The 116,593-nt window shown below is 51.1% G+C and overlaps 5 protein-coding genes, 2 long non-coding RNA genes and 1 pseudogene across 21 annotated transcripts; 5 read left to right on the top strand and 3 right to left on the bottom strand.

Moving 5' to 3' along the window:
- Positions 1-5,361: 5,361 nt before the first annotated feature.
- On the top strand, positions 5,362-7,718 carry LOC101026985 (annotated as a pseudogene).
- Positions 7,719-10,935: 3,217 nt separating this feature from the next.
- On the top strand, positions 10,936-28,166 carry ALAS1 (5'-aminolevulinate synthase 1). Of its 5 annotated transcripts, none has more exons than XM_003894327.4 (11): positions 10,936-11,108; positions 12,086-12,316; positions 15,353-15,580; positions 16,715-16,864; positions 17,851-18,073; positions 19,015-19,199; positions 19,748-19,927; positions 21,782-21,946; positions 25,107-25,375; positions 26,081-26,243; positions 27,813-28,166. In XM_003894327.4, the coding sequence occupies exons 2-11, from the start codon at positions 12,118-12,120 to the stop codon at positions 27,971-27,973; spliced, it is 1,923 nt and encodes a 640-aa protein (XP_003894376.1). In that variant the 5' UTR covers positions 10,936-11,108; positions 12,086-12,117; the 3' UTR covers positions 27,974-28,166. The 5 variants fall into 5 exon arrangements, with proteins under 5 accessions (XP_003894376.1, XP_009198878.1, XP_031519164.1 ...); XM_009200614.2 differs by having other exon boundaries at positions 12,097-12,316; positions 27,813-28,103; XM_031663304.1 differs by lacking the exon at positions 27,813-28,166 and having other exon boundaries at positions 10,941-11,108; positions 25,107-25,428; positions 26,081-26,193.
- Positions 28,167-35,372: 7,206 nt separating this feature from the next.
- TLR9 (toll like receptor 9) lies at positions 35,373-54,060 on the bottom strand. 3 transcript variants are annotated; one of them, XM_003894323.3, is made up of 9 exons: positions 53,261-54,060; positions 49,287-49,364; positions 46,517-46,695; positions 46,028-46,123; positions 45,713-45,817; positions 45,455-45,580; positions 44,508-44,658; positions 44,250-44,371; positions 35,373-38,606 (listed from the first exon to the last, which is right to left on the bottom strand). In XM_003894323.3, exons 1-9 carry the CDS (start codon positions 53,499-53,501, stop codon positions 35,511-35,513), a joined length of 4,194 nt encoding a protein of 1,397 aa, XP_003894372.2. In that variant the 5' UTR covers positions 53,502-54,060; the 3' UTR covers positions 35,373-35,510. The 3 variants fall into 3 exon arrangements, with proteins under 3 accessions (XP_003894372.2, XP_009198875.2, XP_009198877.2); XM_009200613.3 differs by lacking the exon at positions 35,373-38,606 and adding an exon at positions 43,203-43,792; XM_009200611.3 differs by lacking the exons at positions 44,250-44,371; positions 44,508-44,658; positions 45,455-45,580; ... (3 more) ...; positions 49,287-49,364; positions 53,261-54,060 and adding an exon at positions 40,123-43,608.
- On the top strand, positions 53,507-55,550 carry LOC116273768. Its single transcript, XR_004182156.1, has 2 exons — positions 53,507-53,696; positions 54,627-55,550. It is a non-coding gene; the product is annotated as an uncharacterized LOC116273768 (long non-coding RNA).
- A 4,870-nt stretch (positions 55,551-60,420) lies between these two features.
- Positions 60,421-65,289, top strand: PPM1M (protein phosphatase, Mg2+/Mn2+ dependent 1M). Of its 3 annotated transcripts, none has more exons than XM_003894324.4 (10): positions 60,421-60,748; positions 61,383-61,500; positions 61,663-61,917; positions 62,373-62,485; positions 62,848-62,932; positions 63,030-63,148; positions 63,336-63,399; positions 63,655-63,762; positions 63,874-64,022; positions 64,367-65,289. In XM_003894324.4, the coding sequence occupies exons 1-10, from the start codon at positions 60,525-60,527 to the stop codon at positions 64,509-64,511; spliced, it is 1,380 nt and encodes a 459-aa protein (XP_003894373.1). In that variant the 5' UTR covers positions 60,421-60,524; the 3' UTR covers positions 64,512-65,289. The 3 variants fall into 3 exon arrangements, with proteins under 3 accessions (XP_003894373.1, XP_021790045.1, XP_021790046.1); XM_021934353.2 differs by having other exon boundaries at positions 62,848-62,936; positions 63,016-63,148; XM_021934354.2 differs by having other exon boundaries at positions 62,848-62,936; positions 63,016-63,148; positions 64,342-65,289.
- Positions 65,290-69,394: 4,105 nt separating this feature from the next.
- On the bottom strand, positions 69,395-94,075 carry WDR82 (WD repeat domain 82). The gene is made up of 9 exons (XM_003894326.5): positions 93,627-94,075; positions 86,289-86,386; positions 81,931-81,997; positions 76,391-76,490; positions 75,397-75,513; positions 74,692-74,847; positions 74,169-74,238; positions 73,509-73,651; positions 69,395-72,493 (listed from the first exon to the last, which is right to left on the bottom strand). Exons 1-9 carry the CDS (start codon positions 93,785-93,787, stop codon positions 72,464-72,466), a joined length of 942 nt encoding a protein of 313 aa, XP_003894375.1. The 5' UTR covers positions 93,788-94,075; the 3' UTR covers positions 69,395-72,463.
- A 1,719-nt stretch (positions 94,076-95,794) lies between these two features.
- Positions 95,795-103,727, bottom strand: LOC108584575. 5 transcript variants are annotated; one of them, XR_002520374.1, is made up of 3 exons: positions 103,444-103,583; positions 100,346-100,449; positions 95,795-95,959 (listed from the first exon to the last, which is right to left on the bottom strand). It is a non-coding gene; the product is annotated as an uncharacterized LOC108584575 (long non-coding RNA). The 5 variants fall into 5 exon arrangements; XR_001899798.2 differs by lacking the exon at positions 103,444-103,583 and adding an exon at positions 103,618-103,727 and having other exon boundaries at positions 95,800-95,959; XR_001899797.2 differs by lacking the exon at positions 103,444-103,583 and adding an exon at positions 103,628-103,713 and having other exon boundaries at positions 95,800-95,959.
- GLYCTK (glycerate kinase) lies at positions 103,620-109,072 on the top strand. Of its 3 annotated transcripts, none has more exons than XM_021934352.1 (5): positions 103,620-103,672; positions 106,076-106,491; positions 106,732-106,883; positions 107,512-107,687; positions 108,027-109,072. In XM_021934352.1, exons 2-5 carry the CDS (start codon positions 106,115-106,117, stop codon positions 108,891-108,893), a joined length of 1,572 nt encoding a protein of 523 aa, XP_021790044.1. In that variant the 5' UTR covers positions 103,620-103,672; positions 106,076-106,114; the 3' UTR covers positions 108,894-109,072. The 3 variants fall into 3 exon arrangements, with proteins under 3 accessions (XP_021790044.1, XP_009198869.1, XP_009198870.1); XM_009200605.4 differs by lacking the exon at positions 103,620-103,672 and adding an exon at positions 103,794-103,900; XM_009200606.4 differs by lacking the exons at positions 103,620-103,672; positions 107,512-107,687 and having other exon boundaries at positions 104,222-106,491; positions 108,027-108,202.
- The last annotated feature ends 7,521 nt before the right edge of the window (positions 109,073-116,593 follow it).

Below are 116,593 nucleotides of genomic sequence, written 5' to 3'. Positions count from 1 at the left end.
TGACCTTGTGATCCGCCCGTCTCGGCCTCCCAAAGTGCTGGGATTACAGGCTTGAGCCACCGCGCCCGGCCTTTTTTTTTTTTGAGACAGAGGAGTTTCACTTTGTCGCCCAGGCTGGAGTGCAATGGCGTGATCTCGGCTCACTGCAACTTCCATCACCCGGGTTCAAGCAATTCTCCTGCCTCAGCCTCCCGAGTAGCTGGGATTACAGGCACCTACCATCACACCCAGCTAATTTTTGTATTTTTAGTAGAGTCAGAGTTTCACCATGTTGGCTAGGCAGTGTTTTGTTTCTAAATACCCCACAGAAGTCTTCACCCCACATGAAGAAATATGTTCAAGGACACTGATAGAAGTAACCCACTGGAAACTAGCAAATGAACAGTAAGGGGCTAGACAAGTGAATCATGGTGCATCAGCAGGGTGGAATACTATGCAGCTGTCAAAAAGGATGCAGCCCTTTTCAAGGTGTAGTATTAAATACAAAAAGCAAAGAGCAAACAAAAAAAACTTTTTTATATGTTCAGGTGATCAACTGATAAATATTGAATGAATAAGTAGAATATTTCTGAAAGGACCTATGAGAACTCAGGAGTAGTGGTTGTGTATGGAAAGAGACCTGGATAAGGGAAATCTCTTTGTTTACTCTGTCACACTATTTACATTATCATATGCAGATATCTATTCAAATAAATAAGCTTTTGTTATTTAAAAAAATGAAAATTCAAAGTGCTCATATAAAAGTCTGTATGTGATTAGGCCAGGCCTAGTGGCTCACACCTGTAATTCCAGCACTTTGGGAGGCCAAGGTGGGAGGATCACCTGAGGCCAGGGCCCAGCAACATAATAAGACCCCATCTCTACAAAAAAATTAAAAATTAGCCAGGCATGGTGGTGCACATCTGAGTTCCAGTCACTCAGGAGGCTGAGTCTAGAGGATCACTTGAGTTCAGGAGGTTGAGGCTGTAGTGAGCCATGATTGTATTACTGCACTCCAGCCTGGGGGAGAGAGTGAGACCATGTCTCTTTTTTTCTTTTTTTGAGATGGAGTCTCGCTTTGTCGCCCAGGCTGGAGTGCAGTGGCGCTATCTCGGCTCACTGCAAGGTCCGCCTCCCGGGTTCACGCCATTCTCCTGCCTCAGCCTCCTGAGTAGCTGGGACTACAGGCGCGCAGCACCATGCCCAGCTAATTTTTTGTATTTTTAGTAGAGACGGGGTTTCACTGTGTTAGCCAGGATGGTCTCGATCTCCTGACCTCGTGATCCGTCCGCCTCGGCCTCCCAAAGTGCTGGGATTACAGGCGTGAGCCACCGTGCCCGGCAAGAGACTATGTTTCTTAAAAAAAAAAAAAAAAATCTGGATATGAGTCTCTTCTAGAAATACAAGAAGCAGCTCTGGACACACCAGGAGCCAGAGCTGAAATGTGTCTGTCCTTCAGCCCAGGGGTCCAGGGTACCCACTGTCCTCACCTGTCTGGACCCTACGGGCTTCTGCACTGCTGACCCCAGGTCTATGCTGCAAAAGCTAAGGCTTATTAGGTCTACAGAGTGAGGAGCAGGGCTGAGCAGTCTTCCCCAAGGTCAGGGGTTGTTACTTAGCTCTCCTTTGCTGATTTCACTCTCAACTCCAAAGGCCCCATCAAGGCCATGGCAATTCTAAGGCAGGTGAACGTTGGTGTTGGCATCACAAGCCTGCTAGTCTTGCATAAGAATCCGTTAACTCAGTGTCAGTGGGGACTCAACGGCCTCTAGTCTCACTTCCCATACCAGGGCCTGAGGGTTTTGATTAAATTCAAAGGCAAGTCCTGGAGAGAGGGTGCCACCAGTAGCCCCTTGGGTAGCTTGGTCCCAGGGTCTTGACAAGGAAGTGGATGACAAGGTGAAGACCCAGTGATTGCGGTGCAGCTGCAGGTAGGCAGGCCCAGCTTACATCCTGACTCCTGCACTGAAACTTTGGACAAGTCACCTTCCCAAGGCTCAGTTCCCTCATCTGTAGCCCAGAGCTAATATTACCTGCATGCTGTTTCCAGGAACAGGTGCCTCCACCAATCACAGCAGCAGTGTCTCATCGACCTCGTGAGTGGAAACCCTTGAGAGGGTTCTCCAGATAAACAGAAGCAATAGGAGAGAGAGAGAGAGAGAGAGAGAGAGAGAGAGAGAGAGAGAGAGAGAGAGAGAGAGAGAGATGGATTTTAAGGAATTGGTTCACATGACCGTGGAGGCTGATAAACTGGAACTCGGTAGGGAAGGCTGGCTGGCTTGAAGCTCAGACAATATCTCTACATTACATCTTGCGGCAGAACTTCTCCTTTTCCAGGAAACCTTGGTTTTTGCTCTGAAGGCCTTCGGTTGATTGATTGAGGCCCATATTACTGGTGATAATCTCCTTTACTTAAAGTCAACAGTTTTAGATATTAATTACATGTACAAAATACTTTCTCAGTAATATCTAGACTACGTTTTTTGTTTTGTTTTGTTTTGTTTTTTGTCATTGTTGTTGTTGTTTCTGAGATGGAGTTTCACTGTTGCCGAGGCTGCAGTGCAGTGGCTTGATCTCGGCTCACTTCAACCTCTGCCTCCCGGGTTCAAGTGATCCTCCTGCCTCAGCCTCCAGAGTAGCTTGGATTACAGGCGCATGCCACCATGCCCACCTAATTTTTGTATTTTTAGTAGAGACGGGGTTTCACCATGTTGGCCAGGGCCTCGGCCTCCCAAAGTGCTAGGATTATAGGCATGAGCCACCACGCCTGGCCTAGACTAGTATTTAATAAGACAATGGGCACCATAGCCTTGCCAAGTTGACACACAGCATTTAGCCAGTACAGAAAATAAGACTCCCTTTCTGTACACGAGGAAATTCAAGCTCAGAGAGGCTGTGCCAACTGCTTAAGAACATAGAGCACACAGTGGATGGAGCGGGGAGTCGAACCCAGGCAGCGCACCGCCTCCACACTCTGAGAATGGGGCTGCAGGTAGCTGCTTCACAGGGGGCCTGTGAGAGTTGAAACACACAGTGCCTGGTACCACACTACAGTAGAGACACAATTCAATTTGGTAGTGACTGTTAACTACCGTTAACACAGATCATTCAATAAGGGGGTGACTGTGGGAGCAGGGAGAGGAGACAGGGAGGAGGGGGCTGCTGTTCCCCACCATTGGAGATGGGTTTTAGGGTGGCAGCAAACCCTTTCCTCTTTCCAGAAGGGCCCCCTTTCTTCCTTCTAGGAACCTCCAAGGAGGGAGCCAAGGAGGGTGGGAGGCCTCTGCCAGGCTGTGGGCCCTGGGTGCTGTGCAACTGGGCCCAGAATAGCTGGTCAGGTGCAGGGGAGAGAGTGAGCAGTATCCACCAGTGTGTGGGGTCTGGAAGGAGTCCTGCCTTCTGAGGCTGTGGCTGGCTGCCCAGAAGTTCCTGGAAGTGGGCAACCTCTCCTGAGTTGGGTGGCCGGCGGCTGGCCAGAGCCTTGGCCAGCCTCCTTGGCTAAGTGCCCCCATCTGCCTGCCCAAACTGGTCCTGTCACCCAGAAATAGAAAAATGCCTCCCCTGAGACCTGAGACCCTTGAAGCTGCCCCAGCCTCATTCTTCCCTTCTTCTTCACCCCGCCCCCACAGGGTGGAGTGCTGGACCGGAAGCCAGAAGGGCCAGGAGGTCAGCCACACTCCCCACTTGCTGGCTGCATGACCTTGGGCAACTTAACTATTCTGAGCCCCTGTCCCTTGTATGGGTTAATAATTGTACTGACATCTGTAGGGTGGCTGTGTGGGGGCTCTGGGGTTGTGCATATAATCACAGAGCCAGGTCAAACATTTGCACACACCGGCTGCTGCTGCCATCTTTGCTCAGCAGATTCGCATGCTCCCTGGCCTTCTCCTTATTGGCCCTGCCTAGCTGATCCACGCTTACTCTCTTCTCACTCCTGCTCCCCTTTGTTCCAGCTCCCTTGTGTCTGGAAAGAAGGGGTGCGGGTAGGCCTTTAAATGCCAACAGGGCCAGAGAGAAATAAGGTCCCTGAATTGGTGGATAATTGCACTGTTGATGATGGCAGGATTCTAACGTCTCCTGGCCTGGCTCTACCACACACCCCTCCCTCTCCCCTGCTCTCTTGACTCCAGCCTCCCTGTCTTCCTCCATGCTCCTTCTCCACATCAGGCTCCCTCTAGCCTTCACTGAGGGCCCCTCAGCCTGGTCATTCTGTCCCAGGTGTCATCTCCTTGACACCAGGGTGCAGCCCTGAGGTGGGTCCCCCTTCCCATGCCGCCGTTCTCCAATCCAGCACCCTTGTCCACACTGGTCACAGCCTGCTACGGCTTCTTTGCTGATGTCTGTCTGCCCAGCAGCTCAGGACAGGGAGGGAGCTTCCCCACACTGCGCATCCTCATCCCCCCAAGCCCCGGCAGTGGATCAGGCAGACCAGGGCCCCTTGAAGGTGATGAGGCAAGGGCAGGCACAGCTGGCCACAGGAGAGGGCTCAGCCTGTGCCTGCCTCTGCCCCATTAGGGGCCCTAATCTGCCTGATCCACATGTAGGGGCTTGGGGGGATGATGACAAGCATGGAGGAATCCACCTCTGGGCCAGTCCCTTCCAGGGAGCCACTAATAGCTAGCCTGATCCTTCCCCTAGCCACTGACCCCAGACCCTCCTCCAGAGGCTGTGAGCGCAGTGTGGGAGACGTAGAAATCAGGACATCTGGGTCTCCCTGCAGCCCAAACATCACTTTCTGTGTGACCTCGAGCAAGTCCTCTTCCCTCTCTGAGTCTTAGTCTCCCTGGCTGTAAAATGGCTTAGGGCTGGGAACACACACTGGTGCCTACAAGGCCAGGAAGGTGTCGCTGCTTGGACATTACATTCCTCAGGGTTGGGGACACACTGAAGGGAGGGCTGATAGAGAATTGGAGACAGCACACCCTGCCTGGGCCAGCCCAGGCGCTCCAGGTCTGCTGATTCCTCAAAAGAAGCTGAACATCTGAGGCTTGATGAGAAATCTCCTGCTGGTTAAATGTTGACAAGGAATTCACATTTTATTATAAAACAAGAACATCAGGCGCGGTGGCTCATGCCTGTAATATCAGGCCGAGGATTTGGGAGGCCGAGGCGGGCAGATCACAAGGTCAGGAGATGGAGACCATCCTGGCTAACACGGTGAAACCCCGTCTCTACTAAAAATACAAAAAATTAGCCGGGCTTGGTGGCAGGCGCCTGTAGTCCCAGCTACTTGGGAGGCTGAGGCAGGAGGATGGTGTGAACCCGGGAGGCGGAGCTTGTGGTGAGCTGAGATTGCACCACTGCATTCCACTCCGGGCGACAGAGCGAGACTCCGTCTCAAAAAAAAAAAAAAAAAAAAAAGGCAAGAACTACGTGGGCCACACAGAATCTATCTAGGCCACAGTTTGTGGCTGCTAGGCTGGAGGGCTGGGTTCATGGGTCCTCTGGGACATTTTCTGCTCTCTAGGATGGGGGCTGCTGCTCCCTGCAAAGCCCCCTCACTCCAGACCTGCCTCCTGAAGCATTTATTGGCTTTGCTCCACTCCAGCCCCTCTCTCTCTTCTCGAAAACCAGAGCTCACCTGCTCTGCAACCACAGTCTAATGGGATTCCAAAGGCAGGGTTAGGACAAGGTCAGCGCCAGAGACCTCAGAACGCTTTTGCTCTGCCAACCTTGAAATTCCATCTCACATGGTGGCTCCTGGGCCCCATCACTGTAAACTGGAGCTCATGCCTCCAACTGTTCAGGGCAGAGCTGAGCTGTTTCCAGACCCTCTACCCACTGTGTGAGGCTGGCCCCCATCTACCACTGCATAGAAGGGCACTGACACCCCAAGGAGCAGCAGCACAAGTTGGAGGAGTCCTATGTCCACCTGGGTTCTCCTTGAGAAGGATGCAGGATTTCTTGCTTGGCTGACAGATGTGGAAACTGAGGCCCAGAAGAAAGCAGCAGGTTTGCCCAGACTGAGCTACCTCACCTTCTCGGAGGGGTGCTGCTAAAAATAGTTCCTGGGAGAGTGGGTCCTGGTGACGAGTGCTGCTTTCTCTCCCTGAGTCCACTTGCCAGCCTGCCACCCTCCACCACCACATCCTGCAAACCCACCCCTCTCCTGTGCCAGGAACTTGTTAACACCAGTACCATGCCCTACCAATACCCTTTGCTGACCCCAGAGCAGAAGAAGGAGCTGTCTGACATCACGCATCACATCGTGGCTCTGGGCAAGAGAATCCCGGCTGCAGATAAGTCCACTGAAAGAGTTGCCAAGTGGCTGCAGTCCATTGGCACCAAGAATACCAAGGAGAACCAGTGCTTCTACCGCCAGCTGCGACTGACAGCTGACAACTGCATGAACCCCTGCATCGAGGGCGTCATCCTCTTCCATGAGATGCTGTACCAAAAGATGGATGATAGGTGTCCCTTCCCCCAAGTTATCAAATCCAAAGGCAGTGTTGTGGGCATCAAGGTAGAAAAGGGGGTGCTACCCCTGGCAAGGGCAAATGGCGAGACTACCACCCAAGAGCTGGATGGACTGTCTGAGCGCTGTGCCCCAGACAAGAAGGATGGAACCCACTTTGCCAAGTGGCATCACGCGCTGAAGATTGGGAAACACACCCCCTCAGCCCTCGCCATCATTGAAAATGCCAACATCAGCTGGGCACAGCGAGTCACGCCTGTAATACTAGCACTTTGGGAGGCCAAGGTAGGCGGATTGCTTGAGGTCAGGAGTTCAAGACCACCCTGGCCAACATGGTGAAACGTCCTCCTCTACTAAAAACACAAAAATGAGCTGGGCATGGTGGCACACACCTGTAATCCCAGCTACTCAGGAGGCTGAGGCAGGAGAATCGTTTGAACTTGGGAGGCGGAGGTTGCATGAGCCGAGATTGCACCACTGCACTCCAGCCTGGGTGACAGACTGAGATATCGTCTCAAAAAAAAAAAAAAAAGAAAGAAAGAAAGAAAGAAAACAAAAGAAAATGGCAGTGTGTCAATGTCCTGGTCCGCTATGCCAGCATCTGTCAGCAGAATGGCATTGTGCTCATCGTGGAGGCTGAGATCCTCCCCAGTGGGGACCATGACTTGAAGTACTGTCAGTATGTAACCAAGAAGGTGTGGCTGCTGTCTACAAGGCTCTGAGTGACCACCACATCTACCTGGAAGGCACCTTGCTGAAGTCCAGCATGGTCACCCCAGGCCAAGCCTGCATCCAGAAGTTTTCTCACAAGGAGATTGCCATGGCAACTGTCACAAACGCTGCACTCTAGGGAATAAGTGGCCTAGAAGGATCACAACTGGGCCAGAACAGGGCCCACCCAGACTCATCACTGAGGCAGATGGGGTCATTCTCATTTCACAGACACAAAAACTAAGTGCTACACTGCACAGTGTCCCCTGCTGTCCCTGGGATCACTTCCTATCTGGAAGCCAGAGCAAGGAGGTGTCCATTAACCTCAATGCCATTAACAAGTGCCCCCTCCTGAAGCCTTGGGCCCTGACCTTCTCCTACAGCTGAACCCTGCAGGCCTCTGCCCTGAAGGCCTGGGGCAGGAAGAAGAACCTGAAGGCTGTGCAGAAGGAGTATGTCAAGTGAGCCCTGGTCAAAAGCCTCACCTGTCAAGGAAAGTACATTCCAAGCGGTGAGGCCGGGGCTGCTGCTAATGAGTTCCTCTTCGTCTTTAACCACGCCTAGTACACGGAGGTGTTCTCAGGCTGCCCCCCAACACTCCAGGCCCTGCCCCCTCCCACACTCTCTTGAAGAGGGGGACTCCTCCTCGGGGCTGCAGGCTGGCTTGCCTGCGCTCTTGCCTCCCTCGTGACAGTGGTGTGTGGTATTGTCTGTGAATGCTAACTCCATCACCCTTTCCAGCACACTGCTAATAAACAGCTATTTAAGGGGGAAAAATAAAAATAGTTCCTGGGGCCCAGAACAAAAAGGGTGAATTCTGGGGGCTGGGGTTGACATTTTCCTTTTGCCTTGACCATTGGGTGGTACTATGTGCAGCAGCCCCTGATGGTGATAGTGATGGTGACAAAGACCATGATGCAGACTGGGTGGGAGGGAAAAAAGGCCCCAGCGCCATCCCTGGGATGGGGCCTGACCTTGCCTCAACTCCAGCTGCCCAGGGCCAGAGCAAGTGATAAGATGAGTTTATACTGTGGCTCTGAGAAGGGAGAGAGGGAGGGAGAGAGGGAGGGAGGGAGGGAGGGAGGAGGGAGAAGGAGGGAAGGAGGGCAGAGGGAGAGAAAGGGAAAAGAAGATGGGGAAGGAGGGAATGACAAGGGAGGCATGACAGGCGAAGAAGGAGAAGGAGAAGAAGAAAAGAAAGAAGAAGAGGAGGAGGGGGCAGAGGCAGGAAGAGGAGGCCCAGAAGGATCACAACTGGAGCAGAATAGGGCCCACCCAGACTCATCACTGAGGTAGGTGGGGTCATTCTCATTTCACAGACACAAAAACTAAGACTTAGGGCATGAGGTGATTTGCTCAAGATCTCAGAGTTAGGACTAGAACTCATGGCTTATGCCTTGCCCTTCAAGGCCTCAAACCTTGAACCACTCAAGAAACATATCTCAAGATACCTCACCCTTACCTCACCAGAAAGGTGGGCTGGTTAAAGTGCAGATTTCTGGGTCAAATCAAAGGAGTGTGGCCCAGGAATCTGCATTTTGACCAGTACCCTGGGGGTGGTTCTTTGGGCCCTGACACTGGGAAACACTATGGCTCGTTTAGGGCCTTTCTGGTCTGACCTCTTGGTGCCAGGTCCTGACCATACTCCCATTGCCCAGCTGTTCGGGCTGACTCATGCTGATCCCCCAACTGCCACCCCCACAGGGCTGAGCCTTTTCCATCCAAGCCTTCACCCAGTCTCCCAGTCGCATGTAGATCCACCCTTCTAGCCAGCACCCGCTTCTCTTCTGGAAGCCTTCCTCGTGGTTGGGATCCTCCTCTTTCAGCGCCTGTTGGAGTAATAGCCTCCTCCTCCTCCTCCTCCATCTGGAGTTACTTACAACACTCTATTTCACTTTCCATGTGAGTTGGCCTCGTTTCCCAATCTTTCTCTATATTAAACAGGAAACTCCCAGAGGGCTAGGGACTTGCCAGTTTAAACAATAAGCCTCTGAAATACAGGACTTCACCTGACCCTCCCACCAGCCACAAGTGGCAGGGCTGGGAGAGCTTTACAAATCAGGAAACCAAGCCTTGAAGAGGTTGTGGCCTGCCCAAGTCTATGACCAAGTAAGATTCACAGCTGGATTTGAAACCCATGCCCAACTCCATTATCCAGTTCTTTCTGCTTTGGCTTTTCCTCTGATCGCCCCCAAAAAAACCCTGTGAGGGCTGGGCACAGTGTCTCATGCCTATAATCCCAGGACTTTGGGACGCTGAAGGTGATCACTTGAGGTCAGGAGTTCAAGACCAGCCCGGCCAACATGGTGAAACCCCATCTCTACTAAAAATACAAAAATTAGCTGGGCATGGTGGTGTAATCCCAGCTGCTTGGGAGGCTGAGGCAGAAGAATCGCTTGAACCTGAGAGGCAGAGGTTGCAGTGAGCCGAGATTGTGCCACTGCACTCTAGTCTGGGCAACAGAGGGAGATTCTGTCTCAAACAAACAAAACAACAACAAAACAAAAAACAAAAAACAACCCTGTGAGGCAGGCATTTCAGGGGTTATGATCCTATTGCCCAGCTAAGGAAAGCAAGGCCCAAAGATGAGCAAAGCACTCAATACCATCCTTATTCTGTTCCCACTTACAGCTGCACTTGGGTCCAAGTGCTGACCTTTTCTCTCTCATCTTCTCTGGGTGATGGGCACTGCCCAGGATTCCTTGGCAGAATGGCACAGAACTGGGTCTTGAGCTCTCAGACCAAAGCACGCATCCTGGACAGGTCCCACTGCCACTCTGAACCCAGGTGCCTCCTCTGAAGGTGGAGACTCACCTCACCTGCCTTGCAGCCAGCTGGATGCTCAGAGAGGGAAATACAAAGTACCTGGACACACCCTGGTCACCATCATTCTGGACTTTGTCCCTCTTGTTAATGCGTAGCTGGGAAAGGCCCTTTCCTCAAGAATGGAGAGTACCTCTGAGCCTGGCACAGGCCCAGCCCAACTCAGCCCAAGCCAAGCTGGGAAGGGTGTGGAGCAAGGAAGCCAGACCGGCATTCCCGAGAGGGGTTTGCCAAGCCCTACACTTCATGTGTTGTGCCAGAGAAACTCAGTGGAGGTATGGCCCAACGCTGACCTTTGGGATGGAGGCCTAAGCCACCCTGCTGGTGCCCAGGGTGGCCAGCAAGGGGCTTCAGACAACCCCAGATGGAAAATAAAAATAGTGGCTAATATTTGTTACATGCTAACTATTGTCAGGCCCTGTGCCTCCCCCTCCGCCCCAAGTGCTCAGAGCTGTGGAATGGATGGGTTCCATCCAGCCCTGTTCCTCTGCCTCCTCTGGATCATCTTAGACCGGAAAGTGCCACAGCTGAGTGTCCCGCTTCTTCCGCATCCTGCCAGGACCACTCCATCTGTAGGGGATACAATCAGCTCCACCTCCTTCGGGAAGCCCTTGTTCACAGTTTCCAAAGCAAGCCGCAGATGGGATGGATCCTGCTTAACATCTCGGCCCAGAACCCCTTGGATCTCCTTCTTCCTCCAGGTCCAAGACACCCATCTTAACAACCCTGTAGCCCCCAACTTGGCCCTAGCCGCCTCGACCTTGCCATTTTATACCCCACAATCGGGGCGTAGGGTTCTGAAGCCCAGGGTAGTTGATGGGGAGGCAGCACGAGAGTGCAGGATGAGGTCGGGAAAAAAGACCTCGTCCGCTCACCGCCTGGCCCTTCCTCCTCCCGGCAGGCGAGCCGGGGAATCCCCGGCTGCACGGATAACCGCAGAGCCAAAGAAGTGGGCTTCTCTGCCCCGCCCGCCCAGCTCGCCGAGGGCTACGCGGCGCGCCTGCGCGGAAGAAGGCAGCGCCCACGGCGCATGCGCAGCGGTCACTCCTGCTATATATTAAGGCGCCGGCGATCGCGGCCTGAGGCTGCTCCTGGACAAGGGCAACGAACGGTTCGTTTGGACTTCTCGGCTTGAGTGCCCGCCTCCTTCGCCGCCGCCTCCGCAGAGTCCCCAGCGCAGGTGAGGGCCCGCGCGGGAGGTGCGGCGCCGGCCAGGGAAGCCCCCGCGTGTCCTGTCAGCCGGGGCACCGCTCCCCGGGGCGCTGGGACCCCATCCCCCACTGTCCCAGTCATCCGCCGCCTTGAGGTCAGCGTTTATCCTCCAGATCTTTTGCCTAGACGGCCGCCTCAGTTTCCCCCTTTCGGCCCCTTCCAGCTATTCCCGGTTGAACCCGCCGCTTTAGAATTCCCTTCTCATACCCCTCCCGTCATTCTCGAGACCTCGACCGCGGGTCACCTCTGACCCCCACTGCCCGAGTACTGCCTTCTTTCTCCAGACTCAACTCCCTCATCTTTATAGCCCCTGCGCGTCCCCAGTGAGTCCCAAGGCGCTGGCCCTCATACCCCTACCCTCGTTTGTGCCCCTCCTTTCTCAGTTATGCCCAGTTCTTCCCGCTGTGGGGACACGACCGCGGAGGAATCCTTGCTTCAGGGACTCGGGGGCATGCTGGACTCCTTCCTCGGGTTTAGGAGTGCTTTCGGGGATGCGGGGACCAGGAGAAAGTCAGGATCCCTAATAGTCTTCCCTGTCTGGATAGATGAGTGGTTTCTTCCCTAACATCCCTTCTCCACCTGGATGTAAGCCAAGATATCTTATCTTCACTGTGCATCTCCCTAAGAAACCTCTGGCCTCCCAAACCTGTTTTTGACTTGTGCTTCATCCTTCTGCCCACTTGGCTATGTACTGTCAGTATTTACTTCATTTGGTGAAGTTGCTTTGTGTAGAGCTGGGGAATGAAGAAGTTGGTGACCCGTGTAAAATGTGGTCACCATTCCTTAGCTGAGTCTCACATCAGTGCTGTCCTTAGGCATTTTTGAGGGAGAAGTGTTAGTATTCCAGGGTACCCTTTATATAAACTGCAGGTGACACCTGAATCCAATGAGCTTGCGGTGATATTTGCCTGATTATTAACAGCTGTTGATGTCACTCATCATCAGTCTTTCCACAGGAGCCAGCATACTTCTTGAACATGGAGACTGTTGTTCGCCGCTGCCCATTCTTATCCCGAGTCCCCCAGGCCTTTCTGCAGAAAGCAGGCAAATCTCTGTTGTTCTATGCCCAAAACTGCCCCAAGATGATGGAAGTTGGGGCCAAGCCAGCCCCTCGGGCATTGTCCACTGCAGCAGTACACTACCAACAGATCAAAGAAACCTCTCCGGCCAGTGAGAGTAAGTGTCACTGACAATGAAGGAGCAGGTACGGGTGTGTGTGCTCATTGGTAGACTAGAAGCAGTCCCCACAGTGGTGGTGAGGGCCACAGTCACTCACAAAGGGCTGCTCTGTGCACAGATTATCTCATATGATTGTCACCCCAAGGGTAGGCACTTTTAGCCTTTCCATCTTTAAAGGTGAAACAGTGGCCAGTATTGCACATGGCAGGTTTTTGGATTGCATGTTAGTGTCTGTTGGGATTTTAGTGTTTCCTCAGTGCCTCGTTCACATAAATATTAAATTGGAGTGTTCTAATTTCCCTCATTAAACATTTGGCCTTCTAATTTCCCTCATTAAACATTTGGCCTTCAGCTTTTTATTTATTTAGTTTTTCTTTTTTGAGACAGAGTCTTGCTCTGTTCCCCAGGTTGGAGTGCAGTGATGCAATGTCGGCTTACTGCAACCTCCACCTCCCAGGTTCAAGCGATTCTCCTGCCTCAGCCTCCCAAATACCTGGAATTACAGGCATGCACCACCACACCCGGATAATTTTTGTACTTTTAGTAGGGTTTCACCTTGTTGGCCAGGCTTGTCCTGAACTCCTGACCTGATCCACCTGCTTCAGCCTCCCAGAGTGCTGGAATTACAGGCATGAGCCACCGTGCCTGGCACCTTTGGCTTTTTAAAGTAGTGACTTGTTTTTTTCCTTAAAAGTTTTTGTTTCATTGTGGTAAAATGCCCAAGAAAAATTACCATTTTAAGCATTTAAAAATGTACAGTTCAGTGGTACATTCATATTGTTGTGTGACGATCACCACCATCCATCTCCAGAACTTTTTTTGTCTTCTCAAACTGAAATTCTATACCTATCAAACAGTAACTCTCCATTCCTCTCTCCCCAACCCCTGGCAACCACCATTCTGCTTTCTGTCTCTATGAATTTGACTATTCTAGGTACCTCATATAAATGAAATCGTACAGTATTAGTGATTTTAAAAACAAATTTATCTTGGCTGTGTGCAGTGGCTCACTCCTGTAATCTGAGCGCTTTGGGAGGCTGAGGCGGTTGGATCATGTGAGGCCAGGAGTTCAAGACCAGCCTGGCCACGTGGTGAAACTCCATTGCTACAAAAAATACAAAAATCAGCTGGACATGGTGGTATACACCTGAAATCCCATGCTGAGGCATGAGAATTGCTTGAAACCAGGAGGTAGAGGTTGCAGTGAGCTGAGATCATGCCATGTATCTTTATTTGTATATACATTTGTTGTTGTTGTTTTCAACAAAGAGACTGGAGTTGAATTTAGTTTGCTCTGGTTCTGCAAGGAGAGAACAAGGCTTTTCAGGTTCCACTTAATCCTAGAGAGTATTTTACAGGTTTTTCTTAGGCGTGTTCTCTGGGTGTGGGCTTGTAAGAAAAGAATTTTTGTTTTTCTTTAAGCAGAAAGGATTTAATCCTTTATAGGGTTTATTTTCAAGAGTTAGTTATGTCTTTTTTACCAGAATGCTTGCAATGGTTATGTTTTAAATGATAGGTTTTTTTTTCTTTTTCTAGACTTTAATGAATATGTATTACTTTTATAATAAATGAAGTTAACTTCAAAATAATTTTTTTGGCTTTCTTTTATAGAAGATTTTAATGAAAACTGTATTGAGACACCTTACCCAAGTTATAGGAAAGGCTAGCCAGTGACTCACAGGAGTATTCCAGAATGATGAAAAAAGACTTTTCTAGAAAGAAGGTGAATGAATTTGCTCAAGGGGAGAGGGAAGTCACTGTAACTAGAAGGATAATTACCAGACAACTGTGTTAAGTCAGCAGACTTTGATGAATTTAGATGAGAAAGTAGATGAGGTATGTGAATGTGATATACCCCTATTTTTTCTTACTCTATTAGCAATCTAAAGACCTAAGTTTTAGCCTAATTTCTTTTGTTTAGAGAAAAACCAGTAGCTTTTATGTTAAGCAACAGCAAGCCTCTTTGTCAAGAATCTGTTTAAAAAATGTTAGCAGAGGCAGGATGTGGTGGCTCATGCCTGTAATTCCAGCACTTTGGGAGGCTGAGGCGGGAGGACTGCCTGAGCCTAGGAGTTTGATAGAAGCTAGGGCCACATAACAAGACTCCGTATCTACAAAAAGTTAAAAAAAAAAAAATTAGCTGGACACAGTAGAACACCTGCAGTCCAAGCTACTTGGAGGGCTGAGGTGACAGGATCACTTGAGCCTGGAGGTCAAAGCTGTGGTTAGCTGTGATTGCACCACTGCACCCTAGCCTGGTTGACAGAGTGAGATCCTGTTTCAAAAAAAAAAGGAAAAGAAAATGTTAGCAGAGAAAAAACTGTGTGTGAATACTTCCAGTTACCTTACAGGGTGTGTCCTCTCATGAAATAAGCTGAGTGTAGTTGGGGTAGAAGTTACTGGGAATGATCCAACTCAAGGATTCCAGGTTGTCTAAAACTAGAAAACGGTACTTTGTTGGATTTGTGAGGAGAAATACTATGGGTTTAAGAGGCAACTGGAATGTGCCAGTCAACTCTTCACATGAGTATTGTTTCTTGTGAAGCAGATGAAAAACTAGAGGGATTAGCAGAACCTAATAAAAACAAGCTTGTGGCTGAGTGCAGTGGCTCACACCTATAATCCCAGCACTTCGGGAAGCCAAGGCAGGTGGATAACCTGAGGTCAGGAGTTCAAGACCAGCCTGGCCAAGGTGGTGAAACCCCATCTCTACTAAAAATACAAAAATTAGCCGGGCGTGGTGGTGCACACCTGTAATCCCAGCTACTTGGGAGGCTGAGACACGAAAATCACTTGAACCCGGGAGGCGGAGGTTGTAGTGAGCCAAGATTGTGCCACTGTACTCCAATCTGGGGGACAGAGCAAGACTCCATCTTAAAAAAAACAAACAAACACAAACTTCTGTCTGGATGGTGGGGTAGAGTGAGTAAGTATTAAGTTTATCTTTGAGGCAATAAAAGAAAGAAATAAGTGGTTTTCTTACACACTGTGCAGCCAGATCTGATGCTTCACTTTTTCCATTTCCTCCCTCAGAAGACAAAACTGCCAAAGCCAAGGTCCAACAGGCTCCTGATGGATCCCAGCAGAGTCCAGATGGCACACAGCTTCCATCTGGACACCCCTTGCCTGCCACAAGCCAGGGCACTGCAAGCAAATGCCCTTTCCTGGCAGCACAGATGAATCAGAGAGGCAGCAGTGTCTTCTGCAAAGCCAGTCTTGAGCTTCAGGAGGATGTGCAGGAAATGAATGCCGTGAGGAAAGGTAAGAGATGAGTCGTGAACCATTAGTGGTAGTGAAGAGGTCCTTTTAGTTCTTTTGGGCCCTCAGATTTGTGTATGAGCTATCATTAGGGCAGTATTTATGGAAACACCTTCCTCTTTTAGGGCCAGAGAGGAAGGTCTTCAAGATAGACAGTCAAGGGACTATATTGCAAAAGTGGGACTTTCTGGTGTGTGTGTAGGATGTGACCAGCTTTTATAGTAATTACTTAATTTCTTAAAATAACCTGCAGTCTTGAGCTGCTACCAGCTGCCTTTTGTCCCTTTGGTCTTTCCCATCATGTGGTGGGATAAAGATAGAAAACAATGGTTTCACTGCAGTAAATGCTGGTCCTAGGGCTCCCAAGCTGGGTGTCTTACTGATGGTCATTGAACTGCAACCTTAACTCCACAATATATAGCTGTGGCTACATCTGCAGAGCACTCAAGGCTCCCCAAAAGCCTAACCAGCAGAAATTATGCATATGGCCAAAATTGTTTTCTATGAAGAAAACTGAGATTAAGACCAGGCTCAGTGGCTCACGCCTATAATCCCGGCACTTTGGAAGGGCTAGGCAGGTGGATCACTTGAGGCCAGGAGTTTAAGACCAGCCAGGCCAACATGGCGAAACCCCATCCCTACCAAAAATACAAAGATTAGCTGGGCGTGATAGCACATGCCTATAGTCCCATCTACTCAGGAGGTTGAGGAGGGAGGATCATTTGAACCCAGGAGGCAGAGGTTGCAATGAGTCGAGATCGTGCCACTGCTCTCCAGCCTGGTGACAGAATGGGACTCTGTCTCAAAAAAAAAAAAAAAAACAAAAACCAGAAAATTGAGATTAGGATTGGGTTGGGGATGTTGTGGAGTGAATAAGACATGCCAACCAGCAAAGAAAGCTTTGGACTTTATTGTTCATTAAAGCAGGCCAGTAGCTCTGAAAACAACACCATGAGTCTGCCATTACAGTAACTAAAATAGAAGAGATGCTTTGTACACTCAGTTACAGCTAACTTTGGTTATGCTTGGCCTTTTTGTGAACTAGGCAATAAACCATTTTTGACAGTATGTCTGGAAGATACTGTGAACTCAGAATAGAAAGTTGGTCCCATTTGTTTCTTGTTACTTTTGTTCCAGAGGTTGCTGAAACCTCAGCAAGCCCCAGTGTGGTTAGTGTGAAAACTGATGGAGGGGATCCCAGTGGGCTGCTGAAGAACTTCCAGGACATCATGCAAAAGCAAAGACCAGAAAGAGTGTCTCATCTTCTTCAAGATAACTTGCCAAAATGTAAGTCTTATTGTTATTTGCCTGATGTAGGAGATAATTTATAATTTAAATGTACATTAGATTAAATATAAAATTGCATGGTGAGGCTGAGCACAGTGGCTCATACCTGTAATCCCAGCACTTTAGGAGGCTGAGGCGGGAGATGATCACTTGAGGCCAGGAGTTTGAGACCAGCCTTGGCAACATAGCAAGACACTATCTCTACAAAAACAATTTTTTTAATTAGCCAGGCATGATGGCTCACACCTATAGCCCCAGCTACCCAGGAGGCTAAGGTAGGAAGATTGCTTAAGCCCAGGACTTCAAGGTTCAGTGAGCTATGATCACGCTATTGTACTCCAGTCTGAACGACAGAGAGAGACTCTGTCTCTAGGAAAAACAAAAAATGTATGGTGAGTTGAGGCTTGAAAGGCATATCCCTTGCTTGCGTGAGCAGGTGCTTTTGGTTATGGTGACTACAGGTGCTGTTGGTAGCCTGCCTTCTGTCCTTTAATACCTACCATCTACACATGGCACTGGGCCAAACACTTGATATACAGTCTTTTTTTTTTTGAGATGGAGTCTCGCTCTGTCTCCCAGGCTGGAGTGCAGTGGCCGGATCTCAGCTCACTGCAAGCTCCGCCTCCCGGGTTTACGCCATTCTCCTGCCTCAGCCTCCCGAGTAGCTGGGACTACAGGCGCCCGCCAACACGCCCGGCTAGTTTTTTTGTATTTTTTAGTAGAGACGGGGTTTCACCGTGTTAGCCAGGATGGTCTCGATCTCCTGACCTCGTGATCCGCCCGTCTCGGCCTCCCAAAGTGCTGGGATTACAGGCTTGAGCCACCGCGCCCGGCCAATATGCAGTCTTATTTACTTACAAGATGAGGACATCAAATAACCTGCCCAGGATCTCCTTCAGTGGCCAAGCTGAGACTTGTTGTCTTTCACCAAAATGCAGTTGTGTTTCACAACCGTCATTCTCTCCTGTCTTTTGTTTGATTTTCAGCTGTTTCCACTTTTCAGTATGATCGTTTCTTTGAGAAAAAAATTGATGAGAAAAAGAATGACCACACCTATCGAGTTTTTAAAACTGTGAACCGGCGAGCACACATCTTCCCGATGGCAGATGACTATTCAGACTCCCTCATCACCAAAAAGCAGGTGTCAGTCTGGTGCAGTAATGACTACCTAGGAATGAGTCGCCACCCACGGGTGTGTGGGGCAGTTATGTAAGTAGCCCTTGGCTTTCAAATATTACTGGTGTTATTAGGCAAGCCAATGATGATGTATAGGGGTTGGATCTTTATGGAGGGAACATTCAGTAGCTGAATGCGTGCCACAGCAAAATACTATTCTTAGTTTCTGAAAAATATCTACAGATTATTTTTAAAGGAACTCTAATATGCAAGTAGCTGCTGGAGCCCCTTAGCTTGTGAGGGTTCAAGTTTATAGGCTCAATGACCACACATGTCAGTCCACTTTCTACCACTCTACAAGTGAGTGTGCCTTTAATACCAGGCAGTCTTGCACAGAGACATCCTTGGTTGTGGCTGTGAGAGGAGAAATACGAATCTAGCAGCGCTAGAGAAAAAGCTACTTCAAAAGACATGTTAAAAAGGATGTAGGTCCCATTACTCCTCCTTCAGGAGGCTTACCATCCTAGGGATGCTTGAGAGAGTGGCTTGCCAGATTCTCCAAAGGCTTGCTAAAGAGGTTTGAGGTTTAATTTAACCAGTTTGAGGTTTAATGATAGTGATATATCCTAACATTACATGACTGGCTTGCAGAGGGTAACCACCATCCAGAATGTCCCTCTAGAGTTTGTTTTTTCTTAAGATAACATGTTATTGGAAAGAATAATGTTTCTCAGAGAAAATAAACCTTAGTTTCTTAGACAAGAAACTCAGCTAATACCAAGCACTTACTGATTGTTAAATGAACACTTGTTCTTGATGATTCCTGGAGGTGTCATCACCCTAGTGTTGACACCTTCTCCCACCTAGTCTGAAGATGAAATCAGTTGAAATTTCTGACCCCAGGTTTCACAGTGAGAGAGTTGCTACATCAACATGTTTGAGTCTCCTGGATCCTAGAAAGAGGAAAAAATTCACATAGTGTTTAGAACCATGAGCTGTATTTTCTGGTTTTGTTTGTTTGTTTTTTTAAACAGGGACACTTTGAAACAACATGGTGCTGGGGCAGGTGGTACTAGAAATATTTCTGGAACTAGTAAATTCCATGTGGACTTAGAGCGGGAGCTGGCAGACCTCCATGGGAAAGATGCTGCACTCTTGTTTTCCTCGTGCTTTGTGGCCAATGACTCAACCCTCTTCACCCTGGCTAAGATGATGCCAGGTAAGGAAGCCTGGCATGGGTGCCTTAGAGTTTTTCGGGTTTCTTAGTAATAACAAGAAAATTGGCAACAAAGAAGGCTTACCAGAACCTCTCAATTGAAAATCATAATCCTATCTGGGCATTTGTTCTGGGGTCAAGCATGAAATGCTAACTGTACATTATGGGTTCCAGGAGAACATGATACCAGTGAAAATTAAAACTTGAAACGTCTTGTCCTTGAGCTAATTGCCTCAAATATGTTTTATGTTCTAAGATGATCCTTTGGAGAAGTCTCTAAATCATTTAGTTAGCTCTTGATTGAGTTTGGAGTGAGGCAGCCAGATTTAAGAGCAGATTAATTGCCTGCCACAAGGTTATTCTACACCTTTGGACCTTCTCACAGGGGAAGCACTAACTAGTTATTTTGCCAGGAAGAAACTGGCACACAGTGTCTTTTTCCTAATAGGCATTTTCAAAGCATCATTTCCAAGGAAAAGTCTGTCATCTCTCTCTAGGAAATAATTTGTCTTTGATGCACGTGGCAATAAATAGCATTTTTGTTGTCTTAGGCTGTGAGATTTACTCTGATTCTGGGAACCATGCCTCCATGATCCAAGGGATTCGAAACAGCCGAGTGCCAAAGTACATCTTCCGCCACAATGATGTCAGCCATCTCAGAGAACTGCTGCAAAGATCTGACCCTTCAGTCCCCAAGATTGTGGCATTTGAAACTGTCCATTCAATGGATGGTAAGTGTGGACAGAAGTTCCTCTGAAATCTAAGATGAAAAACTAGGCCTGAACTCTTTAAAAGTATGGTGTTTTGTTGTGTTTTTTAATTTTATTTTTTTTCTTTTTTTTTTTTTTTATTTTTTTTTATTTTTATTTTTTTATTTTTTATTTTTAACTTTGAGGCCCAGTCTCACTGTGTCTCAGGCTGGAGTGCAGTGGCGCTGATCTCGGCTCACTGCAAGCTCCAGCCCGGGTTCACGCCCATTCTCCCGCCTCAGCCTCCCGAGTAGCTGGGACTACAGAACCCGCTACAGCGCCGGCTTCGTTTTGTATTTTTAGTAGAGGCGGGGTTTCACCATGTTAGCCAGGATAGTCTCGATCTCCTGACCTTGTGATCCCACCGCCTCGGCCTCCCAAAGTGCTGGGATTACAGGCCGGTATTTTTTTTTTCTTTTGAGACAGAGTCTCGCTCTGTTACCCAGGCTGGAGTGCAGTGGTGCAGTCTCGACTCACTGGCGCCACCCACTCGGGTTCCACACCATTCTCTCGCCTCCCAGCCTCCCGGTAGCTGGGACTGCAAGCCCGTCACCATGCCACAACCCCTTGTTTATTTATTTATTTATTTATTTATTTATTTTTTTTTTTTTTTTGAGGCGGGTCGGCTCTGTCACCGGGCTGGAGTGCGGTGGCGGGATCTCAGCTCACTGCAGCTCCGCCTCCGGGTTTCACGCCATTCTCCTGCCTCAGCCTCCCGAGTAGCTGGGACTACAGAGCCGCCCATGCCTCGCCCGGCTAGTTTTTGTATTTTTTAGTAGAGCGGGTTTCTGCGTGTTAAGCCAGGATGGTCGATCTCCTGACCTGCGTGATCCGCCCGTCTCGGCCTCCCAAAGATGCTGGGATTACAGGCATTGAGCCGCAGCATCGGCCTAATTTATTTATTTATTTATTTATTTGAGACCAGAGTGCACCGGCTCTGTCACCAGGCGGTGCAGTTTAAGCCATCTCGTCACTGCAGAAGCTCCGCCTCCTGGGTTCACACCATTCTCCTACCTCAGCCTCCTGAGTAGCTAGAACTACAGGCGCCCACCACCACGCCCGGCTAATTTTTTATATTTTTAGTAGAGATGGAGTTTCACCATGTTAGTCAGGATGGTCTTGATCTCCTGACCTCATGATCCGCCCGCCTCGGCCTCCCAAAGTGCTGGGATTACAGGCATGAGCCACCGCGCCCGGCTTGTTGTATTTTTTAATTATCTTTTCCTTTCTGCCAGGATTTTTGGTTTTTTTCTTCCAACTTTTAGGTTCAGTGGGTACATGTGTGGGTTTATTATATGGGTAAATTATGTGTCACAGGGGGTTGGTGTACAAATTATTTCATCACCCAGGTAATAAGCATAGTACCCAATAGGTAGTTTTTGATCTCACCCTCCTCCCACCCTCCACCCTCAAGTAGGCCCCCAGTGTCTTTGTTCCCTTCCATGTGTTCTCAATGTTTAGCTTCCACTTATAAGTGAGAACGCTATTTGGTTTTTCCGTTCCTGTATTAATTCACTTAGGATGGCCTCTAGTTTCATCCATATTGCTGTAAAGGACATGGTCTCGTTCTTTTTTTATTGCTGTGTGGTATTGCATTCTGCCAGGATTTTGTAATTGGTGGACTTTTTAAAATAGATTTGGGTGAAAGTGGATTTTCTATTCTGGCTTTCACTAGGCTCTGGGATCCCAGGTAACCTAGAAATTGGAGGAAGTTCATTTTCTTTCCAATATTAAAAATGATACCTTAGAATATAAGTTTGCATTGTTCTGACTCTAACCAAAACAGAAATTTCTGAAGTGGCAAGCTCTTCAGAGCAGTCTCTGGTCTTTCCTCAGGGGCAGTGTGCCCACTGGAAGAGCTGTGTGATGTGGCCCATGAGTTTGGAGCAATCACCTTCGTGGATGAGGTCCACGCAGTGGGGCTGTACGGGGCTCGAGGCGGAGGGATTGGGGATCGGGATGGAGTCATGCCAAAAATGGACATCATTTCTGGAACACTTGGTATGTATACATTGCATTACATACACTAAAATTCCATTATCCTAATAAGGCCAAGGACTAACTAGTCTCACTGGGACCAGGTGAGGAGACAGTCTGGCAGCATATGAAGCCTGGGCCACTCTTTCTTTTGGCCCAGCTTAGTGGAATTCCTTGGGTCATGGAGGCATGGCTCTTAGAATCAAAGTAAACCCCACAGCCTAACACAACATGTAGACCATTTATTGCCATCTGAATTCATTTCAGACAGAGTTGTGGGTCTAGCCACATGCCATGGCAAGAGCCTGTACTCTCTGTGCCTCAGGTTGTTCTTAATTAAAAAGAAAAAAGAATTCTAGTATTTTCTCCTGGAGCACTTGTTAGGTTCAGGTGTTGTGAAGTGCTGAGCTCCGTGCCTCCCACATGGAAACGTTCCAATTCATCCTAGTTTTCCTCTGTTTTTCCTCATACAGAGGCTATGTCTTGTGGTAGGTGGGAGCTAGACTTTGGAGTCCTGCCGCCTCACTAATTGTGTGACCTTGGGTTGGTAGTTAACCTTTCTATACCTCAGTTTCATCATCAATATAATGGAGAAAACAATAGGAGCTAAATCAGAAGTTTTGTGGAGAAGGTAAATAAGTTATATGCAAACAGTTACTATAGACATTCCCTCTGAGAACCTATGAGAACCCTAAAGAGATGAAAATTATATAAATTTGAAGTTTTTTTTTTTTTACCCAGCCTTAGCTGGGTAAAATTCCAGTCTCTGGGATAATGTTCGCAGTGGGAAGATGGTGCAAGCACTGCAGAGCCAGTCTTGTTCCAAAGAGCACATGCAGTGCAGCTTTCAAAAGTGGGTAAGGCAGTTGGAAACCCATCTAGCAGTTAGTAAAATGCCAGTTTATAACCTGTGCTTGGTAAAGGAAGGGCAGGCTCTTTAAAAAGTGTCCTTCAGCACTGTCAAGGGGTGTGAGAACCTAGTGCCGACCCAGCGAGCCTGGGAGTTCGAAGGGCGGAACCCCTACCAGGAGAAAAGCACCTAATCATGTGTCCTAATTCAAGAAGCTCTTTTCTTTTTTCTTTCTTCTTTTTCTTTTTTTTTTTGAGACAGAGTCTCACTCTATCACCCAGGCTGGAGTACAGTGGTGCGATCTCGGCTCACTGCAAGCTCCGCCTCCCGGGTTCATGCCATTCTCCTGCCTCAGCCTCCCAAGTAGCTGGGACTACAGGCACCTGGCACCACGTCCGGCTAATTTTTTGTATTTTTAGTAGAGACAGGGATTCACCGTGTTAGCCAGGATGGTCTCCATCTCCTGACCTCATGATCTGCCCGCCTCAGCCTCCCAAAGTGCTGGGATTACAGGCATGAGCCACTGCGCCCAGCCAGAAGCTCTTTTCTTTTAAGGATGTCTCCTGATGTGGGCTCTTTGAAGGTATGGTCATTGTGAGATGGAAAAGGCTGGAGAGAGAAACTTTGTACCATAGGAGATTGAACCAACTCGGCTTTGCATGTGGTTTTAGCAAAAGCATTAATTATAGAATGTGATGTTAAGATCTATGAAGACTCTTCTGGAGTTCTTTTTGTTTTTTGAGATAGGCTCTCACTCTGTCGCCCAGGTGTGATCACAGCTCACTGCAGCCTCCACCTCCTGGGCTCAAGTGATCCTCCCACCTCAACCTCCTGAATAACTGAGACTACAGGTGTATGCTAGCATGCCTGGGTAGTTTTTGTATTTTTAGTAGAAATGGGGTTTCACCATGTTGGCCAGGCTGGTCTCTAACTCCTGAGCTCAAGTGATCTGCGTACCTCGGCCTCCCAAAGTGCTGGGACTACAGGTGTGAGCCACGGCACCTGGCCTCTTCTGGAGTTTTTAATCCTGAAACTTGAGATGCAGATTATACAAAAGGACTCAGTGAGAATTGAAAACCAAGTCTGGCCCTAAATCAATCCTAACAGGCTCTGAGTTTTCATATTTGTCTAGCAAATGCATTAATTGTCCAGAGTTTTGTTCTTAACTAAGTAGGAAATAACACCAGTCACACCAAAACAGTTAACGCCTTAGCTGGGTAAAATTCCAGCCTCTGGGATAATGTTCGCAGTGGGAAGATGGTGCAAGCACTGCAGAGCCAGTCTTGTTCCAAAAAGCACATGCAGTGCAGACGTGGGGAGTGGAGCTGTGCTGGCTGTCAGAGCAGCAAGCCTGAGTGAGAAAGGGAAAGGAGAATAAGATGGTGGGAAGGGAGGCAGCAGCAGGGTATTTGGGCACACTGGGACCCACTGAGGTGTCAGGTCTGATTGGAAGACCTGCATTTTGATCCTGATTAGACACCAGCTTGGCCATATGATTTTGGGCAAGACCCTTTTGTAACCTTCCTTAGCTTTTTTACCCTTTTAAAAATGAGTAGCCAGGCACAATAGCTCACACCTGTAATCCCAGCACTTTGGGAAGCTGAGACAGGAGGATCACTTAAGCCCAGGAGTTTGAGACCAGCCCTGGGCAACGAAGCATGGACTCCTCTCTACACAAAATAAAAATTTAAAAAATTAGCCAGGCATGGTGGTGTACACCTGTACCAGCTACTTGGGAGGCTGAGGTGGAAGGAATACTTGAGCCCAGGAGGTTGAGGCTGCAGAGAGCTATGATCATCCCACTGCACTCCAGCCTGGGTGACAGAGCAAGACCCTGTCTCTAAAAAAAAGGATGATTAGATATCCTTTTATAGTCATGCATTGTGTAACGATGGGAGATACGTTCTGAGACTTGCATCACTAGGCAATTTCATCATTGTGCAAACACCATAGAGTGTACTTACATAAACCTAGATGGTATAGCCTACTGCACACCTAGGCTTTGTGGTATGGCCTGTTGCTCCTAGGCTGCAAACCTGTACAACATGTTACTGTATTGGATGCTGTAGGCAACACCATGGTATTTGTGTATCTAAACATACCTAAACATAGAAAAGGTACAGTAAAAATACAGTATTATAATCTTATGAGACCACCATCATATATGTGGTCGTTATTGACTGAGACATCATTAATGTGGTGCATGACTACACCAATCAGTCCGGAAACAAATTAAGAAGATAAGGAGAAAAGTCAGTGCTTTGAGGCTCTACAACACCTTGCTATGTCCATTTAGAGGCTGTTGCTGTAATTAATGAAGCTGTCTCCTCCCAGGCAAAGCCTTTGGCTGTGTTGGAGGGTACATCGCCAGCACGAGTTCTCTGATTGACACGGTACGGTCCTATGCTGCTGGCTTCATCTTCACCACCTCTCTGCCACCCATGCTGCTGGCTGGAGCCCTGGAGTCTGTGCGAATCCTGAAGAGCGCTGAGGGACGGGTGCTTCGCCGCCAGCACCAGCGCAACGTCAAGCTCATGAGACAGATGCTAATGGATGCCGGCCTCCCTGTTGTCCACTGCCCCAGCCACATCATCCCTGTGCGGGTAATGGCGTGTCTCTGATTGGACTTGCTGTGGGCTGTGCCTCTACACATGATGTACGGATGTTCTGCTTCATACCTTCCTGAAGTTGGGCTTGAGAGGGGTGACTGCCAGGGAGGGATTGTAGCCAGCCACCCTCTGTCATGTTTCCGCCATTGGCTGACTTCACCATGAGAAGAAAGCCTTTGAACCCAGCAGGCCGGGGCAGAAGTTCCCTCTCCAGAGCACTGACCTTAACAGGGTAAACACAGAGCTTGTATCTGGAAAGCTCCAGAAGCCTCAGCTTGGCCAGCTTTGAAGTATGGCTTTCTACTTAGTAAATTTCAAAATAGGTTTTGCCCTTCCCACTACAAATGGTAGCACTGTTGATGTCACAGTTGAATTAGTGTAATGAATACAGCTAGTATAACCGAATCTAGATTATACATCCTGGGTATGAGAGTCTGCTGGTACGAATGGAACCAGTGTTTTCTCATTAAAAATGTATTTCTTTTTAATAAGGTTTTGGTTCTCTGGTCTTCACAAAACAACACTGGCTCCTTTTAAATGACAGGTGTTTGGGCAGCGCTTTCCCTCTGCCCCAAGCTTGCATATGTTGCTACAGTCTGGTCTTGAGCCTCAGTGTTGTGGGGACTGTGTTCATTAGAATCTCTGCTAAGAGGTAGTCCTTCCTGTTGTGACCTTACCTTCTGCTCTCATTGAACTTAGGTTGCAGATGCTGCTAAAAACACGGAAGTCTGTGATGAACTAATGAGCAGACATAACATCTATGTGCAAGCAATCAATTACCCTACCGTGCCCCGGGGAGAAGAGCTCCTACGGATTGCCCCTACCCCTCACCACACACCCCAGATGATGAACTACTTCCTTGGTGAGTACCTTTGCAGTGTTTATAATTGAAGCCCTTCAGAGGCATTCAGATTTGTTTCTTCTTCTTTTTTTAGGTTTTTTTTTGTTTGTTTGTTTGTTTGTTTTTGAGATGGAGTCTCGCTCTTTTGCCCAGGCTGGAGTGCAGTGGCGTGATCTTGGCTCACTGCAAGCTCCGCCTTCTGGGTTCACGCCATTCTCCTGCCTCAGCCTCCTGAGTAGCTAGGAATACAGGCACCTGCCACCACGCCTGGCTAATTTTTTGTATTTTTGGTAGAGACGGGGTTTCATCGTGTTAGCCAGGATGGTCTCGATCTCCTGACCTCGTGATCCGCCCGCCTCAGCCTCCCAAAGTGCTGGGATTACAGGCGTGAGCCACGGTGCCTGTTTCTTCTTTTTCCCAGTAACTAAGCATGCCCTCAAATGGTTCAAAACCCTAAACGACATTTATTGTCTGATTCACATCAAGAGGGTGGAGCGTCATTTTGGGAGCTCTGAGGGAGCCTGGGAATCTGCTCAGTGTTCCCAGTGCCCCCTTGTCTACATGGCTGAAGGATGCATGGTAATGACTTGCAGGGAGAAGAGGCCTCTGAAGGCTTGAGTCCCTGCTGGTCCCCCAGAGTCCAGCTCACATTTGTCTTCGCCACTGCCCTCTACTCCATGACGTTGTATAATCCTTGAATAACCCCACACGTAATCCCCTCTGATAAGAGGAATTGCTCAACATTTTCAACTGCCCCGTGCTTCTATACTGCCCCACCCATGTCCAACCTAAAGGCAGAGACAGAAGGGGGCTGTTAGCCACAGGTCACCTCTGCCTCAAAGGTACATTGCCCTCCCAAGCCCGCCCAGCATGGCTCAGCTTCCTCATGGGCTCTCTGTTCTATTGGAAATGCTGGGTTTAAACTGTCATGTGGCAGTGTTGGAGCAGCTTCTTCCCTACAGGTCTGTGAAATCAAGCCCAACTCGGGGTTTTATTTTTCTCTTTATTTATTTTTATGAAAGCCTTAAAATTTTTATAAAAGCCTTATCTCAATAGAGATATAACTCACATACCATAAAATTCACCCTTTAAAGTATCCAAGTCCATGATTTTTAAATACACTCCCAGTGTTATGCAACCATCTCTTCTATCTGATTCTAGAACATTTTCATCGCCTCAGGCCCCGCTGCCCATTAGGAATCACTCCTCTTTTCCCCATCCCCAGCCCCTGTCAACCACGGGTCTTTCTGTCTCTGTGGATTTGCCTTTTCTGGACCTTGTGTCTAAGTGGAAGCATACGGCGTGTGCTCCTTTGTGTCTGCCTTCTTCCAGCATCATGTCTGCAAAGCTCATCCATGCTGTAGCATTCATCAGCACTTCATTTCTTTCTGTTATCAAATAACCTTCCATTGTACAGATTTACCACATTTTGTTTATCCATCTATTGGTGGACATTTGGTTGTTTCTCTTGTTAACTATTATGACTAATGCTGCTATGAACATTTGTGTATGAGTGTTTATGTGGACATATGTATTCATTTCTTTTGTGTATATTACTCCCTTTAATATTTAAAAACTGTTTCTCCTCAGAGAATCTGCTGGTCACGTGGAAGCAAGTGGGGCTGGAACTGAAGCCGCATTCCTCAGCTGAGTGCAACTTCTGCAGGAGGCCACTGCATTTTGAAGTGATGAGTGAAAGAGAGAAGTCCTATTTCTCAGGCTTGAGCAAGTTGGTATCTGCTCAGGCCTGAGCATGACCTCAATTATTCCACTTAACCCCAGGCCATTATCATATCCAGATAGTCTTCAGAGTTGTCTTTATATGTGAATTAAGTTATATTAAATTTTAATCTATAGTAAAAACATAGTCCTGGAAATAAATTCTTGTTTAAGTGGTGGCTCTTTCTGCTATTGGCTACTGAATAAAATTCTTCATTGACTGGACACAGTGGCTCACACCTGTAATCACAATACTTGGGAGGCCAAAGCAAGAAGATCACTTGAGGCCAGAGTTTGAAGCTGCAGTGAGCCATGATTGCTCCACTGCACTCCAGCCTGGGTAACAGAGCAAGACTGCCTCTAAAATAAAAAATAATAATTGTCATCATCCCTTTAAGTTCAGTCTGTATTCTAGGAATGAATAAGCTGAATAAAGTACTGGAGCTCTGGTAATGGCTTCAGAGCAGGAGAGGCAGAACCTCCCACAGCTTGAACCCTGCTACCTCCTTAATGCCTACTGTATCCAGTGGCTGACCCAGCTGCACCCGGCAACTGAACAGTTTTGAAAGAGTGACACCACCTTGGCGGCCGGTTTCACTTTAAACTTCTCACTTCATATCTTCAATGGACAGTGCTGCGTCGCAGTCCTGCTACAGCTGCCTCCCCCTGACTTTCCCTTTTAGCTACTGCCTTGACCCCATTTTTCCCTGTGAAAGTCTGGGCATCAGAAGACTGGCTTGTCTGTCACCACCCCATCCTCCAGCCTGTCAGCTTCCTGCACCTGTAGTTGTGTCCCATCCAGCAAAAGCAGAGGGGTTTGTGCTCCTCACCCTGCCTCTCTCCATTTGTATTTCAGGTCCTGTTGCTTCTTGCACGGTCCTACAACCATCTCTTTGCTGCAAAATTTCTCCCCCTCTGCTGGTTCGTTCTCCTTGGCCAGCAGAGGCTTTGTCCCCCTTCTGAAAAATAAGCTTGTTCTGTCTAGACCCTCTTCTTGCTCCCCCTGCCTCTCTGTGCTGCCCCTGTTCTGGGCAGTCACCCTTTCATCCCTGTTCTCTAGGAAGGCTGCTCATTTCTCACATCTGTCTCTTATCTTGCCAAGTCCAGTGGCCAGTTCTGTCTTCCTTTGTTGGATCTCAGTGATATTTGCAGTGGTTGTCCTTGGCCTTTTTGAAGCTTCTCCTCTAAGCTGTGCCACTAACCTCTGCTGATTGTTTTCTCCCTACCTCATGAGCTGGTCCTTGCTCCATTTGGCTGGGTCTTCCTGTGAATGTTGATGGCCCCACCAGGCTGGTCTCTTAACTGTACTCAACTCCCCACCCAGCCCTGGGCTTTTTTTTTTTTTTTTTTTTTGAGACGGAGTCTCGCTCTGTCGCCCAGGCTGGAGTGCAGTAGCCGGATCTCGGCTCACTGCAAGCTCCGCCTCCTGGGTTTACGCCATTCCCCTGCTTCAGCCTCCCGAGTAGCCGGGACTACAGGCCCCCGCCACCTCGCCCGGCTAGTTTTTTTTTTGTATTTTTTAGTAGAGACGGGGTTTCACTGGGTTAGCCAGGATGGTCTCGATCTCCTGACCTTGTGATCCGCCCGTCTCGGCCTCCCAAAGTGCTGGGATTACAGGCTTGAGCCACCGCGCCCGGCCCAGCCCTGGGCTTTAAGCTGCATCTGTGCACTGCCATCTATCGCTGGGTGTCAAACAGGCACCTCCAACCACACAGGCACGGAGGGCACCCCGAGTCTGCTGCCCCTCCCTGTCTGGTCTTCTCCTTTCCTTATCTGCCCAAACACCAGACCTCTCCTGTGGAAATCAACCCTTTCCCTCCCATGCACACTACTAACAAGTCCTCTACTAGCAAGTTCCACCTCTGAAGTGAATCTCAGGCCAGGCCACATCTCATCCCCTCCTCTGCCACCATCCTCGTCATGCCTCCATATGGCATCTGCCCAACTCACCCCAAGAGCAGCCTGAAAGATCTTTTAAAAATAAAATCAGATCATGTCCCTACCTGGCAGAAAACTTTCCTGGGTCTTCCAGTCACACTCAGATTAATTCAGGCTGGGCATGGTGGCTGATACCTGTAATCCCAGCACTTTGGGAGGCTGAGGTAGGAGAATTGTTTGAGCCCAGGAGTTTGTGAGAGTAGCCTGGGCAACAATGGGAAGTCCCATCTCTACAAATAATTTAAAAATTAGCCAGGTGTGGTGATGCACACCTGTATAGTCCAGCTGCTCGGGAGGCTGAGGCGGGAGGATCATTTGAGCCCGGGGCGTCGAGGCTGCAGTGAGCTGAGGCTGCACCACTGCACTCCCGCCTGGGAAAGTGAGACCCTGACTCAAAAACCGTAGGCCGGGCACGGTAGCTTAGGCCTGTAAGTAATCTCAGCACTTTGGGAGGGCAAGGCGGGTGAATCACTTGAGGTCAGGAGTTTGAGACCAGCCTGGCCAACATGGTGAAACCCCGTCTCTACTAAAAATACAAAAAATTGGCCAGGTGTGGTGGCACACACCTGTAATCTCAGCTACTCAGGAGGCTGAGGCAGGAGAATTGCTCGAGCCCAGGAGGCGGAGGTTGCAGTGAGCCAAGATCATGGCACTGCACTCCAGCCTGGGTGATAGAGTGAACTCCATCTCAAAACAAAACAAAACCCTAAACTCCTCACACAGGCTGGCAAAGTTGGGATCAAGGTCCCATCCAGTTCTCCAGACCCATCTCCCATCCTACCCTTGTTTGTTCACTGTGGGCCTCAAATACCTAGGTTCTGTGCAACTTCCAGGCCCTGGTGTAAGCCATTCTTTCTCTGCCGGGATGCTTCTCCCCTGGATCATGGTGTGGCTGCCTCTCTTCACTCAAACAAGGGTCCCCAAGGAGACCCCCATTGAGCATGCCGGCTAAGGCAGACCGTCTTGCAGTCTCACCGTTGCTTGGCCTCTGACATGACGCCCTTCAGAGCTCTGGTCACCACCCACAATGACTTTTCCCCTGCTGGCCATTTGCCCTGTTGTAATGTCATCTGCCTGACGACAGGTGCCTGTCTTCTCACTTCCGTGTCCTCAAAGTCCAGCACAGTGCCTGATACATAGTGGGTGCTAAACATATGTGTACTGAATGAATGAAAAAGAAACCCAATGGCAACAGGTCAAGTTCACTAGAAAGACAGAGAGTTGAAGCAAAACCAAGCAGCTGGAGTTGAGCAGAGTCCTTTGACCTCGCCTCCCTTCTCGTAGCTCTAGAAACAGCAGCTGTGTTTTCTCCTCTCTGGACAGAGTTGGGCTGGCTGCCAGGAAGCTGGCAGCGGGCCTGGGGCACACACCCTGAGAGCGCTGCTGAGTCACAGTCCCATCAGATAAAACCATACACCTAGGCAGGCTACAGGGCTTGATGGAAACCACATCACCACCAAATCATGATTCGGTTCCTTCCTGCTCAGGAAACGGGCCTCGCTCAGCATTCCCGGCTCTGCTGCCTCACAGGAGCTTTCAGGGCTTTCTATGGTCCCTCTCATTTCCACAACCAGGACCCCAGCACCTCCCTTCCTTCAAATGGGATTGTTTTCCTCCAGCTGGGGCAATGTTGCTACCTGAATGCTTAGGAAGATCCACTCCTCCTTTGTAAGACCCAGAAGCAAGGCACTCAGGCGCATGTGCCCCTCCCTGCTTCTTGGGGTTATGAGAACAAAGGACCAGGTGACCTGCAGGAAGTAGGCGGGATTCGTGAACTGCTTAAAAATGGGGGTTTGGGCCCGGCTCCATGGCTCAAGCCTGTAATCCCAAAATTCTGGGAGGCCAAAGCAGGTGGATCACTTGAGGTCAGGAGTTCGAAACCAGCCTGGGCAACATGATGAAACCCCATCTCTACTAAAAATACAATAAGTTAGTCAGGGGTGGTGGTGCATACTTGTAATCCCAGCTACGTGGGAGGCTGAGGCAGGAGAATCACTTGAACCCAGGAGGCGGAGGTTGCGGTGAGCCAAAATCACACCACTGCATTCCAGCCTGGGCAACAGAATGAGACTCCATCTTAAAAAAAAAAAAAAGGAAGTTTGGCTTTTGCAAGCAACTCTCATGTGAAACTACAATGTCATGAAAGTTCTCTAAGGATATTTAGAAGCTGACGGCATTAAATAAGGTGTCCTAAAGGGAAAAGGGCAAACTGTATTTGAAATCTTAGTGAACAGACATTCCTCACCTTGAAGTTTTCCTCCTATCAGGTTGCCTGAGTCTCCTGCCTGCTCCTCTGCTTCCTCATCTTAGGGAGCACTCTCTGCCCTGGTCCTGCTCCCATAGAAAGCTGTTGCCCCAGCTTCATGTGCCTCTGATACAACCACATCTGAACCCTGTCAGTGCCCTGGGAGGGGTCCCTGGCCCAGAGGATCACTGGGTGGAGAGAGAAACACTGAAGCCGCATCAGTTGAGGGTCCTGCGTGTAAATCCCATCACCTAATAATAACTGAGGCCCTACTCAGTGTTTCAGACCTTTACCCATTTTTTTTTTTTTTTTTTGAGACGGAGTCTCGCTCTGTCACCCAGGCTGGAGTGCAGTGGCCGGATCTCGGCTCACTGCAAGCTCCACCTCCCGGGTTCACACCATTCTCCTGCCTCACCCTCCCGAGTAGCTGGGACTACAGACGCCCGCCACCTCGCCCAGCTAGTTTTTTTCTTGTATTTTTTAGTAGAGACGGGGTTTCACCGTGTTAGCCAGGACGGTCTCTATCTCCTGACCTTGTGATCCGCCCGTCTCGGCCTCCCAAAGTGCTGGGATTACAGGCTTGAGCCACCGCGCCCGGCCCTTTTACCCATATTATATGAATCCCTCCAACGTCCTGCAGAGTAGCGCTGCTCATTCCCATTTATAGAACAAGCAAGCTGAGGCTCCAGAAGGGGAGGTCATCTGCCTGAGACAACCCAAACGGCAGAACTGGGAGGCAAGCCCAGGCAATCTGGTCTGAGTCCTGTCTCTTTCCTGGCCATGCTGATGGGCAAGGATGGCTGCCGCATGGAGAGCCTGGAGCCATCTCTGAGCACCCTTCCTGATTACAGTACAGAGGGCGCTGCCTTCCACCCAGCCCCACTCTGGCCCAGCTCCAACCACTTCCTGAAGGACCTCAGATAGTGGTGCTCGGCTTCTCTGATCATGTAGACAGCACACAGCCAAGTCCCACAGACCCCCCCGACTCACTCGAGCCGAGCCCAACAGCCCCCCACCATGGCCCGCGTGCTTCCTCTCCAAATGCTCTCCTGAATCTCCAGCCCCAAAAGCATCAGGACTGTGAAGGTGGGCGGGGGATGGGGAGATGGAAGGTCCACCAGGAACTACCGGAGGGTAGGCCTGGCAATCCCAAGAGAGGCAGGTTTGCCTTGCCTCTCACATGCAAAATACAGTTCCTTGAATGGGACTCTGTTTCCAGCTTCCTGTCCCTACCCCTGATTGTGGCCAGAATAGTCTCAGAGCCACTCAACAGGGGACTCCCCTAGACTCCAGCCTGGGGAAAAGGACTGTTGTTTTCTTTTCCCTGCAGGCAGCCAAGGAAGGATGACAGGTTGGGTCAGAGCCCACGTGGGGCACGGGGCTTCCGATTGGTAGGTCAGAGACCTTCCTTCTTTCAGATGAGCAGACAACAGGGAACCCCAGTCCACTACAGGAGCCCCTGTACCTAAGTCAGAAAGAGGACGGCAGCTTAGACTTCCCCACAGCCATGTCCTGGGGAGTGGGGCAAAAGCAAGCCTCCAAGGGCTGCCCATGACCAGCCCACCAAGTTAGCTGTCTGCTGCCAGCTCCAGCTCTCCCCTTCAGAGGCCCTGAGTGGACGAGCAGATCTCAAACCGGCCTGAGCCGGCCAAACTGGGCTCCAGCTCTGACCTGTCAGCCTGCATATTTCTCCTCTGTTCCTCAAAGGGCAGGTTTGGCTGCAGTAATGGTGTAGGCTGCCCGTCCAAGAGAAGGCCCCTCAGGGGCTCCAGGCCTGACGCTCCTCATGGCTCCACACAGAGTGTGGAGGAGACCTTGCTGAGGACAGACCCTGACCTCTCCAAACACTGGTCATCAGGGCTCCCAGCTCTATCCTGAAATGTACACTATCAAATATAGAGGCTCATACCTGTAATCCCAGCACTTCGGGAGGCCGAGGCAGGAGGATTGCTTGAGCCCGGGAGCTTAAGACCAGCCTGGGCAACATGGTGAAACCCTGTCTCTACTAAAAATATAAAAATTAGCTGGGTGTGGTGACACATGCCTGTAGTCTCAGCTACATGGAAGGGTGAGGTGGAGCACCTGGGCCCAGAAGGTTGCGGCTGCAGTGAGCTGTGATCCCACCATTGCCCTGCATTCCAGCCTGGGTGACAGAGCAAGACAGTGGCTAAAAAACAAACAAACAAAAAAACAAAACAACAACAACAAAAAAAGGCCAGTCTTGGTGGCTTATGCCTATAATCCCAACATTTTGTGGGGCTGAGGTGGGAGGATCACTTGCATCCAGGAGTTTGAGACCAGCCTGGGCAACATAGTGAGACCCTGTTTCTACAAAAAAATAAAACATTAGCTGAGTATGGTGGTGCACCCCTGTGGTCCTAGCTACTCAGGAGGCTGAGGTGGGAGAATTGCTTGAGCCCAGGAGGTCAAGGCTGCAGCGTTCATGCCACTGCACTCCAGCCTGGGTGAGAGTGAGACCTTGTCTCAGAAAAGAAAAAGGAACAGAGAGAGAAAGGAAGGAAGGGCCAGGCTGAAATTTGGTAGACCGTGCCGCTGCGTGCCGTGCTCGCGTCGACCGGCATAAACGTTAAAGTACGGCATCCGTTGGTGCGGCAAACCAGTGCGCTCGGCCAGGCGGTGCAGGCGGCGACGGTGCGAAATCAGATCGATCAGATCAACCTGGATCTCAGCTCCCTGCTGAGATGCACCCACAGGCCTTCCTTTCCCCAACCTGAACCAGCCTTCTCCGCCTGGCACAGGCATGGCCACCAAAGGGCACAATCACCCCTCCACCCTTGCTGCAATTCATTCTCCCCTTCCATTTTGGAACGAACAGTCCCCAGAGCTGCTGCCGCTCAAGACTTTGCTGAGTGCCAGAAAGGAACCAAGCCTGCAGTTTCTCTGCCCTCAAGGCATTCCAGTCCAGTAGGTGAGGGAGACAAATACCTGAGACCCGTCAACAAAGGGGTTCTGCCAAGTCTGTCAGGGGCTGCCCGGCTCTGCATGGGAAAGGTAGGGCCGGGCATTCTGGGCGGGACTAAAAGGGGCCCCTGCTCTCTGGGAAGGGCCAAAACCACATCCAAAGACTATCATCAGACTCCCCAGAGAACTGAGCTTAGCAGCTTCCTCCCCTGAAGACCTCTGTCCTGTCTTTATGGCAATTTTCCCTAAGCTGCTTCGTGGAGGCCTGGAGAATTCTCCCTTCCCTCCTCCTGTCCATGCCTCCAGTGAGCTCAGGATTAGCCATCTAGCCTTCGGCAGCATTTATTGAGTGCCTGCTCTGTGCCTGGTGTGGGGTGAGGGAGGCAAGCAGGGGAGGGTCAGAGCCAGGCAGGCAGAGGTGAGGTGAGCGTGGAGGTGGCGCCGTGCAGGATTCCAGCTCAGGGCTATTCAGCCGTGGGTCCCTGGCAGAAGTTCCGGTTATAGAAGTGGTGGTTGTCTCTGGTCAGGGCCATGCCCAGCTGGGCCCAGAAGCTGCGCTGACCGCTGGGCTGGTGGGGCCAGAGGAGGACACTCTGGCGGCAGAGGCGCTGGCGCAGCCGCACATAGCGGGAGCGGCGGCCATCGGGGCTCAGGATCACCAGCACCACGACATCCTTGCGGTCCTCCAGCAGGCGCTGCTGGGCCAGCAGGAAGCTGGCACGCAAGAGGCCACTGACCCGGTCCGTGTGGGCCAGCACAAACAGCGTCTTGCGGCTGCCATAGACCGAGGCCCACAAGTTCTCAAAGAGGGTCTTGCCAGGCAGCCAGTCGCGCTCCTCCAGGCACAGGCGGAGTGCCCAGCGCCCACGGCGCTCCTCCAGCTGCCCCCGAAGCTCATTGTACACCCAGTCTGCCACTGCGCTCTGTGTCTTGTCAAAGACCACGAAGGCATCATAGGGCAGGGCATCCTCACCTTGCCCACTTTGCCGCCCCCGCCAGGGAAGCCAGGCCAGGCACAGGTGGAAGCAGTACCAGAGGTCCCAGCCACAGAGGTGATGCAGCATGGGCACGCCCAGGCCCAGAGCCACAGCCAGCAGCGAGAGGGTGAAACAGTCCCAGGAGAGGGCTTCGTCCAGGCAGAGGCGCAGGTCCTGCGCAAAGATGCTGAGGCCCTGGAGCTGGCCTGGACTGCCACACTTCACCCGGCTGGGCAGACCAGGCACGGCAGCCTGCACCTCCAGCAGGAAGTCTATAAAGGCCGCCCCACAGGCACAGTGCAGAGGGTTGGCGCTGACATCTAGTATTTGCAGGGCACTCGCCAGGGGCCCAAACCAGGAGGGGTCCACTGTCTTGAGGGCATTGGCACTGAGGTTGAGCTCTCGAAGCTCCTTGGCCTTGGAAAAGAAGCCGGGATCCACGAAGCTGATGCTGTTGCAGCTGACGTCCAGCCTCCGGAGCCGGGTGCCAGCGGGCAGGCTGCCATTGGTCAGGGCCTTCAGTTGGTTTCCCGCCAGGTCAAGGACTTCCAGTTTGGGTAGGTGGATGAGGTTCCCCCACTTAAAGAAGGCCAAGTAATTGTCACGGAGACGCAGCACTTGCAGGCTCTTGGGGAGTTTGTCCAGGGTGTGGGGCAGGAGGGTGTGCAGACGATTCTGGGACAAGTCCAGCCAGATCAATCCACTCAGGCCTTGGAAGAAGTGCAGATAGAGGTCTCCCTCGGCCCACATACGGCCCAGCGCATTGCCGCTGAAGTCCAGGGCCCGCAACGACGTGCTGCAGAGCTGCTGGGACACTTGGCTGTGGATGTTGTTGTGGGCCAGGCTGAGGTGGCGCAGGGTGCGCAGGTGGGCCACGAAGCTGAAGTTGTGGCCCACGCCCTGCATGCCAAAGGGCTGGCTGTTGTAGCTGAGGTCCAGGGCCTCCAGTCGCGGTAACTCCGTGAACGAGTGCTCATGGTACAGGTCCAGCTTATTGTGGGACAGGTCCAGCACCTGCAGACTGGTCAGGGGCAGGAACTGGGAGCCATTGACTGCCTGCGAGATGCAGTTGTGGCTCAGGCGCAGGCACTGCAGGTGTGAGAGCTGGGCAAACATCTCCGGCCGCACGGTCACCAGGTTGTTCCGTGATAGATCCAAGGTGAAGTTGAGGGTGCTGCAGTTGGGCCTGAAGTCTTCAGAGCTGGGAGTGTCCACTGGGGCTGGAGCAAGGTCCCCAGGCTGCAGCCAGACCTTCTCCCCTCCATCCACCTCCTGCATGGTGGCTGTCAGCTCTGAAGCTCCGCTGATGCGGTTGTCTGACAGGTCCACATAGCGCAGGCCAGGGAAGGCCCTGAAGATGCCAAGCTGGGCCTGGCTGATGAAGTTCATCTGCAGACGCAGAGTCTGGAGCACAGGCAAGCGGGCCAGTGGCCGGAGCGTGGTCTCATCGAGTGAGCGGAAGAAGATGCCGTGCATGTCCAGCTCCTTCAGTGCGACCAGGCTCCCAAAGGAGGGGGCCAGAGACAGGTGGGCAAAGGACACCCTCTTGTGGTAATTGAAGGACAGGTTGAGCTGGCGCAGCTGTGTTAGGCCCTGGAAGGCCTTGGTTTTGGTGATGCATTTGTAGAGGAAGTTCTCACTCAGGTCCAGCACTCGGAGGTTTCCAAGCCCACGGAACCAACTGGCATTCAGCCAGGAGAGAGAACTGTCCTTCAACACCAGGCCTTCAAGACGGCTCAGGTGGCTGAAGGTATCGGGATGTAGCTGGGGGAAGTGACGAGGGCACTCCATGCAGGGGTTGGGAGCGTGGTCGCAGCGGCGGCAATTTCCGCCTACATCGAGCACACGCAGGGCGGTCAGATTGGCCAGGTCCTCAGGCGCCAGTTTGATGATGCGGTTGTAGGACAACAGCAGATGCTCCAGGCTGGAAGGCAGGTTGCGGGGCACCACAGTGAGGTTGTTGTACTTGAGTGACAGGTGGGTGAGGTTGCCCAGGCCAAGGAGGGCACCTGGGGCCACCTCCAGTTCCTGCCTGCAGGGGTTCTTGTAATAACAGTTGCCATCCATGAATAGGAAGCGCAGGCTGTGCAGGCTGGCGAGGCTGTCAGAGTCTAGCACCAGGATGTTGGTGTGGCTGAGGGACAGGGATATGAGGGATTTGGGCAGCGCAGGCACAGTCGTGATGCTGTTGTAGCTCAGGTTTAGCTCTTCCAGGGTGGGCACAGCCAAGAAGGTGCTGGGCTCGATGGTCATGTGGCAGGGGAAGTGCATGGGGCTGAGGCCAACCGGCGGGCAGTTCCACTTGAGGTTGAGACGCCGCAGGCTGGGCAGGTGGGCAAAGTCAGAATCATGGAGGTGGTGGATGCGGTTGGAGGACAAGGAAAGGCTGGTGACGTTGCCACGGGGTGCTGCCACGGAGAAGTGGGGCACAGACTTCAGGAACAGCCAGTTGCAGTTCACCAGGCCGTGGGGCTGGAGCTCACAGGGTAGGAAGGCAGGCAAGGTACCCAGGGCCAGGGTCGTGGCCAGTACCATGGCCTGCACCAGGAGAGACAGAGGGTGCAGGGCGCTGCAGCAGAAACCCTATGGGGGTAGGAGGGCTGTGTGAGTGGTCGGCCCCCAGCTCCACCTCCACCCACTCCACTTCATGGGCATCGTCCAACCCCTCTCCCCAAGCCCTACCTGCAGAAGTTCTTCCCTGGCTGGCCGGGCGCGGTGGCTCAAGCCTGTAATCCCAGCACTTTGGGAGGCCGAGACGGGTGGATCACAAGGTCAGGAGATCGAGACCATCCTGGCGAACCCGGTGAAACCCCGTCTCTACTAAAAAATACAAAAAACTAGCTGGGCGAGGTGGCGGGCGCCTGTAGTCCCAGCTACTCGGGAGGCTGAGGCAGGAGAATGGCGTGAACCCGGGAGGCAGAGCTTGCAGTGAGCTGAGATCCGGCCACTGCACTCCAGCCTGGGTGACAGAGCGAGACTCCGTCTCAAAAAAAAAAAAAAAAAAAAGAAGTTCTTCCCTGGCTGCCAAGCCCCATTCCCATCCTCCATGGCTTGTGGGGAACCTGAACTCGGTCTCAGACCATCTTGGACTCAGAATTAGGCCTCAGAACCAGGACTGAGACCTAGAATCCAGACTTATGATCTGGAGCTTTCACCATAACCAATCCCTGGTTATACAAGGCCAGGCAAGGTGGCCCATGGCACCCGCTGTCTCTCCCCGACTTTCCCTTCCTGCTCCTGAGCAAGGTGGCAGCTGGCTCCCTCCCCTCCAGCTGCCCTGAAATCCGCTCTCTGCCCCCCACCAGCCTCCCCACAACCCCTTCCTTTCCCTTCAGCCAAGATCCAGGCAGGCATGAGAGTCTCCCACTATGGCCCGGGCTGGCTGCCTCCCAGGGACCCTGGCCAGCAGGCACTGCACAGCTCCATCACTCTCTGCCCGTCTCACCTAGCCTGAGAGCCCTTGCCCTACAGGTCAGAACAGATGGAAGGAGGGGTGGCCAGCAAAGTGCCAGACAGAGCCAGCCCCAAGCTGCAGGCCCAGTGAGACCCAAACCCAGGCTCCAGACCCAGCTGTGTCACTGCCTCAGCCTCCTCATCCCCTCTGTGGGTTTGGGTCTCATTGCTCAGAAGAGGGCTTCACTGGCCAGGCGCGGTGGCTCACACCTGTAATCCCAGCAGGCTGAAGTGGGCGGATCACCTAAGGTCAAGAGTTCAAGACCAGCCTGACCAACATGGAGAAACCCTGGCTCTACTAAAAATACAAAATTAGTTGGGTATGGTGGTGCAAGCCTGTAATCCCAGCTACTTGGGAGGCTGAGGCAGGAGAATCCCTTGAACCCGGGAGGTGGAGACTGCAGTGAGCCAAGATCAACCCACTACACTCCAACCTGGGCAACAAGAGTGAAACTCCGTCTCAAAAAAAAAAAAAAAAAGAAGAAGAAGAGGGCTTCAGCTCTGATGTCTTCAGGATTCAGTGAGTGTCCCCAGGGCCATGTGGGTGACAACCCATCACTGTTGCTTGCAGCTGCCAAGCCCACCTCTTTCCTCACCCCTTCCCAGGATATTCCCTTCCCCAGGGGACTGAGAGCTGTTGTCCTACCATGCTGGGGAGCAGGGGCTTCTCCAGAGGGTCTGGCGGGCAGACTGGACAGCAGCTGCAGGGAAGGATGCTTCACACTTGAGGTCCCTTCCCACGGGGGCAGAAGCGGCTCAGAGAATAGAGGAAGTAAGACTTTTATACCAGCCTAGTAGCTCCCCCTCCACTCCACCCTGCCCATGGTGTGGAGGACAGGGTCCCATGAGTCCAAGGCCATTTGCATAGTCAAATGGCAGACAGCTCCTTCACCCCTTCCTCTTTCCACTCCCCTCTCAGACAGCCAACATCCCATGAGGGCCTCACATCTGTCCTCTACCAAGCCCAGGGAGGAGCTAAGGCCCAAAGCCCAGGCGGAGAGCAGGGAGAGATGGGAATCTGGGATAGCACCAGTAGCGGTACACCTTGCTGGGCAATCCCCATTCTAAGAGGACTCTTCCACCCTCAGGTCTTGGCTCCCGCACAGCTGGTGCCCTCAGGACAGTGGCTCCCGACTTGTCCTTTCCTGCCCTTGTGGGCACCATCTCCAGAGTTCTGCAGGGCCTCGTGTGTGGAGGGCCAGGGTGTAGCTTGAGCGGGAGGCTGGGTTGCACCTGCCTTCACCACAGCCTTGCAACCTCTTCCGGAAACAAGACCTCCTCCTCCGCATTCTCAGAGCCCCTGGGGCCCCATCAGAGCACACATCACATCACTCCAGATGGGGCTCCTAGGGGCCAGGTGTGCGCTGACCCAGTGGGGCCCCCAGCCGGTCCTCCCCATCTGTTCTTCCCACACTCCTTCTGACCTAGGTGACAGGACTCAGATTCCTCGGGCCCAAAGCCTCAGTTGACCCCGGGCCCCTCAGCAAGTCCTGCTGGGTCCACCATGCTGAAGGGTGTGCCCACAGCCCACTGCCGTGTCCACCAGCCTCCATCCTCTCTCCTAGACCCACGCCACCACCCTTCTGGCTGTCCTGCCCTGCTGTCCACCCTCCAAGGGCTGGTCACATTCAGCCCCTACAGGAACCTAAGTCACACTGGGTCCCTTCTCTGTTCAGACGCCTCCCTGGCTGACTCTGGAGTCAAAGGCACAGTCCACAGATGGCCAACAAGGCCCTCTGGGACCTACCTTCCGCTGTTCCCCTGAGTGCTCTCCACCATCACTGGCCTGCTTGCAGTTGACTGAGTAGCCCCTGGGCACCCTCCTGCCTCAGGGTCTTGGGATGTGCTGTTCTCTCTGCCTGGAAACTCTCCCAAGTCTCACATGACCCCTCCTTCGCCTCCATTATGTCTCTGCTCCCATGTCACCCTCTCAACAGGGCCATCCAGCCTTCTTAGAAACCTCCCACCCCAGATCTGGCACTCCTAAGCTCTTTTGCCTGCTCTGTTTCTCTTTGTCCTAGCATTTTTTAACTGCTAGCACACCGGATCACTGATCTTTCATGGTTTATTGTATATTGTCTTATTCCTCTGCTGGAATGTCAGCTTCATGAGGGTCGTAATCTTTTATCTGCATCCCCAGGATCCAGTGCAGTGCCCAGCACATAGCAAGTGCTTGATATCTGCTGAATTATGTGTACCCAGCAGTCAGCTCTGGGCAGGCACGGATAGGGCGTTTCTGAGTGAAGGCTGAATGAACGAATGAAAGAATGAATGAACAAATGGGGTTGCTGCTGGGAGGAGGCAAGGCTGTACATCTGCCAGCCTGCTCCCCGCAGGCCCACTCTGGGTGGGCATCATGACAGGCAGGCTCCAAAGTGCCAGGCATCCAGCTAGCTCAGCAGCAGGGGGCGATGGCATCATCTTCCTGCCCACCTGGGAGCCAGCGTTTAGGCTGGGCAAGGACAAGCCTCCTCTGGATCCTAGCTAGGGTCTGGCTCTCCTCTCTACAATTCTAAGGGCTTGAGCAGTGGCTCAGAAAGGCACCAGGGATGGAATGTTGCCCTGAGCCAGGAGGGAGAGCAGTGCCCACTCAGCAGCTGGGCTGCAGGCATCAACCCCATGCTTCCACTCCTGCCTGCCTGGGGCGGAAGGCACCTGCATTCACTCCCTCCATCCACCTCTCAGAGGCATACACCAAAGCTCAGGCTCCTGTGGAGCCCCAAGCATGAGACTTTCCCAGAGTCCCTTGGACCAGGGACCTAGACCCCCATACTCAGCAGTAGCCCTGCCTCCCTTGGAGGCAGAAAACCAGAGAGGCCAGCAAGCTGACAGAGGGGTCTGTACACACACGTACAGACCCACGCGCATGGACACACTCGGCTTGGAGACACCAATACCGACGTCCACAGAATAACCTGTCCTGGCCTCAGCCCAGGGAGGCTGGGAAGCCTTTGGGGAGGAGCCCTTATCCCATGTGGAAGGCTGCATAAAATCCCTGTCAGAGATCCTTGTCCTAATTCCCCAAACCTGCAAACACATGACCTCAAAGCCCCACATAGAGTATGGCAAAAGGACTTCACAGATGTGATTAAGTTACCCATCTTGAAGAGGGTAGGTGGTGGGGGCAGGCAGGGTGAATGCAATTACAATATCCCTTATGAAACGGAGACAGAGGGAGATTTGACTACAAAAGACCATGGGAGCCCAGAGGCCGAGGGAAGCAGAATCAGAGATGTCACCTCTGGCTTTGAAAGTGGAGGAAGGGGCCCCAAGTCAAGGAATACAGACAGAAAAGGCCAGGAGATGGGTTCTCCTGAGGGGCCCAGACAGAGTCAGCCCTGCCAACACCTCAGCTTTGGCCCTGTGAGACCCATCTCAGTCTTCCAGCCTCCAGAACTGTAAGAGAATACACTTGGGTTTCTTGTAAGCCACTAAGTTGGTGGTAATTTGTTACAGCAGCCACAGCAAATGATCATACACAGATCCCTCATGTCACAGTGGAGGCACGCCTGCCTCTCAAGCAGGGCTCCTGTTAACTGGGAGACCCGAGTGAGGCTGCGCACCCCCTCACAGGCACAGCCTCTCCCACACAACTGGCGGCGGAGTGCTGGGGCTCCACCTCACAGGCTGGCAGTCCCCTCTCCCCTACTGGGAAAGGACAGTTACATGCACAAGACTGCCCAATTCCCAGGGCCAGAGGCGGTCTCTCAGGGCCAAGCACAAGTCTTGATTTAAAAATATTTTATTCTTTAGAAAATACAGCATTCAACCATCCCAAACTGCAGTGACCCCTGCCCCAGCCCTGACTGACCCCACCTCTTGTGGCCAAAGGTTTCTGGGCTGTGCTGGGACCCTAGTCTCAGCTCCCCAGGAGGCCAGGTTCATGCCAGGCCCCTGACCCAGCCCCCTTAAGCCAGCCAGGCAGGGTTCCCGGACACCCTGGGAACACACATGAGATGCAGGGACAGCAACAGGGAAGGGTCACAAAATGCCAGCCTGGTGGCCCTCGGACGCTGCAAGTGCGTTCAGCCGCCAGCCCTCCTGCCCTCCTGGAAACACTTTCCTGGAGCCCAGGAAGGAGGACGGTGGCAGGGAGCGGAAGGTGGGCAGCCCCACAGTCCACATGTGGCCGGCCCTGTTCCAGCCTCCTAGCTGTCATCCCCATTTTCGCCCGGGCCGCGGATGAGGCGCTTATGGCCCCGCTTGCCCCCTGGGCCCTTGGGCTTGGCGAAGGCCTGCTTGAAGGCGTGTTGCTTGGGGTGTACCTCGTCGTAGAGGAACTCCGCCGTCAGCTCTGCCCCATCGCCAATCTCAATCTGCATGGGGCAAGGCAGTGGTCACTCCAATGGGAGGGGCTCTGACACATACCACCCCTGGTAGCCCCCACTTCTGGGGTACCCCTTGATCTCACATCCTAGCCCTGGGGTCTCCTGGGGTCTCCCCTTGAATCCCCACCTGGAATGCCACCCCCAGGAGAACAAGAGCTTCGGGCCTGCTGCCCTGCATGCCTTGGACTCTGCTTGCCGGGGTCACTTCCTCCCTGTCTCCAGGCCCAGGGAAAGGACATGACATGTGGCCAGGACTTGGACTTTTCTGAGCCACCAATCAGCTGGGCAGCCTTGGGCCATGTGTGTCACCCCTTGGGCCTCAGACGCCCTGTGATCAACACGGCAGCAATGGTTCCTGCTCTGCCGTCATCTCAGGACCCCAGCGCGTCACATGGAGATTGGGGTGATAGGGTCTGGGGAGGCGAGGCCCTGGGGAGGGGCCTACTTTCTTGGCGATCTCCAGATGGAAGTCCTGCTCCACGGAGTCGAGGAGGCGGCTCTTGCAGCTGGAGTAGAGCATGCGCTCCTTGATGCTGCACTTGTACCCCGGCATGGAGTAGATGAACACTGTGGGGGGCAGGAGGTGAGCCTGGGAGGCCTGGGAAACCTGCTGACCTTCACACCCAGAGCGGGCCTGCCCCACTGCAGACCAGCCCTGCTTCCACCCAGCCACAGGCTTGGCGGCCCTGCCATGGCCACTCACCTACAGACTCAAGGGGGTCGCCCTCATGGGTGTGCTTGTAGAGGAAGAAGTGGTAGCGGGCAGCATCTCGGGGCACCCGGGAGGGCAGATGGGCCACATCCGTGGGCTCTGTGTGCACCAGCTCAATGGTTTCCCGCTCTAGGTCCAGCTTCTGCCCAGGGCCAAGGGAAGATAGGAGAGCACCAGGTCGGGGCGGGCCCAGGCCCCTCTCCCCAAGAAGCCCTCAAATAGGATTAGCTGGTGGCAGGAGCCTGATGTGACCTCCCTCTCCCAAGACTCCCCTGCAATGGCCATCACTCTATGGGGGTCCCTTTGAAGAGGCCGGTCCTGGGCCCAGCTCCAACTCTGCCCCTTTGAAGGTTGTGCTATAGAGGGAACTCCCAAGGGTAGTAAACGGTAGTGACTCCTGGGACAGGATGGTGTGGAGGGTCTCAACTTCAGGGATATACTGCCATCGGGCCAGCCCATCCTCAGAGGCAAGGCCTCTGGTGGAAGCACCTTGGAAGGGAGGAGCCATTTTGCGTGAAAGGGGCAGCCAGAACGGCCAGGGCAGAAGGACGCTGCCTAGGGAAACGGGGTGGTCAAGGAGACAACAGAGGGAATCTGGGACAGGAAGGCGCTCAGGACTGAGGGGTCAGTGTGACCCCAGGGGTATGTGTGGAGGGCAGAATGGGGCAGTGTGCTCACGGGTGTACCTGTGTATGAGCAGGGCCTGGGGGACAAGGGACCTGAGCGCACCTATGTGCACACAGTGGCTGCGTCCGAGGCGGAATAGGTAGGGATCAGGGAGGGGTGGGGTGGACCATGTGTTCCCATGAGCACATGGACGAGCTGAAGGGGACAGGCTGCAGGCTGATGGGGTGGGCACTCCATGCACACCAGCACATGTGCACGGGCAGGAGTAGGGGTTGCAGCAGCGTGTGCCAGGGTAGGGAGCAGGTACCCACCAGCTGGATGTAGTTGACCATCTTCTGCTTGAGCTGCTGGAGTGCCCGTTGGGCCTCAGGCTGCAGGGGGAAGGCGAGGCCCTGCAGGGTCTGGTGCTTGCTTTCCACACTGATCTCTGTCTTCACCTGTGGGTAGGGGAATGGTGAGGGAGGCCCTCACCGGCCCAAAGCAGGGTGTGACTCCCAGGCAGCACAGGCTGCCATGGGGCCAATGTGACCCTGAGGGCTCGAGGCTGGGGCCTCTGCTACCCAACCCACCTCGTTGATGCGGATCTGCTGGAGCTCTCTCTCGGCTGAGGTCAGTGGGGCAGGTGCTGCACAGGATGACAGGTGTTTCTGGTACCCAGCAAAAGAGAGGTCGTCCTGCGGGGGTGGGGGTGAATGCAGAGCCATAAATGGGCACCTGGGGGTGGGCTAGAGGAAGCCCACCGAGCACCCCCGCTTGCAGTCCTTGGACTCCCCCAGTGCCCCCATCTTCCTCCCAAGGCTGGCACTGGCTTGCTCTTTGACCCTGCACAGTGACCACTCTGTGGGCCCAGGACCGTGTCCCAGTAAGTCCTGGCTTAGGGCTACCTTCACAGTCCCGAAGAGCTCATCCTTGATGTGGCCACCTCCAAACTCCTTTTTCACTGTGGCCCGTGTGGCCGCATACAGCATCTTCAGCCGCACCTGAAGGGCAAGGACCAAACCATGAGAGGCCTCTGGGCAGGGCTGCCTCTCCCGGAACAGACAAGCACCTCTGGAGCCACCCAGTAGGCTCATTGCACTGGCACACCCGGCAGAGGGCCAAGACGCAGCAGGTGGCTCCCACCAGCAGGGGGAGCCCTTGTCCAGCCTGACCACCGCCTCTGGAGCCAGGCTGATGCCTGGAGAGCGTGAAGTACCCAGGCTGCAGGCACAGGGCCTTGACCCTCTCTCAGACTCCCTAGGGCAGGGCCTGACAGCTCTTCCCCCATCCTCCAGAGGCAGGCCTGTGTCCCCTCTTAGATCCCCCAGGGCAAGGCCTTGTTGTTCAGTTCGGCCCCAGCTCCCCTCCTCACTCCCCACTGGCCCAGGACTCACGGGGGAGTTATCAGGCGACCAGGCAAGGAAGAGCCATTCGAAGCCCTGAGCATTCTGTGAGTCGAGGCGGTAGAGCAGGTAGCAGGGCTGCTGGGCGTCCAGCAGTGGCAGCACAGCCCTGTCATAGTCCTGGTCCCAGCGGCCCACCGGCTCCTGCGAGGCACCCAGCACGAGCTGCTCTGGGGGCAGAGGCCGGGTGAGCAGCCGCTCCCAGCTCCCACCGCACCTCCCGCTGCGGACCTCCAGCCTCGCCGTGGCTGCCCAGCTGGCTCAGAGCTGCCGGCTGCCCCTCACCTTCCCTGGAGCCCCCAGGTCCCAGAAGTGTGAGGCTGTGTGGCTGAATGAGTGAGCAAGGAAGGGCACAAAGCTGCCACCTGGGGGCTGCCCCCCTGCACATCCCCAGCGCATGCATACCCGCCCCACCCCCCCACCCCCCTCACCCCCCTCACCCCCCCCACATACACACGCGCAGATCACCAACACAAATAGCCACACAAAGACACACAGCTGTCAGCCCCTCACAGACACCACACCCCTGGGTGCTCCCTACCCCACCCCACCGCACAGCTGCTCAGCCCACAGTCTCCACGAAACTGCCTCCTGCTCGCCTCCTCCCCTGGGGCTCCAGCAGAAGAACTGCAGCAGACCCCCTCAGGACAAATGTGCTGAGGGGCAGATCACAGCCCCAGGCCACAGGGACCTGCAGGGGCAAAAGCCTCTGGGGAGGAGGAGCAGGGGCTCCTACCAGACCCTGCATAACCAGACATCCTGCGGCTACGTGCCAGCTGCAGTCCTCTTGAAAATGTTACAGATCCAAAGCAGCTACCATCTAAGTGCCTAGGCCCTACAGGCCTGCCAGCTCCTTGGTTGAATGGTGCATCGAGCTGCACTTGTAGGCTGGGACTTCATCTGGGCACCAGACACCAGCCTGGGTATACACAGGTCCAGCCTGGAGCAATAACTGGGGCAAAGGGGCAGGCAGCCTGGCTGGGGGTCCTGGCGTCAGTCTACCAGGCTCTCCTGATGGGGGCAGGGGCCCTGATGCCTGGACACCCCAACAGGCCAGGCCCTCTGAGGCCTCGGCCTCCTCACCTGCCCACCCAGAACTCAGACAGGATCATAGTCACAGTGACTTGGAGTAGTCATGGCCTGTGTTGGCCCCCACAGCACTGTCCACATTGCTGAATTTGTTGCTAACATTTTTAAACTGGAAACTTTTACATAAGAAGTGGAATCCTCAGCCTCTCTAGAAAAATCAAGCCCTCTGGCCACACTGGGGCCACCCTCAGTTGGAGAAGGACAGTGGCTGCCCATCGGGGGCCTGGACCCTCCTGGGCACTCCCAGGTACCCCAAAAACTGTCATGCAGAACTGAAATAAAAGTCAATCCAGAGATTCCTCCTGCTTAAAATCTGCAGGGATGGCCGGGTATGGTGGCTCAAGCCTGTAATCCCAGCACTTTGGGAGGCTCAGGCGGGCGGATCACGAGGTCAGGAGATGGAGACCACGGTGAAACCCCGTCTCTACTAAAAATACAAAAAAATTAGTCGGGCATGGTGGCGGGCACCTGTAGTCCCAGCTACTTGGGAGGCTGAAGCAGGAGAATGGTGCGAATCCGGGAGGCAGAGCTTGCAGTGAGCCGAGATCATACCACTGCACTACAGCCTGGGCGACAGAGCGAGACTCCGTCTCAAAAAAGAAAAAAAAAAATCTGCAGGGACATCTTGTCTGGGAGGCAACAGGGAGGGCTGAGGATTGGGGTCAATGAGTGCAACTGCCTCTTTAAGGGTGGGATGGCTGTGGCCTGCCACTCCAGGAGGCCATCACCAATATCCTGCCATAGTGACCCCTGCCCAGTCTCTGAGGGCATCAGAATTTGGAGTCCCTGGGCAAAGCACGACTGAGGCCCTAAAACTTGGAATGGCAGACCCTGCTTTGAGCCAACTCAACGCGCGACAAGTCAGCTGAGCACCAGGCCCATTCGGGCAGCCATCCAAAGTACTCGCTGTTGAATGGCTACTGAGGAGAGCTGGGAGGACCTCTGGGGAGCCTGGCCCACACCAGTCCCAAAGTCTGTACCCCTCACCCAAAGGGGCAGTCCCTTGGCAAGGAGGAAAGGGGAAAAAATGTTCTCTGTCCTCTGACCTCCCAATCCTCCTCAGTTTAATCCTCTGCCTCCCCAAACCCTCCCCACTTCAGGCCTCAGCTCAAGTCCCAGCGCCCCCAGCACTGCCCTCTATACAGCTCCCAGATTCTCAGGGGCCAGGCCAAGACCCAGCCAAGCCTAGAACCCTCTCATCCTGCTCTCAGATGAGCCAGACACTCGTCCCTTCTCCCCATCATGGGAGCATTTCCAAGAGAAGGGTGCAGGATCTCCTTAGAGCTCCCCTTGGCCAGCAGCTGAGCTGGGCCAGGCCACAGATAGGGGTGGGTGGCACCAACCACAAGGGGCAGTGCTGGATTCACTTATCCCCTGCCCCTCTGCCCAGCCCAGCTCGGCATTCTGACCAGGCCCATGTGAATACCCATGCAGTCTCTGGGAGGTGGCAGGACCCCAGCTTTGGCTTCCCGCTCTGCATAACAGAGGTGACAATCGCACTCACCTCTGATGCTGCCCTGTGAGGCTCTCCTTTGTCAGGATTTCCTCACACTCATTTCCAGAGGGGGAAATTGTCCCCAGCAGGCCAGGGGCCAACATCTACCTTCCCCCACCCACAGAGGCAGCAGAGTCCACCCCCAAGCCTATGCCCTGGCCTGTGAGGGGCACTCACCGTCCTCAATCACAACCTTGATGAGCCGCACAGAGCCAGCCCGTGCCTTGGCAAAGAATTCCTTCAGCTCTTCCGTGGCTATAAGAACAAGAAACATGGTAGGGGATGAGTGGGCAGAGTGGACAGAGACGAGTATGGGGCCTGCTCTGTCCCACAGGGTCTGGTGGCTGAGCTGGGAACCAGGTTAAATACAGCCCCCCATGTGACTGGGAACCTGAGACAGCCACTGAACACAAGCTCCCAAATTTAGCCAGCAGAGGTGGCAGGCGAGTGGCCTGCTGGCTGGGATAGGTCTGGTGATGGGGCGGGGTGGGCAGGGATGGGACAGCTCATCAGAAGATGGGCAGGCTCTGGCGTAAGCCAGGCCAGCCACAGTGAATAGCCTCCATCTGCCCCCTGCCCCCCAGGATGGCTGAGCTCTGGGCTGGCCTGGACACACTCAGCATGGTCATATACACAGACAAAGGAACACAGACAAATGCCCCCACTGCGTAATGACCACTATGCCCATTCACACACACACACACACACACACACACACACAGAGCTCAATCCAGCATGTGTGAATGTAACACATGACATGGATGTGTGACAGAGGAGCAGAAATTCAAACACCCTCATACATGAACACACGCTCAGTTGCTTAAACACAAATGGACACACACATTTAGATACACAAACACACAAAGAGATACAGTCCCCAGCTTGCTAACACGCACACAGGCAGGCAAGTGCAGAGCTTGGCTGAGACTTGTGTGCAGGCAACTGGATGTATCAAAGTGTACACAGAAGCACATGGACACACATGACACCCATGTATGCAGCCCCAGTCCCAGCCCTCAAGCCAGGCTGTCTAACCCTGAGACCCTGAAGAACCACAGCCAGCCCAGACACAGCCCTGTGGGGGGTAGGGGGACAAGATGCCTTTAACCCTCAGGCAGTTGGGGCAGCTTCCAGGAGGAGTGGACCCCGGAAACTCACTAAGAGACTCCATCTTGGTCAGGTGCAGTGGCTCGTGCCTGTAATCCCAGCAATTTGGGAGGCCAAGGTGGGCAGATCACCTGAAGTCAGGAGTTCAAGACCAGCCTGGCCAGCATGGTGAAACCCCGCCTCTACTAAAAATACAAAAAATTAGCCGCACATGGTGGCTTGCGCCTGTAATCCTAGCTACTTGGGAGGCTGAGGCAGAAGAATCGCTTGAACCCGGGAGGCAGAGGTTACAGTGAGCTGAGATCACACCATGGCACTCCAGCCTGGGCAACAAGAGTGAAACTCCACCTCAGAAAAAAAAAAGAGAGAGAGACTCCATCTTGGCCACTGGGCTGTAGAGCTGGAAGGTAAGAGCCAGTGAGTGACCAAGGACCCCAGGGCAGAGATGAGGACCATGGTGAGAGCCAGGGAGCCATAAGTGGTGGATCTACTAGTGGACAGGGAAACCACCACGGACCATGCGGGGAAGGTCCCTGCTTGGGTCCCTGGGTGAGCAGGGCTTGGCCAGAGTGACCTTGAGGCTGCCCAGGGGTCAGGAGAATTCCATCAGGAACACAGCTGGAGGCCTGAGGTCAGAGAATATTTATAGGGCCAGGACTGGGCAACTCAGAGGCGGGGGGGCCTTTAGGAAAACAAACTCTGGTCATGTCCTCAGGTGCCCCCCTTGCAGAGTGACCGTTAATCTGAGACCTCAGGCTATGCACCACCCTCCAAGGCCACTGGGTGGGCTGGGGCCCAGCTGAGCTCAGCAGACCCTTAGGGCTCAGAGAAACATGGCATGGAACTGTAGGCAGGTGGACACCGTCCCACTGGGCCAGGACAGAACTTTCCATTGGCAGATCCCAAACAGGTCCCTGAGGCCCCAAGCCTGGCCTCTGGGGCTCCACCTCTCCCTTAGCTGGGTGACCCCTGACCTCTCTGAACTTCAGTGTATAAAATGGAGATAATAGCCCCAAACTTGGCAGGGCTGTGGTGAGGAGTAAATGGGAGAAAGGGCTTGGCAATGGTGGCCTCTACTAATAACAATTAATCTTTTATTACGATAACAACAGCAAGCTGACTGTGCTGAGCTGCCTCTTCTACCTGCCCAGACCTTCCCGGAAGGGAGACCAAGAAGCTCTCCCAAAGGACAGGCCAACGGGCCCCTTCTAGTGTTACTAGGGCAAACTGACACCCCAGCAGGGGAAGGCACACCTCCCTGCCCACCCCAGCCCCAATGCCTGCCCAGCCGCCATCAATAATCCAGAGACCAGGCCTGGGACACCTGAGCCTCTATTATCAATGATTCATGAACACCCTCCCTCCGACTCCAGTGAGCCTCACGTTACAGGTCCCTTTCCTGCCCTGCTCTGAGGTCAGCAGATCCACACCTATGGTCAGGACAGGGCTGGCACTTGGTCCTCCAGGGTGATCTCTCCTGCCAACTCCCCCAGCCAGAAATGGGAAGGAGTGGGCTGCTCACAGGCGGAAGGAGGACTGGGGGCAGCCCAGCCCCCAGTGACCCCCTCAGTGGGCCTGTCTCACTATGGGTAATGAGGGAGTGAGGCAGCAGGGAAGGGGTATGGGGTGGCTAACTTCCTGGGATCTCCTCCACCAGGGCTGGAGGCCGGGAGGCAGCAGCTATGACCAGACAAAGGGGAAGGAAGAAGCTGGCCACGAGGCAGTTCCCTCCTGTGGGGCTGAGTCATGAAGCCCGCCTGCCAGCTCCTCCTGGAGAAAGGCTGGCCCATCTGGGAGGCCTGGCCCTGACCCAGGCCCCTGCCTTCGCAGGGCCAGGGAAACCTTTTCAGGGCAGCCCAGCCACCAAGTGGCCACAACCGCACCAGGATTCAGGTGGTCAGGCAGGTCGATGGTGGCAGCCCCAAGCAGGGGATCCTAGTGCGGTGGGAGGGGTGGCTGATGGCCAAACCAGCCAGGCTGTCTGGGCAAACAGCCTGGGCCTTCCCCACAGGCCAGGCAGCCCTCCCAGGTCAGTGACAGATGAGGACACTGAGCCCCAGGTAGTCAGGGCACCTGGCTCCTGGCCATTGCTTCTCTCACAGCCCGTCCAAGAAGGAAACCGGGACCCCTGGGGGAGGGGGTGTGTGATGCTAGGGGATGGTGAAGCTTCCTAGGGGGGGGGGGGGGGGGGGGGGGAGCTGGCCTGGATTATTTAGGGCCAGGACTCTCCCCCACAAACCCCATATCTGGACCTCTTCCCTGTCTGCAGTCTGGAGCTGGGATCTTCCAACCAGACTGAGACAGGCTCAGAAAGTCACAACGGAAAATGGGAGGGAGGTCAGAGGTCAAGGTCAGATAGGCAGCTTTCTCCATCCCACTTAGCAGTCTCTGTTCTGGGTTTTCCCCAGCCTGGGGAGAGTGAGTGTCCTGGGAGGAGCAAAGGTCAGGGTCCCCTCACACATACACAAACCCATTCAAGTCATACAGACACATGCGGTATATGCATCCTTGGCAACAAATGCACACTGAGATGCGCTCCAACTATGCACACACACAGACACCCACATACATGTGCACACTGCCATGAAACACTGATGTCTAAAGAGGGTCCTATGCGACCTACAGTGTCCAATCAAACAGCCACAAGTGCCAGTGCATGAATGACCCTTAGATGTGCACAAGGGAGTCACATCGAGAGGTGCACACGTAGGACTGTACACGGAAGACGGGTACACATGCGTGTACACCCACTACAGGAAAGGAACAAAAATATACAGATGGGCACACACAGCCACATTCATCTCCAGGTAGGCACACAGATACTTCCACCCCAGCTGTGTACGTACATGTACACCCACTCCCAGCTATGCACACCACGTCCGTACTCCCCCAGATGTGCCCACCCCAGGCGACCCACGGCTGCAAAAGAGAACAGGAAGCTTCTCCTGGCTGGTGCGGGGTGGAGGGAGGGGCCGAGAGCCGGGGAGGGGGCGCTTCCGAGAGCCGAGACCCAGGCCCCCTGCCCGCCCGCCATCCGTCCTCACCGTGGATGCCCGTCTGGTGCGCCATGGCTCGGCGCTTCGCTCCGTCCGCGCCGTCGGAGCCCTCCACTTGACCCTGGCCCGCCTCCGCTCGCTGGACCAAGAGAGGAGAAGGATGTGGCGGAGGCTGTCGAGCCTCGCGCAGCTTCCCGGGCGGTGCCGCAGGACCCGCCCCCAGCGGCGCCCCGCCCCCGACAGGCGCGGCCGGGAGGCGGGGACTCGGAGCCGCGCGTGCGCGCAGCATGCGCGTCGGTCCGGGTGGGTCTAAGGCTGATTGATCCGCCGTGCGCACGCCAGCGCGTTCCTCTGTGGCAGGAGAGGGGGCCTGCGTGTGACGGAGCGTGCGTGGGAGGACGCGCGTGTGTGTGCGCCCTGATCACGGTGGTCTGTGGGTGGGGCGGATCGTGCGCGCGCGCCCGACCTGTGCCCCCCAAGCCAGGTGGGTTTCCGAATAGGAGCGGGTCGCAGCGTACCCGGGTTTGCACCCAGGAAGGGGTCTGCTTGTGGATGGGCGTGCGCACGTGCGTGCGTGTGCCAGCTCTTCCCCAGGGGCCGTTTCTTGAGCGCCTCCCGTGGGGTCCTGGGTACCTCGGTGTGGTCATGGCCGCTAGGCTTTGCCCTCACGGTGAGAGCCCAGGCCCGCCTCACCCGCTAGATGGTGGTAAGAGCCCGTCGAGACAATGTGAGGGGCTGCCAGGAGAAGGCGAAGATTGGAAACCTAGAGGGGAGAATGAAACAGCCCAGCAGAGTGGAGGGAAAAGTTTTCTTTCTTTCTTTTTTTTTGAGACGGAGTTTTGCTCTTGTTGCCCAGGCTGGGGTGCAATGGCGCGATCTCGGCTCACTGCAACCTCCGCCTCCCGGGTTCAAGAGATTCTCCTGCCTCAGCCTCCCGAGTGGCTAGGATTACAGGCATGCGCCTCCATGCCTGGCTAATTTTGTAGTTTTAGTAGAGACGGGGTTTCTCCATGTTGGTCAGGCCGATCTCGAACTCCTGACTACAGGTGATCTGCCCACCTCGGCCTCCCAAAGGGTTGGGATTACAGGTGTGAGCCACCGCGCCCGGTGGAAAGGTTTTCTTTGAAAAAAAAAAAAAAAAATATATATATATATATATATATATAAAATTATTATTAAAAAAGAGGGTCACCCTATGTGGTCCAGGCTGCTCTGGAGCTCCTGGGCTCAACCAATCCTCCTGCCTATGGCCTCCTAAAGTGCTGGGATTACAGGTGTGAGCCACTAGTCCCAGCCAGAAAGGCTTTCTGAGAAGAGAGCACTGCATGTGCAAAGGCCCAGAGGTTGAAAGAGGGCCAGAGCCTGGTGAGTCTGAGGAACTTCCCATGTCCTAATGACCTGTGTCTATATCCAGCAGCCTTGCCTTACTGATACCAGTACCTGCCTGCTGCTACCATCCAGTCAACATGTGGCATCTTCCAGGCCACTGTGATGAGTCAGGGATGAGCATCTGACTCTGGTTGGTCCAATCAGCTTGTCCAGAGACTTTGGCTGGGAAGATTGGAAAGGAGGCCAGCTTTTTGGGCTGGGATTGCTAAGAGATGTGATGATGAAGTGTGTGGCCTACCTGGCATCTGGCCCCAGCTTCAGCTCCGTTTACTATCTTGCTCCCCACGCTCACTAGCCTGCATTGAGGCCTCCTCTGTGCCCCCCAACCCCTGAGTTTCTCATCCCCAGAGAACCCAGCATACACAGAATTGAAGGGTTTTCTTATTCATCTTCCTGTGCTCACCCTGAGGACTGGGCCTGTGTCATCAGCTAATCACTGTCCCCTCAAGCACTCACAGCGGAAAATGGAGTGCTATGCAGCCCTGCAGCTTGCCATCTGGAACAGTTCACAGGCAAGGCCTCCCACACTGAACCCTGCTCCAGCCAAATAGTGCCAGCAACACAGAGCTACTTGTTACATCAGCTCAGACCAAGCCACATCCACAGGAGCAGTTGGTGATTCCACAGAACCACAAGAGACTTGACCTCCTAGAAATGAATTAACCAAGATTAATGAAAAAGATTAAGGTCATGTGCCCTGTAAAAGTGTCCCTCACTGGATAAACTGTGACAAGGTAGGGTACTGTGTGGTCTACCCAGCTGACCCTCTCCATGGGTCATTCTTTGCTTTTATCACTACCTGGCACATACCTTTACGTATTTGTTTATTGTCTTCCCTCCACCAGTGTTAGGTGTTTGCCCTTGCTGTATCCCCTGTGCCTAGAACAGTGCCCAGCATTGGCAGGTGGCCAATAATTGCAAAATAAGCAAATGTATTAATGAACCATTAGAGGCTTTGTTTTGTACACTTACTACCTGCTGGGCACATTTATTTAATCCTCATGACAGCCCCTGAAGTAGGTGTTACTGTTTCCGTCTTAGAGATAAAGACTCTGAGGTTTGGAGAGGTGAAGTGATTTGATCAATGTCACATGGTAGTGAGTGTGCCCAAGAATCATAGTTTCCTTTATTCGAGAAGTTGGGGGCCAGGTGCAGTGGCTCATGCCTGTAATCCCAACACTTGGGGAGGCCAGGGTGGGAGGATCTCTTGGGCCTAGGAGTTTGAGACCAGCCTGGGCAACAATACGGTGAGACTCCATCTCTACCAAAAAAAATTATTTTTAAATTAGCCAGGCATGGTGATGTACATCTGCAGTCCCAGCTACTCGGCTAAGGCAGGAGGACTGCTGGAGGCCAGGAATTCAAGACCAGCCTGGTCAACATGGCAAGACCCCATCTGTACATATACGTATCTATAGACAGATAGATTAAAAGATAGATATGTATTAGCCAGGCACAGTCACACGTTTGTAGTCCCAGCTACTTGGGGAGGCTAAGGCCGGAGGATCACCTGAGCCCAGGAGGTCAGGGCTGCAGTGAGCCTTGATCACACCACTGCATTCCAGTTTGGGTGACAGAGTGAGACCCTCTCTAAAATAATTTAAAAATACTGAAGAAACAAAGGGAGCAGTTTGTAGAATCTTGGAGTGGAGGAAACTTCTGTGTCACCAAACACAGAAACCATCAAAGAAAATCTTTCACATCCAAAATTAGTCTATAGAAAAAAAAAAAAAAAAAAAGAAAATCTTAACCAAATAAGAGACTGAGGCAAGAGCTTCAATCAGTCGAGGTTTATTGAGCCAGAGTTTGAGCGTGCCCAGGAAAGCAACACAAGTCACAGAAACGTCTGTGGCCTGTGCTCTCCCAAGAAGTTTTCAGGAGGCTCAATATTTGTACATTTCTTTAATAAAGGGGAGAAGACAGTGAGGCAAATGGTTATGTTTTTGTGAGACTCTTAATTAGTGTCCCGTAAATCTAGGCTATTTGGAAGATAGGTTGAGCACTGGAAGAACAGGGAGTAACAGAAGAGCCAATTATGCAGAGGTCTCAGGGTAGGTGGAGGAATGATTGATCTCATCCTATCCTTGTTCTGCACCTGGGCAGATAAACTTGTAATTGACATTGTCAGTGTGAAATTTAACAGACTTTGGTTTTAGGAGTTAGGTTTAGGTTGCAGACCTAAAGTTGCAATTGACATGTGCTTGTTTTATAGGAGGATATACATCTTGAAAGTTTTAGGGACTGGCAAAGAATTTACTGATGAGCAATTTGTGAGTGCAGTCACCTGGAGATGCGTGAGGCTTTGTGCCTTTTTATGGAGATCTGGTTAATGCATAATATTTTGACACAAGGTTGCAAGGTAACAGGTATCCATTTGGGAAAAGAATGACAGTTTTGGAGAACATTAGTTCTACAGCATAGAATGAAGTGTTGCCGGAATAAAATTTTTAAAAAAATTTAAAAAGAGGCCGGGTGCGGTAGCTCACACCTGTAATCCTAGCATGCCTGTAATCACAGCACTTTGGGAGGCTGAGGCGGGTGGATCACCTGAGGTCAGGAGTTCGAGACCAGCCTGACCAATATGGCGAAACCCTGTCTCTACTAAAAATACAAAAATTAGCCGGGCATGGTGGCGGGTGCCTGTAATCCCAGCTACTGGGGAGGCTGAGGCAGGAGAATTGCTTGAACCCGGGAGGCGGAGGTTGCAGTGAGCTGAGATCATGCCACTGCACTCCAGCCTGGGCGACAGAAGAGAAAGACTCCATCTCAAAAAAAAAAAAAAAAAAGGAATGCCAGTGTGTGTGTGACTCAGTCTCCAAGCTTAACTCTCCCTTTAGCATAACAAATTTGGGGTTCCTGACATTTTTATTTTCATTTATGAAAAGATCAATAATCCATTTGCATTAAAAATGAAGTCTATATGGAAAAAGCCACCATCACAGCCAAAACACAAATAACAAACTGTAACTTGTTACAAACAGCATACTTGTAACTCCTTTCAAAATAAAGAGCTGATTTCTCTAATATATAAAGAACTCTCATAAGCCAATAAGAAAAGACCAGTGGCAGCCGGGTGTGGTGGCACATGCCTGTAGTCCCAGCTACTCAGGAGGCTGAGGCAGGAGAATTGCTTGAATCTGGGAGGTGGAGGTTGCGGGGAGCCAAGATCATGCCATTGCACTCCAGCCTGGACAACAAGAGCGAAACTCCGTATCAAAAAAAAAAAAAGAAAAAACAGAAAAAGACGAATGGCCCAGTAGAAAGTTTGGCAAAGGATACAAACAGACCATTCACAGAAAAAGATAGATAAATAATCTCTCTCGGGAAAGTACCTCCCAGTCACCGTTTCTTGGAAAGTTGTTGAAGGATGCACTTCAGCAAAATGAGGGAGTAAACCAGGAGACATTGGCTTAAGATCCAGGCGAGAGTGAGGCGCTCAGGAGCCCTGGAAGTCAGAAGAGCCTGGTAGCACTGAAGGAACACTCAGGCCACCTTGGAACAGAGAGGATGGGATTGCCATGTGCTTCCACATGGCTCTGAAAATAGAAAATGGCTAAGCTGTGCAACAGACCGCCTATGACATCTGGTTGCCCAGAGCTTCTGTGAAAATACTTTAGGACAAGGCTTTCCCCCACCCAGGAGTGGGTTGGGGAATAGAGTGTAAGCGCTTTGTTTTGTCCAATTTTAGACTTTAAAATCCTCTGAGGCATCAACTGGTGAGGGTAAGAAAGTGGCCCCATAGACTGAATTGGGCCTGCCCCACCCTGGTACATTTCTGTTCTGTCACAGTGACAGTTCTCAGCTCAGAGGTCCTTTGGGAAACTTTCTCTGAGGTGGCCCCTATCCCCTTGCCAGCTGGATGAAGCAGCATCCACCAGAACTGCTATCATCACTGCAGGGGGCTTGGTGGGCAGAGGCCTGACTTGTCTCCATTAGTACTGTGTTCCTGTGCCCAGTGTGGGCCCAGCACACACTGTGGGTTCAGTCAATCAGCCCCCAGCCTGCTCTGGAACTGAGTCATCGGAGGGAGTGGGTGTTGGGCATAGCTCCCTGCCCTAAGAACCTTCCTTCTTGGGCCTGAGGAACTCCCACTGGGGCAGGGCTAGCTGCTGGGAGGAAGTGGGGCCTACTGAGCGTCTGCCTGGGCTAGGGAGTGGAGGTGAAGGTAGACTCCTCATATAGCTCATATGGGGGCACTGGGCTGTGGAGCCTTAGCCACTTTCAATTGGCAAGCCCTGGCTTCCTGGAGGAGGAAAGGGGAAGAGAAGTGCCTTGGGGGTGAGGATTGAGTCAGCTGCATTGTCGTAATGGAAATAGCACAGCCCTGGGTGTCCAAGACTTCCCCTCCATGGGCCTCAGAATCGTCCATATAAAGTAACACTTTTTTCTTTTCTTTCTTTCTTTTTTTTTTTTAGACTGAGTCTCGCTCTATCGCCCTGGCCGGAGTGCAGTGACTCCATCTCGGCTCACTGCAACTTCTGCCTCCCGGGTTCAAGCGATTCTTGTGCCCCAGCCTTCTGAGTAGCTGGGATTACAGGCGCGCACCACCACACCCAACTAATCTTTGTATTTTTAGTAGAGACAGGGTTTCACCGTGTTGGCCAGGCTGGTCTCGAACTCCTGACCTCAAATGATCCGCCCGCCTCGGCCTCCCAGAGTGTTGGGATTACAGGGGTGAGCCATTGCATCCGGCCAAAGTTACACTTTTGCACAGGGAGTTGGATTTGAGTGACAAATGGGTGACAAAGGCGGGGTGCGGTGGCTCAAGCCTGTAATCCCAGCACTTTGGGAGATCGAGACCATCCTGGCTAACCTGGTGAAACCCCGTCTCCACTAAAAAATACAAAAAACTAGCCGGGCGAGGTGGCGGGCGCCTGTAGTCCCAGCTACTCGGGAGGCTGAGGCAGGAGAATGGCGTAAACCCGGGAGGCGGAGCTTGCAGTGAGCTGAGATCCGGCCACTGCACTCTAGCCTGGGCGACAGAGCGAGACTCCGTCTCAAAAAAAAAAAAAAAAAAAAGAGTGACAAAGTGCTTTATTAACTCGCAGATGTGAACAGGACACTGCTGCTGACCCTGGTGACAGCTAGCCAGTGGTTGAGAGACCGCAAGATGATTCCTCGTCTTTCACTTCCCTCCGTCCCAGGTCTGAACTCGGACCAGCAGGAGCCTTTGGGGGACCACTGATTGCCCTTTAGACTGACACAGATTTCTCTTGTCCATCACTCACTCACAGTCCAGTAAGGATCCTGCTGTCTATTCTGCGAGGACATGTTGAATGCAGGGACAGCCATTTAGAAGACTGTCCTCGAGGGTGGCAGCAGCCTCTCAGGACAGGGAAAGCCAAGGTGACCACTAAGCCCGTCTGGGGTGGAGGGTGGCAGGCGGGGGCGGAGAGGATTCGAGGCCACCTGAAGGAACCTGTGCTCGGAGACACTCATTGTGCGGGTCTGACACCTCCCAGCTCATCCTGTCCCCATCTTCCCCTTGCGTCACGTCCCCACCCAGCAGGAGGAGATCTGAGGCTTTGCGCGACGCTGGCCCCGCGGAGTGTGGGGGGCTTTTCCTCTCAACCACTAGTGCCCCACAAGCGTGGGTGAACAGTCCTCCCTGGCTACTGTGAGACGCTGGGCAGGCCACTTCGCTTCTCTGGGCCTCGGTTTTCCTGCTTGTCAAATGGGGCTGATGCCGGCGTGGGCTTCTTCGGGCGGTCGCGAGGGTTGACCCCTGGAGTCAGCAAGCCAGCCGCGAACACGCTCCCAGGCGGAGGTTGGGGCTGGGGGGCGTCGCCTCCCCTCCGCGCGCCCCCGGCCCCGCCTCCCGCCCGCGCACCCTCCCGGCCCCGCCCCCGACCCACTTCCTCCTCCCGCGGGCTGCCCAGCCCTAGCGCCCCGCGCTCGGCGGGCAGCCCCCTGCCGCCGCGCCATGTCCGCCGGCTGGTTCCGGCGCCGCTTCCTGCCTGGGGAGCCGCTCCCCGCGCCGCGGCCGCCCGGGCCGCGTGCCAGCCCCGTGCCCTACCGACGGCCCCGCTTCCTGCGCGGCTCCAGCTCCAGCCCCGGGGCAGCCGACGCCTCGCGCCGCCCAGACTCCCGGCCCGTGCGCAGTCCCGCGCGAGGACGCACGCTGCCCTGGAATGCAGGCTACGCCGAGTGAGTGCCCCTCCCCGACCCCTGGCTCGGGCCCGGACCGGAGCCCGCCACGGGTCTTGCGCCGGCCTAGAAAGCGAGAGAAGCTGAGTGAGTGACAGCCCCCACCCACCTGTGGACAGCCCCTTCTTGCCCTCTCCTCGGAATCCTGACAACGTCCCCATCATCCCGACCCTGCGTTTTCCTTGGGATTCCGACCTCCCCTTCAGAGAAGACAGGAGGTCGGGAAGGACCTGCAGCCCAGGGGCTTCCAAGATGAGGCCCAGAGACTCGGTAGAGTTCCAGCATTCGGGACTTTGGAGATTTCCCCTCGCCCCCTACCCCCACCATCTCACCCTGGGTATGACCTGCGCTGTATGGGACAGGGCTTTGGGCTGCGACAGGGCAGGGGACAGGAATGGCAACATACCCTTACCTTCTAGCCCAGGGTCACCAGGTAGGCTCCAGAGGAGCTGGGTCCTGACTTTTACCTTAACTATGAGGCCACTGAAGTTAGGAAGCTTACATCGTGGTTGTCTTAAGTGTGTGTTAGGGACAGCACTGGGGAGCTGTTGCCCCAGAGGGAGGGGTCCTCTCCCTGTGCCCATGGGGACATAGGTGTGTCCCTGGAGGGTCGCTTACCATTTCCTGGCCTCAGGATTATCAATGCAGAGAAATCTGAATTCAATGAGGATCAAGCCGCCTGTGGGAAGCTGTGCATCCGGAGATGTGAATTTGGGGCTGAAGAAGAGTGGCTGACCCTGTGCCCAGAGGAGGTGAGCGCAGCCTGAGTTCTTGACTGGAATCCCTCCTACAGGCTGGGGCCACGACCTGCAGGCTGAGGTTCTTACCCTGCTGCCCCATGTTCTAGTTCAGGGTGGGTCAGGGGACAACTGGGGAAGTCAGGCAGAGGCTGACACTGAGCCCTTCCTGTGCAGTTCCTGACAGGCCATTACTGGGCACTGTTCGACGGGCACGGCGGTCCTGCAGCAGCCATCTTGGCTGCCAACACCCTGCACTCCTGCTTGCGCCGGCAGCTGGAGGCCGTGGTAGAGGGCTTGGTGGCCACTCGGCCCCCCATGCACCTCAATGGCCGCTGCATCTGCCCCAGTGACCCTCAGTTTGTGGAGGAAAAGGGCATCAGGGCAGAAGACTTGGTGATCGGGGCATTGGAGAGTGCCTTTCAGGAATGTGTGAGTGTGTGGCTTTTGGCTGGGAAAGAAGTGGAGATTTTGCCCCTAGGGATCTCGGGAAATGGCATCTCTGTATACCCATGGTCATCACACCAGATCCTTGGATTGGGAGGATGAGATTGGGTTGGTTGGGTTGTTACTAACAGCCATCACTGTCAGCATAACCCCTCTCATTTTATCCAGCGCCTACTGTGTGCTAAGTGCTTTTACCTGCATCATCTAATTGAATACCCTTTTGGTTCTTGGTGCAGTGGCTGGTTTCTCTTCCTATTTTGAGTAGCACTTCCCTTGTCTAGATCTCCTGACTGCAGGGATCTTGGAGGCATGGCTGGACTTTGGGCTGGGACTGTCAGGCCTGCTAGTAGAAGTGAACTGTCGGGTAGGGTGGGGATCGAGAGACAAAGTAGTATGGTGGCAGAACAGGCAGCAGCTAAGATGGCCTTGGTTTGCCCCAGGACGAGGTGATCGGGCGGGAGCTGGAGGCCTCAGGCCAGGTGGGCGGTTGCACAGCCCTGGTGGCTGTGTCCCTGCAGGGAAAGCTGTACGTGGCCAATGCTGGGGATAGCAGGTGAGTCACCCCTTGGAAGGTGGGCAAGGGTGGGATGGGGAGAGCACAAGCAGCAATGGGGACAAGCAAAGGTGGCTGGAAGTGGAGGGATAGTAGGAAGGATTGACTGGCTGAATTGTGTGTATTTGGTATGTGTTGAGTGTGAGGGTGGACAGTAGCTGCTGGGGAGGGTGGGGACCTCAGGGGCCCTGCTAAAGGGCTAAGCCTTCACCCTTGCAGGTCTTAGGTAGTCATGGAGGGCTTTAAGGAATCATCATGGGCAGAGCTGGGTCGTGGTGGTTGGAGGAAGGACTGGTAGGAGGGTGGCCATGGGTGAGGGTGGAGCCCCCCTCCTAGACCTCTCCCTTCTCTCCTCAATCCAGGGCCATCTTGGTGCGAAGAGATGAGATACGGCCACTGAGCTTCGAGTTCACCCCAGAGACTGAGCGGCAGCGGATCCAGCAGCTGGTAGGTGCGCTTGGCAGCATGGAGGCTGTGAAGCCCCAACTCCTGGGTCCAGGGCCACAAGAGTGAGTATGACCTGAGTGCAGCCTCCCCACCCCAGGCCTTTGTCTACCCTGAGCTTCTGGCTGGCGAGTTCACCCGACTGGAGTTCCCTCGGCGGCTGAAGGGGGATGACTTGGGACAGAAGGTTTTGTTCAGGGATCACCACATGAGTGGTTGGTGAGTGGGGATGGTGGACAGGTGGGAAGGGAGACCCCTGGGATCCAGTCCCAGCTGTATGGCCTGGGGCAGCCCCCCTCTACCTTGGCAGGGTGGGCACTGTGAGGGTGTGATAGCTGGGCCCTGAGTTGGGGAAAGATGAGATGGGGCACAGGGCTTGCATGGATGCTGGCTCTGCTTCTGGTAGGAGCTACAAACGTGTGGAGAAATCGGATCTCAAGTACCCACTGATCCATGGACAGGGTAGGCAGGTCAGTGCCTGGCACCCCCTAACCCCAAGAATCCCTCTTCATTGTCCCCTGCAGAGGTGGGAGCTCCTTTCTTTGCCTCTTGCTGGTAGCTGTGGCTGGTGGCTTGGGATTTGCTCTGAGTCCAGGAATTTTCTCAGTCTAAGGCTTCCAAGGGCCACAGTCCACCTCTCCCTGTGTGCTCTGCAGTGCTAGGGCCTGGTACTTGTACATTTGCTGGAGCCATTTGCCATCACCTCACACCTCACTTTCCCTCAGGCTCGGTTACTAGGAACACTGGCTGTCTCCCGGGGGCTGGGAGACCATCAGCTCAGAGTCCTAGACACGAACATCCAGCTCAAGCCCTTCTTGCTCTCTGTCCCACAGGTAAGGGGGGAAACGCTGTCCATCCCAGCTTCCATTTGCCCAGAAAGGTGGACAGTGAGGCTGTTGGGAGTCGGGAAGGGAGTGTGCAAGATCCTCAGGCTTAACTTGTAGGTGACTGTGCTGGATGTGGGCCAGCTGGAGCTACAGGAGGATGATGTGGTTGTCATGGCGACTGATGGACTCTGGGATGTCCTGTCCAACGAGCAGGTGGCATGGCTGGTGCGGAGCTTCCTCCCTGGGAACCAAGAGGACCCACACAGGTACTGTAGCTGCTGGGGACCTGCCTGGGCCTGGGTTGGTGCCAGCAGCAAGCCCAAGTAGTTATGGCTGAGAAGATAGCACTGACAATGAGCTGGCAGCTGGCCAGGATCAGGGCTGTCTCAAGCTTCTTGGAGGAGGAGGGGAGACTAGGGTTCCAAAAATCCCTGGATATAGCCTCTTGTGGTTCAGCCCATGGCCCTTCCAGGCTTGCTGCTTGCTTGGTCCCCAGTCGGACTGCACTGCTTGGGTCCCCATGTCCAGCCTTGTGCAGTGAGTTCTCCTGAGGGCTGGCCTTGCCCCTTTGCTCTGCCCCTGAAGTCTATCTGCAGGATGGTCTTCACAGGTTCTTGAAGCTGGCCCAGATGCTGATACACAGCACACAGGGAAAGGAAGACAGTCCCACAGAGGAAGGGCAGGTGTCCTACGATGACGTCTCTGTGTTCGTGATTCCCTTGCACAGTCAGGGCCAAGAGAGCAGTGGCCGCTGAGGATTCAGACACTGTATCCCAGAACTGCTCCAGTGCCCGGGTGTGGTCTGGGCATCCCTCCAGTGTGACCAAGAGCAAATCCTGCCTGCCCTATCCCTAGCCACAGCCCAGCGCTCTCCCTGCACCTCAACACACATCCATCTCAAGAGGAACATTTATGCCAGGCAGTCAGAGCTGGAAGGGTATGGAGAGCCCAGCCCACCAGGTCCTGCTTTTTGCGGTGATAACCTCTGGCAGAGTGACTTTACAAGTTAACTAGGAAACCCATGTGAGGTTCCTCAGACAGGATCTTCAACAGCCCAAAGTATCATTCTCAGGGGCACCCAGGCTAAGGGTATTAGCCAAAGATGCCAGGATGGGCAGCTAACCCATGTTTAGATCCAGGTCTCCAATTCATGGATGTCAGAGCATGCGTTCAACAACCCCCAAAGTCCACGCAGGGTGGCTTGTAGAAACCTTTGGGCAGCCTCATGTCTGCTTAAACAGCCATCTTCAAGACAGCCCCTGAAAAGAGACCAACTCAGGTCCTGCCCTGCTATTCTTTGCTGGAGATGAGGAACAGGCTCTGGGGCTAAAGTCTGGGGTAAAGCACAAGGGACTAGAGGAACTCTTGGAGTTGGCTGGGTGAGAGGGCTCTCCATTTGTTACCTGTAGTAGCCTGCCTCCTAACTGGTTGCTTCTCCCTAGTTCTAGCCCTGCCCTGGTCTGATGCCCCAACACTGCCTTTGCTTTGTTGTTCCATCACCTCCCTATTATTAAATGTTTTCTACAGAAGAGACTTGTGAATCATGAATTGCTGTACAGCTTGGATTAAGGATACCTATTGTTGGCTGGGTGTGGTGGCTCACGCCTGTAATCCCAGCACTTTGGGAGGCCGAGGCGGGCAGACTTCAAGGTCAGGAGATCAAGGCCATCCTGGCTAACACGGTGAAACCCTGTATCTACTAAAAATACAAAAAATTAGCCGGTCATGGTGGCAGCTGCCTATAGTCCGAGGTACTCCAGAGGCTGAGGCAGGAGAATGGCGTGAACCCGGGAGGAGGCGGAGCTTGCAGCGAGTGGAGATCACGCCACTGCACTCCAGCCTGGGTGACAGCAAGACTGTTTCAAAAAAGGGAAAAAAAAAAAAAAAAAAGGATACCTATTGCTGTTTCTTGTTACCTTCCAGTGGATTAGTTTTAGCTCTACCTTGTAAGCCTGCACATAATCAGGACTATGTTTTCTTTGCAGTTTCCCTAGTTCTCAGCCTGGGTGAGCCCCAGTGAGAGAATTTTTGGCCAGGAAACAGAAGTCTCTACCATCACTTTTTTTTCCTTTTGAGATGGAGTCTCGCTGTGTCACCCAGGCTGGAGTCCAGTGGGCACGGTCTGGGCTCAATGCAACCTCCAACCTCCACCTCCCGGGTTCAAGCCATTCTCCTGCCTCAGCTTCCCAAGTAGCTGGGACTGCAGGCATGCGCCATCACACCCAGCTAATTTTTGTATTTTTAGTAGAGATGGGGTTTCACCATGTTGGCCAGGCTGGTCTTGAACGCCTGACTCTAAGTGATCCACCTGCCTCAGCCTCCCAAAGTGGTGGGGTTACAGGTATGAGCCACCACACTAGTTTTTTTTTGGCGGGGCACGGGGGGAGACAGAGTCTCACTCTGTCACCCAGGCTGGAGTGCAGTGGTGTGATCACTGCAGTTTTGACCTCCTGGGCTCAAGTGATCCTCCCACCTCAGCATTCCGAGTAGCTGGGACCACAGGTATGCACCACCACACCCTGCTAACTTTTTATTTTTTGTAGAGACAGGGTCTGTTGCCCAGACTGGCTCAAACTGGATGCAAGTGATAATCCCACCTCAGCTTCTCTAGGATTACAGGCGTGCGCCACCATGTACTTGTAGGCTATGGGTTTGAGATACTGGAAGGGTGGTCTTTTCACTTAAAAAAAAAAAAAAAAAAAAGCCAGGCATGGTGGCTCAAACCTGTAATCCCAGCACTTTGGGAGGCTGAAGCAGGCCGATCATGAGGTCAGTTCGAGACCAGCCTGGCCAATATGGTGAAACCCTGTCTCTACTGAAAATCCAAAAATTAGCTGGATGTGGTCGTGCACGCCTGTAGTCCCAGGTGCTCAGAAGGCTGAGGCAGAAGAATCGTTTGAACACGGGAGGCGGAGGTTGCAGTGAGCTGAGATTGTGCCACTGCACTCCAGCCTGGGCGACATAGCGAGACTCCATCTCAAAAAAATAAAAATAAAAAGTAATGAGACAGGGTCTGTTTTGCCCAGGCTAGTCTCAAACTGCTGGGTTCAAGCAGTCCTCCCAGCCTGTAGCTGGAATTACAGATGTACACTGTGACTTTTTCACTTACTTTTGAATGCAAATTTCTGTAAAGCTAGAATTAGCTGGATAAAGTTAGGGCCCTAGGGCTTGCTGTTTAATAAGCAGCTTAGTTCATCTAATCCAAAAAGACTATGTTGTCATCTTGGCCAGGCACAGTGGCTCACGCCAGTAATCCCAGGACTTTGGGAGGCTGAGGCAGGCAGATCACTTGAGCTCAGGAGTCTGAGATCATGTTGAACAACATGGTGAAACCCCGTATCTATAAAAAAAATACAAAAAATTAGCTGGGCATTGTGATATATGCCTGTGGTCCTAGCTACTCGGAAGGCTGAGGTGGGAGGATCACCTGAACCCAGGAGGTGGAAGCTGCAGTGAGCAGAAATTGTGCCACTCCACTCCAGCCTGGGCAACACAGTGAGACTGTCTCAAAAAACACACACACACACACACACACAAAAGGGGCCGGGCATGCTGGCTCACGCCTGTCATCCCAGCACTTTGGGAGGCTGAGGCAGGCAGATCACCTGAGGTCGGGAGTTTGAGATCAGCCTGACCAACATGTTGAAACCCTGTCTCTACTAAAAATACAAAATTAGCCAGGTGTGGTGGCGCATGTCTGTAATCCCAGCTACTTGGGAGGCTGAGGCAGGAGAATCGCTTGAACCTGGGAGGCGGAGGTTGCGGTGAGCCAAGATCGCACCATTGTACTCCAGCCTGGGCAACAAGAGCGAAACTCTGTCTCAAAAACAACTACTATGCTGTCAACTAAAACAACTATGCTGTCAACTAGAACGTACCAAAGCTCAAGTGCTCATGAAGTATCTGTTGAATTACAAGGCAGCCACCTTCATGACCTCAGCTTTACTTGACCCTTCCCTGATTTACTCCTACTTTATGTGAATTCTCTTACCAGGCAACTGACAGCCCAAAATTGCAGCCAAAAAGAATATCCAACAGGTCGCAGAGCCAATGGTAAAACCTGTATAATTAACTCAACTGAGAGGCTCTCAGAACCCACCACTACCCCCGCCGGCTTTTTTTTTTTTTTGGAGAGAGTTTCACTCTTGTCACCCAGGCTGGAGTGCAATGGTGCAATCTCAGTTCACTGCAACCTCTAGCCTCCTGGGTTCAAGTGATTCTCCTGCCTCAGCCTCCTGAATAGCTGGGATTACACGCACACACCACCACACCTAATATTTTTAGTAGAGATGGGGTTTCATCATGTTGGCCAGGCTGGTCTCAAACTCCTGACCTCAAGTGATCCACCCATCTCGGTCTCCCAAAGTGCTGGGATTACAGGCATGAGCCACTGCACCTGGCCCCAGACCCCCTTTCCTACCCATTAACTGTAGATTTCATTTCCTACACATTCTCCAGGGAAGACTCGAAAAACTGCATCAGACATTTCCCACTGCTGTATTCCACAGTGCAGGACTTCAGGGCTGAACCTGTCCACAGCTGGGCCCTATGGTAGTCTCACCAGGACTCCTCTAATCAGGCAGCTTGAGTGCTATCCTACCAGCCTGTAGGAGTGTCACTTCCTCTTTCCTCACCACAGCCCCCACTACCTCACCACTCCGCCTGGGCAAAAACAAAAAAAAAAAGTGTGGGCAGCATCCTGTGCCTGCTTCTCTTACCCACATCAACTGCTGAGCCAGCTCGCCCCCACAGCCTGCTTGCCTAGCTTGCCACCCGGCCTGCTGTTGTTCCTCACATCACAAGGCTGAAGCCTGGGGAGTGGGTGAAGTGGGTCTTTCAGTTGCGAGCAGGCCAGAGACTGGAGTAGCTGCTGTAAGGGCAGCCATGCTTACCTACTTGTTCATGTCTCCCAGCAGAGCTGAACATGGCAGCAGTCCTCCCATCAGGCCAGGAGTGGGTCTCTTCCTTCGTACAGTCTGTCAGAGAAGCCTATGCACGGCCTGTCACACACAAGCTAGGATGTTCCCTCTGCCACTGTCGCAGAGTCCCATTAGCAATGTGAAAATGTAGCAGGCCCGAGGTTTTCTTCGCTGATCCAGAGAGGGTGAAGCAAGAGCAGGAAGCAGGTTCTACAGCTCTGAGGATGCTGAGCTAGAGCAGCAGCCTGATGGGTTACCAAAGCAACTACCTTCTGCCAGACTGTGTGCCAGGGCCTCAGAGAGACTCCAATATCCTTGCCCTCCTGAAGCCAGGGCCTAGCAGGACAAAACATATTCCAACTAGAGGTTGTCAATCTGGTCAAGGGTTGAGGTAAACAGTAGGGGATGCAAGGCAGCCTGAGATAAGTGCCAGACAGTCTCCAAAGACTCAGGCTGGCTCAGGCTTGCCTTTCCCAGTCAGTCATTTCTGGCTCTATGGCTATTACAGCCTGGGGTTGAAGGTTGGTTCTAGGGGTTCCCCCCACCAGCCCATAAATCTTAAGTTACCAAGGGGCAGTCAGAGGCAGTCCCAGAGAGCCCAGCAATCCATCCACACAGCATTACAGCAAGCTGCAGTGTGAGCCAGGAGAACTAATAGGAGAAAACCCAAGCCTCCCTCCAGCTCTGGGACCAGGAAAACAATGCTACAGAAACTCACATCAAAGAGAAGGCAGCCATAAAATTCTGTTTAAGACTGTAACATGGAAAAAATGTTTATATGTTAAGTACAAAAGGGACATAAAATTGTATATACAGTAGAATAATGACTATGTAAACACACCAAAAATCTATGCACAGAAATGTCTAGGGGGAACATTTAACACCAAAAGATTAACAGTGGTAGCATTTGGGTGGCAAACTTGATTCTTTCTAAAATTCCCAAAATTTCCTTAATAAGCAGTAATTATAACTGCAACAGGAAATAATTTCTTTAAGTATTTCTTTAAGTACCCAGTGCAGTGTTGCTGTCAAATAAACATCAGTGGCTTTGGCCCTGATTCCTAAGGTAGCAAATGCCGCTGCCCCACTCCCCATCCATCCCCAGTAGGGCTTGAGCACCTCTAGCTCTGCTGAGAGCATCTGTGCAGCCCCAGCCCTCAGCATCTCTTCCACTCACTTCCAGCTATATCTTTTCCCTTTCCTCCTTAACTCAGGAGGCAGCTTTGCAACCACAGGGCCCAACAATACAAGCCATGAGGTGGCATGTTTTGTTTGTTTTTGAGATGGCGTTTTGCTCTTGCTGCCCAGGCCAGAGTGCAATGGCATGATCTCAACTCACCACAACCTCCACCTCCCAGGTTCAAGCGATTCTCCTGCCTCAGCCTCCCGGGTAGCTGTCATTACAGGCATGTGCCACCACACCCGGCTAATTTTGTATTTTTAGTAGAGATGGGGTTTCTCCATGTTGGTCAGGCTGGTCTCGAACTCCCGACCTCCAGTGATCCTCCCGCCTTGGCCTCCCAAAGTGCTGGGATTACAGGCATGAGCCACTGTGCTCAGCCTTGAGGTGGCATGTTTTCAAAGAACATGGTGCCTCAGTTTTGGACACACAGGAATTCAAATACAATCATCTTCCTGCTGCTGAGTAAGTCATGCTTGGTGGCTGCTCTGGTTGCAAATATGTGAAGTTATGTAGCCTTTCCTGTTAACCCATGGTTCCAAGCATTCTCTTAACAATCATTCCTATCATGAATTTTCTACCCTGAAAAGCCAGGGGTGGGCAATAACAAGATCATTTGGTTTCTAAAAGTTCTTCCTCTCTGGGAAAGCAGAGCTATACAGTGGGTGGCATCCTGCAGATTCTAGTCTACATTTGGGAAAGGTGTACGCCTCTTGCACTTTCCGTTGGAGGAACAAGTCAAAAAGTAATTGCTTGAAAAAAAAAGTGCTAGCAATTCACAGCCTATTCCTGCCCGCTGAACAGAAGTTGTGATGCCTTGATTTACTCCCTAGAAGCTACGTATTCTTGAGCAAGTCATAACCCTACTGTGCCTCAGTTTCTGGATCTGCAAGGAGTGTTGCCTGTATAAATGTTTGTTTAGGAACTTAGTAAAATGAGAGACCACTCTCTCTGCTCTAAGGTGGCCATAAGCCAGCTGCAGCTCATCTCACTCAGCCTGGGCCTGACCAGAGTCCCTTCCTCCTCCAAGAGAAAGCAAGGAAAAGCAGCAAGCAAGCAGGCATACCAGGTCAACGGGAGTGATCTATCATTGGCAACAAGGCCTCAAACAAACTGAAAATGCTCTGGCTCCAGCACCTTATCCCCAAATGCCACAACCCAGACATGGAAGCCATGCAAGAGTGACTATCACACACACACAGGCACAGACAAGAGTACCACCAAGCAAAAAGGGGGCTAATACTGCAGAGATGGCCCCAAAGTGCAGCTTGAGGAACACAGTGAGTCATCCCAAGACCCTCACTTAGCTGCCATGGAAACAGCAAACACTATAAGCTTTGCTTCAGTCTTCTGAAATGAAAACATTAATAAGGAAGATTCACTAATACTTGTGGCAAACACTATTAGCAGGGATGCAATGTGTCTCCTGGGCTGCAGGACTCCATCTGCTTTAGCTGAACTCTCAGAAACTACAGATGAGAGATATATGCATATGCACACACATATATGCATATCTGTATGCACACAGATGTATTTAAATGAAGGTGCTAAAATACAAACAACAGAAATCAAAGGTCATATATAAAAAGGCTAAATAAGACATATAACACAGACCTAGAACCAGCTCTTAGTTGGGAGCCGGGGAAAGGGGTGGTATCATCTGAAGACTATGTACACAATTTGTGGTGGGCAGGGAAGGCATCAGTGTAAACAACTCAGACTCACTTCACAATACTGGCCCACAGGAAAGTGTGATGTATCTCATGTACAAAAATAGACTCCCACCTTGCTTTTGTACAAACCAAGCTTGGTAGGCACCCAGGAGGACTGTGGGTTTGTCTTGATGACAGGGCACTGCACCAGGCTGCTGCTAAACCTTCCAGCCCTAGGAACTCACCTGCTACCCTCCCGCTACCCTCCCCTTTCCATCCCTTTCAGGCCCTTGGGTCTTTTCCCACCCAACACCGACAGCCTGAGGCCTGCCCGACCACCTAGTCTCACACGACTAACTGCAGAAACTAACTGCATGACTTCCTTCTGTATCTGTCCCTCTCTCTGACCCCAAGATATATGAAAATGTTTCTGTAAATGTTTGGCACCTAAGAAACATGATGGTTGTGGATAATGCCACAAGTACACAGGGAGACCCAGTAACAAGACATGCAGGGTGAGGGCAAGCGGCTGAGCTGCCCGAGCATTTCAAAACCAGGACTGTGACTTCCCATGCAGTTGGGGGGTAGGAGAAGGGATGTGCGGAACTGATGACTTCACTGGCTCCTCAGCAGAATGTACATTCAAATTGAAGATGCTTGAGAGCCCCACTATACCAAATCGTGAGTCCAGTCGCTCCTCTAGCAGAGCTTGGTGCAGTGACAGCTAGAAAAGCTGAGTTCCAATTCAGTCTGTTGCACCAAGAGTCCTTTTGAAGACGCTCATCAAAGTAATTATTTTCTTTTGAGCAGATGTACAGCACATCCATGGGAAGGCCATGTAAAAGGATGTTCTCCAGCCCAGTCAAATGATCCAATCCCACTATTATCTCAGTCCCCTCTGAGTATCTTCCTGCTGGCCGCCCTCACTGTACAGAAATAGCCGAGCAGCATCAGGGTCAGTCATCAATGGTGGGCAACCAAAAGGCCTAGAAAGAGAACATAAATCAACTTTAAAAAGCCAAGCATCTCCTCACTGCCGAGGGTTATTCATATCTCACCCCACAGCAAAAATGTGCCCAACCCCAATGGCTCTGGTGGTCCTCCCTCCTGACCAACTAACCCTGATGCTCTAAGGAGACAGAAACACTCTTCCCTCTATGTGAAAGTAAACTGGTTCTGTTTTTCTCCAATAATCACTGAACACCTTCCACCAGAGCACACCCCTTTTTTTTTTTAAAGGAATGTAAAAAAAGGAGTGCTGCCTGGGAGGTGGGTGAATAGGTAACCTGGCCTCATTGCTAATCCACCAGGTTACCTCCAACAGGTCCTCTCCTTCCTGGGCTGTAAAAAATAAGGAACTGGATGGTTTTGCTGTATTTCTTCTAATATTTTTTTTCTTGGTTTAAAAAAAAAAAAAGCAAGAGAGCAATGTGTTCTGGGTAGGCTAGTAATGAAATGTCTCATCCCCAAATACCCAGGCAGGTTTAGGAGATCACAAGGGAAAACCGGAGCTGAGACTCACTGATCCTTTATTCTGTTAGTATTATCTAGGAAGAGACAAGGGTCTGGAGTTAATTCTAAGTGGTGAGTTATGACCAACTGTAGAAATTTCTGGGAATTTGGCATAAACCAACAGGAATGGAAAACTGAAACCATAATAGGCCAGTTCAGAGTATTTTAAGGAGCAAAAAAATTGCCAAGCATAGCCCAGGTAGTTTGGACCTAAAATTAGAGTCCAGAGCAAAAACTGGCCTATGATTTCCTTGGAGCTCAAAGGTGATTCCTGATCACCTCTAGGAAGAAAAAAAATGAAAGACAAAACCAGCCCAGCCAGAGGTCAAATAATAGGAGGTGAAATAGGGAAACCACCAGTTGAGAAACATGTACTTGGATGCTTGTAATCTACCTACATAGAACACAGCTTGCTGTGCTTATTGAGGCACCCACCACCTCAACTGGAAAGGGTCCCTGAGTGGCAGACACCTCTTACTGTTCACATACCATGTTGGAACATGCGCTGGCAAAAGTCATGAACTTGGGGTTGAATTGCAAACAGGTAATCGGGCCTGTGTGTTTACCATCCAACACAGCTACTTTTATACCGCTCTCTCCATTCCAGACATGGATCTTGCCATCCTCTGAACCTAAAGAGGATATTCAAGGAAAATGTAACAGCTCAAGACACAATGCAAAGACAACTGGAAATGAGACATGGATTGAGGTCTGAGGATAGGCCAAGCTTTAGGACCCATCCCTCAGGCAAATTTGAGAGGGACGAGAGGCAGTGAAGGAAGAACACTTTGGAAATTGATCTTGACCCTAGCTATTTGTTCACAGGCATGTCACTTCCCCTCTGACTTCAGTTTTCTCATCTAAAAAAGGGGCCGAATACCATTACCCTACCGACAGGCAGCCACTAAGATGACTGAATGTAGGGTTACACCAGGACATCAGTATTACTAATAAGGTAGTGCTTGTAGAGTTTAACTCAAATTTTGGTCCAGTCAGGGCAGTTAAAAGACACTATGTCCTTGGCATAATGTGCTATACAGAAATCTGAGAACATCTATCAAATAGATAATAATGTCTCAGTTAATAATTTAAACAAAAAAATGCATAGTACCAGAGAAATAACCCCCACAGGGGATAAAGGAAACTCACCAATCATAATAAACTGAGAGTCAGGAGTAAATGAAGCCTCCAGTGTGACAGCTTTGCTATTGGCATAACCCTAAAACAAAACAGAGCAGTTCTTTTGTTGTTACAGAGCCGTTAATAAAAACAGCTGCCTACAAACACTAACTTAGCACATGCATCACCTTCCTTTCCATGAAACCCTTTCCTTGTCATGTACTACACCACCAAGCTTTCAAATGTGGTTGCCATCCTTGACAATCCACTCCCACCTTCAACTCTGTATTCAAGGTACACTCAAGGGAGCAAGAAAACTTTATTTTTAAGACATTATTTTATATCTAAATACCAAACTTGGGTCACTTGGTGAGAAATGAATGTCTACAGAATCCAAGGGAGGTAAGTTCAATGAGCAGGAAGAAAAAATACAAGTGCATGCCTTCATGAGTAAGTCAAGAGTAACTGTTGGTCTCCACCAACCAGCTAACATAATTCTTAGCATAGGAAGTATAAGCATGGAAACAGCCATGCTTGAAGGCCATCAGCTCACCCCAAACGTGTGCATCACCACTCCTTTGAATGCATCAATGAGACGAATGAAGCTGCCGTTGGTGGAAATGAGGATGAGCTTGCCATCATTGCTGAATTTAAGTCCTGTCCACTCACAAGTTCGATCATATTGCATCTTAAAGGTAGCAAATGGCCCCTGCAAAAGATAAAAAATAGTAGCCCCAGGCCCAAGGCATATTAACAATTTCTTCTGCTAGAGCCAATTCCCATCCTATTCCTTTAGATTCTTTTTTGACTAAGGAAAGCAGAGAATGAGCTACTTCTCTGCCACTCTCTAATATCTACCATATTTTTCTTTTTGTAGAAAATGCTCTTACAGGGCCAGGCGTGGTGGCTCGCGCCTGTAATCCCAGGACTTTGGGAGGCTGAGGTGGGTGGATCACCAGAGGTGAGGAGTTTGAGAGCAGCCTGACCAACATGGTGAAACCCCGTCTCTACTAAATACAAAAAATTAGCCAGGCGTGGTGGCGGGCATGTGTAATCCCAACTACTTGGGAGGCTGAGGTAGGAGAATCACTTGAACCTGGAAGGCAGAGGCTGCAGCGAGCTGAGATTGCACCACTGCACTCCAGCTTGGACAACAAAAGCAAAACTCTTGTCTCAAAAAAAAAAAAAAAAAAAAAAAAAGCAGTTACATGTCTATTTCACCATAATATTAAGATAGCTCAAAGATTCAAAGATTTACCTTGTCAAAAGAACGAAGGTCATAAAGTTTGACCATTTCAGAGTTGACACCTGCAGCGAAAATTAACCCTTCTGGATCAAAAGAACAAACTGGCTTCCCCTGCAGATGCATGAGGCCCTAAGAGAAAAGAAATAAGAAATACACTAAAACACACATACCACAACCACACCTGGAACAACCAAAGACTGCTAGTACAATGAGGAAAAAAATGAATCCAGGACCCTACCACTATATAATTTACTTTTCCCGATTAAAACTAAGAAAGGTATACAAACAGATATCAGTCTACCTACAGAACAGAAAAAGCAAACATAAAACTAAAATGAAGCTTTTAAAAAACAGGTCTCCAGACAATTTCTGATCAACTCTAACTGCACAATATTACAGACACAGAATTCAAATAAAAATAAATCCCTTGAAGCTAAAAGCTCTAGGAACACTTTTAAAAACATTAAGCTGGCTGGGCGTAGTGGCTCACACCTACAGTTCCAGAACTTTGGGAGGCCAAGGTGGGCGGATCACCTGAGGTCGGGAGACCACCCTGACCAACATGGAGAAACCCCGTCTCTACTAAAAATACAAAATTAGCCAGACATGGTGGTGCATGCCTGTAATCCCAGCTACTTGGGAGGTTGAGGCAGAAGAATCGCTTGAACCCTGGAGGTGGAGGTTGCGGTGAGCCGAGATCGCACCACTGCACTCCAGCCTGGGCAACAACAGCAAAACCCGGTCTCAAAACGAAAACAAAAACAAAAACAAAACAAAACAACAAAAACCCCACAACAATTAAGCCACAGAGTACAATGCAATCTGCACTAGATTAGGGTATTTGCTTAGCAGCTACCAACTAAGAAAACAGATTTTCTCCAAAATTTAAAAAGACCCTGGGATCCCAGAATGGAACCATTGTTTTCTCCCTTCTTTGAGAGGTAGAGTTCATTATAGGGCCTACCATAGAAAATGCTCAAAAAGCATAACTGTGAGGTACCATTACCTGGCAGTTAGGAGACCGGAGATCCCAGAGTCGAATGGTCTTATCAAGAGACCCAGAAATGAAAGTGTCATCCACAGGTGACATGGACAAGGCCACCACCCTGCAATACATCGAGATAAATAGGAGTTGATGCAAAATATTAGCAAAACTTGGATGTGAATTCTAAACCACTCTGCCTATATATATGTATCTGTTCTCCTGAAATTGCCATTTTAAGAAGCACACTAAAACACACATACCACAACCATATCTGGAACAAAGACAACTAGTATAATGAAAAAAAAAAAATACAGCTACAAAATAAAAATATATGATTCCAATGCAAATCAAAACCACAACGAGATACTACTCCACACCCTCCAGCATAGCTATAAAAAGAGAGACAACAAGTATTGGTGAGGACATAGAGAAATTGGAACCTTCATACATTGCTAATGAAAATGTAAAAATGGTACAGTTGCTCTGGAAAAGTTTTTCCAAAAAAACAAGAGTTACCGTGTGACCCAGAAATTCCACTCCTAGGTATTTACCCAAGATAACTGAAAATACATGTCCACACAAAAATGTACACATATGTTCAGAGCTGCATTATTCATAATAGCCAAAAAGTAGAAATAACCCAAATGTCCATTAACTAATGGATGGACAAACAAATGTGCTATATCTATACACTGGAATATTATTTGGCAATAAAAAGTAATAAAGTACTGCCTCGTGCGACAACATGGAGGAATCTTGAGAAGCCAGAAACAAAAGATCAGATGTTAACTGATCCATTTATACAAAATGTCTAGAATAGGCAAATCTTTTTTTTTTTTTTTTTTTGAGACAGAGTCTCACTCTGTCGCCCAGGCTGGAGTGCAGTGACCTGATCTCTGCTCACTGCAAGCTCCGCCACCTCCCTGGTTCACGCCATTCTCCTGCCTCAGCCTCCCTAGAAGCTGGGACTACAGGCACCCGCCACCACGCCTGGCTAATTTTTTTGTATTTTTAGTAGAGATGGGGTTTCACCGTGTTCACCAGGATGGTCTCGATCTCCTGACCACGTGATCCGCCCGCCTCGGCCTCCCAAAGTGCTGGGATTACAGGCGTGAGCCACCGCGCCTGGCCTTAGAATAGGCAAATCTATAGAGACACAAGTAGATCAGTGGTTGGTAGGGGCTGGGGCAGTGATTACTAATGGGTACAGAGTTTCTCTTTGGAGTGATAAAAATGTTCTGAAGTTAGACAATGGTGATAGTTGTCCAACTCTGCAAATATAGTGAAAACCACTAAATTGTACATTTTTAAAGGAATCATTTATAGTATGTAGACTGTATCTCAATTTAAAAAAACACAAAAAAGCATGATTCCTTATCAAGATGTGTGAGGACTACACAGATGTTCTCAAACCTAAGTGGCATCAGCATCACCTGGAGGGTGGGTTAAAACAGATTGCTAGGATCTACTCCCAGAGCCTCTAATCCAGTAGGCCTGACTTGGGGTCTGTGAATCTGAGTTTCTAACTAGCCCCAGGTGATGGGTGAGGATGCTATTTGGGCACCACACCTAGAGAACCACAAGCCTACGCACGCTAACAGCAACTGTATGCCTGATTTGATCCCTTTTTGTGGTTATACCATCAAGAGGCACTCACTTAAAAACATTTTCTTCCAATGTAACTCAACTAACATCTGCACCAGCTCCTCAACTTAAAATTTTAAAAGATATTGTTAAAAGCCAAAATTTCCTGGGAATGCTGAGGAGGTAATAAAACAGAATCAGCAGGCTGGGTGCGGTGGCTCACGCCTGTAATCTCAGCACTTTGAGAGGCCAAGGTGGGCAGGTCACCTGAGGTCAGAAGTTTGAGACCAGCTTCGCCAACATGGTGAAATCCCATCTCTACTAAAAATACAAAAATTAGCCAGGCCTGGTGGCGTGCACCTGTAATCCCAGCTACTCAAGAGGCTGAGGCGGGAGAATCGCTTGAACCCCAGAGATGGAGGTTGCAGTGAGCCGAGATCATACCACTGCATTCCAACCTGGGCAACAAAGCAAGACACCGTCTCAAAAAACAAAAACCAGAATGAGCAGAACACATTGTGGACATGTAATTTTATGCCATGGCATTCAGCCCAAGAGCTCAGAGGAGGTACAAGACTCTATGCTGAGAAGTACAGGGAACACATGGAGAAGACAGACCCCAAGTGTAAGGAATTTTAACTGTCCAGTCCACATGACTCCAAGAGAACCAGAGATGGCTTCTGGAAAGATACAACATCTGAGGTGGAAAGGATTTCGAATGGAGACACCTTTCTGACAGGTGCCAGACAGGAAGGCATGAAGCCCATGTTCAAGAAGTAGCCCAGAGTTCACCTTAATGGGAACGGTAGGAGAAAATGCTGGGAAAATGGGTCAGAGCCAGAAGGGGCAGAACCTGACTACAAGAGGAAGGAGCAAGGAAAATGTAGAGAACCATTAAGGGAGATGGTGAAGCAATCAAACTGCAATCCAGGATGCTGAAGCAGGATGGTAAGAGATGGGATGATTAATTAGGAGCTAACAATAATTTACCTTACACGGTATGTGAGCCAGGGCAGAAGCAAAGGAGAGAACACAGAAAAAAGTAATACATGAGGTTAAACCTAGGGAGAACTAAATAGTTTAACAACTCACTGAATGTGATGGCAAGGGAAAAAGAGTGCACTGACAACAGATGCTTTGAGCCAGAATTGGAAGAGACAGAGATGAAGAAATATGAGGAAGATAGAGAGAAGCTGGCCCAAAGAATGTAACAATGACAGACAGACTACTGGACCTGAGTATTGGAAAGAGTATTGGACAGAATAGACAGCTACGAAGATGTGTATAAAACATGTAGGTGGTGCTGGGCGATTATGGGTGACACCCACCCATAATCCTAGCACTTTGGGAAGCCGAGGCGGGCAGATCACCTGAGGTCAGGAGTTTGAGACCAGCCTGGCCAACATGATGAAACCCTGTCTCTATAAAAACACAAAAATTAGCCGGGTATGATGGTGTGCGCTTGTAATCCCAGCTATTCGGGAGGCTGAGGCAGGAGGATCATTTGAACTCAGGTGGCGGAGGTTGCAGTGAGCCAAGATCACACCATTGTACTCCAGCCTGGGTGACAGAGCAAGGTTCCATCTCAAAAAACAAAACAAAACAAAAAAACAAAACCTGTAGGTGGAAGGTGGGTCTGAAATTCATAACAGACATGAGCTAAAAATACTGATTTGGGAAGCCACCTGAATGAAGGTGAATGAAATCAGCGATGCAGATAGAAAATCACAAGAAAGCGGATAGAGTATTTATTTTAGAGTCAAAACAGAGGCTAAGAACTACAAGAACAGAACCAACATGGGAAAAGTCACCTGCCATGGGAAAGTAAGTTTTATTGAGAGGTTAAACACCAAGAAAAGCCCAAAGCAGTGGGTTTTAACTAGAGGCAGCAGGGAATGAAGGACAAAGGTTTGGATAAAGCCCCACAGATGATTCTGGGACTAGTGCAAAAAAGATTTCAACAGTGAACATGTGTGAGGAGGTGGAGATGGGAATGTGCAGATTATTCTTTCAAGTTTGATAGTGAAAAGGAGTGGGTGATAGGGTCAATAAGTAGACTTAAGATAAGAAAGACCAAGTAAATTTGTAGGCAGCAAAGGAAAAGCCGATTAAGGAGATGGAAGCAAGCAGAAAGAAGAAGGTTTGTTTTGTGAAAGAAAGACCACAGCTTTCTCAAGGAAAGGATTCCAAGGAAGAGAGGAATTTAGGTGGAAGGGACAGATGTTTAAAAGAACTCTTTTTTTTGAAGACAGGGTCTTGCTTTGTTGCCCGGGCTGGAGTACAGTGGCAAAATCATGGCTCACTGCAGCCTCGACCTCCCAGACTCAAGTGATCCTCTCACCTCAGCCTCCCAAAGTGCTGACAACAGGCCTGAACCACTTCGCCCAGCTGAAAGAACTCATTTTGTTCAGCCTTAATTTTCTCATAAAAGGAGGGACAAAGTCATCTATCAAGAATCAGGAGGTCAGCTGGGTGCGGTGGCTCACCTCTGTAATCCCAGCACTTTGGGAGGCTGAGGCGGGCGGATCACGAGATAAGGAGATTGAGACCATCCTAGCTACCACGGTGAAACCCCATCTCTACTAAAAATACAAAAAACTAGCCGGGCTTGGTGGTGGGTGCCTGTGGTCCCAGCTACTTGGGAGGCTGAGGCAGGAGAATGGCGTGAACTCGGGAGGCGGAGCTTGCAGTGAGCAGAGATTGCGCCACTGCACTCCAGCCTGGGTGATAGAGCGAGACTCTGTCTCGGAAAAAAAAAAAAAAAATCAGGAGGTCAAGAGGGTGAATAATTGGGAAGATTGGAAAGGATTTGAAACAACTGCATCAACTCTTAATTACAAATAGTACATTTGTGAACATTAATTTGAATACAAACAAGCAAAAACATCTACTTACCATGAGCCATCCTTTGTCTGAAACTATAGTTTCAGCTGCCTTCTTATTTCAGCAACACAATGGCCTGCCCAATTGGAAGTGCAACATTTTTTTTCTTTTTTTGAGATAGGGTCTTGCTCTGTCACCCAGGCTGGATGGAGTGCAGTGGCGCCACCCTGGTTCACTGCAGCCTCTGTCTCGCGGGTTCAAGCAATTCTCATGCCTGAGCCTCCCAAGTAGTAGGAATTACAGGTGCACACCACCACTCCTGGCTAATTTTTGTATTTTTTTTGTAGAGACGGGGTTTCACCATGTTGCCTAGACTGGTTTCGAACTCCTACACTCAAGCGATCTGCCCTCAAGAGCTGAGATTACAGGCATTAAGCCACCATGCCCAGCCTGGAAGTGTAACTCCTAACAGGAGGCTCTCAGGCTATCTCCTGTCAGGGCTCCATACCAATCAAAACCATCCTGGGTTACCATACATATATATATATATATGTAATTATATATAATTAGATAAAATTTTACATAAAATTATATGTAACCCACATTATATATATAAAATATATATAACTAGAAATACATATATATAGATATAGGTATATGAGACAGAGTCTCCCTCTGTCACCCAAGCTGTAGTGCAGTGGCGTGATCTCGGCTCACTGCAACCTCCGCCTCCTAGGTTCAAGTGATTATCTTGCCTCAGCCTCCCAAGTAGCTAGGATTGCAGGTGCCTGCCACTATACCCAGCTAATTTTTGTATTTTTAGTAGAGATGGGGTTTCGCCATGTTGGCCGGCTGGTTTTAAACTCCTGACCTCAAGTGATTTGCCTGCCTCGGCCTCCCAAAGTGCTGGGATTACAGGTGTGAGCCACTGCACGGGGCCTAGTTATATTTTAACTGAGATATCTCTGAACACCTACCCCTGCACCTCTATAACCTTAGTAAATCAAGAGTTGACTATTTAAGAGAAGATGAAGAATGCCAAACAGTAGTGAGGAAGTAGCTTCAGTTCACTAATAAGCTCTCTCTAGCCTTCTATTCTCTGGGTAACCTCAGGGATAAAAGAACTATCTGCTTCTCTAATACATGGGTCTTACCTTTTGCTATGTCCAGGAAAGTATCTGATGTATTTGTTGTCATGCAAGGACAAGTAACGAATAGTATCTGTAAAAAGACAAACAAGGTATGATGATATCATACTGTTTAAAATAAACTTACTTTGCATTTTCATCTTGAAAGGACAAGGTCAAATAATCCCTTATCTTCTATATATCCCAAGCAAGGCATGAATAAATAATGGTGAATAATTCTACTCTGCAGCTGAAGAGTGGGCATGTAGATTTCACCTAACTCAAAAGCAGAGCTCTTAAGTTGATGGCATGGAAAGCAATGTTTGAAAACACATTATATTACCAATTTGGCTTCTTCATAATTACAATGCAACTCGCGCCTTGCAAATATACCCTGGCCAAAAAACAAAACGAGTAAAGCACACATAATAATTTTAGATATTGGTCTAGTGTCCACAGAATGGCAAACCTTAAAGAAAAATATGTGGCTGTTAAGCAAACAGACTTAAAGAGGTGAGCAGCCATGGCAGTTAAACTGAAGATCAGGTTGAATCCTAGCAGCAATTTTTGTCTAGAGTTCTCTATCAGTGTGTTGACCCACCCTCTTGAACATTTGAACATTCTTCAATTGGATACACAAATTACAATGAAAATAAACATAAGGTCAGAGAAGTGATGTCAAGACCTGGGTTAAAAAGATCTTAAGACATTAAAAAAATTAAATCCTTATACCAATGAGTAATAGCAGTGAGATTTTGACAATATTAAAGAAAGGAACAATCAGAGATTTGTGCTTGGGGAAAAATAAGACAAACACTCTTAACCAAATGATTCTATCTGAAAGAGTAAACAAACAAAAAAGATGGTGGCGATAGAGAAATGAAGTGCCATAAAGAATAAAACTACAAAAGAGGAAAGTATTATCCCCTTAAAAAGACTAGGAATAAGGAAAAATTGTTGAGAAACAGCTAAGGGAAAATGGTACCAAAATGCAGAAAGAAAAGCATGGAAAGAACATTCTGAAGGCAAACAGAACACAGGAATAAAGGGGTTGAAAGCATTGAGTCATCCCAGGGGTTCACAGGGGTGCTTTCTAATAAGAGGGCATTTAACTTGGGAGGGGGAATAGGGATATTTGTATATTCCATAGCTTGAACACTACACAATTTTCCTTGAAAACATCTTCAAACTTATTGAATGACAACTACTAAGTATTTCTAGTTATTCTACTGCTAACAATGACTCACCTGCCCTAAGAAGAAAAAGACTTCCTTCCCATTACCTGGTTTCCCAGAGATGAGCAGGGCGATGCCATCCTCTCAGCCCCACTTGGCAGCTGGCGCGCTGTTCCTGGCAAGGCAGTGGCCTGTACAGTTATCTCCTGTACCGGGTGGTATCATAGACCCTCAAACTGTACAAACTACTACCTCAGCCTGGAATCAGGCAAAAGGAAACGGAGCGCTGGAGGAACTCTTCAGGATGCACTTGAGACAGGAAAGGGAACATCCTCACAGCAGAGGCCTGGTAGCAAAGCTACAAGTGCCACACATTTGCCTCATCTTGCACCACATTTGGAGAATCCTCATTTAATCACTCAGAAAAATAGCCCAACAGAAGAAATAAACCAGTCATTCAGATGATCACATAGACATGTTTCCTCAGGATCCTAAGGTTTTACATTCTTGTCCAAAATCATTAACTACGCTGCTTCCTTAGAAAACCACTTCTGAAATACAGGCATGGAAAGTAGAAGTGATATACTTACTAAAAATCAAGTACAGGCAGAAGAGTCTCATTTAAAAAAAAAAAGAAACTAAAAAAAAAAAAAAAAAGACGTCCACCCAATCTGCTCTGAGATAGGCATAGCCAAAATAGCAGTATAAGCCATCCTTGTGGAATGACATTAGAAAAATCTTTTTTTTTTGGCCAGGCGCGGTGGCTCAAGCCTGTAATCCCAGCACTTTGGGAGGCCGAGACGGGCTATGGATCACGCAGGTCAGGAGATCGAGACCATCCTGGCTAACACGTCCCTGCCTCTACTGTAATACAAAAAACTAGCCGGGCGAAGGGCGGCCTGGGTAGTCCCAGCTACTCGAGGCTGAGGCAGGAGAATGGCGCGTGAACCCGGAGGCGGAGCCTTGCAGTGAGCTGGAGATCCCGCCACTGCACTCCCAGCCTGGGCGACAGAGTGAGACCCTGCCTCAAAAAAAAAAGAAGGCCGGGCGCTGTGGCTCAAGCCTGTAATCCCAGCACTTTGGGAGGCCTAGACGGGCTGGATCAATGCAGGTCAGGAGAGATCGAGACCATCCTGGCTAACACGGTGAAACCCCGCCTCTACTAAAAATACAAAAACTAGCCGGGCGAGGTGGCGGCTTCGTAGTCCCAGCTACTCGGGAGGCTGAGCAGGAGAATGCAGACAACCTCGGAGGCGGAGCTTGCAGTGAGCTGAGATCCGCCACTGCACTCCAGCCTGGGCGACAGAGCGAGACTCGGGTGCCTCAAAAAAAAAAGAAAAAATCTTGTTTCTTTTGAAATGGAGCCGCCTATCACCCAGGCTGGAGTGCAGTGGTGTGATCACAGTTCACGATACCCTAGACCTCCAGAGCTCAAGCAATCCTCCCACCTCAGCCTCAAGTGGTTAAACTACAGGCATATCCCATATTACCATGCTAATTTTTGCATTTTTGTAGAGACGGGTTTCCCCATTACTGCTCCAGGCCTTATCTCAAACTTCTGGGCTCAAGTGATCCACTCTCCAAGGCCTCCATAAGTGCTGGGATTACAGGCATGAGCCACTATGCCTGGCCTAAAAAAATCCTTACTGCAAAATGTGAGATGATCATCAGTAAACCACTGAAATAAGTTTAAAAACAGAATCCTGGCCGGGCATGGTGGTTCACACCTGTAATTCCAGCACATTGGGAGGCTGAGGCAGGCAGATCACTTGAGGTCAGGAGTTCGAGACCAACCTGGCTAACATGGTGAAGTCTCAACTCTACTAAAAATACAAAAATTAGCCGGGCGTGTTGGTGGGTGCCTGTAATACCAGCTACTTGGGAGGCCGAGGCAGGAGCATCGCTTGAACCCAGGAGGCTGAGGTTGCAGTGAGTCGAGACTGCACCATTGCACTCCAGCCTGGGCAACAAGAGCAGGACTCGGTCTCAAAAGAATAAAGAATAGGCTGGGCATGGTGGCTCACAAGGTCAGGAGATCGAGACCCATCCTGGCTAACATGGTGAAACCCTGTCTCTACTAAAAATACAAAAAATTAGCTGGGCATGGTGGCACACACCTGTACTCCCAGCTACTTGGGAGGCTGAGGCAGGAAAATTACTTGAACCCGAGAGGTGGAGGTTGCAGCGAGCTGAGATCACGCCACTGCACTCCGTCTCAAAAAAACAAAACAAAACAAAACAAAATAAATAAAAAATAAACAAAAATAAAAAAATTAAAGAATCCTAACATGAAAATAAGTGTTACAGTTCAGTTACCAAGACAATCTCTTAGGACTTATCTCGAGAAATGCAGGTAAAAACAGAGATTGTTTATAATAGAAAGAAACTCACAAGTTCAATTTCTAAGAGTAACTCTTTACTCTTTAGATCAAAAAACGTTCCTGGAATCAGAGGTGACTAAGGTTGGGAAAATACCCAAACTGTTCTAACTTCCCTTAAACTATCATAGTTCAAGCATTTGTGAAACTTTTCTCAAATCTCTATCATTTTGAAAGAAAAAGTCCTGTTATCACTTGCTGTGTGTCAAGTGTTCTTTCCTTTTCTTTGTTCTAAAAGTGTTCTTTTTGGAGATGGAATCTTGCTCTGTTGCCCAGGCTGGAGTGCAGTGGCGGGATCTTGGCTCACCACAACCTCCGCCTCCGGGGTTCAGGCGATTCTCCTGCTTCAGCCTCCCGAGCAGCTGGGATTATAGGCGAACACCACTGTGCCCGGCTAACTTTTGTATTTTTAGTAGAGACGAGGTTTCACCATATTGGCCAGGCTGGTCTTGAACTCCTGACCTCCAGTGATCCGCCCACCTCGGCCTCCCAAAGTGTTGGGATTACAGGCGTGAGCCACCACGCCCAGCTTTAAAAGTGTTCTTTTAAGTTTAAGGAAGTACAAATCATAAATACAATTCGTTGCTTCATTTTTCCACTCCCCTCTCTAAATTGGAGACTCTTCATACTCAGTCTCAAGTCCTTCAAAAGTGCTAATGGCTTGCTTCCAACATTCCTTCAGTCAAAACAACGTAATTAACATTACTAACATTATATGAAAATATTTAAACTAAAGTAACTATAGTCAAAGCAGAAGTAGTCACAAAGATTCCATGAACTATTTAACAAAGGAAACCACGACCTTAACTTCCTAAAAAGAAGGCTTGCTTACCGTCTATTTTGTTAGAGCTGTAAACAACTGTGTTTGCCGCATGAGTGTATCTGATGAGGTCCACGCCATATTTCTTACTGTACAGGGTTCTCTTTGGTCTGATAAGAAAATAGAAAGAGAAAGTCATAAACATTCTCCATCATCAAAATCTGGGATACCCACATAAAGAGAAGCACTTGAATGACGTAGCAAAGGTGAGGATTTTTGGTAAGTTCTAACACTGGAAAGAAACAATTTCTTCCAAAAGGGAAAAAACAACCCTCAAGCAACAGCCATCTGAAGAAGCCTTCCACCTTAGAACACCTAATGGCAAGGTTAGGTAGGAAGTAAAAGTAAATCTGGCGATTCAATTCAGTCTTTACTACAATGTTCAAAAGTAAGCTTTGAGAAAATATACAATCATGTGCCATGTGATGACATTTTTATCAACAACAGACAGCACATAGGATAATGGTCTCATAAGATCATAATGGAGCTGCCCTCTACAACAGATGTATCATTTTTAAAATTCTTTATACTGTTTTACTGTACCTTTTCTATGTTTAGATACACAAACAATGCTGTATTATAATTGCCTACAGTATTCAGTACTGTAACATGCTGTACAGGTTTGTAGCCTAGGAGCAATGGGCCATACCACACAGCCTAGGTATGTACAGGTTATACCATCAGGTTTGTGTAAGTACACTCTATGACGCTGTGCAACAAAAACTCACATAATGATCCCCATCTAAGTGATGCCTGGCTGTGCATCTACTTGGGAAGAAAAGCACACAAAACAAGTCCTAACTTACAACAAAGAGGGACTGAAACCAGATGCAAAAACTGCTTGCCTTTGCTAATGTAACCTGCTCTTGCAGAAGACATCCTTCCTTCCTATCCTACAGGTCAAAAGCACTTGCTGAGCCTTTTAGAAGGCAAGCCTAACTTTCTCTAGCAAAACCAGTTAAATAGTTCCTTTGTTTTTACTTTAACGTAAAATCACACATTTCTGGCCACAAGGTGGTGGCTCACACCTGTAATCCCAGCACTTTGGGAGGCCGAGCCAGGCAGATCACCTGTAGTCAGGAGTTCGAGAGCAGCCCAACATGATGAAACCCCATCTCTACTAAAAATACAAAAATTAGCCGGGTGTGGTGGCACGCACTTGTAATCCCAGCTACTCGAGAGGCTGAGGCAGGAGAATTCCTTGAACCCAGGAGGCAGAGGTTGCAGTAAGCCAAGAGTCGTGCCACTGCAATACAGCCTTTGCGAGAGAGTGAGACTCCACCTCAAAAACAAACAAACAGACAAAAAATCACACATTTCCAAGCTAGAGGTTACCAATCTCCATTTGTTGAAGTTCCTTAAATGTCTCCCTCCACAGAACCTTGAAGAGCAAGGCTAAAACTGATCTCAACAGAACCTTTAACCAAAAACTCTAACACATACTGGTTAAATTAGAAAAATGTTAGGCCGGGCGCGGTGGCTCACGCCTGTAATCCCGGCATTTTGGGAGGCCGAGGAGGGTGGATCACCTGAGGTCAGGAGTTTGAGACCAGCCTGGCCAACATGGCGAAGAACCATCTCTACTAAAAATACAAAAATTAGCCGGGCGTGGTGGCACGCGCCTGTAGTCCCAGTTACTCTGGAGGCTGAGGCAGGAGAATCGCTTGAGCCTGGGTGGCAGAGATTGCAGTAAGCTGACATAGCGCCACTGCACTCCAGCCTGGGCAACAGTGCGAGACTCCATCTCAAAAAAGAAAAAGAAAAATTTGAGACTTAAATATCTATGTAAATCTAGATTCACATGCTAAAACAACTCTCCAATATGACCATTTCAGAAAACAAGCAAGCCTTTAACATAATGTCCTACATTTAGGTCTTTAGAAGGATTTCATAAATCCTGTACCAATGTTAACCAAGAGTTCCAATTTATGAAAAGGAAAGCTGACCCTCTCAATGTAAAATCCTCTCAGAATCTAGATACGAAACAATCACATGACTCAAGCAGGCTTTAAGAAGTCAATTATTTGCACTTCCAATTTTTGTTAGTGAGGCCAAGGGTTTCCCTACATGAAACCCATTTCCAAAAGACTTCTCACTACAAATGCACTGGATTTTCCACATTCTTACCTTTACTGAAATAATACTTCACTCCTAAAAAGATCGGCAAAGGCTACTTTGCCAAGTCCACTGTCTGGGGTTCTGATGTGTGTTACTGTGTGGTAACCAGTGAGGGAATCTGAGTGTGTGGCTATATACTTACTCTCTAGATAGCTGACTTTGCTTCTACCAGTGGAAGAAGTTTACATCAGTTATTTCATCCCATTTACAATAGTAAAAACAGAACCTGGCCAGGCGCAGTGGCTCACGCCTGTAATCTCAGCGCTTTGGGAAGCCAAGGTGGGTGGATCACCTGAGGTCAGGAGTCTGAGACCAGCCTGGCTAACATGGTGAAATCCCGTCTGTACTAAAAATTTAAAAAATTAGCCAGGTGTGGTGGCAGGCACCTGTAATCCCAGTTACTCGGGAGGCGGAGGTAGGAGAATCACTGGAACCCAGGAGGTGGAGGTTGCATTGAGCCAAGATCGCGCCATTGCACTCCGACCTGGGCAACAAGAGCGAAATTCAGTCTTAAAAAAAAAAAAAAAAAAAAAGGACGTGAAAAGCCAACTCTAACTTGACAAGTTAAAACGGAATAATATAAGGAAAACTTCTGGTTCCACTTAGATCTGGTCTATTTGTCTCAAATTTATCAGAAACACTAACCTGAGATTTTTTTTTCCTAATAACAGAAATCTATTGCCTCATTTCATTTCCTAATTTGATTTTTATTTTTTTTATGTTTTTGAGACAGAGTCTCACTGTTACCCTGGCTGGAGTGCAGTGACACAATCTTGGCTCACTGCAACCTCTGCCTCCCTGCCTCGGCCTCCTGAGTAGCTGGGATTACAGGCCCCTGCCACCAGGCTCAGCTAATTTTTGTATTTTTCTGTAGAGACAGGTTTCACCACTGGCCAGGCTGGTTTTGAACTCCTGACCCAGGCGATCCGCCCGCCTTGGCCTCCCAAAGTGCTGGGATTACAAGTGTGAGCCACCTCACCTGGACTCACTTCCTAATTTGAAAGCAAGATTATATTGTACTGCATCCATGTGGGTCTTACAAAATACATGCATGGCATTTTTCAAATATTTTGGTAAGCTTCCTTCCTCCAACCAATTCTGGTGATCAAGCATCAACAAGGAAAACAGTATTAACCTTTCGCTTTGAGTAATTTGCTTCACCTACCACAAACAATATCCTTTATATTCTTCCAAGTTGAAATATCACTCAACGGGCGAACTCCATTATAAAGAAAATTTAAATGACCAGTAAACTGGAAAATACTAAGCATACAAAATCTTGCTTTAGCCATTTTCAAACGCCCAAATTCTAACATTAGGGTCATCTAATAAAGATACTATGCCTTCAGCCAGTCACAGTAGCTAACACCTGTAATCCCAGCACTTTGGGAGGCCTAGGTGAGAGGATCTTTGAGCTCAGGAGTTTGAGACCAGCCTGGGCAACCTGGTGAGACCTTGTCTCCACTAAAATAAAAATAACCAAGTAAGCTGGCAAGTGCTTGTAGGCCCAACTACTTTGGAGACTGAGGTGGGAGGATCACTTGAGCCCGGAAGATGAAGGCTTTAGTGAGCTATAAGCATGCTATTGCACTCCAGCCTGGGCAACAGGGGAAGACCTTTGTCTTTAAAAAAAATAAAATAAAAAGGGCCAGGTGCAGTGGCTCACGCCTGTAATCACAGCACTTTGGGAGGCCGAGGTGGGTGGATCAATTGAGGTAAGGCGTTGAGACCAACATGGCCAACATTGCGAAACCTCATCTCTATTAAAAATACAAAAATTAGCTGGGCATAGTGATGGGCGCCTGTAATCCCAGCTACTCGGGAGGCTGAGGCACAAGAAGTGCTTGAACCCAGGAGCCAGAGGTTGCAGCAGTGAGCCAAGATCACACCACTGCACTCCAGCCTAGGAAAGAGTGAGGCTATCTCAAAAAAAAAAAAAAAGAATAAAATAAAGGCTGGGCAGGCACAGTGGCTCATGCCTGTAATCCCAGCACTTTGGGAGGCTGAGGCGGTGCATCACCTGAGGTTGGGAGTTTGAGATCAGCCTGACCAACATGGAGAAACTCCATATTCACTAAAAATACAAAATTAGCCAGGCATGGTGGTGCATGCTTGTAATCCCAGCTACTCAGGAGGCTGAGGCAGGAGAATCGCTTGAACCCGGGAGGCAGAGGTTGCAGTGAGCTGAGATCACGCCATTGCACTCCAGCCTGGGCAACAAGAGCGAAACTCCATATCAAAAAAAAAAGAAAAAGATACAATACCATGTCTTCCAAGGAAATACTTCTTTTCTTCTGAGGTTGGTTTGACCCATACTAGCAACAAAATTTTTTGTCATATTATTGCCTAGAATGGAAACTAAAGAGGTTGTTTAATATCCAGAGAATTTGACCAATGTCACATACCTAGTCACAGGCCAAACTAGAACGCAGTTCTCTCCTACCTACCAGGCCACTCCTTCACCACAGATAACAAAACAAGGTCACAATTAATTGATCAAAGAAAACTCAAAAGAGCATGCCCTGTAGTATTGTATCAATACTAAATTTCCTAATTTGGATCTCTGGTTATGTAAGAATGTCTTTGTGCTTAGAAAATCCATGTTGAGCCGGATGCGGTGGCTCACGCCTGTAATCCCAGCACTTTGGGAGGCCGAGGAGGGCAGATCACGAGGTCAGGAGTTCGAGACCAGCCTGACCAACATGGTGAAACCCTGTCTCTACTAAAAACACAAAAATTAGCCGGGCTTGGTGACGCACACCTGTAATCCCAGCTACTCAGGAGGCTGACGCAGGAGAATCGCTTGAACCCAGGAGCTGGCGGTTGCAGTGAGCCAAGATCACGCCACTGCACTCCAGCCTGGGCGGCCAAGTGAGACTCTATCTCAAAAAAAAAAAAAAAAAAAAAGGAAAGAAAAAGAAAGATGAAAGAAAGAAAGTCCATGTTGAAGTATTTAGAGATAAAGGGGCTTGATACCTCCAACTCTAAGAGTGGGGGGAGGCACACAGTATATATAAATATTTACCTACAGTGATGAAGCAAATGCAGAAAATGTAACCAGTTACTGAATCATATGGGAGTTATCTGAAACATTGTTGTAACTTTCTGTTCGTTTGTAATTATGTAAAAATGCTATGTGAGTGAATAAACTGCCTTATGTCACAAAACTAGCATTTTACTTTTAACAAGACAGGATTTGGCCAGGCGCAGCACATCATGCCTGTAATCCTAACACTCTGGGAGGCCGAGGCGGGTGGATCACTTGAGGTCAGGAGTTCAAGACCTGCCTGGTCAACATGGTGAAACCTGTCTCTACTAAAAATACAAAAATTAGCAGGGCATGGTGGCAGGCGCCTGTAATCCCAGCTACTTGTGAGGCTGAGGCAGGAGAATCGCTTTAACCCGGGAGGCAGAGGTTGCAGTGAGCCAAGATCATGCCATTGCACTCCAGCCTGGGCAACAGAGGGAGACTCTGTCCCAAAAACACAAGGAAAAAAAAAAAAGACAGGACTTCACGTCAAGGTCATCCTTCCCAAATCAAAATTATGCCAAATTTGGGGACAAACTGCAAAGAAAGGCTATCACAACCTTCATTTTCTTTAAATGAGGATATATATCTCCATCCTGAGGTTCTGGGAAGAGGTTCTAATCTGTGCAAAAGCACTAAACATTTCATGCAAGCCAGCTTCAAACTACTCCTCCAGGACCCCACAATGCCCACCCTACTACCACACCTTTAAGTGTTACTTCCTCTTCTAAACTGATTCAAGTGAACAGACCAGGACAGAAATCTATCTACTCAAGGAGTAACACTGACTCAAATAACTAAGTATTTGTTCAGCTAACAATTCCCTCTTCCTTAAGACCACCACTGCAGACCACTCTGCCACATACTGCAGGCAGATCCAGAGCCAGTTACGTAATATTTTCTCACAGTCCCAGTGGGAAAAAAATTAGGGGGGATACCATTATAGCTCAGTCCAAACTAGCATTATTTCAGATAATCAAATTCACAAATGAAGAGATACGTTCCAAAAGAAAGACACCAGTTAAAAAAAAAAAAAAAAAAAGGCAAAAGGAACAGCTGGAGAAGGTAGGAAAAAACCCAAGACCTCACAATAATAATAATAGTATCTGTTACTAGGTAACAAAATCAAGTCTGACAAAACCAGAGGTCACCGAATTAAACCAAACATCAGCGAGCCTTCTTGGGGAAGGTGGCTAAGGGTAAAACAAATTTAATCTAAACTAGTTTTGGCTCCAAGGAGCTGCAAGTCCACAGGCGTGCGGTGAGGGGGCTGACAAGGACCCCCAGGGGAAAAGTCAAAGTGCTGTGCTTAGATTTTGCGAAAAGATGCAGGTATGGTGGGTCTCCAGATGACTTGTGGCAACATAAAAGTTTCATGATCAGAATTGGAATTCAAAGTGGACCAAAAAGTGTAATAGAAAAAAAAAGTATGAAAGGAACCCTGAAATTGTTCTACGATGCTTGCTTTGTTTTAACGGAAGCTCACATTCAGGTCAGGATGGGAAGACCAAGTTCGTTTGTGTGTGGCAAAAAGAAGTTTTAGATGTTGCTGAAAAGTTCACTTATGAACGTGGGCACCGAGTTTGAAGGAATAAGAGAAAGGCTACGAGCACGAAGAAAAAGCAAGGGGGCTCAAAGAGGCACAACAAATAAATCCTGACAGCTAAGAACTGCAACCCACGCTGTCTGACGGCAGAAAGGCCGCGGGAAGCTGAGGGGCAGGGGATGGGCGGAGTGCCAGGGCGGAATCGAGGTCACAGCGGAGAGGGCAGAAGAGCGAGCTGACGCTGCCGAAGGAGGCAGGAGAGCAGCCCCTGCAGTCCTGCGTCGAGGCCAGAGCAGACCAGCACCTCTGACAGCCTGAGAAGCTGAAAACGCTACCTGCTGGGCCCACGGTGGGCGGACCGGGCGTTTAAAGGTCAAGGTCAAGGTGGGGTTTGGCAAGCGATGCATAGCGCTCAAAGGAGACCGAAAACATACAAATAAGAATGCTATTATAAAATTATGACTATCGTAATTTTTTTTAATAAGAAAAAATAAAAGGTCTCCTGGACGGCTGCGGGGTGGAGGCGGCCCTGGCAGGAACGCGTGCAAAATACGCCGGGGGCTGAAGTTGGGACGGAGGGCGGGCCGAGGGACCAGTGCTGGGCCACCGGAGGGAGGGAGGCACTGAGACTTGGGCCCAGGGCCTCCGCCGCACTCACTTGCCCTCCTGGCAGTCATAGAGCACGATGGAGTCGTCGTCGCTACTCGAGATGACCGTCTCGCCGTTGGGGCTGAAATCGAAGCAGTTAATCTTGTCCGAGTTTTCGCGGAACACCTTAGCGACGCGGAAGCTCCGCAGCACGCTATCGGTCAGCTTCATGGCGGCGGCTGAGGAAGGCAGCGGCGGCGCAGGACCGGGGCGGGGCCCGGCGGCGAACGGGCGGGCTGCCGAGGGGCCAACCCAGGCGGGGCGGGCGCCGCGCCGGCGGCTAGAGGGAAGTCGGCCAACAGTTGGGCCGCCTCCTCCTCTTCCTCCTGCTTGGACGAGGGTCTTCTGCCTGAACTGCGGAGCCTCGCCGACTGTTCGTCTTCACAGCCACCTCACGGACAACCGGCGCGTCGCCGGCTCATTGTGTCCGCCATTTTGGGGCGACAGGCAGAAGCTGAGGGCGAGGAGCCTTAGCCGCGGCGCACGCCGGGAAAGGGGGCGGGGCGGGAACGGCCTCGCGAGGCCGGGAGTGGGGGTGGTGACGTCAGCGCGGCCGCGGCTGAGTGTAGTGGCAGGGCTGGCTGCTGGCAGGGAGGGGCTCAGACGCGCGGGGCCTTCTCCGGGGGTCGGAAGGTTGCGGGTGCCTTGGGAGCTGAGGGCCCTTGCGCGAGACTGCAACCCCTGCGAAGGCTCTGGCGCCTCCTGCAGGCTTCCCGACCACAAGCCGCGTGGGAGGGGGTACTGCAGGGTCGCGTACGCCGCTGGAGGCCGGTTTTGGGGGTCAATCAGGTGAGCCGCTCGCGGGCAGGCTTGACCGCTAGTCCACCGCAGCGCCCGCTTAGACAGCTTCGACCTCTTTTTTTTTTTTTTTTTTTTGAGATGGAGTCTCTCGCTTTGTCGCTCAGTTGCGCCTCGGCTCACCACAACCTCCGCCTCCCGGGTTCAAGGGATTCTCCTGCCTCAGCCTCCCGTGCAACTGGGATTACAGGCGCGCGCCACCACGCCTGCTAATTTTGTATTTTTAGAAGAGACGGGGTTTCACCATGTTGGCCAGGCTGGTCTCGAACTCCTGACCTCAGGCAGTCCGCCCGCCACCCGCACCCGGCCTGGTGTTCTTAATCGAGGTAGACTTTAGGTACAGTAAAAATCAGCCTTCTTGGGCCGGGCGCGGTGGCTCACGCCTTTCCAACCCACCTCTTTGGGAGGCCGAGGCAGGATGATCGCTTGAGCTCAGGAGTTTGAGACCAGCCTGGCCAACATGACAAAACCCCATCTCTTCTAAAATACAAAAAATTAGCCGGGCATGATGGCGCAGCTGAGGCACGAGAATTGAGAAAGGGAGAGGCTGCAGTGAGCCGAAATCGTGCCACTGCATTCCAGCCTGGGCGACAGAACAGACGGTCTCCCTCCAAAAATTAGCCTTTTTAGTGGCTAGTTTTATGTTCTAACACCCATAACACAGTCATGCAATCACCACCACATTCAAGATATGGAAGAGTTGCACTATCCTGTTTGTAGTCAACAGGATTATTCTAAAGGTTCTATCATATAAGTGATTCTTTGCCTTAAAAGAAGTTTATCTCTAACAAAGGAAAACAGTATTTGAACAGAAAATAGGAACCAAGCTTCCTAACCTTAACTTTATGGGCAAAGGGTTAAACTCAGTGCCAACCTATGTAGCTTCACAGATCTCTATCTTGTGTGAAGCTCCTCCAAAGGTTAAAAAGCCTGGGGTTTCCAACAGTGGAGATGGGGATTGTTTATTTTTGCTTTCTTTAGCTAAAGAGAAACAAAAACAAGGAAAGGCTATGAGACATTTCAGTCGCTATTAGGAAGGTGTGATATCCAGAGACCTGTGCAATGGTAAAAAACAAAATGGAAACCCTGGGACAGCTGGGGTCTTTCTAGAAAGAACTTAGAGGCTGTATCCCAACCCCATGGGTAAAAGGAGAGCCAGGATCCTTATACATAAAGAGAAGTTGTTCTCTAAGGGAAGAGGGCAAGTTCCTGGCTAAGTCTGGGGTATAATTGCCTCCTGACAAAGAGCAGAGCTTCTGGCTACTATTTGTTCTGGGGTCTGGAAAAAGCCGGTTTGAGTGAAACCTGAATAGATGGCAACTTTCCAAACTGCACAGCAATGGAAGAAAAACCCTCCACGCCCCAGATCACTCACTCTGCTTCCCTGTAATTCCTGTGCCTTTATTTCAGAAGCTAGAAAGGCTGATACAGAGTCTGCTTCGAATAGTTTAGAAGGCAACAAGGACAGATCGAGTGCCATGTTCTGGAACTGTCGGGAAGTGAACGCGCCCAGTAAGATGATGCCGTATTTTGGTCCATGTTAATCTACAAAAATAACCACAGAAACAGCTGTAATCTACTGAATGTTGCCGGCCAAAAGAAATCTTTTCAGGGTATCTTTCAAGTATTGTACTTCCTATACCTTTTCCAGATTTCACCGTTAAGACCAAACCTTCCTCCCAAGACTTGCCTTTCTGCATTATTTTTGGAATGCAGTCTTTTTTTTTTTTCGTTTTTAAGAGGGTCTTCAAATGCTCATCCTGTTTCACATTCTTACTGTTTCCAATTCCTAGCCTGGCTCCCTGCCCTATTATAGTGGGGCTCTCCTGGCTTCCAGCCCAACAGCATGGTTGCCTTAAAGGATGGACTTTAGGCCAGGTGTGGTGGCACTTTGGGGGGCCGAGGTGGGTGGATCACAAGGTCGGGAGTTCGAAACCAACCTGGCCAAAATGGTGAAACCCTGTCTCTACTAAAAATACAAAAATTTGCTGGGCACAGTGGTGGGCACCTGTAATCCCAGCTCCTTGGGAGGCTGAGGCAGGAGAATTGCTTGAACCCAGGAGGCGGAGGTTGTAGTAAGCCGAGATCATACCACTGCACTGGGCAACAGAGCAAGACTCCGTCTCAAAAAAAAAAAAGAAAAGATGGACTTTAAAAAGTGACCCAGAAAGCCGGCTCCAGATCTGGATGGGTGGATGGAGAGAAAGCTGCAGTCAGGAGTGAATCAGATGGCCTTTAAAAGAGCATCAGACTTAATTTTTTATATTTCCTTTTATTTGTAGTCATTTTGCTTGTCACATATTCATTGCAAAAAAACTAAAAAATACAAATAATAAAAACGTGGGATCCAGAGATAGCCACTGTTACAGTCTGTTATTATAGTGAAATATATATAACATAAAATTTACCATTTTGATGTAGAACCTTTCTGATTTTTTCATTTATTTATTTATGTATTTATTTTTTCTGCTGTCACCCAGGCTGGAGTGCAGTGGCATGCTCTCAGCTCACTGTAACTTCCACCTCGTGGGTTCAAGTGATTGTCCTGCCTCAGCCTTCTATTGGTGCCCGCCACCATGCCCAGCTAATTTTTATATTTTTAGTACAGATGAGGTTTTATCATGTTGGCCTGGCTGGTCTTGAACTCCTGACCTCAGGTGATCTGCCTGCCTCAGCCTCCCGAAGTGCTGGGATTACAGGCGTGAGCCACCACACCCAGCCAGTCCCTGAAATACATTTTTAATGGGTTCATAATATATTGTTTATAACTTTACCCATACTATGAACATATTCCAGGTCAATAAATATCAATACAATCATTTTGAATGGCTACATAGTATTCTATTATATGGTTGTAAAGTAATTTTGCTTCCCATTTTGTCCAGAGCCCAGCCAGAGCTCAGTATGGATTAATTGAATAAATTAATTTATCCAAAGGATTCCAGATACTTGACTGGCCCATTTATTAAATTTTTCTGTTTCATGCTACACAATTGAAAATGGAAACTGTCCTAAACAATGTATCCTCTTTCCAAAACAGAGAGCTCCTTATGAATCCTAATTCTTTGAGATAAATTTCTGAGCTCCAGTGCCCAGCAGCAGGGCTTCTCTAGAGATAGACTAACTTCTCACATAACCCTTGGAATAACTAGAATCAGGTGATTCTCTTCTTTGGGACAGTTGCGTGTGTGTGTGTGTGTGTGTGTGTGTGTGTGTGTGTGTGTGTGTGAGCTTAAACAGCCCTTGCAATAACTAGAATCAGGTGACTCTCTTCTTTGGGACAGTTGCGCGCGTGTGCGCGCATGTGTGCATGCGCTTAATTGCCAAAGATGAAAAGCAGAACACTGGAACACAAAATGCCTGGTGAGGTGTCTGAGCTCCAGCACCAGGAAGTGGTCGCCTCACAGGTTGGCAAAAGGAATTTAATGACAACAGTATAGGTTTGAAAAAGGAAAATTTCTTAGAAAGAAAGAAGGCTCCAGAAGAGTGCAGCGGGGCACCCCAGCGAGAGGATTGAGGGCCTTGGTGGATCTTCCTTAGGTGCATTTATGGACCTTCAGGCCGGAGCTTAGGGTTGTAAAATGAGTTTCAGCATGGCATTACAGAGATGCCTAGAAATTTTAGTTACTTATAAAAGTTGAAAGAGGCGTGGAACCAGATCCCCACTTTAGATACTAGGGAAGTTTAATTACTTCTAATTTCCCCAGATGAGGAGTTTTGCCTCTGGATGGCCTGTTGGATGGTCACCAGGTGGTCTTTGCTCCTTTCTAAATTCCTCAGATAAGGGCCAGGCACAGTGGCTCACGCCTGTAATCCCAGCACTCTGGGAGGCCAAGGTGGGTGAATCACTTGAGGTCAGGAGTTCAAGACCAGCTTGGGCAACGTGGTGAAACCACGTCTCCACCATAAAATACAAAAATTAGCCAAGCATGGTGGTGTGCGCCTGTAGTCCCAGCTACTCGGGAGGCTGAGGCAGAAGAATTGCTTGAACCTGGGAGGCAGAGGTTGCAGAGCTGAGATCGCACTCCAGCCTGGGCGACAGAGTGAGACTCTGTCTCAAAAAAAAAAAAAAAAAAGAAAAAGAAAAAATAAATATTACAAGGATGAAGTAAGCCATTTTTATTTAGAGAAAATATAAGTGTGTGCATGGAAAATCGTGTGGGATATACGTGAATATTACTAGAAATAATAAATGTAGTTACTAATGTATGTCCACTTTTACTGGAATTCCTCAGAGAGGTCCTGAGACTCCGAGCAAGGGGCCTGGATAAAAAGAGGGTATCTTTCCCTGGCAGCAGGACCAACTACCCAATTTGTGGGGCCCCGTGTTAAAAAATTGCTAAGAATCTTAAGATGGCAACAACAGACTATTAAACCAAGTGCAGCATCCTTCTGACTGCACAGGTCACACCCATGAAGCTGGCTCAACCCAGGACTAGTACAGCAACAACAGTGAGTCTCTCTACATGCACTGGAAATATATTGTGATGAAGACTCTGAAGTTCTGAAAGGTTAACTTTCTCAGGGTCACTTAGCCAGTAAGCCCTAAAGTCTGAATTCACACTCTGCTTCAGCACTGGAAAGCTTGTGTTCTGTTTCCAGGGCAAAGGACAAGCAATCATTCACATTTAACAAAGACCACTGTTAGGAAACAATGCCTTCTTAGTCTGGAAGGAAAGGATGGAATCTTCCCAGATAAGCCTTGACTGCTCAGAGCCAGGAGGACCTGCCTAGAGTCTCAGGGCCAAGGCCTCTGTCTCTAAAACTACAGCACTGTTTCCAAAGGCTTAAAAACTTTCCCAAACAATCCAACATACACAGTTTTAGTGGCCTCTCATCAGTGACTTGCCTAGTCATAACTGAACTGCTTCCTGGTGCTGTTTTACTCTACCCAACTCCTCCTTCCAAGAAAAATAGCTTTAAGGTGTTTCCTTTTTATTTATTTATTTATTTATTTTTTGAGCCGGAGTCTCGCTCTGTCGCCCAGGCTGGAGTGCAGTGGCGCGATCTCCGCTCACTGCAAGCTCCGCCCCCCGGGTTCATGCCATTCTCCTGCCTCAGCCCCCCTTTAGCTGGGACTACAGGCGCCCGCCACCACGCTGGGCTAATTTTTTTGTATTTTTAGTAGAGACGGGGTTTCACCGTGTTAGCCAGGATGGTCTCGATCTCCTGACCACGTGATCCGCCCGCTCGGCCTCCCAAAGTGCTGGGATTACAGGTGTGAGCCACCGCGCCCGGCCTATTTTATTTATTTATTTATTTTTTTAGACAGAGTCTCACTTTGTGGCCCAGGCTGGAGTGCAGTGGTGTGATCCTGGCTCACTGCAACCTCTACCTCCTGGGTTCAAGCAATTCTCCCACCTCAGCCTCCTGAGTAGCTGGGATTACAGGTGCATGACACCACGTCCGGCTATTTTTTTTTTTTTTTTTGTATTTTTAGTAGAAACGGGATTTTGCCGTGTTGGCCAGGCTGGTCTCGAACTCCTGACCTCAAGTGATCTGCCCGTCTCGGCCTCCCAGCTTTAAGGTGTTTTAGAGCCCTTACACAGGACACCGCTCCATTCTACCCTGCCTCCAACACAGCTGACCTTCCCTCCCACGGAGCAACCCTGCAAGCCCAGGCTGGGTACAGTGGCTCACGCCTATAGTCCCAGCACTTTCAGAGGCTGGGACAGGAGAACTGCTTGAGTCCAGGAGTTTGAGACCAGCTTGGGCAACAAAGCAAGACCCTGTCTCTCCAAAACATTAGCCAGGCATGGTGGTGTGTACCCGTAGTCCCAGCTACTTGAGAGGCTGAGGCAGGAGGATTGCTACAACCCAGGAGGTTGAGGATACAGTGAGCTGTAATCACCACTGTCCTCCAGCCTGGTCGACAGTGCGAGACTTTGTCTCTCAAAAAAAAAAATTAAAATTAAAAGTACCACTTCTTACCTATCCCAGCAGCTACAGCATTTGGCCCACACAGAAGGCACTCAGGAAATTCTTGAATTATGTCTGAAGAAGGAATAAATGCATGGATGGATGAAGACAGCCGACTATAACCAAGGAAAAACAATAAAATTTTCAGTATTTACAACCTCTCCCACATTAAAGAGGGCAATTCCACCTGAGGATGCCTTTGTTTTGATGATGTGGTGGGAAATCATTTAGGAGAAGGAATACACAGTTTCATATTTTAAAAGGAAAAATCCAGGGAGAAGGACGGGTGTGGTGGCTCACGCCTGTAATCCCAGCAATTTGGGAGACGGAGGCAGGTGGATGGCTTAAGCTCAGAAGTTTGAGACCAGCCTGGGCAACATGGCAAAACCACCTGTCTACAAAAAATACAAAAAATTAGCTGGGTATGGTGGTTCATGCCTGTGGTCCCAGCTACTTGGGAGACTGAGGTGGGAAGATCACTTGAGCCTGGGAGGTGGAGGTTGCAGTGATCCAAGATCATGCCACTGAACTCCAACCTGGGTGACAGAGTTAGACCCTATCTCAAAAATATAAATATTCCAGGGAGAGAGCTGGAAGTGGGGGCCAGGGGAGGGTAAAGGTTCATGACAAGAGCACAGCATGGTTTGGAGACCTACAGAGAGATGTAGCAACTGCCAAAGGGAGCAGGTAGGGGGTGTGAAAAGAAAATAAAATTTCAGGACATTCTCAATTTATAATGTGAAGGAGAAAAGTTAAACCCTGGAAACTGAGCAGGCATTGCTTTTTTTTTTTTTTCTTCTCTGATCCATGACTGCTGCTTCCTGACCTTTATATTGAAATGTTATACATTAACCAGGCTCCCTATTCTTCATTCAAACTTAGACTAGATGATGTGGGAGATAGAGACCCTTATGATTGTTGTCTCTTTACAATAGAATGTTAAGCAAACTCCTTCGAGTATAATAAATGGTAGCCAATCAAATCTTGTATTTATGTTAGCTTTTTTTGGAAAATGTAATTCCGGTCAGCACCCGTTTTTGCCTATATAAACAATCTTTTTTTTTTTTTTTGGAGACGGAGTCACCCAGGCTGGACTGCAGTGGCGCAATCTCGGTTCACTGCACCCTCCCAGGTTCAAGCGATCCTCCTGCCTCAGCCTCCCAGCCTCAGCGCCCCCAGTAGCTGGAATTACAGGCACATACCACCATGCCTGGCTAATTTTTGTATTTTTAGTAGAGACGGAGTTTCGCTATGCTGACCGGGCTGGTCTTGAACTCCTGACTTCAGGTGATCCACCCGCCTTAGCCTCCCAGAGTGCTAGGATTACAGGTGTGAGCCACTGCGCCTGGCCCATGCCCAGCTAATTTTTTTATTTTTAGTAGAGATGGGGTTTCACCATATTGGTCAGACTGGTCTCCAACTCCTGACCTCAAATGATCCCAGCTGCCTCAACCTCCCAAAGTACTGAGATTGCAGGGATGAGCCACTGCGCCTGGCCCAAAAACACATTTCTAATGTCAACCTAAAAATCATCAAAAGGTTCGAGGTCCAGTTAAAAGAATTTATTCAAGCATAAAGTGTGAGGGCAGCCATCAGGGAAACACAGACACCAAGCAGTGGCAATTAGTGTTCCCCAGCGTGGGGAAAGGTGAAGATTGTTTATATTGGCCGGGCGCCTGTAATTGTTTATACACTGTAATCCTAGCACTTTGGGAGGCCAAGGTGGGTGGATCACAAGGTTAGGAGTTCGAGACCAGCCTGGCCAACATGGTGAAACCCCATCTCTACTGAAAATACAAAAATTAGCTGGGCGTGGTGGCAGGTGCCTGTAGTCCCAGCTATTTGGGAGGCTGAGGCAGGAGAATCGCTTGAATCTGGGAGACGGAGGTTGCAGTGAGCCGAGATTGTACCCAGGCTGGAGTATAGTGACAGTGAGCCAAGATTGTGCCATTGCACTCCAGCCTGGGTAACAGAGCAAGACACCACCTCAAAAATAGGAGAAAGAAATGTGTTTTTGTTTGTTGGTTGGTTTTTTTTGAGACATGGGACCAGGCTGGAGTGCAGTGGCATGATCAAGGTTCACTGTAGCCCCTACCTCCCATGCTCCGGAGATCCTCCCACCTCAGCCTCCCCGAGTAGCTGGGACTACAAGAGCATGCCACCACACCCGGCTCTTTTTTTTTTTTTTTGTAGAGATAAGAGTTTTGCCATGTTCTCAGGCTGGTCTCAGATTTCTAGGCTCAAGCGATCCGCCCACCTTGGCCCCCCCAAGTGTTGGTATTACAGGCGTGAAACACTGGGCCCTGCCAAGAAACATGTTTCAATAAAATCGTTAGGAAATCAAGTGTGTGATTTGTGATGCAACTCTCTCCTCTATCTCCGTAAGAAAACATCAGTAAAAACAGTGAACTGTTTTGTGTTCTTGGAGTCTGATGAGGACTCATCTTATGAATGTGGGAAGGCATCCAGCCAGCCCAGGGTGGGCCCAGCATGAGAGCAGGGACAGTGAGGAAGGTCCAGAGTCATTCGCTTTTACATGCAGCTTATGTGCTTGAGGATCGCGGAATGGAACTCTTGCTAGGCCAGAGCTGTATTTGGTGGCCCATGGTGGGAGAGGGGAGAACACTAATAAGTTGTGGAATAAAAACCATGGAGAGGAGCGGGAATTACTTAATCTGGCTCCAGAAGGGGTTAGTTGTGGGTAAGTAGTGATTCTCAGTTCGTTTGCTCAGCCCAGTCCTCAGGGTGTATCTGCTGACTGATCGTACAAGATAAAGGAAGGGAGAGGCCAGGCGCGGCGGCTCAAGTGTGTAATCCCATCAATTTGGGAGGCTGAGGTGGGTGGATCGACTGAGGTTAGGCGTTCGAGACCAGAGAGGCCAACATGGCGAAAGCCGGTCTCTACTAAAAAATACAAAAATTAGCCCGGCGTGGTGGCACATGCCTGTAATCCCAGCTATTCGGGAGGCTGAGGCATGAGAATCGCTTGAATCCGGGAGGCGGAGGTTGCACTGGGCCGAGACCGCGCCTCTGCACTCCAGTCTGGGCGACAGAGGGAGACCCCCGTCTCGAAAAAAAAAATCTGCAATCAGTGAGGCGGGGATTATTACCCTCAATGTAGAGATTAAGAAAATGAGGACTGAAGGTGACTCCTTCCAGGTCTGTTGGTGGCCAGCAAGGAGTCAATATCCTAAACTCTCCCTTCCAGACCCCAGCTTCAGCCAGAGCTCGCAGCCGCCAGCGCCGATCCACCCACCCACACTTCCGGATTCCGCTCCGCCCACCCGCGAGTACTTCCGGTCTCCAGTGCTGGGCGCCGCGGCCCGGAGCTGTGGGCTGGTAAGTCTGCGCCGGCAGGGCGCGCAGCACCTTCAGAAGCAATCTCTGGGCTGGGCGACGAAGGGTCTTGGTGGCAGCAGGCCCTTCTTTCTCGCATCACCGGGCATTACGCGGCAGCCGTTTGCCTCGCGAAGGCCCTACCTGAGGATGACGTCACTTCCAGCCCCCTGCTGACTGCGGGAAACCGGAAATGGTGCCAGCCCCCTTTAATAGCGGGGAGGAGTCAAGGCCAGTAGTCTTCCTGTTTCCGTGTTTTGCTTTGGATCCCTCCGGAGTTTCGGAGAGACCATGTCTTGTATAGAATTGGAGGACTTAGCAAATAAAAATGCAGAGAGTCCAGTTAATTTTTTTTTTTGAGACAGAGTCTCACTCTGTCACCCAGGCTGGAGTGCAGTGGCGCGATCTCGGCTCACTGCAACCTCCGCCTCCCCGGTTCAAATGATTCGCGTGCCTCAGTCTCCTGAGTAGCTGGATTACAGGCGCCCACCACACCTGGCTAATTTTTGTATTTTTAGTAGAGACGAGGTTTTACCATGCTGGTCAGGCTGGTCTGGAATTCCACACCTCAGGTGATGCGCCCGCCTCAGCCTTCCAAAGTGCTGGGATTACAGGCGTGAGCCACTGCGCCCGGCCGTGTCCAGTTAAATTTGAGTTAAGATAAACGATGAATAATTGTTAAGTCCTAAACATTGTATGCACATATTTATACTTTAAAAATTACTTGTTTATCTGAAATTCAAATTTAACAGGACGTCCTGTATTTTCTCTGGCAGCCTTGGCATTGAGCGTCCCCCGTCCTCTGCTCATACCCAGTGGCAAGACCGGGATCTACTAGGCCCTTGTCCATCTGGGAAATAAATACAGATTTCACCCAGGCTATAAAGACCGGCTGTCTTAGTTGCTAAGATGCTTTTAGCTCCAAGCCTAATGGGCAAGCTCCAGGGGTCCCCCTGGCCATAACTGGACCCATTTTCGGAATCCCCATGACGATGCCCTCTGTGTTCCGTTTCACAACAGAAGTCAAGCATGGCTGTCTTCTCTTACGGGAGAGCTGAGACTAGGCAGACAAAATGGTCAGAGTCTAGAAGTAACCACCACATTTGGGTGTGGGGTAAACCGGTATTTGAGATCTGTGTTGCAGTGGACAGTATCAGAGAGCCTGAGGGTGTTAAGGGGAGAGTGTAGTGTTAATCTCACCTTGTGTCTCATTTTGTGGATGAGGCCCAGTGAGAGAAATGGATGTGTCCCAGCCACTCAGAAAACCTGTAGTAGATACAGCTGGAAGCTCAATTCCCAGCCTCCTTACCCTGCTCAGTCCATACTTGCTGATGAAGTCAGCTTGCAGCATTTATGGTAGGCATTTATTAAAGTAGATGCAATAGTACATATGTAGTACAGATGAGCTCTTTGGGTCTTTGTTGTTCCTATACCCCTCTACAGCTTCCTGACCTTCACCCCAAGGCTTCTTTAGCTTTTACTCTGCCCAGTGGGGAAAATGGCTATCTGGGCTGTTATGGGAGCCTGGCCTTTGCCTACTTCAGCTCTTGGGCTCTCACCACTGTGGGTGGTGTGATCTAGGACTTGTTTTTGTTATCTTGGAACCAGAAAGGGTGTTCTTGGCAGGGTTGGGGCTGGCCAGCTATGTGGGTAGAAGGGCATCCTCTTCTGTCCTGCAATTGGGCTTCATGGCACATGGCCTCACATGGTGCCTGGGGACTTTCCTAAGGTTCCACCATGAGCCAGACTTTGCCCTCACTCCTGATTTGAAACTAAACCTCTTGCTGAACTGGCCTGAATACTGGGATTCCTCAGATTGCTTGCCCTGAGGATATGCTCTGGGCTTGACCTGATAAACCTGCAGCCTCCTATAGACCCTGACTTCCCAGCCTCCTAATCGCAGTCTTATGAGATAAAGTAGAGTAGGCTGGAGGTCAGTGGGCTAGGGGTCAGTTGGTGGGACAATCAACAGACTCCTGGCAGCAGAGGTAGTAAAGAGGCAAGGAAGGAGTGCCAGAAAGGGGCGTTGCCCCTGGGTAAGAGCTCAGAAGTGCAGGGGGTGGAAAAGGGGTGGGATGGGAGCCCACTGGTAGAAATTACTCCCTCTGTCAATGATTAACTCACAGCCAAAGGGATGATCTAGGAGGAGGGCCCAGCTAATAGGAACTTTGGACTTAAGGCAGAGTATCCAGAGGGCCGGCATGTGGTCTGCAGAAGAGGAGGACATGGCTGGGTGGCAGGGCTGGTATCCAAGGATGAGTGAGATCCTGCAGCTGTGGGCTTCAGGAAGTCTCCTGGGGCTATCAGATGGCTCCTTCTTGTAGCAGCAGCTGTGGGGTCCACTGGCCGTGGGGGACCTCCTGTCTTTTGCCTTGCAAGGGCCTCAGTTGTGCTTTTTCCCTCTAGGCAGCCATGGGTGCCAGGCAGTGCTGAGAGCAGTGGGGCATGGCTGCAGCCCTGCAGGTCCTGCCCCGCTTGGCCCGAGCCCCCTTGCATCCACTCCTCTGGCGGGGCTCAGTGGCCCGGCTGGCCAGCAGCATGGCCTTGGCAGAGCAGGCCTGCCAGCTGTTTGAGAGTGCTGTGGGTGCAGTGCTGCCGGGCCCCATGCTGCACCGGGCACTATCCTTGGACCCTAGTGGCAGACAGCTGAAGGTGCGGGACCGGAGCTTTCAGCTGAGGCAAAACGTCTACCTGGTGGGCTTTGGCAAGGCTGTGATGGGCATGGCAGCTGCCGCTGAGGAACTACTGGGCCAGCATCTTGTGCAGGGCGTGATCAGCATTCCCAAGGGGATCCGTGCTGCCATGGAGCGCGCCGGCAAGCAGTAAGGAGCCATGGGGGGCTGCCTCCTGCTGTCTGTCTGGAGGGAAACCTGGGCCCAGACCCAGGCTGAATCAGGCCTCCTTTCCCCACCTGCTTCCCTTTTCTCCTGGGTCTGGCCTGGCCCCAGGATGCGTGTCAGTGGGCATCTTCGTTCATGCCCCCCTCACCTGTAAAGTTGAGCGATGAGGTGGGAGGAGAGGAGCCCACCCCATCTCTTGCACGCTGACCTTTCCCTCCCCAGGGAGATGCTGCTGAAGCCACATAGCCGTGTCCAGGTATTCGAGGGTGCGGAGGACAACCTCCCGGACCGCGATGCACTGCGGGCTGCGCTGACCATCCGGCAACTGGCTGAGGGACTCACAGCTGATGACCTGCTGCTCGTGCTGATCTCAGGTTTAATACCACATTGGCCCAAGACAGTTGGTGGGGGGTGCACCCAATATCAGGTCTTTGAGAAATCAGATCTGAGCCCCCAGGGTCACAGGGTGAAGTTAGGAGCAAGGGAGGTGGTAAGGAGCCTGGATGGTGACTCCCGGGTTGCCTTGGACTAGTCGTCTGGCCTCCCCTGAGCTGTGGAGTCCTCCCCCTGAACTGACCTTTTGGGTGTCAGTGAGAGGGTGCACGGGGAGCACCTAATGCAGGGCCTGGCACATCCATAGAGTCCTTGGAAAATGTCACTGCTGTTGCTGTTGTCTGTACTGATGTCACCTAGAGCTAGGCTTTCAGACCTCAAGGAGTCTTCTCCTTAATCTTCCATTGTGTGCCCCCTGCCCTGCCTCCTGTTCTATTCTCTTAAGTAATTAGTTCTTCCAGTGCCTCCTGGGACCTGGGGTACCCCAAGGCAGGGGACAACCTCCAGTGGCCAGGATGTGGTGACTGTATACATATTGCATATCCACACGGGGGCACCCTAACCCCACCTTTCCAACCCCCCTTTTCTAATGTGGACTTGTCACCCCTGCTCGCCTGGTTCCCTGGGTTGGGATAGTCCCTCTGCCTGATACCCTCATTGTCTCTGCAGGTGGGGGGTCAGCTCTGCTGCCTGCCCCCATCCCACCTGTCACACTGGAGGAGAAGCAGACACTCACCAGACTGCTGGCAGCCCGTGGAGCCACCATCCAGGAGTTGAACACCATTCGGAAGGCCCTGTCCCAGCTCAAGGGTGGGGGGCTGGCTCAGGCCGCCTACCCTGCGCAGGTATGAGTCACTTCTTCCCCAGGCAGCCTTGGGTTGGTGGAGCCAGGTCCACATGTGCCAGGGATGTGAAAGCCTAGAACAGCATACAGATTGGCAGGGGCATGGTGTGAAAGACTATGGGGCTGGCTGGGTGACATCATGGGAGGGGTGCCAGAGATGGGGAGGAGGTGCCTGCATGACCAGGTGTTTTGCAAGCCCACGTGAGAGGAGTTAACCATGGGTAAGGAAATGCACTGAGTTAGGGGGAGGGTGTGTGGATACCCAAGGAGCAGTTTGTCCTTATGGGCTCTGAGGGGAGGAGGAAGTGGGCCTGAGGCTTGTGTGGTGGCTCTTCCCTAGGTGGTGAGCCTTATCCTGTCAGATGTGGTGGGGGACCCTGTGGAGGTGATTGCCAGCGGCCCCACTGTGGCCAGTTCCCACAGTGTGCAAGATTGCCTGCATATCCTCAATCGCTACGGCCTCCGTGCAGCCCTGCCACGTTCCGTGAAGACTGTGCTGTCTCGGGCCGACTCTGACCCCCATGGGCCACACACCTGTGGCCATGTCCTGAATGTGATCATTGGCTCCAATGTGCTGGCACTAGCTGAGGCCCAGCGGCAGGCTGAGGCACTGGGCTACCAGGCTGTGGTGCTGAGTGCAGCCATGCAGGGTGATGTAAAAAGTATGGCCCAGTTCTACGGGCTGCTGGCCCATGTGGCTAGAACCCGCCTCACCCCATCCATGGCTGGGGCTTCTGTGGAGGAAGATGCGCAGCTCCATGAGCTGGCAGCTGAGCTTCAGATCCCAGACCTGCAGCTGGAGGAGGCTCTGGAGACCATGGCACGGGGAAGGGGCCCAGTCTGCCTGCTGGCTGGTGGTGAGCCCACAGTGCAGCTGCAGGGCTCCGGCAGGGGTGGCCGGAACCAGGAACTGGCCCTGCGTGTTGGAGCAGAGTTGAGAAGGTGGCCGCTGGGGCAAATAGATGTGCTGTTTTTGAGCGGTGGCACTGATGGGCAGGATGGGCCCACAGAGGCTGCTGGGGCCTGGGTCACACCTGAGCTTGCCAGCCAGGCTACAGCTGAGGGCCTGGACATGGCCACCTTCCTAGCCCACAATGACTCACATACCTTTTTCTGCCGCCTCCAGGGTGGGGCACACCTGCTGCACACAGGGATGACAGGTACCAATGTCATGGACACCCACCTCTTGTTCCTGCGGCCTTGGTGATGGCATAGGTCACATTTTGAGAGTTCAGAGGAGGCCTACAAGGGCAAGGTCAGATGGCAGAGCAAGGTTGGTCCTCAGGGCCTCACTAAGCCTTAGGGCCCCTCCTCTCCTTGGCCTTGGCTGTTTGGTTAGCTGTCACCTCCCACTCAGGGCCTCTGCTCTATGTCTATTCCCTTCCAGCCAGACTAGCAGATGGGGCCTCCCCCCTACCCCTACTTTCTGCATGGCAGCAGGTACCCCTGAGGACAAGGACAAGCCCCTTGGCCAGTTCAGTGTTCCCGTGCTTCTCCCTTGGGCAGCCTCTCTCTTGAGCCCCTCACCCTGTTTCTTTCTGTGAAGCGAGAACGTCTGAAAATAAATAGGACCATGACATGGGTTCTCCGTGCACCTTCCCTCAGAGTGAGGCCTCACAGGGGAGCTGCTGGGAGAGGAGTGTGGTATGGCTGCAGCCATAGTGCCAGGGCCTGGCAGGACTCTTAACGCCCCTCTGCTGGACTGAGTACATGCAGGATGTGCCTCACATAATGGGTGCCTGTGCCTGTCTCTCTGGAGCGTGTGAGGGTTGAGTGTGGCTCCTGAGAGCTTTGAAGTGTGTGAGCAGAGACCCCAGGGAGGACAGGCCTAAAGACTGCAGTCTGTGGTGACCAGCCACCCACCCAACCATGACTCCGCCATGGCACCGTCACCATGGCCTCTCCAGCCTCAGCTTATAGGCCTCGTTAGATGGATGTCCCTTCTGTCTTTGGACAGCCCTTAGCCACATACTGCACTTCTGGTTGAGCTGAAGTTTGTCCCACCCCCCAGTGCTGTTTCCTTGTGACAGCCCTTGTCCTAGGCTGAACATCCCCAGTTCCTTCAGCCACTCCTCTGGGGACCAAGTCCAGACCCTGATGTTAGCCCTTCAGTGGGGGTCTCAGCACTGGGATGGTGGGTCCAGCCAGTGATGAGGTCCAGTGGCCCACACCCCTTCCCATGACCGCTGGTGGGAGAAGAGGCAAGTGGGAATAGAGGAACGACTGCCTTGGCCTGGCCAGCAGCCTGGGTTGAGAGAGGGAGGTGCCACTGTCCTGCCTCCCTTTGGGCTCCCTTGCTCAGTGTCAGAGCCCTCCGCTGGCTGTCCCCGCCGTGCGCCACGGCTCCAATCCCTATATGAGTGAGCAGTAGAATCACATAGGAATAAAAAGCCATAGAGAACAGCGAGGCCTGGGGCTGCTCTTACAGGCACTTCTTCCACCCCAGCCCTCCCCTCCTCCCTGAGGGTGTTGAGGGGCCCTGGGCCAGGGCTGGCAGGACTTTCCGCTGGGAAGGGTTTCCCTTCCCCACCTGGGCTCTGAACAGCCTAGCTTGCAGATGGTTCATGACCTGGGGGCCTGGCTCACGCATGGCAGGCTGGGGATTGGGAGGGAGGTGAACATGGTAAGTGGACTCTGGGGACCAGGGAGGTTTAGGTAAAGGGGAGCTTGCACCCCACTGGGATGCACGGGTACTACTTCCTTTCCTTCTGTGCTGGTGTGGAGTTCCTGCTGACTAGGGTCACAGTCTCTGGGGTTATGGTGATCCTCACATGATCCTGTACCCTGGTGCTCCTCTGGCAGCCTCTGCACGTAACCAGTTCCTGCCTCAGTACTTGCTCTTGGGAGCATGAGTATTGGCACTGGGTGCCAAGTTCCAAGCAAAAGCAGGATAGGAGAACTGGGGCAGGGGCTGAGGGCCTGGCAGCCATGTCCCCAGTGTGTGTGTGTGGTGGGTGTGTGAGTATACAGACGTTGGTGTTGGCGTACTAAGAGTGGGAATGCATCTGTGAGTATACACACAGATACTTAGTACAGGGCACATGGCTCCCTGCATCCCTGCTGAGGGCTTTGGGTATGGATAGGATCTTGCAGGAAGTTCCCCCTGCTCTACATTGATCCCTTCCCTATACTTCTGTTTGTAGGGTCTGGGAGGCCAGGACCTGGATTGGACCCCATAGGGCCAAATAGTCTGTGAGCCTAACCCACTAGATTTGTTCACTGGATACCCCAGAGATAAGAAAGGATGTATTTGGCCACAGTCTGGATGATGAGATGAGATAAACCCTGCACAGTGAATGTTTCCATAGGACTCATTACTTGCTCCATAGATGTCAATTTTGGATCATTAAAGTGCCCCTCTCTTGATCTTGGCTTCTTTCTCTTCCAGCTGCTGCCGTCCTTGTGCCCACCTCATCTTCATTTTCTGAAGCTTCCCCTGGCCTAGCTGGAGGATTTCACCATGGAGGGTGTCTGGCCCTGCTGGCTACAGCAGCCCTCACAGGCATCTCCCTTCTCTGCACTTGGCATGAGCCAAGAGCAGTGGGGCAGTGGGCCTGGGCAGCCCTTCAGTGTCAGCTAGTCCCAACCATTTGATTTATAGTTGCAGATACAGAGAGAAAAGGTGGCTTGTTTGGGACTGCATAGTCTCACATAAAGGCTACAGAACGAGAATGAGAACCTAGTTGGAACCTGCTTGACTATCCTCTGCCACTCTCTGGGGCTCAGAGACCCTGGGGCCAAGCAAGGGCTCAGCCAGATCCAGGGGATCTACTGCTTCCCCACTGCCCCTCAAGGGCTTGGGATGGCGACATAACCATGCTTGGCCTCTCCAGGGATCCACCCAGCAGATGTGTTGGACTCTTCTTGGCTCAGAGGGACAGCTCCATTGTGTGTGTGATTTGGCAGAAAACCATGCTCAGTTGAGTGGTAGGCTTCTACATAAGTATGTGTCTGCATCTGTGTGCACATCTGTGTGTATGTGAGTGTGCATGTGCGTGTGTGTGCATGGATACATATATAAACATGTGAATGTGTAGTGCAGCCCACAACCAGTCTCTGAGCTGTGCTGTGCCCCATCCCAGGGTGGAGACAGGTATAGAGTGTAGGGGATACAAGGAGCAAGTTGGGCAAAGAGGCCCAAAAGACTGGCAGAGGCTAGTGTGCCTGGCCGAGGGAGTTGACTTCATGTTGACAGCAATGGCAAACCTCACGAAGATTTTGGCAGGGAATAATGTCATGGAGCTGTTTTGGGACTTTAATGCTGAGAGCCAACATCCTTACTGCAGAGGGTGAGAGGTGGGGGCATGCAAGGAGATGGAAGGGGTTGCAGATAGGAGAGGTGCATTACAGGCTCTGAGAACCCTCTCCCACCTCCCCTATGCAGCCTCAGCTCCAAAGCCTTTAGCCAGCCCAGGGAACCCTTTAGATGCCTGCTTTGGAACCAAGGCCGAAAGCCCTGGCTCAAACACTGTTGGGAATAACTGAGCCTCTCTGTCTCTGGGAATGCCTCAGGGCTTTGAGGATTTTGGGGGGCAGAGGCTGGGCAGCTAGTGGACACTTTGGTGGGCATAGGGACCCCACTCCCATGTAGGATTTCACGAGGATGGCAGTTAAGTGGCTTGGAAGGAGCACTGGAATAGGAGTCAGGTGGTAAGTCCTTGTCCTGGCCTTCCCACCTTCCTTTCTCCAGGCCTGTTTTCTCGTCTGTTTAATGGGGAAAGCATCCTTGCCCTATCGCCTCTTTAGGGAGGTATCAGCGGCAGGTGGATCTATGCGGGAAAGCTCTGTGCAAGTGGGGAGCTCAGGGAGGGAGAGAAAGAAGGTCGAAGTACTGGCCTCTTCCAAGGGGAATCTCAGGGAGCTCTTGGCTCAGGGAGGCCCCCTTGTTCCATGGTAGGACCAGGATTAGAGCCAGTGGGACGTTGGTGCTCACTGACTGGGGCTGAGTGAGCAACCTGCTGGCCTCTGGCACTAGACAGGCACCAGCAGGGAATGGTATTTGAGTCTTTAATGGCCAGTAGGGTGTATAGTGCCCTAGGAGGTCACGGAGTTGATGGATGATCGCCTGGAGTCAGAGTGAGCTGAGCCACCTGGAAGAGAGCCCCCCCAACGTCTCTGGAAAATGGGTAGGGCAACCTGCCTCCCTCTGGGTCTGGGTCATGTGTAAGGGACATGAGGAGGCCCAGACTGTGGTGAGGGAGGACTGGCTTAACCCCAGGCCAGAATCCCTAGCTAGGTAAGAGGATTTGGGATGTGCTAGGGGAAGGGAGGTGGTATGCAAGGGTGAGGGACACACACACCCTGGGTGATGGGCAAGCCAATGACCTTGGCAGGCTGCTGTGTGAGCAATAGGACTATGGGGTTGTCGTGAGCTGTGCCTAGTCCAGGAGAGATGGGCTTTCTCCCCAAGGCTGTGGGCCAGACCTCTCCCCAGTAACCGCTAGGGCCAGTTCTGAGGCTTTGCTCTCCACTTCTCCTGACTCAGGCTGGTTTGTAGTGGCTGGAGGAGGATGGGCTGGGGGTGGACACTCAGCCTGGCACCAGCTCATGCTCACAGCTCTGATTCCACCTCTCTAGACATGTTGCTCCCATCCAGGGATTTCTGGGGGGCAGGGGTGGGAGCAAGTGCAGCTGTCACCTTGCTCAGATGAGGAAGTTCTAGCCAAGGGAAGAGGGCAAGACAGTTGGCCCCTAGAAGCAAATGCCCCATCTGCCCCGTCCTATGGGGCCACTGCCCTTAGCAGCTCTGCCTCATGGGACCACTACTTACCATGATTTGGTCCACCACTGCCTCCTTGGGGAGCCAGGGAGCTGTAGGACTTGGCTCTGCCCCAATCAGACAGCCAGAGGCTAGACCCCCAAAATGCATCCCATTGAGAAGGTTTTCCCTGGTGTCCCCTCATGTCTGGGCTGGCCTCTTCTTTTCCTCCACTAGCAGCCAGCAGAGCCGCCCTGCCCACCTCCATGGGATGGTGTGAGCCATACATTTCTTCCCTTATCCAGCCCTGCCTCTCCATCCCCAGCACCAGCTGAGAAGGGGGTGGGGCCCCTGGCACTTGGCTTCTGCCCCTTCAGATCATTCCCACCCACCTGCACAGCTTTAGAGTCTCAGGATCTCCTTGTGGCCCTGGGTTATCTCCAAAAATCACACTTGTAGCCTCATTGGAGCCAGGCCTCTGTCTCCACCTGCTCTCCCCACCCCTATCCACAGAGCCCCCGTTCCTCCCTGTCCTGCCCAGTTCCAGGAAGCTGACTTCAGGAATATCTAGGCTCTGGGTTGAAACCCTGCTGTTTGCAACTCTAGGCAAAGCTCTTCTAGGGATGCTGTCTGGAGGGAGCTGGTCAAAGATCCCTAGGGGAGGCAGAAGTGCCTGTCTTTGCCATGTGGCTCTATGGGTCTGGGGATCAGTAGCTTGGAGTAAAACCTGTGAGCCTGTGGCAGGGGGAAGATCTCTCCCTCCGCTCAGACTTTCCACCTGGGCAGTGGGAGCAGCCCCAGCACATTCCAGCCAGCCGCCAACCCCCCTGCTAGCACAGGCACCTGTGAGGGTCACAGTCCCCTGGACGGTACCGCTGCTGGCACCCAGTAACCCAATAGCTGCAGCCCAGTCAGAGGCAGGGTCAGAGCCCTGGACTCCAGGACTGGGCATATACTCAAACCTTCAGGGGCAGGCTGTTCCAGGCAGCCCAGCCCCCGCCCACCCTCTCAGGTCCCCCTGAGGGTCTCTCTCAGCTCAGGGCCACCCACAGAAGCCAGGCACCCAGGCAGGAACAGAGCCTGCCAGCTCCCGGCCAGCCTTGTCCCTTGCGGCTAACTGGCCGCACCTCTGCCCCCCACTCCTGCTGACCCCTTGGGGACCTGAAGCTGGCACTCCACTGCTACTCCCACTGCCCAGGGCAGAGAAGCATTCTTCCCATTCTTTCCACCTGCCTGCCCTCCAGGGCTCCGGCCGCCCTATGCCTGTGTCCCCAGATCCCCAAGGCTCACCTCAGTGGCGCTGTCTCCTCACCAGAGGCACTGCAGTGTGGGAACTGTCCCGAGGAGCTGGTTCTCAGCTGAAACAAAGAGGTGGGGGAGAAAGGGGGGGCAGCGGGAGAGGGAGAGGGTGAGTGAGCGGGCGAAGGAGTGGAGGCTGGAGGGGGAAGAGAGAAGGGAGAGGATGAGAGAGAAGAGGAGAGGGGAGGGGAGAACAACGAGCCTGCCGCCTGCCCGCCCGCCCGCCCGCCCCCATCGGAGAGAGAAAGCCTGACACCCAGGGACTAAAGGGCCAGTAGAGAGGGGAGAGGAAATGGGGAGGGGGCAGGGGAGGTGAGGGGCCAGACTGAGAGCGGGGAGACTGTTAGAGGGGCGGGAGTGCAGGGACAGGGTGAGGAGGTGGTGGGCAAGTGAGGGGCGTGGGCAGGAGAAGAGCAGGGTGAAAGGCAGGTTGCAGGGGGCCAATGGCTGATGACTGAGCTGGGCAGAGGGGTCCCACCCCTGTCCCGTGCCAGGCTCTGGATTCAGAGGAGACCAATAGGACTTGAATGGCAGAAGGCCATGTACGAAGGGGACTGGCAGGGAGGGAAACCCGCCAGTCGTTGGGTTAGGGGCTGGGCTGGTGGGCTGGCTGGGAGGACTGCGGCCAGTGACCAGGCTACAAAGACGTGAGAAGAAACAACAGCGTCTGAATGGAGGAATCGGTTTCTGCTGACCCCTGGGTTCCCCAGCCCTGAGCATCCCAGCCAGAGCCTCCTGGAGTGGGGGCGGGGGGCAGATCCCCTCTGGGGCAGTCCAGGCTCTAAAGTGGCAGCCTGAGGTGGAGGGGAGAGGAGATGGGCTGTGAGGCCAGGCAGGGGTCCCAGTCATTCTTTGAGAGCTCAGAACACCCAGGACACACACCATGATTGACCACACATCAGGATGCTGGTGTCACTGTCTTTTCGGGTAGGGGATAGTGAAGGGGCCTATCCTGTGACTGAGAACTGGGTAGGGGAAGCCCCTCTTACGGAGCGTGTGTGCCCTGCCTCCACCCCAGGGAGGAGGGCAGGGTGGGGAGCACAGGGAGGCAGGAGAGGAGTGGGGATGAAAGAGGTAGGGAAGCAGGGGAGAGAGAGCGGATGGGGGGAAGGAGGCTGCAAGGGGTGGGCCCGGAGCTGCGGGACCACAGAACCAGAGGCTCCCACTCCACACCCCACACCCCACAATTCTCAGGCTGCCTAATGCCGAGCTAATGAAGGATGAAATAATGAGCCACTTCCCTGCTGCTGCCCTCCTGCTGCCAAGTGCTGCTGTGACAGGCAAGGGCACTGCCTGGGGAAGTCAGCTCGGTGAGTCTGTGTGAGTGTTCGCTGGGAGGGAGGACAGGATGGCCTTGAGGCGCAGCCCCCGGGCCAGTTCAGCCTCCTCTCACGCTCAAAGGCACAGAAGTTCCGGCCACCTTCCCACACCTTGTGACCAAGGGAAGTTCCCCTTCTTATCTCAGACTCCCAGAGCACATTCTTTGGAGAGTAGGAGGAGGGGAGGGAGTGAGGGCTTGCCTAAAGCTGTGATAGGGAGACTCTCAGAGAGTCAGCCCCTCAGTGCCACCCTGCATACAAGGGTCAGAGGTGTGTGCCCCTTAGACTGCCCCAAGCCCTATCACCTCCTCAGGGAATCCCTGCTGGCCCCACCCAGCAGGGGTACAGTGACCTGGCTGCCACCGGTCCAGCTGTCTTTTCCTATAGCCTGGAGCTTGGAGAAAGGAAAGGACCTTCCTTCCTTCCTTTTTTCTTTCCTTATTCTTCTTTATTTATTTTTTATTTAGAAATGATTTCAAACTTACAGAAAAGTTGCCAGAATAGTAATAGTACAGAAGACACACATGTGCTCCTTTGGGGATATGTTCAACTACTGTGAATATGGTGCTCTATTGCTTTCTCTCTCTCTAC

The sequence above is a fragment of the Papio anubis genome, chromosome 2 (assembly GCF_008728515.1).
Source record: "Papio anubis isolate 15944 chromosome 2, Panubis1.0, whole genome shotgun sequence".
Lineage (NCBI taxonomy): Eukaryota > Metazoa > Chordata > Mammalia > Primates > Cercopithecidae > Papio > Papio anubis.
Note: the sequence above shows the minus strand (reverse complement) of the source record. Positions and strands in the feature narration are given on the sequence as shown.

Bases quoted from the DNA above. Each gene is read 5' to 3' on its own strand.
- PPM1M (XM_021934353.2), top strand. From the start codon at position 60,525: ATGTCCGCCGGCTGGTTCCGGCGCCGCTTCCTGCCTGGGGAGCCGCTC. The intron at 61,501-61,662 runs GTGAGCGCAGCC...CTTCCTGTGCAG, and splicing joins TGACCCTGTGCCCAGAGGAG to TTCCTGACAGGCCATTACTG. The intron at 64,023-64,366 runs GTACTGTAGCTG...TGGTCTTCACAG, and splicing joins AACCAAGAGGACCCACACAG to GTTCTTGAAGCTGGCCCAGA.
- TLR9 (XM_003894323.3), bottom strand. From the start codon at position 53,501: ATGCTGCGCGCACGCGCGGCTCCGAGTCCCCGCCTCCCGGCCGCGCCT. The intron at 46,696-49,286 runs GTGAGTGCCCCT...CTCTGCCCCCAG, and splicing joins CAAGGTTGTGATTGAGGACG to AGCAGCTCGTGCTGGGTGCC. The intron at 45,581-45,712 runs GTGGGTTGGGTA...CCCTACCCACAG, and splicing joins AGCAGATCCGCATCAACGAG to GTGAAGACAGAGATCAGTGT.
- WDR82 (XM_003894326.5), bottom strand. From the start codon at position 93,787: ATGAAGCTGACCGATAGCGTGCTGCGGAGCTTCCGCGTCGCTAAGGTG. The intron at 74,848-75,396 runs GTAAATCTTTGA...TATCTTTTGCAG, and splicing joins ACCTTCGTTCTTTTGACAAG to GGGCCATTTGCTACCTTTAA. The intron at 72,494-73,508 runs GTATGTGAACAG...TTCTCTTTCTAG, and splicing joins CCAGCGCATGTTCCAACATG to GCCTTTTGGTTGCCCACCAT.
- ALAS1 (XM_003894327.4), top strand. From the start codon at position 12,118: ATGGAGACTGTTGTTCGCCGCTGCCCATTCTTATCCCGAGTCCCCCAG. The intron at 21,947-25,106 runs GTATGTATACAT...GTCTCCTCCCAG, and splicing joins CATCATTTCTGGAACACTTG to GCAAAGCCTTTGGCTGTGTT. The intron at 26,244-27,812 runs GTGAGTACCTTT...GTTTCTCCTCAG, and splicing joins GATGATGAACTACTTCCTTG to AGAATCTGCTGGTCACGTGG.
- GLYCTK (XM_021934352.1), top strand. From the start codon at position 106,115: ATGGCTGCAGCCCTGCAGGTCCTGCCCCGCTTGGCCCGAGCCCCCTTG. The intron at 106,884-107,511 runs GTTTAATACCAC...TTGTCTCTGCAG, and splicing joins GCTGCTCGTGCTGATCTCAG to GTGGGGGGTCAGCTCTGCTG. The intron at 107,688-108,026 runs GTATGAGTCACT...GCTCTTCCCTAG, and splicing joins AGGCCGCCTACCCTGCGCAG to GTGGTGAGCCTTATCCTGTC.